Consider the following 144,179-nt stretch of genomic DNA (forward strand, 5'->3'; position numbering starts at 1 on the left):
ATATATGTAAAGCAATGTGCAGATGACACCTACTAACTGGAAGTTGCTACAGATAAAAGAGATCTGGCAGCTGAATCACAGAAATATTATTCAGRGTAAATACTTACACCAAATTAATAGCCTAGAAACAGTTCCACCTCTCAGACAGCCTTCAGAAGTATCAACTGATTTGAAAGAGTGGGCTGCTGTTAAAATAATAATGAATCCAGCCTTGTCCTTTCTCCTTGGTATCCTCCAGGCTTTCTCTGGTGGGGTGTTTTGACTGCTGTGAGGATTTAAAAGAACTTTCTTATCACTGATAAATATCAAAGCTGGTGAGACTGCTGTGTATGGCTGAGGGTTTGCAMTATGAGAACATTAAATCCTGATGCTATGCTTGATGCTGTAACAATTTCTGCTACTTTAGCAAAAAACATCCAGGAAAGATCTCTAGTCCTTTCCCAGAGGGGTGTGGGCCTGTTAAAATGAGTAATGAAGAACCTGACATGTTGCTGGCATAACCCATTTTCATATTCAGCTAATAAAAATCTACTTGTTTCATTTTTGATGAGGCTTGCCTTGTCCTGTAAGTGTGGTGTGTGGCTCAGCAGTTCAGGTACTGGTGGCCATGCCGAGTGAGAGAACTCCTTCCTTCTGTTTAAGCCAAAAAGTTGCTCTAGAAATTAGGATGGTGGTCTAGGACATGGCAGCTTTATGTTCACTACTCTGCTCCCTGCCTGTTTGGTGTTAGGCTTCGCTTCCCTGTTGAAAATGATGACAATACAGGGGAGTATGGGACTGCTAAAAGTTGTCTTCTAATTGTACAGTGGTGTTGGGTACGGGTCTGAGATATCCTTGCAGAATATAATCCACCTTCTGTATATTAATATCTAAGAACCTTGGCAGTAGGTTGAACTAAAGCTACTTCTACCATTCTGAAGAAAAAGTAAAAAGATTTTTTTTTTTTTTTGTGAAGAACATCTTTTGCTCTAATGCAATAAAATTATCTAAGTTCTGCTTATTGTGGGTCCCTTTCAGTGTTGATAGAGAGGTAAATACCAAGCTTGATGCTGCCTGGTCTAGGCTGCTTCTGCTCTGGGAGCTGTTTTTCTGAAAGCTGGGTGTCTGCACTGCATTGCAGGGTGCACTGGGGATGTGCCTTCAGGGTGTGATTKCCAAAGCACTGCTCCTTCCCACAGGCAGATATTCCTGGGGGACTGCTCTTGCTTCACAGGCTGTGGTTCAGGTTTTTAACTTACAGATTGGGCATGAGACATATGACAGACTGTTAGATAGTGCCTTTTGAATTTCATGCTCATGAACACTGTGAAAGGCTACCGGGGTCCTACAGTTTCATAAGGAAATTGTAAATTCCTCATGCATTTCTTCCGTGTAGCCAGTGCTCAGCATCTCTAAGGACCAGTTCTGCTCTTCTGAAATTATGGCTAAGTTAAAACCCCAAATTTCTTAGGCTGAAAACCTCATTATAACTATTTGACCTCATTATTTATTGAAGAACACTGACAAACCTTAAAAAGAAGAAAAAAAACCTGTATTATACTTGTTAGAAGTAGGAGGGATCCATCCGGGCAYGTCTGTGGGTGGTTGTAGCCCAGCTGCTGAGTTGTTGGCTCAACTTCTCCCAAGGGGAGCTGCAGGGCCACAGGGTGTTCTGGGTGCTGGAATCTGAGCTTGGAGCTGTGTGTTCCTGGGTGCTGATTCTGAGCTTGGAGCTGTGTGTTCCTTTTGGAGCTGTGTGTTCCTTTTGGAGCTGTGTGTTCCTGGGTGCTGGATTCTGAGCTTGGAGCTGTGTGTTCCTTTTGGAACTGTGCATTCCTGGGTGCTGATTCTGAGCTGGGAGCTGCGTGTTCCTGGGTGCTGATTCTTTGCTTGGAGCTGCGTGTTCCTTTTGGAGCTGTGTGTTCCTGGGTGCTGGATTCTGAGCTTGGAGCTGTGTGTTCCTTTTGGAGCTGTGTGTTCCTGGGTGCTGGATTCTGAGCTTGGAGCTGTGTGTTCCTGGGTGCTGATTCTGAGCTTGGAGCTGTGTGCTCCTTTTGGAGCTGTGTGTTCCTGGGTGCTGATTCTGAGCTTGGAGCCGTGTTAGCGCTCATCCAGAGGGGTAGCTCGCTATTGGATGCACATCTGAGGCGCCGCCGGAGCGGGAGTTATTCCAGCAAGGGTCTGGCATAAATTACACRTGGTAAATTGGCTCCAGATAAATCTGGTTTGGGCTGTGGAACACCAAGAACTTGTGGGGTGAACTAAAGCCTCCTGTTTCTTGCTCAGACCCTGACTTTTTGCAAGAGCTGCCATCACAGTGACAGAAATACAAATCTTTAAAATCTGGCAGATCTGGGATGGCAAAATCCTGCTGGATCACATTTTGCACAAAGGCTGCTCTCAGCTCCTGGGCTGATTCCTCAGCTGGGATACAGGCAGTGGGATCTCAGAGCTGCATCAAATACTTCYTTCAGCTGTAGCAAGTTGTCTTTAAGTGGCAGCATGCATCTTGGTTTTAATATATGCAGGGTGAGATTGTGGAAGAGGTAGACATGGTATAGTTGTTTAAACCTCAAAAATATGTTTTAAATAATTGATTTCCATGCATCTAAAGTAAAGATCAGTTATTCAAAACATATTTATATTTGCAAAAAAAACCCAAAACCAAACAGTATGACAAAATAAATACTTATAAATAATTTAAAACATATTTTGAGGCTTTTTAATGTTGCRAAATATGTGTCTCCAACAGTGGTAAAACCTCAATAAATATGATTTAACAATCCTTTGTATATTTAATACATAATTGTGCTATAGAGTAGAAAAAAAATCAGATTTAATAAAAAGTTTGACAGTGCAGTGGATGAGCTAGCAAAGCCAACCTTTAAATTTACACCTGTTTAGCGAAATGCATGAGCAATTAAAAGTAAATGAGAAGAAACTGGTGTTTATTAAGAATTTCTAATTACTGATCCAGTGCTGGGTGCAAAGCAGTGCTTTATAATCTGATAAAGCCTTGGGATAAGTGTTGTTGGATAAAGTGTTGGGAGGCTTTGAGCTTAATGTTGGCAAGCTGAGARGGTGGCCAGACACTATAATAGGCTTTCTGGAGAGGTGATTTGTGAACCCAAGCCTGCCAGTGAGAAGGGACATTTGCACAGTGCTCTCAATGTGTGTTTGCTTTCGGTCAGGCAGCTGGGCTGGAGGATCGTGGTCCGTCCATTCCAACTGAATTTTCTGTATCAAGGGATAAATGCTCAGCAAGGTTCGGCAGGCTGTTAAAASCAAGAAGCGCAAAGTGAATTTTAAAGTGGTTGGGGGTATCTAGAAAGGARTTTATCTAAAGTGTTGAGGTTTTCACTGATTGCATGCCATGGTCCCCTTGTCCAGGGGAATTTTAGTTCTGTGTTCGAATTTTCCCTACTGATGCAAACAAGAGGTGATGTATCGGTCCTCTTTCATGACACAAGAGGCAGGCAGGCTTTCCTTTGGCAGAGTTTCTACTGACTTTACTGGGCTAAATACAGCAGAGCAAGCACTAAAACAGCATTTAGATACAAACGAGACTGAAGCCCACTGTTTAGTAATGTAATCAAGTTGCCTGCCTGTAATTCYCCTTCCTTTTGTAAAACAGCTGTTCTTTGAAATCCACTTCAGATACTGAAGTTCCCTTCATACAGTAAAATAAGTAAGGAGGGGCATAATAGTTTTGCAGTGTGTAGATTTTGAGCTGGCTTTGAGTCTGTGCCCATCATGTGTTGTCACATTGCAGTTGGCTTCTTTGTAAATAATGGCTGATCTCAGTAAATTGCAGGATGTTTAATATCTGAGAGTGTGAACGAGACTGCATCATCTTTTCTTCATGTCTCCTTATGGATACTCCTGATCAGACCACCTTAATAAAGTTTGAGTTAATCCACATCCAGAGTTACTCAGCATATTAATCTGTTCTGTGCTAACCTTCCCCATGGCTGGCAGGCTCATAAATCACCTGTCTCTGCTCTTTCTTTCATTCAGCCCCATCATACATAGCAGTGTGATTTTATAATCAGCATTTTATAATCAGCATTCTCAGCTTGATGTTCCCCAGCTGGAAGTTCAATGTTTCATGTTGTGATGATGGGGGCATCTATAGGGATGTGAAACTCCTGGGACTCCCCAGTGAAGAAGTTCAGGTGATTATCCCTCTTCCACACTATGGAGCACAGTTTTGCGTGCTTTTATGGGAAGGGTAATGCAGCACAGAATGCTGTACATGGGTTCTTCCAGCTCTGAATTAGTCTCTTTTATCTATCTCTGACCACAACAGATGTTGGCAGCCTTTCTATTCCATATCCTCAAGTCAGACGAAGAATATAAGTTCTGCTTAGAGAAGCTGTCAGGGAAAAATTTTAACCCTTTCACAAGAATTTTTGCTATTTTTTTTTTCTTGAATGCTCTGGTCTTAATTTAAAGGGAAAAAAGGTCAGCAAATGTCCAGGCTGACATACTCTTTGGGGCATCCTCAGTTTGTATTCCACAGAAGTGCTCATTGATCTCTGCATTTTCAATCAACTTCCTTCTTGCTGGGGACACAGGGACAGAGGTTAAAAAGTTCCTAGTGAGTGTTTCCAGTACAGTTTGCCAAAAAATTTGCATGGAATGGTGGCAGTTCTGTAAAAGGCTTGTGAGTTTAACCTTCAGCATAGACACCAGAGACAGTTCTGGCCATATCTATGGAAAATTAGCCCATCAGACCCTTCTCAAACAATCAGGTGATTATGTTGTATTTGTTATGAAATAAATGATATGAAATGCTATTTTAGAAGTTTGAAGAAGTTTACTTTTTCCCTGTAGGTGGAATTAACAAAAGCTTCACATACCCAGATTCTCTTCAGGATGACCTTGGTCTGTTTCCTTTCATCTTAAACCAAATAAAAGCAAACAAAAGCAAATCTATAATTTAAAATAATTGCAAATGGGCAGATATTTTATTCCTACGTTTTACTTAAAAAAAAAAAAAAAGCTCATCAGAAAGTCATAATTAAAAGAAAGCCCTATATATATATATTTATACCATAATAATTTGGGCAGTGCCCAGTAAATCTCCAAATAGCCCTTGCAGGCTGTTCCCTGCTGCTCTCCAAGGTGACCAGCTGTCGGAAAGACCTTGGCAATGGCAGAACCAAGCCAGCATTCTTCTTCCCTGCTGCACTCGTGCCTGTGACAGAGCCCTGTGCAGCCTGGTGTGTAGCTCGTTACTTGCCTTCAAGGGAGACGGATGTAAGGATCTAATTTTGCTGACTGACATGGGCTGCAGGAGCATACACAGCTTGCTCATATCCTTTGTGGGGTTGGAAGTGGAGCCACCTTTTTTCTTTTTTCCTTTTTTTTTTTTTTTTTTTATTCCCTCCACCGCACAGAGACGCCATCACACATGTTCAGAGGCCGATGGGCTGGAAAGATCTGGGAGCCACATGTGACCAGCAGAACGAGCATCAGCCTAGAGCAGAGATTCAGTGGGAGATGACTTTTGGGAAAGTTCCCACAGAAATACCATGGTAGCATTTCTGTCCGTGCTCAGCCTGATTTCATTTCTTCTGAGGCTACTTTACATGTTCCTGGCACCACAAAAACACCTTAAATCGGGCATAAGGAGCACTTGAGAACCCATAAGTGTTCCCTGGCATCACCTGAAGGATGCCAAAGGGCTGCTTGTGCTACAGTAGCCCTGGCCCACAGCGTTTATTCACACAGCAGCTTGTGCTGAGTCACAGTGCCGGCCCCACAGCCAGGAAAAGGAAGGGATTGTTTTCATTAGGGGACAGCAGTGCTCTCTGGAGGGTGCAGAACATGCTGAGGGAGGGTCACAGAAGCCTTTTTGGAATGCCMAAGCAGGAACATGTTGCWGTGGCGAGTGAAAGAGTGGGAAAGCTGATATCTTCAATAATACAGCACAGTCTATCCTCAAGGCTTCATCTCCCAGGTGTAGAAAGGGGAGGCTGATCCCTCCTCTCCCACGAGAACAGAAGCAGAAGGCCTCAGGAGGCTGGGGTGACTACACAAACAGGCACATCTCCAGCCAGGTCACTTGTAAAGTGTGGGCATTGCCTTCTCCAGGGGAATCCTGMAGGTCCCTGCCCTCAGTTTGCCTCCAAATTAGTTACCCCCTCAGAGAGGAGAGCAGCAAAAGCAGACTGAAGGGAATGTAGAGGAAAAGTCATGCTTCCTCCAAGTTAGTTTTTGATATTTTAGGTAAGGTTTGTTATCCAGGTCATAAAGGAGTTTTTGGGTGGACAGGGTGAATGGCAGGAGGAGGCCATAGTTGGGGTGGCAATGGGGTGAGTGGTGAGGGCTGCTCTCAGAAGGTCTGGATTTGTTCTCCTTGTTTGGGGTAGGGGACGGTACTGTGGGAGTGTCAGCCTGGGTTGCAGTCAAAACCCTCTCTTGTCCTCCCTGTTTTGTTGCCAGCCTGGAAAATCAGCTGTCCMTGTAATCCAAGTCCCAGGCTAATATCAAATGTAAGGGACATATTCTGGARTGTCTTGTTGTGGTGAGGGCTTGGGAGAAGCTCCAAACACACTTCTCTTGCTGAGGGCTGTTTTCTTGTGCTTAGTGTGTGATTTGAACAGCAACATATCCTGTGACTGCTATAAAATAATGTTAAATTATTTTAGAGGTACGTCAGGCCTGTTGGTAAATGTTGTGTAATAATTTGATTGTTGGAGTGCTTCTTAGTTTCTTGTGGTAGTAGTGTGGTCTTCTTCTTTGCAGGATTATTGGTCTTTTAAGTGGGATCCAACCATTTTCCTCAAAAGAGTGGAATACTAGATTCAGCTAAGAAACACTTTGAAATCATATTTAACCTAAGGCTGCCAGTGTTACAGAACATGAAGAGATAATATTCTTTCTCTCTTCTTCAAATTCACATTCACATGATTAATTGCGTTGTTTATCCATGACTAAATACTGTATAAAGCTCCAGCGCTATCAATCTCCATTCCCATTCAGTGGTGATATATTTTTAGATGCTATGTATAGTCCCTGCTAAGTATCAATTTTTCTATTTTATTAATATGTACTTATGCATATACACAAAACTCTAATATACTGGAAGTCTAATAACTATTTCTTTTATGTTTGATAAACATATACTATTAATTGAAAACATGGGCTAAAGATGGAGTATGGGCCAAAGGGCACAGCTGAGAGCCACACATTGACTTTCTATACTCTGTGTTTGTGGGATGACTTTCATAAAAGGATTCCTAAAAGCATCCAAAGGTGCTTCTACCTACCCAAGAATWTGGAGAAGTCCCATTGACTCCAGGTTTGTGTACTCTGCTGTGTGGAATAGGTATGCTAGAGATTAGCTCTAAATAAAATGGATTAAATTCCATAAGTGCAAGAGACAGGCTGGGATACCTAAAATTGGTCTAAGAATAGGATTTAAAGATAAGAAATGTGTAAAGGAATGAATTAGGTACTCAGAAAGTTCTCTTGTCTCTGTTAATGCACTCCTTTCCATGGCCCAATCCAGAGTAAAACTGGAGCTGACATAATTCTTCCAAATTTATTTTTATTATCTTTTACTAATTAAGGCCAGTCTATTCTGTGAAGTASGTTATGGTGTCAGGTAAACAGGCTATCAAGCCTGCTCTCCTCCAGAGGTCTGTGAACATGAAAAAAATGCTGGTCTATCATCCAGCAGGTAGAGTTTGAGACTGGAAAAATACCCGTGCAAATCCTGTTAAATTCCTTGAGCACTTGAGTAGTGCTGGAAGAATATGGGGCTCAGGATGCTGAATATTTGGTTATCTGCCAGCAGGCTGATTTTGGGGCTGAAGAATTCTGTTAATACTGGTGCATGTTCACATGAGACATTGAGTCATGTTGCAATCACACATCATATTCATCCTCCAAAAAGGCTGTGGGTGAAATACACAAAATCAGATTTTCTGTTCTCTAGGTTAGTCCTTCTGTCTTGGTCTTTTGAGCCAAGTTTTCTTGTGAAATAGTTCCTAAGTTAAACTTTTACTAACCCTCTATGGCAGCTAAACAGTTTCATGAACTGGCTACTGAGATCCTTATGGAAAAAAAAAAAATCTGCACTAGTTGATTCAGAGCAGGCCTTTTTCTTTTTAATCATGATCCTCAGAGGTATAGGATTTTGAAATAGTGTTTCAGCTTATTGGGCTATTTGTCTCTTCTGCATAATATCCCTTTTTTGTCTGTTTTTATGCTGGGTTGTGTCTAATATTAAAATTTATTTTGCCTCAAACAATGACCACTGTTGCAGACAAACATAGCTTTTCTGATAATTGACTTCCAAGAAGTGTTCAAGAGTAGGGTGTAGAGAATCCCTGAGTCTGTCCATCTATGAACTTCAGCAACATTTGACCACTTGAATCTGGAGATTGAAATTTCTTCACTCTGCCATGGTCATTTTTTCTTTCATCTCATGATGGAGTATTGCCTCCATCTTGTTGGAAAAAAGGGTTTGGAAGAGGAAAGCAACTCCCCTCTCCTATTTCAYTGCCATCTGATGTTTTGGCTGCAGATGGTGCTGGCTAATGATGCACATCCTGTWCCCTTATGCTGCAGGAAGTCCACAGAGGAGAGGTAAAAGCACARATGCGAGGGCAGCCTGCTGGGCTCCCCACCCTTCAGAATCTGCGAGAGGCAGAACTGTGCTGAGCTCCCAGAAAGGGGCAATGACACAAGAGATTGCTATGGAGCTCCTGATGCTTTGTGAGGAATTGCAATGGTGTTGCACATGACTGACTGTTTTTTAACTAATTGCTGCAGTTTTCTAGGGTTGAGCACTTTAACCCATGGTTTGAAATTTTCATGGCTTTTTGGAGAAAAATAGGTCCCATGTGTCTGCCTGAATGTGATTATTCTACTTAATAAATGTGAATAAAAACACAGTAGATCTTCAATGCAACACAAATGTTCAACCTGGAGAAGAAATCCTTGCAGATTTCTACTCCAGGTACACTGTGTCATGTCTGGGTTGGTGGAATAAGAAATAAGGAGGCTCTGAAATGTTCAGCTCACCTGCAGCAAACTCACCAGCTTTTGCCTGCGCAGATACTGCTTCTTGAGCCATAGAGTGAGCAGGAGCTATTTAGCCTCCCTTGAAAAATGAAAACTATGAACTTTCCAAATAAATCCATAGTTTAATCCAGTTCTGGGGTAATKGCAAGAACCTTGAGCAGAATTTGAAGTTGTCTGGGCTGGTTATGCTGAGCTATTCTTCACTCTTTCTACTTTGRGCAGCTTGGAAATGTGTGTGTCCAGTTTCAGGAATACTCATCCTCAGAAGTGATAGAGCCTTAACACACAGGTCATGTCAGAAAAGGTGTACCATGATTACGCTCATCCTTGCACCCGTGTTCCGCATTAACCAGTTGCTAGTTAATATTATTTAATCTATAGGAAAAGATGCTAAATTTGCAGGCTCTGCTTTAATATTCCACGGATTCTAGTGTTTGACATGCTTATCTTTGTGTGGTAAATTACTATTAGGTTTTTTTTTCCCACTTGCTTTGCTTTTGCAATTACATTAATAAAGTATCCAAAACTTGCCTGTAAGCMTTTAGAAAAGGAACTTAAATATCTGGCTAAGAGATTTTAGCCTGAGTGATTTCTTCTTTCTCCTACCTGCCCCTCTACTACAAATGTCTAATGTTCAAAAAAGAAAAAAAACAAAAAAACTTAAGGATAAACTGAAACTAGTTTTAAGAAGCTGTATGTCATAAGCAGGTAGATCTAAAAATAGGATATATCTGCTATTAGTGATAGCTGTTCTAAGCTTCCCAAAGCAGGCTAAGAACTCCTTAGGGCTTCAAGGAGCAAGATGATGGATGCTAAAGTACCGTCATTTTTTGGCACTTTTCAAAATAAGTGGCTATTTTTCTTGCCATTTGGTGCTACAGAGCAGTATTAATGGTARCTAATGCAGTGCAGGTTTAGACAAGAAGTAGTCACAGTGAGCAATTTTGAAAGTCTGTCCAACATTATCTGRTGTTGTAAATAAACAAGAAAACACGGTCACATGACCTGATTCATTGGCACTAGTACAGGATGCTAATGTTACCCTAAAGTAGCATATGAGTTAAAATAACTTAAAGAAAAGGTTTTCCAATGCTCATTCTCCAGTCATTCTGTATGTCCTGCTTTTCAGTGTTTTGCTAGATATTGTGCAGTTTTACAAGTGCAGTCTCTCTGGCAAAGTTCATCAAGAGTTAGACATTTTACAAGTATCTGGTGGTTTGTGATCCTTCCGTAATATTAATTTTACTCGAGGTCACAGGGGAAGCATTGTTTCTATGCCTTGGGAAAAAGCTGTAAACCTTACAGTAGGGTTTCCTTATAAAGTATTTGCAGCTGTTGATTTTTCTCCAACCCCATTTTCTCCTGGGTTTTTTTTTTTTTGACACTTTCTTCAAAAGGTTAGTCACTTTCAAGAAACATCGTAATTCTGTGATATGTTTTGCTTGTGAGCTTAAATTTGGTGATCTTAACTTMAAGTAATTCCTTTCCCTACAAAGATGAGAAAGTAAAAGAAGAATGATTGAAAGAAATCTGCTAGGCAAAAATTTGCAAATAAGATTGTTGAGAAATAATGCCATTTTTTGATTTAGAAAACACAGCTATTAAAACAAATGGTGAAATAGTTATCATTATGGGGCAGCTATCCTGTGAGAATTGCAAAAATGAGGAAAAGGGTCCAGGCCCAGGGGAGGAAAGGGGAGCAAAGACAGAGGATGTTGAGCTGTGAGTCAGGCGAATAATGAYACTTCAGCATGTCTAATTGTCTAATGCTGCAGCATCTTTAAACTAGGGCAAGCTGTATATTATAAAAATTGAAATCAACCCAAGGCTGACGACTTTTTCTATGAGTTCTGCTCCACTGCAGAGGAGTTGGCTTTGATGGGAGTTGTGCTTTCTTGCCTTGCTCGGTGTGGAAGTGGGGAAGCCATTCCAGCCAGTTTCCAAAGATGCAGTTCCATCAGCATGGTATTGCTGTGGAAGACTCKGTTTATAATTCTGTCTTTGAATTATCTCCAGCTGCTCCTCTGCCTTGCCTTCAGAGATTTAAGCTGGCAAGGGCTCTGCGTTGCTGTAAGTCGTGTCTTTGGATGTGAACCCAAAGTGCTGCTTGTGACCTTCCAAGCTGGCTGCCCCCGGGATGTGCTGCAGAGAGCAGGAGCGGGGCTGGGGCAGGGAGGTTTTGCATCCTCTGTCTTCAGGCACTGCAATCGTGTTGAGTGGGAGCCCAATCTCCCTTGCAGTGAATGCAGAGACAGATTCAGAGAGGCTAGACTAAGGGTCTATCTCTTGCAAATTTCTTTTGAGTTTTGGGATTATAGCATCTGGAGCACCCCTCCTAAAGATATTAAGACCTGAAAAACTCCTGTCTGTGAACCCACTGAAAAAGATGGGAGCTGGCACTGAGGAGATGGAATAATGGAATATAATAATAGAAGCTAAATAATGGAAGCTAATAAAGTGTAAAAGATTGCAAAGAATAGCCAGCTTGGGAACTTCTGTYTTCCCTGTGTCACAACATTCTGTCTTCCAAACTCAGTGTGCTATATCACAAAACCTGTTCCTCAGTTGCCTCCGTGGGTATTTAGATCTATTAATCATCACTGTCTGTTTTTTTCTCCCCATATTCTTTGAATCTATCTTTTCATCATCTTGCTAAAGATCTTAATTTAATCTGTATATTGTATTTGGTAGTAAAAGCTGGCTAATGAAGTTAAACTGAACTAATTATTTTGTGCTAGGAAGGGCTCGGTGCTTGTGTCCCATCATGTTTTCTTGGACTGGGTCATTCAGAGTCTAGCTCTGTTCTAAGCTTTTCCCAGCTTAGGGTGCTGTCAGCTACTCACGTGGGATGCTAGTGAGCCTCATGCATCTCAAAGACTGAAACTATTTTTGTTCCAGCCTGAGCAAACACTATTTAATTTTTTTTTCCATCTTAACTTACACCTGTGTGAAAATTAATGAAAATTAACAGGACACTTAAGGCAAAAGGAAATAAGTTTGGCATCTACTTATGGAATAGAAATAAAAGAAGCAAACAGGTGCTTCTTTTTGGCAGCACCTCTTTGCTGCTGAAGCATGGTATCAGTARTGTTATCACACGCTCATTCATCCTCCTACAGGATATCAAAATATCAGGTGAAGACTTTCACCTCTCAAAACCCAAAGGCATGTTCTGATTTTGGATATCCTGCTGGAAACTAAGTAGTTTCTGCCCACATATCACTGTAAAAACCAGTACCCTGGAGAGACAGCAGTATGGACACTGCAGAGGATGTGCAAAATCCTTTTGCTTGAACAAGGATTAAACCACTGTCTCTGCTCTTTGCTGCAATATAATTTGGTTTATCAGTGTTTTAATCTTTCTGGTGTCAGGCTCTTTTTGGTTCTGTTTGGGACTGGAAGTGTGAATGGGAAAATGCTGAATCTTGTGAGAGGGCCTTAACCCAAGGGGTTGCCTGGTTCAGGCTGAAGGTTTGCCAGACAAAGGTTATTAAGCCATCAAATTGGAGAGTGTTTATCAGAAGTAAGCAGACTTCTGAACTGCCTGAAGTTGTTCTGTGAGGAGTTGAAGGTCACAGGTCAGATCCTTCACCAGCTTTCATTGCAACAAGCTTTCAAAGGTGAGAGCCAGCACTTTGCAAACTGCCAACATAAACATCTCCTTTCATACAATGCTGGCAAGTGTCTGCATATGCAGATATATGCATATGTCTCCAATTACCAAAAATCCTTCCAGGGTCAAAGGAAAGCCACAAAACTGTATTTTTAAACACCTCAATGCAAACCCTTGGATCTCAACACACATGAACTTTGGAGAGTTTGAAAACCTAATCCTGATTTGGATTTTGTCTATCCCCACTCTAGTCAAGTTGTGTGCTCATGCCTTTTAGTAGTTCTGCAAGAAAATACCCAGAGACAGATTTCTGTAATTAAAATCCTGATTACTGAGTAGATCAGCATGTGATGAGGCAAGAAATGGTGGCTAATATCTGATGTTATCTCACAAAAAAGAGAGCCCTAAGCTTGAATTTGTTTAATGCTCATTTGGCTTCCCATATACAATGATAATGATCATCTCTTGACAAGCACAGCTGTGATAATGGGTGAGAGCAGGAGTGCTGCTGGCTTTGGTTTGCTTTGCCGAGCATGACATTTTAAAGCAGGGAAAGGCATTTCTTCCAAACCTTTCGAGGAGCATTTTCAGAGCCAAGCTTCACCTTCTCACTTCTGTGGCACCGGGTGCTTACAGAGCTGACCAAGTGCGACCCGGCATCACCCCCTGGGCACAGACACCTTCTTTGCTGCTGCTGAAGGACACCTCTGTAGCTGGCACTGGTTTCAGCACATATCTGTGAGAAAAGGTTGAAYCGTGTGCTTGACTTCTGGAACAAGGGACTGGATTTAATGACCTAGAAAACCATCTGAGAACAAGATATGCTTGTGTGTAGTCAGCGTTTCTCGTGAATTGGAAGCTTGGCAAAGAAAACGACCAAAATTACTTTATTCCCTCTGAAATTTCAGYGCTTCTGAAAATCGCATCCATAGAGAGATGTAGTTAGACACTGACAAAGAACCCTTGCTTTTAATTAAATTGTAAGTGTTTCTGGGTAGTGATTACAGTTATTTTAATTATTTCCTCTAAGTAGAATACTACTGGCTCACAGTGGAGCTTTTCAAAATACATCCTTCTACCTAGAAGGACAGATAGTATGCTCTGATCAGTGAACTCGTGTGATTTGGAGATGCTGTAGTTAACAGGGATTAGTGTTTCTATGATTTTAAAGATTTAGCTGTCATCTTTCATTTACTTTTAAATCTCACTTTTCTTCTTTTTATCCTGAGGGCATTACAGAAGGAGTTTCTTGCTAAATTTATCTTGGAGTTATGCAAACTGAGAAAAGAAAATTAAAGAATGCCCACAGTTCCCACAAAAGGTTTAGAGATTATTCAAGCTTTATTGGGAGGGGAAAAAAAGGCAAGAGAAGAATGAGGAAGATAAATAATTCTACCATGTAGATCAAGAGGGCATCCTATCCTAGAGAATATTGTGAAGAGTGACAAATYCATCCCGGTGCCTGTGGGGTGGTGGGTGTGCTTTGAGCGCCCTGTTGAGCAGTCCCCTGGTCATGCTTCTCTGTTCCCTGTTACCCCAACTTTAGAACTGTGCAAATCCTCTCCTGTCACACGAGCAAGGGGATCTGCTCCTGCTCTTTGAACAGGATGGCAGCATTGCTCAGATGAGCACACGTTTGGTGCCGTGGAGTGGAACCGGTTCTTGTGTGTCTGGTGATCTGAGYCACCTGACAGTCCTTGCTGTCTGTGCCTAGGGAAGGATTGAGGTAGGACCCAGGGAAAACTTCTCTCTAATGGGGTAGTACAGCCCTGGTCACATCATAAGAAAGTAGTTGTGCTGTAGACCCTACAAATAAGAGGGCCAGTTTGTATCAGCAAATTATCYGCTTTGAATACACTCTAGCTACTAAATTCAGTTTTTATGCTAAAGGGACATTAATAATATTGTCTATTTCCTCCACAGAGAGAAAAATTTTTGTGCAAATTTACAAATGCAACAGRTAAGTCTTTGACTTAACTTTGCAAGAAATCAACCCCTGCAGGATGCCACTGGTCACTGCTCTCCACTCGTCCCTTGTGCCATTTATCACAACCAATTCCTTATCCATTGGGTGCTCCATCTATCAACTCCATGTCCCAGCAGTTTAGTGATAAGGATGTCATCTGGGCCAGTGAAAAATTGTAATATCTATTTACCACCTAATTCCCTAACATGAGGAACCTGAACTTTCTAGAGCTGGTTATAGGTAATGCAAGTACTGCAAGGTGACAGATGGAGCAAAGTTTCCCAGATAGGGAAGGAAGGGTTTTCTACTTCAGAGAAAAGACTTCCATTGTTGTGGAATGATCCCRTTTCAGTTTGTGTTAGCTGCTCTAATGTCCTGTGAAGCAGTGATTCAGTGAGTATGRTGTTGTCTCTGAGGACTGGTCACCAGTTTTACTTGCTGTCATTTTGTTCTCAGTGTCTGAAATGAAAGTCATTTTTAAGTGCTTTGCTGGGTGACAATTGCTATAATCACTCATTCTTCTRTGTTTCAAAATTAGAGTATCTGTGTTTTCCTCCTGATATTTTCATACCTCTCCAGGGGTCTTTTAAAGTGCCTGTCAGAGGTTGTCTAATTGTCTTCACGTCATAATTGCCCAAACCATTTATTTATGAAAATAAATGTCATCCTAGTTTTTAACACTTCCATATGTAGCCTTGCCTGTAAAGTAAGTGAACTGAAGTAAAATACTACTTCCCACTTAGGCAAAGTTTGTTTCTTATTAAACCATTTCAAAAAGACATCTATTATGGTCATATTTTAGCTATTCATATCAACTTTCTCTCAAAATTTATGCTTTGCCTCTTTCAAAGACTTGCTGAAACCTTTCTTCTAACCCTCCTCCAACTCTCATCTTTACTTCTTTTGATTTTTTTAATAGATTTTTTTTTTTTACCTTGCAAACCTTAACTGGCTCTGCCTTCTCATTTAGTTTCTTCCTCCTCCTCTATTTCCAATACAGATTATTCTTTGTCCTTGGAGCTTTGAGTGGTCCCATGTGAACACTCATCCGTTGTTACTGCTGCTTTGCTGACTTGAGCATTGCAGTGTGCAAAACAGGAGAGTCAGCAATGCTTGGACCTTGATTATGAGAGGACCCTCCCCCTGCTCCTCAAAACCTCCCTTGCAAACACTGGAGGGGAGGGGAAACACATGGTGGAGCTGATATATTAATACACATACAATAACACCAATTGCCTGCAGGAGTAAAAAAGCCTGAACACCTAACTTGAGAACAAAATTAATTTTAAAATGTAGGTCATATGCTAATACGGCTCCCAGTGTAACCTGTGTAGCACCACCAAGCATAACACAGGAATTTATTGTGCCTTGCTTCTCTTGCTTGTTCTTTTTGCCACTTTCTGCATGTTTACAAGTAAATTAGCTGTCAGACTCAATGCCCACATTAAAGAGAGGATTTTTTTCATCTAATGATCAATAACAAAATGTTTTGCATAATTCTTATGGTGGGTGCTGAGAATATTCATTAGCATCCTTCATTACTGATGAGTGAAGAGAGAAAAGTAAGGATTTCTCCCATGATCACAGCGATCCTGGAGAGCAGGCTGTGTTATGCTGCTGTCCTGCTTGTCCTGTGCTCTGCAGCAGCTGTRCCCAGATGTTCTGGCCAGGGGCACTGATGAGCTTGGCTGTGCTAGCCAGAAGCTGGTGGTGCTTTTTGGCTGCCTTCTGTGTGGTGTGAAGAGCCTTGGAGCATGTGCACAGTATGATTTACGTGCCTGGAGCAGACCCAGTAAAGCTGGACATCCTCTTTCCTGCCTGCCCTTCACAGTTTGATGCTGGCTCTCAACTCAGCTCCAGTGGGATGGCTTTCCTGCTKCTGTTGAGGTCTTATCTTTATCACATGGTTCAGACCTTTGCAAAGTTCAGGACRTTTCAACAAAGGCGGTCGCAGATTTAGAGCTGCGCAATAAAAACTTATGAATGCCATATGCTGACTTGGGTTATTGGGCTGCTTACTGCATAATGACACTGTTTAATTCAATACAGAGGGATGGAGGGAAATTGGTGATAGAAAAAGAGGCAATAAGGGTCAGTGCCCAAAGAAGAAAGMGGCAGAGCTCCCCAAGAACAAGCAAGCGAATGCAGAAGTGGCACTTGAGAAGAAAGTCTGGCATCTCAAGACAGAGCGATGGCTGACTTTTGAACCCCTGGAGCTCCTGTCTGCAAAAAAAACCTGAATGTCAGTGTCTGAGCAAACTGAGCTTACCTGCTAGTGTCTGGATGGAATGACCATGGAGGCAGATTGTGAATTTACCAGCTCTGCAGAGCTGGGTGAACTGCACAGTGTGCATTAAAATGGGAATTCAGTGATGCCAATTACTATTGTAGGAATTTATTTTTGTCCTATTTGGCTGTTTAAAAAAATATTTCTAAAAGAATGCTTTCTTCTAAGACCATTTAAAAACATTGCTATTTTGTATCAAAAGGCTTAAGAAAATGTTAGTCAAGCATGACATTGTTTCAGACAAATAAATTTATTTTTCCCTGCCTTTCCTTTTCACTTCAGTAATGAAAATAAGGGGATTTATGTAGAGCAAGAGCTCTTGGATCCTCCAACAAACAATCGCTCTGTGCAGCTGTTAATAGTTGGTTTAGTGCTTTAGAARCTGCCTCCTCAAAAAGCGAGCACAGATTTTCTTTTAAGAGGGCTGTCAGACTGATCACTGGCTAGGTGTGGTCTGACTTCAATGGAAGAGCTGGGAACTGGACCTGSTGAAGGAGAGCAGAGGGTTTAATGAGTGCTTGCACCCCGTGTACAGCGAGTGAGTCACAATAATGCATGTTCCCCATGCTGCCAGCACTGGGCTGCACGCTGCTTGCCCACCTGATATCCCASGAGCTGTGGCCCCTGCTGTGCACATAAAAGTTGGATTTCTTGGCAGGCCATAGCAGCCCACCTTGATTTCCATGTGTTTGGGCCTGGAGTGGTTTGGTGTGGCTGCTGGGGTGGCACAGCTGGCACAGCTGGGCTGGTGGAGGCACTGCTGGCAGCAGCACAATCGAGAATTACTGCCCTGAACAGATAGAAGCAAGGCACTCAGAAAAAGAGCAGAGAGAAGGTTCTGGAGCTTCCCACAGTTAAAACACAAGTTTCATTTGGAGGAAGGACTCCTTAAGTTATGTAATTCAAGCCATTTTGTTGGGCTGTTCCTAGAAAAGATGAGTGTGTGGCTCCTGGCAWGGACCATGTGAGCGGAATGTTTAGAATTCTAGTATTTCATTTTTGCTACTACAATAAGCAGTTGTTACACCTAATTTGTGAAAGCAGCTGGATAAGGAGRTGTTGAAAAAAGGCTTTAGGTGTTGTTCACCGAAATGGCCAAGCTGCTACTGAGCAAGCTACTGCCCATTTAAGTGTCTGCTCAATTATGGCGGCGCCAGCTTGCCCAGAGTTCTTAACAGTGTGGCCGCATTTTTACAATAAACCTTCATCATCTAAATTTTTTTTATTTGTCCATAAAATGTTGCTCTAGGCAGGGTATGTGGAATATAAGATAGGAGGAAGGAAAAATGCAGATACCCATTACAAGTTATGTTTTAAGTGTGCATCACAATTTTGAAGAATATACTGTGTCTTGGCCCTGCCTAGTAGAATGGAAATAAGGGTATGCCTGTTGTTGGGAAAAGCTGGGATCCTCATTCTCCTGACTGAGGGTGTTTGACCTTGCTGGTGACTGTGTGATGGGGTTGTTGATGCTCACATTGGCTGTCCTGGGCAGAATGGCWGCAGTACTCTGGACACTCTGGTGTGTCAGCCCTCAGCTGAACTGTGCTTAGCACATCTGCTGCGATACAGCCCTCTGACCAAGTCATTTCATGTCTCCATTGCATTGCCAGCCATACCCTCAAATCTTCCCTGAGATGACACATTTTTCCATCCCCTTTARCTTCTTTTGTCTTTTCCCTCTGCTTTTTTCTTTTGTTTTTGAGTTTGGTTTCTTTTTCCAAAGTAGACAAAACAAAAATTACTTTATGATGTTTCTCAGCATCACAAGAACTCACAAATGAAATATTCAGCAAACCAGTGTTACCAATTCCCACACACCTCTGTGTTTCTCTGTAGYTCTCTGCTCTCTTTCTTAAAGGCAYGGCTTTCTGTGCTCCCTCAAGAGAAAGAAGTGATTCAGAACGAGAAGGTTTTTCCCTGGTTGTCATCTGTTTGACTCCCTTGCCTGTATCTCAGCTCCCCAGGTGCTYCTGCAGTCCCCTAAAGGCAGCTTTGACTGGCTCACGTCTGTGGAAGGTCCTGCTCGTTTACAGCACTCTGGTGACATGGAGAAGTGCKGTTGCACTTTTTTTTGACTAAAGATAGCCCAAATGAGATGTGATGGCTTGCTCAAAGGACAGCAGCACAAACAGTAAATGACTGTCAAAACAAAAAGGCAACTTTCCTTCTMTTCTGGGTAACTGATTGTTTAAAAAAAATGATTTAAACAAGACGTATTTTTAAAAAGCACTAGGTGTTGCGAGAATACCATGTCATACCTGAGTTTACAATCCTACCAAGTTGTGTTTTCAGACCTTTTCTCGCAGTTTAGAAGTGCACCGTCAGTTTTGCTCACTCATTTCTTACACCTGCAAGTGTTCATATTTGTGTAAATCAGGTATTTAGCTGTCAACCCCCCTAATACAGTGATGTCTGGTTCATCTTCCCCGTGTTGAGGTAACTGCAGGGGCCTCTGATTATTAAGTAATGGGAATTAGCAAGACAAATGTAAACATTTGTTCAAAGGGATTGTACTTGGAGACCTTAATTAGAGGGCAYGAGGCCATTAAAGAGTAAAAGCCGCTGGCCTGGGGCTGGCAGGGAACGCTGGCCTTCACAGCCATRAGCCCAGCCAGTTTCTCTGCTCTCTGCATTTTATTTGTTTTCACAGAGACACAGCTGGAATATTCTGKTTTTTTCACAGTTAAGGCCCAGACACTTTTATTCACTTTGTACCCAATTGATTACTTTGTGCAATGTTTGCTTTCAGCAGTGTCCTAGGAAAAAACCCACAGACTTCTTTCTGGAACCCAGTCTGGCTGGCATTGACATTTGTGGAGATGCAAATTTTGTAAAACTTCTTGCATTTCTGTGTCAAAATTCATGCAGGTAAATAAAGTATGACCTGCAAAAGCCATGAAAGCTTTTAATTGCTTAGGAACAGTACTGAACCCCAGTGGCTGTTGACTTCTCTATGTTAAAACACACATCCTGAGGACTTTGAAACAGAATGTCTTGCAGGCGTTTTTCCTGATTTTAAACAGCATGAGAAAGGGGAAAAGGAAAAACAGTAGTACATTTTTTCAAAAAAAAAAAAGTTTGAAAAAACCCCAACCCATCAACAACAAAAATCTCCAAACGTTAAAAAAACCCTCCTCAAAACCCCTAAATAAATCCCAAATGAAGATAAACTCTTTGTTGTTAGTGTAAATACAAATCTTTATTTTACAAATGTTACTTCTGTGGTTAAAAAGAGTATTTATTGGACCTTATTGGTCTAGAGTTAGCTTGCTTTGCAGAATCTTGTATGGGGCTATGTTTTGGATCTGTGAGCTCTTGGTCATCATATCAATTCTTGCTGCCTTCTGCTTCCTTCTGATTCCTTGTTCCAAGAATTATATGCAGCATCTCAAAGGCTATGACAATGATCTGGTTATTTTATTTATTTACTTAAGCAAAACACAGAAATCACTCCTGTTGAGGGTTCCCATGGGATTGAGATTAAATCCTTTTTTAGGCTCTGACCACTGAAGCTGTTATCCTGATTCAAAAAAATTAATATGTGGTACACAGTTGCAAGTCTAAGTGCTGGTGCTGGGTGAGGAGGACTGTTCCAGCAGCAATGTTACTGACAATGAATGCAGTCCCAGTGGGACTGTGCCTARAACACACAGTGGAATGAATTATAGCACATGACTGAATGGAATGGATTGGGTAAACTTACTGTGATGGCAAAATGACTTCAGAAGTCTTCATCCTACTCCCAAGGGCTTCTGCACATCTGGTGGGTAGGCTACYGCCCATACCCTGAAGGGTCATTTGTCCAGCTTGGAGCTTGGTGGGAGAGTGCTCCCTGCAAAGTTTCCTCTCAGGTGTCCTTGCAGTACYGTGAGTTAGAGATTCATGAGGAAAATCCAGCGAGTGCTGCTTGAGATTTTCAAATGACAGGCAGATCGCTATTAGCATTAATCCTCTTTCCGTATTCTCCAAAGAGCTCTTTGACAAGGGTGTGTGCAGGACAGGAAATGCTTGACAGGATTCAGCTCCCACTCAAATCCCGACATTAAAAATGAAGAAAACAGAGACCCTTTCCATCATCATCCCCGGCACTGGTGCAGACAGCCCGCCCTGGAAGGCAATCTCTCCACCGGGATATGCGATGGGGGATGCTCTCCAGCATCTGCCTAAAAGGCCACCCAGTAGYTGTGTAGCTTTGAAGAGCATTAGGCTCTGAGAATTTAGGTTCAGACACACGCCTGCCTTCAGGGGCCCGTGGAACAGCATTGGGGTGGGCACTGTGTGGGCTCATGTGCGCTCTCTGACACTCTGTGCTCCCATTTCTCTTCTTCCCTCGCCTGTGTGTGATGGGTGAGGTGCAGTGAGGGGGCTCTCCTGCCTCTGCTGAAAGAAGGGTGACCCCCACTCAGTCAGCCYGGCCCCATCAAGTCCCACAGGGTCTACCCAGAGCAACTGACTCCCTGAGGAAAAGGGGAAGGAGGATCTTGAGAGATTCTGTCCCTTTGGCCTGAGGGCAGCGTGGGTCAGCSTTGGCTCCAGCGGATGGCAGAGGTGCCCTTGCTGAGGTTTGGTGAGCAGSACTGGCAGTGCCTAGGAAGTGAGTGCCACAAAGCATTCCTGTAAGGAAAGCCAGCAGGCTGCCAGCTGGCATGGCCATGTGTGACCAAAGTCTTTTGCTTCCAAGGCTGGCTGAGACCCACGTGCTGCCCCTCACAGCTCTGGGAAGGGTTACWCACGGTTTAACCACGGCACCTCAAACCCTGGCGTGTTGAGTGAGCATTTATTGTGCTCTGGGTTTTGTTGTAGTGACTTAAAATTTATTCCAAAGAAAGACAGCTAAGTTATATGTTTTTCTTTAATATATAAAAGTTGCTTAGAATCTCTGCCTTTAATAGCTAGAACAGGGAAGAAGCTGAATTAATAGGTTGGTTGCAGTGAAAATAACCTTGAGTTGCATGTGTATARCTAAGGGTACTGTGGACATAAGCAACTGGAGGAGTCCAATCACAGTTCAGCTCATGGCAGGGAAGTTAGAAATTATAAACTCAGAATCCATCTTACTATGGCCTTCTTTGAATCCACACTTCCTTGATCCATAGTTTTAGCTGATTTGCAGTTAGTCAGTGATTCCATAATTTGATACTTTTCTGCCAAAACCCATCAACCTTCCCCATGAAGATCTAAGCTTTTCTTTGGGAAGGAAATAATTTGGTTAATTTGCTGAATAAGTAGATGTGGTAGAGTTTTGTGGGTAAGCCTAAGGGAGAAGATTAAAATCACAAAACACATTTGAACATCAGCTGGCTGTATGAAAGACAAGACAATGAAAGTCAAGACAATGACAAGAGCAATTWAATAGTTTACTTAAAAATCTGTAGTGTTTTGCTACGAAACTGCCTATTCATCTAGATTTGGAAACACCTGTGTTTATGATGAGGTACTACAGCATGTCCTTTTTGAAGGTAAAAACAAAAACAGCAACAGGAACAGCATTAATTTGTAGGAAGTCAGAGGATGCTTTTCCCTCCTTTGCTGTCTATAGCTATTGCCACACGTGAACTTTTAATATTGCATAACCTCAAGGAAATCTGCACTCAGGATTTGYATTAAAGGATCACTTCTAAACAAATGCTGGCATTAACCATGGGATAAACCTTGTTTTTCCAAAAGGTTGATAGATGTCTGCTTCTGACTGTCTCACTGACATTGTATCTGTCTTAGGGCACTCAAAGTTGTTGAGCATAGCTTGAGGTTTCAGAAATGAAAATTTGACTGCAAAAATTTCACCAGACCATGTAGGTGACCTGGGCAGGAAGTCCCAGCCTGAGAAACAAGAGTGGAAGAGACGAGAGAGTTCAGGCTCTCCAAGGGGAATGAGTATCGTGGGACCATCCTATTCCTTACACTGCACAGTTTTTTAAGCTGAAACTTCTCCTGGATAGAAGCAACTAGTTGCATTAACGTTACTCCATGTAAATCCAAGATGGTTGGATGGTTCTGACCATGAAGTGATCATCAGCACAGGAGTAAGGCTGAAGTTTAAAGCTCAAACAGGAGCCTCAAGATGCATCCTGTTGTCATTACATTTGTTTTGGGGTTTATTTCACCAACAGTGATGCAGTCTTATCACTGCAGATGGACATTCTGCTTTACCTTGTTCATATCCAAAAAATTCAGCTTTACCTTGTTCATATTGATAAACTTTTCTGGGAAATATCTCAGTCTCAGCCTCAAGGATGCTACAAAAGTCAAAAGCAACTTTTTCAGTTGGTCTAGGAAAACTAGCCCTTCTAAGGAACTTAGAACTTCCCCTGCTTATAGAATTAAAAATTAAAGGAAATGGGGCTTTGAAGGGCTGGAAGAACAGGGTCTTTTGTATTTGGTTGACTCTCTGACAAACTGGAGGCATTCTTGATGTTATCCTCGCAGATAAGATTTGGATTTGCAATGTTTAGACCTGTTAAAACATGAATTGAGGTTGTGACCAAGGCTTTTCTTGAAATTGCTAGCAATAACAATGTCTCTGTTTTTATAGGGTCTGTTTAACGGAGGATGATGAAAAGGAAACAAAAAAGCTAAACATTCAGATGTTGCCCTTCTTAATATTTGCAGGTTTATCACAAAAAAAAAATCACAGGTAAAATAAAAAATAACTATAAGACCTGGYTGTATAGTGTTTCATTTAGGGATCTCAAAACTATTTCTCCTGCATGTGGCATGGCAATCTCTGTGTTTAAAGCAAGGGAAAACTCTTAAATCAGATCAGTTCATAAATAATGTGACCATCTCTCTTGGCCTCCTGAAAATTCGAAGCTCATGGCATCACCTTTTATAACAGGGGAAGACTGAAACCTTTCCTAGTTAGGTCTTTTACAGAATCCTATAACTCCAGAAAAGATTGTAAAAAACTTTCAATGCAGGACTTGGGATAAAACAACTTTGCAGTACTATGTATTGCATTCTACTCTGCGGTCAAAATGAGGCAGATATATTTCATYTGCCTGTGACAGAGAAGCTGAGACAGGGCACAGTCCTGTTGTTCCTCTCAGGATCGCAATATGGGGACAAACCCCACTGTTTCTCACTCTGACACCGTTGCATTGGCTGCTGAACTAAAGGATCTGCAGTGCATGGCTAAATGATGCTCGCAGTTAACTCCTAGGAATCTCTCTGGGGTTTTATCTTGGTCCTTTGGGTGCTTATTGTGGTTTGCAGTATCAAGATTCAGAGTGCGTGCGAGCGGCATTTTGTAACTGAAAGGTGTTTTCCATTTCCATTTCCATTTTGTTCACAGCCCTCGAATTAAGTCACCATGGAAAAATGCCAAATAATACACCCTTTTTTTGGCAAATAAATGTAAAAAACCTGATGCCTCAAGCATATAACATGCTTTGCAGGAAATTCCCAGCCTCTTACAACAAAGAGACAGCCAGGCACCGTATCGGTTCTTCAGAGATCAAAATTGCAGTAACTTGCAGAGTTATGGGGCTGAATGTTGGAACTCGCCTCTTTGAGCACCATGTCCTTTCTAGGGGCCTGGTATCCCAGGTGGATTCTGTGGCCACTCTTTAAGGGGCATGGCTATATGAACCAAACATCCGTGACAATTTCTGAATGCTAAGAAGAAAAATAGAATGTACATCTGTATTTGTCAGTTATCTCAAACTGGAGACCCCAAGGATATAGCACCTTACTGAGGTACTGGTGTGTGTTTCTTTAGTAATAAGAGACCTCTTTGTACTGGAATACTTGAATGTGTTTGGGGTGAGCAGGTAACTTCCATCTCACAGCCAGGAATTTAAGTGTTGAACACCATTATACAAGCATCATTTGATTTGTATCCATACAGCATGTGCTGATGAGCCAAACTGCATTTTGGTGAAAAATGGCTCATAAAGCAGAACTGCCCAAGACAAAAGGCTGAGCCTAGAAGACACTTTATTAATAATAAATTCACTTATGCTTTAGCAGAAGGATGTAAATTACCCAATTCATGTTCTCATTTCATTACATYAGCCTCCACTGCTTGTTTTTGTCGTGGCAGTAAAAAATTTTGGGCAACTGGGCTCCCATCCTTTCACAGTGCARCCAACAGCAAGGACAGAGTGATTTGCATGTGTCCAACCCCACAAGACATTGCTTGTCTCAATTCTCTGCTCATGATTTCCTGGGTGTTATGGTCTGAAGGGTGGGATTCTCCCCAGGGAGACAAGAAGCCTTTGTGGTGCACCAGGACTGACCTCTTCTGTACAGGCTTCAAACAAAATTAAACTCTGTGTCTGAACAGCTCTGATTTTTGGGGAGAAGAATTCAGGGCCAAATCTGAGCTTTGCAATTCAAGACCCTAGAACATCTTAAAATAATGTCTGTATTTGCACTGTGGTTCACGCTTGGGGGGTGGGTGACTCCCTAACTGTGACTGTGACTGAAGAGAAAACTGAGCCAGGGGCAGGACTCCAAAACTCATCCTTACATTTCATTCCCACATAGAAACATCCTGGTCAGAAACTCAGTTAAACTGATGCAAAGGGATCAGTGGGTTTCAACTCTTGCCACAGCTGCAAACCCCATAGCATTTGCCCAGAACCAGTGAGGCACATCCCTGAATGTCACCTTTGCCAGGGAAAAATTTTGGATAAAGCTGATCAAGGGGAARATTTAATTTGCATGTTCCACGAATCTATCAAAACTAACCTCTGCAATTTCTTCTATTGCTCTTCTGTCCTCTTGAGTTGCTAGAGTGACTTTTTACTGCCTTATGGGTAAAACAGGTGTCTGGGCACTGTAGAATGTATTTTTTTTTTTCTCAATCAAATATTTTGTTCGAGATGGAATGACCTCATTTTGCTCTTCCTGTTCACCTGAACCTTATTTCATGTGGTTGGGCACTGAGGTACCACGTGGGGAAGCAAGAGWGTAAGTAACTTCCTCCTCCTTAGGATCTCAATGCTTTTATTGTGCACTTGGATTACAATTCCTTGCTTCAGTTTAGTTTTCCCCTGCCACAACTCTTTGAAGATACTGGTAAAATTCAGACTTTTAGCAGTTTCTGTAATGCAATATATAATTTTATCAGATAAATGTGGATATCCTACAGAGCCTAATGATGTAAAGGAAGGTGAAAGTGGTGCCAAGTTCAGTGTGTGAATATTAGTAGCTTTAATGACAGAGTTCATGGTGGCAACCCTTTGTGAGAGTCCTATGTCACTTAGACACAAAACCTCCCCACTCTGACAGTACAAAATTAACTTTGACTTCAGCAGAACCAGGATCTAATRTTTTAGTTTCACAAAGGAGTTAAGAACTGAGTTATTGATATATGTCCATATAATCAGAAACTTGCATTTATAGCTCAAAGACGTAATTGTGCAATGTGGAAAAAAGTGCTCAGGAAGGCAGTGAAAAACTTTCCTTTTCCCTGGCCTTTTATTCTCACTTATTTGATTGTCTGTGAAATACTGTCTCTCAGTTGTCCATCTAGCAATGCCTAGAAGTTTGAGCCTTTTTCTCAAAACTTAAAATTTTGAAAGTATTGCATGGCTCCAAAGTCAGATTTTGCTGTTACTTAATGTTTGTGTGGAGCCATAGGTGATTTGCATCRCCTCTGGCCCAAAGACACTGCAATCTGAATGAAACTCTACCATACAAGGTGCTTGGAGAGATAACAGCAAGCAAGGAAATGGAGGAGGAATCTACTGGACAGGTTTATGGACTGTTTGGGATGTGCCATTACCCAGCATGTCAGAAACTTTGCATTTTTAAAAGTAGGGCAGTGATTAGCCTGCTATTATGTGGAACAGCGTTGTGGATTATGGAGCTATAGGAAATAGTCTTAAGGAAGGGGTTGCATGGAGCCTGTGGAAGCAGATCCATAATAATCAGACTGTGTGCTGCAGAAATAAATATCCTATTTGACTAGAAAGCCTGAGATTCTTTTCTGTACTGAAATGGGCAGTGCACTGCTCAGGAGCATTTGAATCTGAAATRAACATGTGGAGCACCTAATACACTCGGATTTTCTCTTCTAGTTGCTTTTGGATTTTCTCTCTGAGTTGTTCTTGAATCAACAATTAGCTAAATTAAAAACCTGCCTCTCCTGCTCCACAAGCATCAGCTCATTCTCAAAATCAATATTTCTGTAAGTTTAAAAAAGAGACCATTTTATTGTTTATTTTTATTATTCATTATGCTTCCTTTGCTAATTTGGGTTTCTGAAAATCTTCTGATTTTTGAAAGGCTTTTTTTCCCTCTGAACCCTTTGCTGCTTTGCTGCTTTTTACCCTACATAACATTTTTTTCCCCCTACATCAGCTCTAACTTTTGGTAGCAATTACAGGTGTTTGTTCTTCCTTGCTTTTGGACTGATGTTCTTGAGAGCTCCAACCCCTCTAAGAGAGCACCAACCCCTCCAACACCCAGTTTTATGTTCCTTGCTCTGTTAAAATATCAAGAATTGTCTGCACGCTGCTGACACTCTTAGTTGCAAGGCAAGATGAGTCTTTTGAATGCATGCATAGCATTCAATTTCAATGTTTTTTGACTCTCTGGAATTGATACAATATCTTGGTAATATAGAAAAATACATGAAAAACATACATGTTATTTTATCAAGCATATATCATTCCTTGTAACCCTGAATGCTTACAAAGTATCAGTCTTCAGACAGGGAAGGAACTTGGGTATTTTAAATTTTAAAAAATTACATTTTAAATCTAAAAACCATTGGTACTTGTAGAAATTAACTAAAATAATTAGTATTAAAAATGCTGGTCTAACCTGGAATCGACAATGTCCTGGCCAAATTACACATATAAGCAGATCCAAAGAGATTTCCTAAAGCACTGAGTGTTTTAATTCTCTCACAGATGACTGAGTTAACTCCTTCTCTGCTATTGACCCTTATTTGTTCTGACATCTTTTAATATGTCTTGTAGTCCAGAGTGCTTAGAAGTAGCATGACCTATGATATTCCCAACAGTCTGACCCTCTAACAAGGGCATAATGCTCTGTAAATTAAATGGGAATTCAGTTTACCTATCTTGTTCCCACATCTAGCCAAGGCTTTGATTTCTAACAGGAAATTCCGCTGGAGGAAGTAATATCTTACCTACCAGCCATGTAAAAATTCAAAATGTGAGAAACTTCCTACTTTATTTTGATGACAAAAGCGAAGTTTATTGCTGATTTGCAATGGCAGCTTTCTGTTACCCCAAAGTAAGTATCAGCATAATACTCTGAAATAATTTTCTGGTTCAGGCAAGTTGGCTTTCCATTATTTACTGGATGATATCACTATTCTTATGCACTGTTAAATCCAATTTGGGCTTCTGGGCTGAGGGTGCCAATTTTAACTAATCTGACACATCCGTTTTACTGCATTGCAAAATATACCAAAAAAGTGTGCCCCTGGCCACCCCAGCAGTGCTGGACTCYGCCAGTGATCCTGCAGAACCAGGCTGGCTCTCCTGTGGGATGCAGGAGAGGGAAAGGAGGGGCATGAAGGCAGCCTTGAAGCAGCTTGGTGCCCTCTGATGTAGTTTTTTGTGGAAACTGCTTTTTGTGAAGGGCACACAGGCAGTCAGCTTTGCCTCATCTGTGCCTGTGCTGGTGGGTGTGTGGGTGGCAGTGAGCATGCCTTGCTCTCATTCCAAACCTTCAGGTTTTGGAATGTGYAGTAAATTGCTGAGGGCCATTCAGATGCTGTGGGGTCCCTGTGTGCCTCTGTCTGTGAGGCCAGCAAGATCTGTGCTGGGCTACTGGTCAGAGCACAGGCCCACCACAGCTCCATCGCTGCCTCTCATCTGGGTTTTCTTCTGATAGAAAGCAGGAGCTGTCAGGTGGACAGTGCATCCAAGGGAAAATGGGACTCTGAAGTGGGAAGTGCTCCTAGAATTCCCTGAGAGTAGCCAGACCCACCGAGACCAGGGTTTGGTCGAATTCATTATACCAGAGCCTTGTAAAYGTAGGAAGGAACCACTCAGTGATTAGGGAGCATGAAATATGAGCACAGCTGGGGGGTTTTCTCTTCCTACTGCTTCTGCTTGGAGCCAAAGCAACATTGTCCTAACTCATAATTTATGGCTGTTCTTTACAAAAACAAAAAAAAAAAAAAAAAAAAAAAAAAAAGGAAAGAAGCTTTCTGGCAGCATTTGCTAAGTGCTGTTTCTCTTAGCACAGTCACATGATTGATAATTAGAAAGAGTGGTGTGCTTTACTCACTCTGTTCTGGTTGTACAGAAACTCATTAAGCATCATGCATCCAAGTGCACTGTTTTATGTAAACAAGACCTCTCAGAGAGATATAGATGCCTGATAAAGATGAAAAGAAAAACAGACTAATACCAGGCCACATTAATAATGGCCATGTCATGTTCTTAGAAAACAAAAGTCATCTGCTGTGCAATTATTGCACATTTCACAGCAGGACGGGGCAAGGTAAAGAGCAGACATCTGTATGGAAAGGCCAGTTACGGATTTTAGACCCGAATTATTTAGTTGCAGCTAGGTTTGAAACTTTGCACTATTTTCATTCTGTGATGAAAGGGGACCGTCTCTGTTGTGCTTCCRAGTGCTTAAGTCTGGTATTTTGTGGATGTTCTTTATTGAGACCTTCAGGATGCAGTTGTATCTCACACTGAATTCATGTAACCTTCAGCAGTTGAAGCTGACAGCATTTGCCTTGTTATGTCTAGGTAAGGTTTAGGTTTTTGATGCATTTAGCTGTGGCTTCTGCTGTTAATAATGTGTTTAAACTAATTGGATGGGTCAAGCTTCAAATTGTTCTTCTGGCTGTGTCCCCTGGTGCTGGGTGGATGGTGTGAGCTCTCTGAATTAGTTTAGCTTTTTCCAGTAAGAGGCACAGGCTTTCACCACATGAGCTTTGCAGCACTGCCACGTTCTCTGTGGCTTTTGAAGGGGGCAGCCCTCCCAAGCTGAAATCAAAATTTGCTCTGCTCCCTTCAGCTTTTCTTTGCATACACTGATACTTTATTTTGGGATTCAGAAACTGGAAAAAGTACATGAGAAAAATGCAAGTAGAAATGGCATGGGGAGGCTTTCAACCCAGTTTTATGGAATTGGGAGAATGTGGTTTTCCCTGTRTAATAAGTCCTTGGGTTTGCTTAAATATTGAAAAAACAGAAGCCAGGGCCCCAATTTCCACAACCTGTGGAGGATCATCCATCTTGCATAGCTTGAAGTAGCAATGCCTCAAGACCTCTATAATACATAAATACCTCTATAATATATAACTGTGAACACTAAGTTTAGTACACAAAAATAATTTTATGAAATAAAAATACATGCAGACAAAGATGCACTTAATAAACAGAAYGCTGTTTCCTAGTAAAAAGCAGGGAATTGGGCTTGACCAGTGTGGAAATATACAATATGTAACTTCCACCATATGATTCGCTCCTGTCCAAAGTAAGTTAAATTTAACTTAAAATATGTCATTAACAGCAGTTTGCATTATCCATGTTAAGCGACGTAAAGGTCAGACACTTGCACTGAGACTAGATAAACATGTCAGAAGTGTAATTACTTGCATTTGAGCTGAGATATTAAAAGCACGGTTTACATAAATATTTGTACTAGTGTCCTTGTATGAAATGAGCCATCTTAACTTCCTCCAAGATAATCACATAAACCCAGCGAACTCTGGGCTGTAGGCACTTCTGCCATGCCTTTCACCGACAGCAACACTCCTGTGTCATTGCCACCAGTGCTGAAGCAAAGGGTTCAGCATCTATGAATCTCTCTATGACCAAACTCTCCAAGATGTTTCCTGAATAAACTGCTAGATTTGCCTCTGTTCCCTTTTCCACAYACTTGGTGGCTGTGGCTGATGCTTTGTGTTCATGATCAAGAGCTCCCAGAGCTCAGACTTTGTGGTCACAACAATTCTTCAACATGATAATGAAACCTCATTTGGGCAATAGGGCTGTTAAAGGCCAGATGCATATGAACATGATTGATAGATTTTTGGCCTTTTAGTGTAAATTACCTGTTCTTCTAAAAACTTGGTGAATTTAGTTGAGTGGGTTTTTTTTTCTTCTGGGGGAAATGGCCTGAAGTTGTGTCAGGAGGGGTTGAGGTTGGATATTAGAAAAAAGTTCTTCATCCAGAGGGTGTTTGGGCACKGGAACAGGTTCCCTAGGGATGTGGTCACAGCACCAAGCCTAAAGAGCTCCCAGAAGCATTTGGACAATGCTCCAGGCACGTGGTGTGATTCTTGGGGATGGTCCTGGAGGGGCCAGGAGTGGGAGTCAATGATCCTTGTGGGTTCCTTCCARCTCTTCATGTTCTGTGGTTCTGTRATTCTTCGTATTGTTGTTCAGCTCTTTTTCTACCTGTTAAATTTCTGATGGTGTCTAGAAGTGACCACAGTGCTCTTGTCTCCAGAAACATCTTCTATTGAAGGTACTTACTCTTTCTGCCTCTCTGTGGTCAGAGGCTAATAGTCACAGATGTGACAAATGACTCTTAATAAAACTAAAAAGTGTYTTCTTATGCCCTGGAGCCAAAAGGGTCCAAATTCTACAAAGATTCAGTTTCAAGGAGTCTTCAAGGAGTTTTCAGTTTGGGTCTCAGAATAGATATYTACAAGAATTGCCCTGCAATCCAGTTGGGGATGGGAATTGTAGCGCAAGGCGTATCTGCATCCTACGTATTTTCTGCTATTGAAGGTGCATAAGCAATAGATCCTCAGCTATTATACAAATGCTTTGACAAAAACCAGTAGCTCTCCAGTGTTGCCTCTGAAAGACACTCAAGGAGAGAGCTGAGATATTGCCAGGGTGTTAGCTGGAATGTATTGAGCAAGGATAAGATAATAGTTGTTCGGTAGWAAAGTACTGTGCTGGCACTAAACAACAAGTGGACGATATTTCTTTATATAAAATGAGTCCCTCAGTTTGTACTTATTCAGCTTACATGTAAAACTTGTATGCTTGAGCATCCTCCTTAGTCCCCAGAGTATCCACTTTCCACTGCTCCAAAATGTGAATGACACAGAAACACTTTTACGTCTTTGACCCACCTTTTTTTTTGTTGCTGCTTTTATTATTCTCTCCCTGTATTTCTGTCATTATGCTGATTGATCATCAATGACATGCAGTTTTTGACCTAAACCTGATAAACTGGATCCTGAGGCTTTGTCTTATTGAATTTGTTATTGAATATCTATGACTTAGAAWTTTTTTGGGAAATCTGCCGATAAATTAGGCCCAACAAAGTATTACRGAATATGGGTGCTGTTATTTCAATGTAATGTTGTTATGGAACATAAGACTAAAAGCTGTTGAATGTTTGCAGACACAGTCAGGTGGGTTACTGGAAAGATGCACCAAAGTGGTCAAACTGAAACTGAAGCCCTCAAAAGCTGATTGGCCTTTTAGTTTTGTTGCTTGCAAAGATTGGGGTAGCTTGAAGTCACCAAAGGGCCAATGTTTTCTAWTGGAAGAATCGAAGTGGGCAAAGGGCCTTTTGTGTCTCCAGAGGTTTTGCTTCAATCACAAATCAAACAAAACTAAAAGTAAGAAATGCTGCCCATAAGATCCAACCACAGTGGAGTTAACAATGAATTGATTTTATGCCAAACTGTGTTGCGTCCCAAACCGGCAGCAGAATTCCAACCCACTTCTACACTGGGAAACAATGCAGCTGCCTGAATAGGATTCTTCCTCCCTTCTTGGTTGCAGCATAGTGTGTGTTTCGAAAGATGGGGGCTCTACTTTTGCCAAAGAAATTGTCATTTTTCTCTGCAAGTTTAAAGGCCAGAAAAATTAATTAAGAAAGAAAAGCAAATAGTGACAGCAGTGACAGCAGAATGGCCTTTCACATATACTGGAAGGCTCTTGGCACAAATCAGAGCAGCAGAAATGCACTGGTGGCAGCTTTTAGGGTWGACCTTGTCCCCTGTCCCAGCCCCTCTCCTCCCTGTTCTGTTGAATAGTGTCTTGYGAAACAAGTGACTTTCCATCCAGTGTGTCGAAATCCAAACCCCSCTGCATGTCTGACAGGTATGTTGCTGCTAAGCTTACAAATTTAAAAGTGAGAATGTGAAAGCAGAGGATAATTGGTCAATTTGTAGCCAGGAGGTGGTACTTGTTTGAGATACATGCAGATTATGCTTTTCTCTATCAGTTCAAAAATCCCAACAAATGATCTGAAGGAGCAGCCGGCGCTGGGGTGAGGATGTGTGTGTGTGTGTGGTGTGCCTGGTAGGGTTTTTTTACCCGCTCTTGCAAAGCTCAGGCCTTAATGAGTTCCAGGGGGACAGTGGCTTGTCAATCACAATATACTTTTCAAGTAATAGTCATCTCTGCCCCATCACAGAACCACAAGGCATGAAATAATTAGAAAGCCCAGAGTAACTGCTCTGTTTTACAAGAGCAAAATCCTTGTGTGGATCATTTACATAAACTTGTCACTTCCCATTATGGTTCTAATGCAAGCTGGGTAATAATCATGGGACCGGGAGAGGGGAGGTCAAGGTATGATGCTCCTCCATGTTTGAAGCACAAGGTACGCATGTGCCAGGCTTTCCATCCCCCACTGAATTAATGTAAAGTATCTTTTATTTTCCATTAAATAAGAACTATTCATGCTGCTATGGTAGCAGACCATGTGCAGCCTTCTCTTCTTAAGAGAGAAAAAAGGCTTTTGCGTCAAGCCATTGTTAGGGGAGAATTCACTTTGAGGAGCATTTCAAAGCTGATCCGATTGGGGAAGGAATAATGTTAAATATTTGGTATGAAATATTTATAAGATGCACACATGAACATCTGACAAAGTAGCCTGGAAAATACACATTCTCCTCTTTGACGATTTTAGCTCTTTCCCTCTGAATGAGAGGGTGGGGAAAAGGTGTGTGCACGGGGAGAATTGTGTGTGTGTGTGTGTGTGTGTGTATAAATGCATCCAAACACTCGTGCACACACACTCGGGGCAGACACACTCGCATACGAACGCCTGAATGGGTTGATGGGATTTAAGGCAATCTGCATCTGAATGCTGCTCTCCAAAGATGGTGGCAGTGAGGGCTTGCTGAAGTCTGTTTTAATCATTGTGAAGGAGGAAGCTCTGCACTAATGCCTATCACAAGGGGCATCCGTGGAGTGATGGAGGTGATGGCTGCTGCTGCTGCTGCTGCTTTCCAGCAACCATTTTGTTGGTGTTCTTCACAACTGTTGTCAGGGACATTTTTGTCACATGGAAACAAGTCTCTGCTTTTTRCACAGATTGACTTTCCCCACGTGCATGCCTGCATGGCTGTTTCATTTCACTTTTATTAAAAAAAAAAAATGAGTATAATTAAAGATGAGCAAAAAGCAGATTCACTTATAGGAAACCAGAATATTTTTTTTTTATTATTTTTACATTTTCATCTCTTTCAGATAAAACAAGGCAAAACATTTTTTTTTTTTTTATTTTTTCCAAGGGTCTGGAAAGGTTTCAGAAAAATGGGTTATCACCTCATTCTCAGTCCTTATGACAAGGGATAAAGAGAGAATGTAATGGCTCACTCCTTATGGCAGTCACAGGGAAACGCACAGGGATGGCATATATTAAACAACCAGGATAAAGGAAACCATGTGATCTGCTCTCCTTGTAAGGGGATCTAATAGCTCTCTTAGAAACCTTATTTCCTTTTCCTTTTTTTTTTTTTTTTYCCCTTGTCTCTCCTTTGCCTGCCCCACTTGTATCAGCCACAGGATGTTGTTATTCTCTGATGTAAATGCCTGTTTGGTTTAGGCTGTAAACAGGTTACAGTAAGATCTTTTTTGTCTGCAAATATCCTTTTTGCACATCAGTGCTATACACATATTAATAGCAATGGTCTTGATGATCTAAAAGGGTATATATTTCTCTTCCTACASGTTTGGGGATTTGCTCCCCCTTTAAAATTTGCTAGATCAAATGCTCTGGGCAGGCTCCATGCATTGTACAGCGTGTTTTTATGTGAGCAGGCAGCTCAATAGCAAGGCAGCATCGTTTGCCCTCATCTGCCAGCTTTTGTCTTTGAGTGGAAGTGTGGGGCCTGGTGAGAGGTAGGATATGAACTGTGTCCAGACTCTGTTCCTTATCTCTGAGATCACCAAGAGGGARGGCATTGTTGATGGATTTAAATCAGCTTTTTCTCCCCTTGTGCACAACAAAAGTCTAAATCCCTTTTCAGGCCAGATTGCTCCATTTCGCTGCATGGGCTAGGCAGATTGGAAACATGTTTGTCACTCAGCTTTTCTCCCAACCTAATCAGTAGACACTGGGGTGGTGGGATTTCGATGCTCAGTGTATCACCCTTTAATCTATGGAGTTGGCCTTTAAAAGCTGCTGATGCTGTTGCTGCTATGTGTGAGCTGCTGCTGTCTTTCATTTCTGAAGACAGATATAAAAATAATGTTAACCACGAGCATAAGCAGAGGGTTTAGCAGGGATTTGAATCTAAAATGTGATACTTAACACTGACCAACTTGATTTGGTCCAGCAGAGCAGAACCCCTTATTCTGTTATAATAAAGTGTGTTGTATATGGAGATGGTGGCAGTGGGATTTACTGTGTCTGTATTTTAGTTCTGCTGCTGAATGGGCTTAAATGGTGAATAACCACAGGCCACAGGAAGCTATGGCTGGGAAAAGGTGGCTTGGCAGATTTGTCTTTGGATTTCAAAGGTCTCTCTGATAAACCCACAAGCTCACCAGGATCTTTGCACTGTGAGCTCCATGGCATGCTGTCCTCATCTGTGTGCCACAGTCCTAGAGGGGCAAATTGTCACAACCAGAAGGTATAAAGAAGCAGATCAGCTCTTGTGAGTTTACAGAGGTCAGAAGGAAGCTGAGAGGGAGAGTTATGTGATAGGTGTGCTGAAGGATGCTAAAAGCACTAAAAGAAGCAGGAGCAGGCTCTCCTGCTCTGTTTGCACACAAACAACTCTGTATCTGCTTGCACACTCACAGCTACTCGYTATGTTAAGCACAACCTGGATCAGGTATTAACTGACATCTCTGGACAAATACAACATGATTCCTTCCAGGAAGGATACAATTCATTGAAGAGACATGCTATAACATTTCTATTTTTTTTTTGCCACTAAAATACTCCACATGAGACACCTGGCATCCTCTTGAGCCACATTTGTACAGTTCTGTGGYATGGTAAGGTATAGGAAGCGTGCAGAATTGCATCTACCAGCCCCATGTAATGCCTTGTTTGGCACATTAGAAGACAGGTACCAAAGGAATGTGGAACTGGTCACTTGGGGAGAAAGGATGGTTCAAAAATTCAGCCCAAATGTTCACACCTAACATTTTGCTGTGAGGACAGGCTGGCTGGGTTTTTCAAGAACCCATTTGGTTCTCTGATAGATGGGGAGGAGGGCTTGCTGTTGCTCCTGTCATTCTGGCATCCCAGATTCCCAGCCTGGGGGTGTCAGGTCCCTGCCTGGACCTCTGACCAACCTGAAAAAATAGGAAACTTCATTTTTTTCCTTTCTCTTTTTTGAAATACAAAAGAGTTTTTTGAATGGAAGTTCCATTTTCAGTAAGCTTGAGTTCTTTCTTTTTAATGGTTGTGAAGTGTGGCCAATTGTTTTGTTTAAGTGCTGAATAACTCAGTTTAGTTTTGGCTACCCAAGGACAGCAAGAAAAATACCAGCCTTCTTTCCGAAACCCTCCTTTGTTTTTGGGAAAGAACACAAATTTTTCAAGACTTTCCAGACTCTCTTTACCCCTGGTAGAGGAGAAAGAATATAAARCAAGGCATAAAAAGGCAAATTTTCCCAGATGTTTTTACTGGTACTGATTGTYCCAGTCGTTGTTCCTTCCTAATAGCTGGGAAAGTTTTTAAGCAACTTCCAGTATTCAACTTCAAAATTTCTGGTGATGTGAACAGTGTCAATATCTGCAGTAAGAGCSAGTGGCCTCATTATGAATTTGGTAATGATCATTCTGAAGATGTCATTCCAGTGGTAAATCTASAAGTGGGAGCTGAGGCACTCGATCTTAAAGGCCTTGAAGATTCTATGATTTCCATGCCTTGCTGGATGGGTCAGAAGCAAAGAATAATTGAGACCAATCCTAGGGAGGGACTCTGAACAGATGAGAGGCCGTGATGGAAGTGTCAACAATATGAGAATAAATCTGACAGGTTGACCTATGTCTCTTGAAAAAAGAAACTTTCCTGCTGGACATAATATAGCTAATAGTAAGAGTCCTGTTGGCTGGTGGGGGAGGTTTTTAACCCAATTCCCTGGTGAACCACGTGGAAGCAATCCATGGGAAGGCTACGATAGTGAGAGTTATTCCAGCAGTGGGAAGCAGGGAAAGCAGGTAGGCTCCTAGCTGGTGTCTCTCTTTCAAAGCAAACTGCATACATGCACATGTAGATACATATTTAAATATATTTATAGCCAATTAATTAAACAAAATTCCTTACAAGCTGGGACTGCACAAAACAAGATTCAGYCAAGGACTGCTTTTTATTTATTTATTTATTTTTTCAATTCCCATGTTCAAACAGAAGTCCCTAAGAAAGGAGGGCTGGATATTCCACACAGAAAAGTRTTAGCTTTTCAAACAGATTGTTTACAGAAGTTTTTAGTAAAATCATCTCAGTGATTAACAGAAATTTGGTCTCTGCCTATGTGAACCTATGTGAACTGTTATTTCCAGTTGGGTTGGCAATTAAATTGGGAAAAATTAGAGGAGAAATTAAGCTCAGTTTAATAAATTAGAGGAGAAATTAAGCTCAGTTTAATTGAAAGCTTTTACAAAAGTTTTACTTCTGCAGAATAACCACTTCAGATCTTTTTTTTTTTTTTTTTTTTTTTAAGCTATGTTTTTTTTTTTTTTTTTTTTTTTTTTTTTTTTTTTTTTTAAGCTAGGATGCAAATGGACTTTTCTTATTCAGGAAAAATTAGTGTCAAATATAATATTTTGTTTTATGGCTTTTTTAAGGAGAGGAAATAACAAAGCAAATGCAATCCCTTTCATCCAAGAACTTGGTGATTGGAGCCCTTAATTTATGTGTGGGAAGCCAGGATTGCATTTTTTCCTCACCTTGAGGACGTTTGAACTGAAATCACCCAGATATATGGGCATTATTTTGGTAGAGGAGAGAGAAGTTCTTAACTCCTCTTATTGCTCCACTTTTAYTGGGAAAACACTTGAAATATTTTGGATGCCAGGGTGAGAAAAAATTTGGGGCTTAGTGCACTCACCTGGGAGGAATAAGATCTGTGCCCCTGGCAGCATTACCCCAGCTACTTAATTCAAGTGTGTAAATGTCTCCTGGAGCAGGCACTGCAATCCTTTTCTCTTTTTTCCACCATGACTCATCTACATTTTTAGTGATGAAGTTGTTTTGTCACTGAGCCCTAAAGAGGGTTTCATTCTACGCAAAATATGCAGATTGAGCGGGAGAGACTGTGACTGTGTGAGCCCAGATGGGCAGCCTGGCTGGTGGGTTAAAACCTGCAGACTCTGGCTCAAATGCTGTCCAGGCAGCAGAGAGATGGCACCCAGGTCAGCCTAGGGACAGCTGAGTGACAGCTCTGCAGCAACCCTGGAAAACTTACAAATCTAGCAACAACTTACTCTTTCTCTTTTTTTATTTTCACCAGACAAAGCTAAAAATATTGGCTTGATGTTAAAAATAGTGGTGGGAAGATAAGAAACCACGGCTAGCTGAAAAAAACCCCTTTGCCTGGTTGTTTTTGACATCCTAGTCACAACTACAGCTTGAAAAAAATAACTGATAGTTGCCTTGATTGCTTGGTTTGTTGTGTGCTTAAGAAAGGAAAACTGAGCTACAGTAAGACTCTACTTCTCATGAGATCAGACAGGGTGTGAAAAAAACATTTGGACTATAAAATGAATGTAGAAGACAAAAGGYAAACGAACTTGCCATTTATATGAGGACATTTGTATTTATTTCCCTTGTCCTTGTGTTTGGGGCTGAATCTTGGGGCTCAGAGGGTTCAGGTAGCATGATATTGGCAATGGAAGCATTTTTAATCAAAGATATGTCTTGAAGATAGTATCAATAGATTGTTAGAGTTTCCTTTCACTTGAAGTGTGAAGGGAAGGAGGAACAAAACATCTGAGTTGTGGGAAGAGCAATCCTGTGTGGTCAAAAGGATTATCTAGATGAAAAGGACTTTCTCACAACTTTAAACTGTTTTATTCCTTTTCTCKCCTTCTTATTCTCCCTGAATGGAAAACACTGAGTCAGGTCAATTTTATCTTTTTTTCCCCTGCCTTTGCACTATAAGACTTTCTTCTGCCCTCATGTTGGTGCTTACCCTGCTCTCTTCCAAAGCACAGGTCCTCTCCAGAGTGAGTGCAATCAAAAGATTCCCTACCTGAGAAGGATGCCAAAATAAACTGCTTGAGGTCCCACCTCCCAAGACTTTCAGGAATTCTAGCAGAGACTGATGAGTTAGATTTGGCACCAATTTCGTATTTTAAATATATTGTTTTTCCCCTCTGGGTCATGGATATTTATACAGATGTGCTCAGAGATTTGCAGAAATTWAGGGAATGACAAGGTTAGCTTTGTGGTTTTTTTTAAGTGGCCCTAAAACCCATCATTGCTGCAGCAAGTGAGGAAACCATCAGGGCCCAGCTGTTCTAGGCTATGATGGAGTTTTTCTTCTTTCTGGCAGTAACAGGCTCTTTTCAGCAGAGGTGTTAAGACCCTCATGGCACGAATCCTTGCCAGTGTCATTCCTTTACACCAACTCATTATACCTGAGATCCTAGAGTTTGCTCAGGCCTTGTGAGAGACTGCACCGGGCATCTGACCCCACCTGTGAAAGTCCCACTTGTGGTGGCTTCACCTCTGCACTTCTGCTGCAAGCAAAGCCCTTGTCCTAAGCAGAGATGTGATTCTCGCTGCAGTGGCTCCAGAGAAGGAAAGCCTTTTAATTGAAATGTTACACCTGGATGATTGTTATCCCTGCAGGAAAAAGAAATCAAACCCTTCTCGTGCGACCAACAAATAACTCCCGAGTCTTTCCACAGAGGAGCAGCAAGGAAAGCTTGTCACCTTGTCTTGTTTGGCTTGGCAGAGCCAGAGCGCTCCTAAGAGATGAAGCTGCCAGGACTTGCCTCCCCTGCTCCCGAGCCACGCAGCCTCTGCTGCCAAAAGCGCTCTTCCRTCGCAGCGGCGCGGCAGGTGAGCGTCTGCCAAATGACAAAACACAAACCTCCTAACGAGCAGCTGAGCCTAGGGTGGGGATTCCAGAGAGAGACAAATCTATGTCCCTCAGGAGATCTGGTGCAAACCGATCAGTATAAGAAGTATTTCACTGTTAATTAAGTTTTGATCCTTTGGCTTCACTTAAAACAGTTTGCGAGTATATCAAGTTGGAGAGCAGGTGCTGACGGGCTTGAAAGCGCTGGTCCATCAAATCAGGTAAGGGTTTTATATTCAGAAACTCCCCTAGAAGGGAGACTCTAACTTGCTAATTGATAGATATACCCAGACCCTTTCAAGTATAATGCATTATTGACAGAGTTATAATGCTTGTGACTTTTACTCCCCCAAATGCTTGCAAAATTCCCCTCTGCTCTGGAAGAGCCTCCTCTGTCTCATGTTCTGTCCTCTTCATTTGTGCCTATGGAATGAACGCCGAAGGAGATATACAGCCAGGTGCAGCTTGCAAATCCCAGGAGTAGTTGCTTCTGGTCTTCCTGCCTTGATTTGGAATCAAAATTCAAACAGGAAAGCCTGATTTTATAGAACCTCTGTTTCGTTGACTTAAAAAATTTCCAAGCTTAAGAGTAGAAGGACGTTGGATGCATGGCATGTCTTCTCCCCAGGTGCCAGAATATTTAGAGAAGAGGTCACCTTTTATTAGTAACTCTTAGGTGTTCTTGAACTGACCAGAATAAAGGAAGGCCCAGCAAATRTGCAACTGAAAAATAATTAGCTGCATATGCAGGGAGGAGCTGAGATAGAGGCCATTAAAAATTTGGGTTATGTTTTTCTGTATCTGAAAAACTTCTTAATGATCTCTGTGCTACAGAGAACAACAAAGCAGATTAGAATAAATAAAAGCCATACCATGCCTCCCTACTGCTACAGCTGCCTGAGGAATGAATACAGAATGGTACATACTTACAGCAGGCTGCAATATGACCAGCTCCAATTGTTCCAATTTATAAATTGCCTTAGAATCATGGTAAAAAATTACTTTTTTTTTTTTCAGTTTGTCCTCTGAAATTTGGGTCTGTAATGTTCTCTTTGTAAAAAACCAATTATTTTCCCATGTCATATTACTTCATTTCTGGGGCCAAAAGGATTCTTCATCAACCGCATCAGTTGAATGAAAGGGAAATTCACAAGACAGAAAAATATTTCTAATTACAGAAGCCATTCTTTTACTATTTGTCATTGCATGGTCGGTGAACTAAAAGTAAGTAAGCACTTACTAGAATTTCAATTCAAATGTGTCTTCAAATTTTTGCTGTCCACACTGAGAATCAGAACCTGCTGATGTACTGATGATCATTAGTGGTAGATGGATTTCCTTTATCACAGTAAGGTTTTGAGTAGTGTCTTCCCTGAAGTGTTGTGGTAGTGGTACAGTTATCAGATTGTTTCCAGCCTTGTGGAATTTGGCAGACAGCTGTCAGTGAGAGACTTCTTTGGAAAGGCAAAAGAAGCAGCACAGGGATGTTTTCCACCACAATAACTTTCCTTGTCCTGAGAAACCTTTGCATGGCTTTCTCTCTCTTTCTGTTGAGTGGTGCCCTTTGGTGGCTCGAGGTATGTGGTGTTCTCAGCACTTGGAGAGTTTTTTCTCACACTACAGTCTCTGAACAGTTAATACAAGGCTAGTGGGACAGCTGTTGTCTAAACCAAGAGCATTTTCTGAATGTAATTGGAGGCAAAATTTCACCCTGCCATGGATAATTTAAGTCTGGTGAGCCTTGTGCTGAGCAGCAGATCTGTGTTCTTCAGGCTCCACTAGTAATGTGTCAGTCAACAAAATCACTCAGGCTGATTTTTTAATGGGCACTCTTCGTGTCTGTGCTTCAATCTTAGTCCTTTCCTACCTGAATAAAAAGATCTTCCTAACCAAACAAAAATAATGGAAGGATTTTGTTTTCTATCAGCAGATCTGTTGTAAACAATCCATAAATGAGTTATGACAGCTGCATCTACTGAGAAGTATTTCACCAAGGCTCAATATCAAAAGTGAAGAAAGTTGCTCAGTGTGTTGCATGGATAAGATGTGGCTGAAATGTGGTGTGACAAATTACAACATACCCAAAGTATCCCTGTTTATATCACAAAAAGCGTGACATCAGTGCATGTCCGTTGTTACATAGTACCTGTGACATAAATGGGTGATGATTTTCTGAAGAAATTGGGCCTGAATAATTCACAAGGTGAAGGATYTGAGGAAGAGTCCTGAGAACCTCTTCCATCTGAGCCACAATACTCCAGGCTTGATGTGGTTGAGTGAATTTGCCTTTTCCTTTCAGCAGAGGAAACGAAAGAGGCTTAATAAATTAAGCAGGACATCCAACAACTGTAAGCCATCATCTCTAGTGGTTATACCTTTAATTTGTTCGTTTGGAGCATTGGATAGCTGTTAATGGTGTGAGCCCAGGCACAGAGGTTGGGAAGGAAATAAGAACATAAGATGGTGGCTCTCCAGTTAAACTGCATTTGTGATGGCAGTTGTCCACCCTGCTGCAATCCTTTTGTGAGGGTGAGGCAGTGAGGATGAAGGCTGCTTGACATTGGTCTTCCTGGGCTTGGTTTTGGGGTGTGGTGATTTGAACGTGAAGCTGCAGTCACAGAATGTGCCCCCTCCAACCCATCTCCTTGGAGGTAGCACCCAACTTTTTCCAGCCACAGAGCACCACTGTTCCCTTTCTCGGGGCCCTTTCAGGTGAAGCTGCCATGAGAGGTCATGGAGCAAGAGAGAGGCTTGGTGTCAGCTTCTGGAAACATAAAATGTATGTGCATCAGGACACCTCAATCTTGTACACAACAACAGAAACATGTAAAGTGATCTGGACAAGCCCCACAAAGACATCTTCTGAGCATGGTCTGCCAGCCTATGATCCTTTTTCGGCACTGCCACCACACAAGCAGTAATCTAAAGTGCCTTGCACTCTTTCTGGTTGCAGGAGACCCTGTTAGATCTAGTTTAAGTTAGGGAGTCTGTTCTAATGTGAAAGGGGTGAGAAAAAAAGCCTCAAGTTTCCTTAGTTTTTCCTTCTTTTTCTTCATTCATGGGGTTGGTAGAGCCTTGTTGAAATGGTAAGTTAGTGCCACTGGCTCTATTGCTTTCTGAAGTTATGAGCACGTGGGTCCAAGTCTTGGCATGTCTAAAACTGACCCACTGAGCCCAAACTGCAGCCACACCGAGYGACTCAGCCAGTGCTGCATCAGATACTGGCAGCAGAAATAAGGCACAAGTTATGAGCACACACCCCTGTGYTGGAAAACCATCTCAACTGCGCTCACTGAATTGTCTGCCATACCAGATTCTCCTGCACGAGGCGGAAAAAATCTTGCATTCAGATTAATGTTGGGCCCACTAAGTCTTTCCCAGCTAATACTGCCTGAGTCTTTTGATGTTCATCAGGATGTGTATGATAATTTCCTGTGGAAATGGAAACACTGCCTCCAATAGAAACATTGTGAGATGTTCTTCGAGTACCAAGAAATACTTTTTCTATCTTTTTTTTTATTTCACACAAGTTTTAAAATAATGTTTAAAGCTGGTGTGCTGGAGGAAACAAGCTAAAACCATCTCAATTCCTCCTCACTTTAAATGCAGCCCTTTCCTTGCAAGGGGAGAAATACACACAGAGTGATGCACTGCTGTCAGTTCTTGGAGAAGCCTGACTAGCCTGAAAAAAATGTTGATGCAATCAGCACTCCCCTGGYTGCTGCCTTCCGGCCTCTCTGGGGTGGATATACAGCACCTCCAAGATATGGCAAATGTCAAGTTGCTTGTGAGGCCACATCCCCACGTCTGAGCTTGGAGCCACCAGCTGGCAGTGGCAGCAGCCCCGTGCAGTCCGGGTGGTTGCAGCAAACAGCTTTGAAGTTCTGCCCTTCAGCTATCTCCTGTTGCACGCAGCTTGTGATACATGAGTCTGTGTCCTGCAGCTGTCTCTGTTGAAGTCAGCAGGCGTTTGAAGCAACGCTGGCCACCCCAGGGAAAGGGGCAAGAGTTGAACAAAGTGTTCATCTTCAATTAAACCATCGGAATGCCAGTGCAGAGTCTGGTTCCCTGCCACTTTCCCCTCTAAAACCAATGCCGTGTCTGAGCTTTTTAATAGGAAAGAGCAGAGGCAGCTGTCAAGGTCTGCTGGTCTGCTCAGGTTTGAACCAAAGGGAACATTCAGTAATGGTGCCAAATGGTTTGTAAGGGGGACAAGCTGAGGTTTAGGCAGTGATTTCAGCAAGCTCCAGCTCCCCTTTGGACTACAGTCTTAAGTTTGAAACTTTGCTGCTGAATATGAGAGGAAACCAACAGGGTAATATTCAGRCAGCTTGAAGGTTTAAAAGGGTTTTATAATGTTTCCTTGCAGTGAGCCAATTCAGCTCTGGTGTAAGTGCAATTCCTTCTGAAGTCAGTCCTGAAGCTGCTGCTGAAGATGAGTTGAAACCAGCAGTCCAAGCCTTCGCCTTGAATTGAGCAATCTGGTTGTCTTAGCTAGGAAGAAATTAATTATAGAAAAGATAAGCTAAAGGAAAACATGACCCACCTGGCTGCTGCACCCATTTAGTCCTGGGCTGAACTTTCTCAATTATCTCTTTTTCTTTTTTTTTTTTGGTCTTTCTTGCTTATCAAGTATGGCTGCCTGTTTGGAGCCACAACAAAAGCAGTAACAACAGACTTTGACACCTGTGTTTCCTCCAGCTGTGAGTCTCATCTTTTTTTTTACACAAACAACTTCATCCGCTTCAGAATGTGGGACCAGTTCTCAGAATTACAAAGGCTGCTGTGCAACAAATGGTCTCCTTTGCTTCATCTGTTCAAACGTGTGCTTTTTGGTCTTACCCGACTGTTTCTATGAACTTTACAYGCTTCAGGGCATGCTCCTGACTTATGGAGTGAGTTTGATACAAATTGCATAACAAAACAATTTACAGTGCAGGCTCATATATTTAAATCCATGGTTATGTTCTTAAGGATCTGACTGTTTCCTCTCCCTTACCAGCTGTCCTCTGTTAGTGACTAGTGCTGATAACAGCCCTGCTGAGAAAGCAAATGGTAGAAAGCAAATTGCTTCTTAAAAAGAAAAAAAAAAAAAAGAGGAAGGCAAAGGGGGCAATGAAAAAATAAAATGGAAAAGAGGGTCAGAAAAAGTTATTCTAAAATACAAACTGCTCTTAAGCCTGAATAACTAGACTGGCAATCTTTGATAAGGCTGGAATMATTGCCACTGAAATGAGCAGAAAGTTTTGTTGTCATTCAGAGCAGAAGAGTAGCAAAGGAATTTATGGTATGAAAGTTGTCTGTCTTCTAGTGCATCTGTATACACCATGTGCTGGGCCACTTGGCAGGCCAAAAGATTATGTAAAAAAAAMCAGCTTGGAAAGTCAGCTGTCTTTGTTTAATATATCAGAAATGCTGTTCTTCCATAACCAGAGTTGCACTTGGTATCAGAATTTTTAATACAGGGAGATAAGACCCAGGAGAAAGGAAAGCTGTCCTGCTCCCATTTAATTAACTTTCAAAAGGATGCTGAGGATAGAATCAGATTGGGATGGTGGGCAGTAACATAAGACTAATTTCTGATCCAACAGATTCTTACAACTTATTCTGTAAAAATCATTTTATGTTTACAAGAAAACGAGGCAATCCAAATAATATTGCATTGCAGGGATTTTGCCTGCTCTCTTGCAGCAGGAAAAAATAGTGAGGATAGAAGAAAAGTCACTKCAGTGCTCCAGAGGGTGTAGCCACGAAGCCAAGAATGTGGGATGTAGTTGAAACCTTTTGGAAAGCTTTGAAAATCTAACCCTTAATTTCCAACACTGAGTGAAATTTAGGTCATTCTGATCCACCTGCTTCCCCTCAATGGGTCTGAGAGAGGAATTCTGTCTGGGTAGACACATCTCCCAACCTAGATAATTAATCACATTCATTTATTTTAATTTAATTAAACCAGGAATAATTTTACATCACAAATTAGTTGTCACTATTTTATTTTTTTTAAGTGTTCATATTTAAGTCAGCTGGAAAGATCAAATAGACTTGTTCATTTCCCTCCTTGCTTGTAGTTGTTTTTCAGTCTGCTTCCTGTTCAAGTTTTTATGCACATTAGAGTTTGCTTTTTATTTAAACTCTACTGTATGTTTTCAACAATATTACTCAAACCGTGTCTAATCCTGCAAGCTTCTTTCATGCCATTTGTGGTCYGCTGGACTTTCCAGTCTCTTTCATAATTATTTGGAGCCTTAAGCATGAATTGGTAACTTCAGATGTGCAAAAGAGCTCACTATTCTGGTTAGGATTTTTTTTGTTTGAGCTGTGTCTGATCTGCAGGACACCATTTTATAGCTCAAATACCCAATTAATAAATATGAACAGATACCAGGTGATTAAATTTGGAGAACTGCTGCATCATTGTTTTGAGAATTAATAGGCAGCCTGGGACTCTGATAAACCAGTCTGTAAAATGCTTTGTTCTAACAAATAAAAAAGGGTGATCCTGATAATTTCTCAGTCTATTCTAAGCCACCGCTTTCCATATTTTGACAAGAAAGAAACTTTGCAAATATACTTAGTTTAACCTGGCATATTTATGCATAGATAATGAGCTCATTCCCAACTGATACACATTTTCCAGTCCCTTTATGTTATTTTCCCATATGAAGTGCAGAACACATACCAAGCTCAAAAGTGTATTTGCAAAGACCTCATGGTCTTAGTGTGACCATGTTTTAGATGGTTCTTCCCAATACAAACACAACTAGTCAAAAGTATTAAGAGATTTTTTTGCACAATAGGTGCATCAGGTAAGCCTATGCTTAAAAAAAAGGTATTGTTTTGCATTTTGACAAACATGGTAAAATTTTGTCATTACACCCAATCTCAGAAAGCCTCCACAATTTCACATAGTCTGTCTTCATGCAGAATCTTATATAACATGATCAGGGAAATATTGAGTCCAGTTTTTTTGAAGTTCATGAGCTTTCTTCTCATTTTAATTTTGTAGGACTTTTCTATAAGGATGGAATATCTGTAAAATATTATGTTACAAAAAAGAGAAAGGGGATTTTCTGCTTGAAATGCTTTCTGTCAGGGTTAGTTCAGAAAGGCTGGGCAATGAAACTGTTGTAAATKACTATTTTTGCCTGTGTTTCTGACTTCTCAGCTGGTTCTGCCCATCCCTAATGGGCAATGGTATTGAGGGCTGTGCACTTGCCTCTGGGTCTGTCATAAGGCTTGGCTGGAGCTGGACCTTCTGAGAATTGGCACAGCACACTTTCACACGCTGCAAAAATAATTTCTTCTACTAATCCCTTTTGGCATTTGCATATTACGCAAGACCCCCTTTACAGAAGAAAAAAACAACATTTTCCCATGACCACAGTTAATGTACTGTAAATCTGTGAACTGTTGGGTCTGTGAGATGCATCTCAGAATCCTTTTCCTCCAGAAAGGGGTTTGGTACAGCTCTGAGCTCTGTATCACAGAGGAAAGTTCTRGTGTCCTTAAAACATTAGTTCTCAGCTCCAGAGGTTGGACTAAGAATTTCTGCTCATCTACTGATTTCTGTAACTAGGTGTTAGGGCACAACATGAACCCAATACAGGTCATCTATGAAAGACAGGAAATTCAAGAGTTTAAGAACATCTCTCCTGCCTCTGTCTAAGGGCTCATTGGGCCCTCTATCCAGGTGGTTGCAAGAAGGTGCACAGGGAAGGCTAAAAAGAAGGAAAGAAATAGAATTCCTCCAAGTACACTCCCAATTCCCAATGTTTCATAAATCTGGTGTGTGGGTTTTTACTATTTGATAGGCCTAAAATATCAGTTTCTTTGAGTTTCTGGTACAGGTTCTCTGTCGGCCCGTGCAACCTTTTCCGTCCACAATACTCTTTTGCAAGGAGTTTTTTAGCAAACAGAACTGCTGTCTTTTATTTTTCCTGTGCCTTTTTCTGGCACATTTCATGTTGTGTCCCTTGGTTTTTGTGCTGGAAGACACAACATACAGCCAATTTTTATCCATTTTTTCAATGACACTCTTYAATTTGTTGGCCTATGTCATGCATTACGTGTCCAGGTTGCCTCTTCTCCAGGTTGACAAGTCTCAGCCGGCTCAGCTGTCCTTTCAATTGCATACAATTGGRTCTGTAATGCTTTTTCTAAGGTGGAAGCCATGGAGATGATTTGGCAGCAAAATCACATCTCTGTGTACACACACACACACACACACATATATAAATGTATATATACACACATGCATATGTATACAAGCTCCAATAAAAGTTTGAGAGCAGTACTGTGCAATGCAAGACTAGTATTAGATAGTTATTCCAAAGCTAATATTAACAAGATAAAACCATATCATTATATTCTTTTGAAAACAGGAAGAAAAAGTGACAATTACCTTGTAAATAGCTTCCTCCTGTGGGCCCTCTTTCTTACCKGAAAGTCTTAAACGCCCATTTATGTAAAAGCTGGAGCTCTGGCAAAATGCCCACTGAGGGCAACTATGTAACCAAGCAAATGCCCCAAACCTCTGTAATGCATTTTTTGAACTGTCTCTCAACACAGCCTATTTTGTTCAATCTTTTTAAAGATAATGAAAGCTGAATCTCTCACTGCTGCACAATGACTTCACTCAGCTCAGAAGTGAAAACACAGGTCAGGTGGGGTGTCAAGACCTTCTGACCTTCTGCAGGCTGGTTGTGTGCCCAGGCTGAGTGCATCATGAACCTCTGTGTGGCTTTGGGGACAGCTGGGGATGCTTGGCTTTCAAATGCCCCCTGAAGGCTTTGACAGACACAGCAAACTTGTGATGCTTGGCTTGGTGCCAGTACCTGCCAAGTTCATGCTCTGCGTCCAAGAAAAGCAAATTCAGAAAAATGTTGCAGAGGCTCTGAAGATCCAGTTTCCTCCCCACTGACCCCATAGTGAGCATCCCCCTGATTCCTCACCTGGACTTATGGTTTTTACCTTTGCCTGAGCTGTGAAACCTGTTGTTTTTGCCCTGAGGGGACAGCACAGCACAGGACACCTAAAGTGTGAGAAAACCTTCAGTTTATACATGATCTACATAACGGTGTTCTTGCCAGGAGCTACRGAAYGTATCAATATTCTATTTGTTTGKTTGGTTTTTGTGGGGTTTGTGATTTGTTTGGGATTTTTACTACTGCTGACTGCTGAATTGATGTTTAGGAAAAGCAGTTCATAGGATTTGCAAACCAAGTGAAAACAAGCTTGACCCAGCGTGGGCAGTAGGATAGAGCATAACCCATTGCAACCTAATGAAGCAAATGAATGCCTGTTCTTCAACAAATAAATTGGGTTTTGACAGGTAACTTTGCTTAGATCTGTATTGAATKAATGTAATCTAATGAAGGTATTTTAGTTGGATTTGGCTAGGAAGAGGACGTGTGCATGGAAGGAARCCTTAAAAGGAGGAACAAAAGCCTRCYGGTGAAGCAGATGAAATAGAGCTSATGTAGAATAATGGAAAGTCCTGGAACAGCCTGAGAAAATCTTCTGCCCTGGCTATTTAGGCTATTGCTCCTATGGGCCGAAGAAGTTTCTTTTTTTTGCTTGTTTCCCCAGTCTCTGTTCAGAATCACTTGGCTGGGTTTGAAACATGGAACTCAACTGCTCACTTCAGGACTAGGGTATAGCAGGGAGCGCAGATGATTGAGAAGAGTCTAGTCTTGCCTGCCTTCCACATGTATTTATGCAGCTGTCTCTGCCTAGCTTGGTTCTGAAGCTTTTTTTCCCCTCAGATTGCAAAAGGAGTATCTTCTCCATTACATGAATCTCGCTTATTTACAAACAACGTGTAAGGTTCTTCTCTGCTAAAACAGGGCAGAAATAATAAGAAAACTGTTTCTGTGGTTTTTTACTGCACCCATTCCTGGAGTTCTCTCTTTTTTTTTTAAATTTTCTTTTTTCTCAGAACCAAATTACAAGCATCTTAGTAATTTGCTGATTCAGGAGTGCAGCCATGCTGAGATACTCTCATCCTCTCCTCTTTGTACCTTTGCACAGACAGAATGAATAATGCTGTGTATTTTGTCCACAAARTGATAGATGCAGAATCTAGTTAGGTGCTTCAATATTTTGGTAACATGGTACCAGATGAGCACAGATGATAGTGAGATTGTTTTTGTCTCTTTTCTTTTTTCTTAAGCTCTCATTTTTTATCTTTGTTCTTACTCATAGACCATGATTTGTGTGCCTGTAGTCCGCCTAAATCCGATGTGGTCTGTGTAAATGAGACCCTATCAGATCAGATAAATGCTTCTGCCTCCACTTTGGTGACACATTTCTGAGCTTAGCTCAGACCAGCTTTCCTGTCCATCAAACAACTTTGGTTGAGATGCAGGTGAGGAGCAATCACACAGTCCACTCTCATGGCTCTGATGGAAAGGCTATAAAACTACACCAGAGKATCACCAACAAATAAAAGAAGGGCTACTTAACGATGTATGAGTTTGTCCAGCTCCTTGGTCACTGCCAAAATGCTTTTGAATCGCTTATGAACAACTGCTCAAGTTGCCGTGGAAGCGGTGTGGGCTTTCACGGCGACGCTCCTGCGGTCCGTGCTCACGGCAATCCTCTTTTTAGAAGCCTTGAGCAGAAAWGCATCAAGACTGTGAGATGCTGACTTTGACTGATCCTCCTGAGCTACTTTTGAGCAGTCTTAAGCCCATGGCCAGGAGTCTTTTTTAAAAAAAAAAGCTTAAAAAACTACAATAAACCAGAGATCTCTTTTAGAAGTAAAGATCATCTGTACTAGCTATCTGCCTTCTAGAAAAAAAATAAAACAAAAAAACCCCCAGCTTGGCAATTTTACCTTGCCCTGGAATTGAATGGTTTCAGCTAAGGAACACAACCTTTCATGATACTCAGATAAAGTATGTAAAAATACAGGCTTATGTGGTTTTTATCTCCTCCTGCTTAAGTTTAACAATAACCCTGCACATGACTCCCTTCGTTGGCAAACTGCTTACAAGAAGACTGCCATTTCTGTTGTGCCGTATCTCTTGCTTTCCACTCCTCCAGACTGTGTAGCATATTTAATTAAATTTTGAAGCTTTGGTATGAAGTTTAGGAAAAGACAAAGATAATGTTCATGGGGAGAAAAAGGAATTCTTTTAAAGTCAGCTTCATTAACTATCAGGCTATASAGTGAGGGTCACTTTGCCCAGATAGAAATAACTGGATCTCCCTAATTGCATTTTACTTGAATTATTTCTTTATTTCAAACATGTTATGCTTGTTAGTGATTTAATATAACTGCAAGCACAAATTAATTATACCTGGTGGCTAATTATACAAAAGCTATGGTGATCAATGTTTATGCTGTTTTTTTTAATGCCTAACTTTAGTATACATACTTGGATCAGCTCCCTCCCAATCATGAATAAATATTTGCTGCTTATATGTTCCCATGCAAATTGGATTAATTTTAGCATATTCATRGAAGAAGGACATCACTGCCTATCCTCAACATTAAGCTAGCTGAACAAGCAAAGGTTGGGGTTTTTTCTCCCTGCTTAAGTAGTGAATGAATGMGACAGACAGAAAATTCTGCACAAGTTTGCTTATCCCAAATGGTTTGGGGGCATCCAGGGTATTTGGAGAGATGGAGGTAAAGTCAATCAAAGAATTGACAGAGAAAAGAGACTCTTCCTGGGGCCTTAACCTTGAAGAATTTCAGTTAAGCACTGCTCAGCTAAATGAAATGGTAATTGGATAAACAGAGTGGTGGAGGTTTGGGTCTAGATATGGACAGAACTCCGCACATGCCTSTAAGGTTTTCTCTTTACTTTTATAGCATCTATACAGCCTTTGTGTCTCCTCTGACACCTGAGAAGTATCTCTCATTCTGTGGGGTAAAAGCACCACAATTTTGACATCAAAGACTCTCCTTTTCCCCCATTTAATTATGGGGCATTTCAGATATGGTTTTTCCCTCTGTAAGGACAGAGGAGCTCAGAGAGCTGCACCTTTTCTATGTCACCAGCTATGCTCAGCCCTGCACACTGACCCTGGGAATGTTGGGAACTGATCCTRTGTGATGCTGACTCTCTTCTTGTAGGCAAGGGATAACTTTTYCCCAGATCTATGTCCTGGTGGTACCCCCTAAGTTGTGATTTTCAGGGATTTGCTTCTCTTTTCCCAGTTCTCCTAAAAATATGGGTGGGTCATCCCTTACTGGAAACTGCACAGTTGAGAAATCCTCATCTCTGTATTTGTCAGCTGAACCGAATTGTGGAATAAAGCCTTGAAGTGGGAAGCCTTATTAGTCAGAGATGTGACTTTTGGCTTTTTTTTTTTTGTTTTGGAAGATTGATCGGTTGTAGGAATGCTTTTCCTTCTGAGGCAGTGAGCTGCTGAGGACTTGGATATTGTCCTTGTGCCAAGATACTGGAACAACCTGGAGGCAAAGGCACAGGGGTCAGGCAGTGCTACAGTGTGAGAGTCAGTAAGCAGCCTTGTAAGCTCTGTGCTGTGGAGGCTCTTATTATTAATTTTTTATTGATTAAGGCACCATCACCCAACATTTTAGGYGTTTAGCACTTCGATGAGGCAGTTGTACAGGAATTTTAGGGTCCCAGCTCTGGGCCATCAGGATTCAAAAACCACAGCCAGGATCGTGAAAATACCTGAGAAAATACTAGGATTTTTGTATCATCACTCAGACTTTACCCTTTCAGTTGTTAAGGCAGCTGGATACAAACTGTGTTTATTTGGTTCCTGACGTCTTAGAGGATACAAGACCTCTAGGCCAATGGAAGAAAGATTTTGATTCTGAGTCCCCTAGGCTTGATCTTTGACACCAAAACAGAAGATCAGTGCTTCTCCTGTTCCTGTGGTGAGTGTTGCCAGTATTTTGCTTGCTGTCCTACAGGGTAGGAAGATACAGAGCTCAGAGATGTTGAAAACTCAGCAATGAAATGGTCACCACACCACAACTTCCAGRCCTCCTCAGAACAGCAAATCCAACTTCTCTGTATGAGCATGTGGACATGCACATGTAGATGATCCAAGCTTGTGCAGCTCCTCCAGTGAGTCCTGTGCAGGCCTGCCAGGAGACTGAAGTGCTTCCCGTGATGTCTGTGCCTCTGAACTCCAGGGGTGCAGCAGAGGCTTGTGTGATATGGAGTCGGTTTTTGCTTGGTTGGTGGCCATTCATCTGAGATTTCCAGATGTTACAGCTGTTAATTGTCTGGAAATCTGGTGGAATACTGCCCAAAGCAGTTGAGTTGGCCGGCGTGAAATGTCTTTTACATGTCTAATTAATTTAGTGTGCATGTAAAATGTCTAACCGTGGAAAGAGGACCACAAAAAAAAAGCATGACTCAGTAATAAAAAGGCTACAAATTAGAAATTTAGACCTTCATTTTCACATTTCTTCTATCAGTGCTACTGTTCTACTCAGGTGCAATAATAAATATTCAGCAAGTTTACTTATATTTACATGACATCTTCTGCAACATTTTAATTTTTTTAATGTATATTAAATTTCAGTTGCAACCTCTGTTTCCTTTCTGCCCCGCACCAGATTAGGCATTTAGCGATGATCTGAAGGAGCACAACAGATCCTCACTGATTACTGTTGCAAGTGACACAGGATTGGGGAAAAAAGAAAGAATTATGAAGAGGCCAGTGACATAGACCTTTCTGCATGAATTGGTAAAGTAAAGGAAATGTAATTATTTGAATGTTTATACAATCAGGATAGGATGGAACAWGAAAATACAAATATTAATGCTCTGATAGCAGAATGGGAGACTGCCATGAGTTTAGAGCATGGTGGAAATTTTCTAGTCAGAGACCAGAAAAGACTGACTTTGTGACATTCTCTAAGATGTTAACCATGTTGGAGATATAAGCCAGGAAAGGTAAAACATAAACAGAGAATGTCACAGCAAATATAATTGGRAATTCTCTTCAGTGTCACTTTCTGGCATCAACAATTCAAAGAAACTGATGATGAGTTGAAAATAATTCAGGGAAAAGATGTGCTTGTTTGAGGAGAAAAACTCCTGTAGGGTGTGTAGGAACTCTGAAACTCACTTTACAATTTACCAAAAGGCAAATAATGGGGGTTATCTTGGTCAGAGTCTGCCAAAACCTAATGTGGCACGAAGTTTGGAAACAGACTCTTCTGTTTGGTTAAAGATCTAATTGCTGGAAATTGAAGGAAATAACATTTTAATTAGAGACAATATGAGTATTTCTAACAGACAGGGTAATTATGCATTGGAACATGTATTCTTAACTGAGAAACAGCTACAGACAGTGCAATTTCTTTTAAAAAAGTAGTAAATTGGCATCATTGCCTTGGAAGCAAAACTAAAGGGAGTRTTGTTGCTTGTGAAAGGGAAGCCATTGCAATTTTACAAGAATGCTTATTCAGCCAAGTTACTTTAGCTTGACCAAAATWATATAAAATAAGAGGATTTTAAGTTCCTATCGTTTTAAAAATTCCTGTAAATATTCAATGAATTCATGTAGTTTGGCATTTGTGTCTATTCTATGCTCTACCACCATGAAGTATTGAACTATGATGGGGTTTTAATGAGCCATGGAATTTGGTCCAGGTGTGTCCTGTATGTGTCTCTGTGGCCAGCATTTCCCACTGGATATTCAGCCACAAGGAAAGATTAYTGCTGGTGCCTCTTGTTGGTAGCCATTATGAGATCCAGACATTTAGAAAGGAGGGAAAATAGTGAATTGAAAAATCCTACCTTACTTTATTCTGAAAAGACTTTGTATTCATAACTAACTGTATTTAAGGGAGATGTTTAGCAAGTGCACATTTAACTTTTTTGGGGGGGCAGGTCAAGAAATATTAATCTAGACTTGTGGGAACCAGAATGTCAAAGAAATGTTGGGAGGGGTTTGAGTGCAGTTAATGTGATGTACGTGCTAGAGATGCAAAACTAAAGAGTTTAGAATCATCTGAGAGAAAATGAAAATCTTTTTATAGGAAACTTTTTGTAGTCTTCCTCTTTAAAAGTAATCACTTCTAAAATGAATTCAAACATATTTTAAACCACATTTTCTATCGCTCAGTCATGCTGACTTCTTTAGCAGTCTGCATAGAATCAGAGATTGTATGTTGTGTTTTAGGAAACTAAAAATATGTTGGAAAGGGGTTGTGAACATAAGATAGAACCATGTTTTCTGTGTGTCTATTCCACCTTCAGAGCTGATATGCAAAAAAAATGCTTTTCCTGGTACTTTGGCCTTGGAAATTCAGTCTGCATCAGAAATTCAAAGAGTCTTTTCTCTTATAGGTCTGGCTTATTATCTTGTTCCTCTTTTGTCCAAATGGGGGAGGAAGAGGTAAAAAGGTTGATTTAAAAAAAAAAATTAAAAACTCCGAACTCATGAAGTAATTAAACATTCTTTGAAGTAAAACCAACTGTCCTGAACARAAATCAGCCAAATTTCTTCATGCATTTGAGATAGAATGGTTGGGCTTGCTTTAAGTTCTGTGATCCCTGGTGTGGATGAGTCAAATCTCCCTGGTAATAGTGGCTGATATTAGAGGTGGGCATGCCTTTCAGTATTGCCTGGTGAACTCTTCTGTTGGCAGTCTGCTTCCATCTTTCATTTTATTAGACTGCATTGTTTTCCAGAATTGCAACAGGATATTCAGTGGGAGACTCTCTGCTMTGGAGGGCTGTGGGGTGAGCATCCACAGTGGGAACCTCACTGCTGTCAGGTGACTACTGTCACGTTGGGAGCTGTTTTGAGGACTCAGTTCTGTGGCCACAAGGGTTAGAAGGTTGTTGTGGTTGTTCTAGGGTGAAGTAGAACATGTCTCATCACCACGGGGCTCTAAGGTGGAGGAGTGGAAAGGAGACATAAAATCTCACAATATTCATAACAAAATGATGCAGCCTGACCATGCTCTGTTCTCTCACCATAGAGATTGGCCTAATCTGGGAATGACTGATTTCCATTAAAAAGAAAATAAAACCTAAAAAGCAAAAAGGAAGGCAGTTCAGCATTTTTAAGGCTGAGGTAGAACTTGTGTTTCTTTCCACTTGCTCTGTTTTTTAATCTGCATATGTGGGTGACTTGTACACGATGCTCCCCTCATTTTGGCAGCTGCTGAGCGTGTTTCCTCCTTGGTGGCACTGCTTGTGCTCCCGGAGCCGGTTGTTCATTAGTGCTTCTCACAGAGGGAAGGGCTTCATTCCACTGACACAGAGGGGATGGCGTGCCTCTGCTCCAGCCCTGTGTTTTTGTTGAAATGAATGCAAGTTTTCCCCTCGATACACCTGCCCATCGGATGGGTTCCATCAGGTCTGGGCTTGACCCATTGTTCTACCAACAATTCAGTCAATTCAGTAGTTCATGCATGCATGAGATGAAAGCCAAAAAGAAATATTTCTGCCAGATATAGTGCATGTTTTAGAGCTCTGCTTGCATACTTTGTAGTGTTCGAGTTAGAAGTTGTAGGAGTTACCACRATATTTTTCAGTGCCAAAGGTCATGTCTTTTAATCTCTCATGGTAATAAAACTAGGTTAGCTCTTATGAGAAGAAAGTGACATCATTTTGCCCCAGTAAATTAGCTTTTAAACCGGTAGAGTTGAATTCATTGTTGGCACCAAAATGCACAGCAAGAGATAAACTTAAATTTTTAATATATACTGTTGAATCAACACGAATAATGAAGAATACAAAAGCAGGCAAAAATAAAATATCAAATGGGAGGTAGTTAAGGCTAGGCTTACATGATGTTTCAAAGCATGAATTGTAATATGTGTTTAAAATATGACTGTTCCTTTATTCTCAGAATGTGGGTTAGATTTTGAATGCGGAACAAGAGCTTTGGCTTTTTTCAGAAGCTGCATTCTTAACAAATTATCCTTAAAATGAAACTGCTTAATGAAATTGCTTTTTAACTGCTTTATAAAAGCATGCATTATTAACAGGTGACCATACATAATACAACATAACACTGCAAGGTAACAAGAGCTCTGCTAGCCCTATGCAGTTTCAAATTTTACCATTTTATTAAAAAATATAACTAGTTAAGCATAGTCTTTGTTGGAGGTCAGTGACATGTCTAAAGCAGGACTTTTCTGGCTCTGGCTCAGCCTCAGCTCTGGGTRTTTTGCAGTGAGCAGGTGGGTGAGCAAGGCGTACACTGCAGGGCAGATAGCACAGCTGTAAGATGTGGAATTCCCCTCAAAAGGATCGGCATGTCTTTGAAAATGAATTCAGTACTGAAATAAAAAAAGATTTCTGGAGCAGGGGAAGAAAAATGAATTTGATTAGTTTCAGATTAACTCTTTTTGTGTTTATTTTGTATGCTCCCTTTCTTTACTCCGTTTTCCTGAGAGATGTTTTCCAAGAGAGAATACAGGGGAGTTTTCATGTTTGAAAGGTGGCACTGGACTGTTGGAATAAACTGTTCAGTGCAGCCTGCTTTTTGTAGACACAGAGCTTACTGGAAGGTAATGCATCTGGAATACTGGGTTCTGCAAACCCCGTATTTTCTCAGTATCTATTAGGAAATATATTCATTACTTATTTTCTCCTTAGAATTCTATAAGTAATAATTTTTCATGGTATATTTTTGTGSATGGTGGCTAAGCAATGCACAAATCAGGAAGAATGGCTGCAAGGCATTCAATGCTTCATGCTCTAAAGGGACTTGAGAGTTTGCAGYACCTAGCAGGATTTGTGACTACAAAAATGCTACACAGTGTTCTTCCTTATTAATTCATTGACTGCATGAATGGGAGTCCTAGGTTTTAAATGCCAGTTTTCTTTTCTTACATCCTTGAGCTTACTTGCCATCAGCAACAGTTCAAGTGTCAGTTAAGACCTGTGCAGCTACACTCTCCAAGTTTTTCCAAATGCCATGGCTTTCTGCCCTCAGAAACTACGATAGGTGGGAGCTAATGATGATAGGCTAAGTGGAAACAAATCATCTGCCAAGTACTTCAGAAGTTCTTATTTTATTTTGAAACACCAGAATTTTCTCTCCTCTTGCTGATCAGTGTGAATAGTTTCATGGCAGTGCAAGTCAGCCAAAAAAAAAMCATTTCTTTTTTGCATCTGATAAAATTTTATTGCTACATCAAGCTCCAAATAAAACTCCTACTCTTTAAACAATTCCTGAAAAACACAAATTAATTTGGGTCTGAATAATACYCCCAACATGTTAAAGCTGCCAACTGAAAAAGGAACAGATAATTAGGAGATGACAACAGACAGCACAGAGCCAACAGAGGAARAGCTGGAACACAGCTAGACAGCAACACTGGCCATCTAATCCATTAACAGCCTCCTATAATCGTTGTGCTTTTGCATTAAACTGCTACAAGCACAAAAAGACATTACTGAAGTTTTAATCTCCAGCAAAAGAAATCTCCTCCTGCCTAACAGCACGCAGCACACCCACAAATGTGACTTCAATTAGCACTACCGTAAATTTTAATTTAGCACTTCGTAGGAGCATTCAGTAATGTATGTAAGAAACAGGGGCTGATGCTCCATTAAAGACATTCCATGCAATTATCCCATTGATCTGTTGATCCCTCGATTCACATTTGTGGGGTGAACAGGAGGGGGAGGATTTAGGAATTTAGAACTTACAAAAAATGCTGGAAGAAATTTTTCCCCTGAAGTCTTGCGCACCTTTTCCCTGTAGCTGCACTTGGCCTGCTGTCAGTGTGTCACTGCCTGGGGACGCAGCTGTCCCGTTTCTGTAGAGGCTGGGATGCTGGGGCTGGAGCAGCACAGGCTCTCTCATGCTGCCCAGACAAGCCCATTGCCCCCTGCAAATGGAGAGCACCCACGACCCACCCAGACTCCTCTTCACCATTGCTGCCACTTGCTGCCCTTGAGGTTAGAATTTGGTCCCATCCACATCTGGTTTCTCTCAGCATGACTTGGGTGACCCATGGCACACGGAAGCATTCTCATTTAATTTCTGCACATTAGCCTGTGAACCTGACAGCAGCCCAACAGGTTAACAGTGTTAATTATTAACTGTGGTGTGCATTTCAGAGGTGCTTTCTGGTTGTGACCATGCAAAGTTGACTTGGAAAGTCTCCAATATCCAGCTCTGTCATGGTGCACCTGGTTCCCTTTTTTTATAGGATTATCTTATGTGAGTAGCATATAGGTTTAGTTTTAGCAGCCAACTGTGGGCTGGGTTTGGAACAATTAGAGCACCAAGAACTTGTTTGTTATTGTTTAAAGTTATTCCCTGGTGGTGAAGCTTATTTGTGTTTAAACTGCCGATGCCCGCATTTATACAATTTGCATTGTTTAAAATGTCACTATTATTTGTTGAAAAAAATTTCTGTTAGGCTTGACAGAGTGTATCCTGTGATTTATGCTACAGCCCTGTTCTRTGCCATTTTAGTGAGGATCTTGAAACAAGGCCCTGTGGTTTCTTTTCCCCTTTTGCTGTTTGTTCTGCTCTTTAATTACATTCATATCAGCTACTTTGAAGTTAATGAGACTGTTGGGATATGTAAAAGAGAATCCTGTATTGATTTCAGTCCTAATATCTTATCTTTGCATCTTTTTCTTCCTGAGTGTTATGTGTTCTGAGTCACAGTTGCTGACATGTTGTGATGGGTGCAATAGCTTTGGCCTGACATAGACCTTTATCTCACAATCCAAATGTAAGARGAAATAGATAAACACAAAAAGCCATTCTGCCTTCTCATCTGCTTTTTAAACTTGGTCTGTAAGGAATATAATATATTAAAGTTACTGGGTTTCATACACATCCTAGGCTATAAGAAATGTATTTTTTCCTGTTACTTAACAAACAAGCTTTCTCCTGACTTCTTGTCTTTCTTCCCTACTCAGAAAAAAGAAAGGGCCATATAGAACCTTAAGGGTGATAAGTACAATGTTGGGATAGTGACTTTATATGCAATGCAACCAAAATAATTCTTCTTATGCTCATTGGCTAGTGCCAGGTTCTTCAATACAGTCAGAGGATGGTCTCCTGATGTGAAGGGTACAAGTCCAACACCAACTGCTCACATAATTGTTTTGGTACCTGGAAAAGAATTTCATAAGCCATGAGATTTTATTTTTTTTGTTTGTTTTGTTTTGTTTTGTTTTTCCTTTTTTTTTTTTTTTTTTTTTTTTTTTTTTTTTTTCTTTTTTTTTTTTTTTTTTTTTTTTTTTTTTTTTCCAGCCAAATAAAGTAAATAATCACTTTGTGGTTTTGGAGCTGTTTCTGAACTTAAACTCTTAATTTAAGCTCAAGTTCACCTGTTCCATTGCCAGATGGAAATCCCTGCAGAAACATTACCAAGTAACTCTCTTCCAACTGCTWGTTTGGCAAGCCAGAAGTGCCAGGAATCAGAAACTCAACAGATATACATTCCACTCCACAACCTGGTTGACCAACTGAAGGTAGTGAAAACGACTGACATATTTTTAAATCAAAGTCTTCATATGCTGCCTTTCAATTCTGCAACTCTATTACCCATGTGTTCTTATTCAAAAAGGCTGCCCTATTACATTTTGGTTTTGTCTCATTTACAATTAAACTGTGATTTACACTTGTGATACCAGATAATTTGGAGCTATGTGAGAAGCCTGTGTTGGCTGCAAAGCATTGTAGTGTTCAGGTTGATTTCAGTTTACAGACCATTTCCAAATTCACCTAAAACTGATTAAAACATAACTCAGGCAGCAGAATTCCACCCTGGTTCCCACCAGAAGCTTGAATTTGGGTGAGAAATAGGTGTCAGCACTTACAAAAGGTACTGCTGATACTGAGGCTGTTCCACTCTTGATATTTTCTCCAGACTATTCGCCACTGAGATTTTTCTGTTTTCTTGAGGGATCAACTTGCATTGTCTGTATTAGAAAGTTCTTGATTTCTTGTAATTGTTTTATTAGAGTATTATATGAGAATTAAAAGGCAGGAACAAGGTTTGGAAAGTCCATTCCTGGCTGCAGAATTGTTGCAGAGAGGCCAGGACCCTGTGTAGGAGAGTATGAGCAGAGTCAAGAGATGACAGGACTGTAGGGACCTCTAACAACTTTCTGTTRAATTCTCAATCCAATAAAATATTTGAAGACATTCTCAGTGTGAAGTAGCCAAGGATTTTTTTTTATTATGTCCTTTATGAAGTTATTTGTGTTCTTCTAGTGCACAAATGGGTAGAAATGCTTTGCTATATTGGCAACAAAAGGTATGGTATACCTGGGGTTTAAATGCSATAAGTTCCTTTCTGTAATATTCCAGTGGTATATCCAGCTTTATTTTTTTTTCTCTGCTGTACTGAAAAACTATGTCATGTTTCAGGAGGACACCTGAAAATTACCTGTGGATGAGGACGAYCTACTTAATAGTCAGTGCCAAGAAAGGCAGTATGCTCAAAATCAGTTTCAAAATTAAGCGCAAATTTCAACTGGCCTTAACATGAAAATGTTGTTGTTGTTTTTTTTTTTTTTTTCCCCTGTGAATATGAAGCCTTCCTCCAGCGAAATGAAGCATTTTCAAATCCCTGGCCAGCATCAGTTGTAAACTAGGGTAAGAGTCAGTATATTGAGTGTTCTGTAGTGCAAAAAATTCCACACACTGAATAGTGCATATTCACTGTACGRTGTATGATTTCGATGATCAGACCAGCCTAAGAGGACAGCACAGTCCTTTTCTATCCTGTGCTTTTCTGACAATGTAGAYCACTTGAAAGGCCACTTCCCTGGTTTCTGTCTGCCTTGCACTCTTGTAAAATGATGTTTCCCGTCTTCAGAAAGTTCTCTGAGACATCGGGTAAGAATCTCTAGATCAAGTCTTAAGTATTTTTAGTTCTGCATACACACGCTTTCCACGTGTATTTGGATGGTACCATGTTTTAAGAGTTCCTTCACTGTGGGTTTCTGTGAATTCATTGTAATTGATAAAACTCTATTTTTCTATTCACAAAAAATCCCCAAACCAACCTAGTCCTGCATGAAGATAAACGCTATTCATCCATTTATTTATTTTTTAATGAAGTAAGATTTTGCCTGCTACAATTCCATCTGTAAGAGCTGTCTTGGCATATCCTTTTTGAACAAACTTATCTAGCCTCAAAATTCAAGCCTTTCCTATACCATTTTGCAGTAAAAAATATATTTTAACATAGAAGTGAAATTCCCTCAGTACAAAGGGTTTTATTCTATAAAATTATGTTGTCAAGCAATGATAAAATAAAATTTCCACAGATAAATTGGGCTATTGTAGCATTTCTTTCTATTTCTATTCCAAAATATGGATTTTTATGTATGATTAATCATATTTTTGTTATGTAGTGGCAGGAAGCTGGCCCAAAATTCTAAAATAAAATATGCTTTATTGTCACAAGGAAGTCTASTCACCACCTGAACTGCTTAGGATTTTGATTTCTATACAATAAATATGAGGCACTTGAGGCAAGAAAAATGATGACATAATTGGCACAAGTCCCATCTCCAGATGGAAGAACTTCTAAGACTGACACATTAGACTCACATAATTTATGGGAGAAATAAAATAGCTGAACCCACCTCTGATTACTCCACCCAGAAGCAAGGTTTAAGGAGGCATTTCTTTGAATTAAACCCAAATTCTTCCCTGAAGTCTTGACTGAATACAGAAAACCTTGTTCTGAAAGATACACAAAGGGCAATTGCCACAGTTAAGCCTAAACTGTGGGACCCAAAAGCAGTTTCCAGTCATTACAGATTTGTTTCTGCTGCTGCAAAGGCATCTGAGAGATTTAAATTTCTCCTGCTCTTCTAATATCAGAGTTCCTACCAGTCTATTCTTCATGTAGAGGAGGAGGATTATTCCTCAGATGGAGAATGGCAGGATACACTAATGAAATAACTTGTTAACTGTGTCTGATGTACAAGACTCCTCTGTCTCCTTCGGGCAGCAGCTGTTGTGGCTTATGCAGAGCTTGGCTGTGTGAGACCAGGTTGCCAATGCACGGTGATGCAAAGCACTCATGTGCCAAGGCAGCTGGATGTGTCTGTGTGCAATGACATGCTTCCCAGCCCTGGAGGTGGCAGGCAGGAGGAATTTTTCAGCTAGCTGGGAATTGGGATGATGGTTTAATGAAACAGGACAGTCTCATGCAACATTTTTTGGGGATCACTTGACAAATGTCAATGCTCACTTTTCATTCGATCTCTGATCTCTGATGAGGCCAGTGTGGGTTTGGAAGCATCTTTTGATAAATGTGTTTTCCTAATCTTCTGTCCTCAATAAAGGCTGTGCTTGCTTTTGTTGAAGAAAAAAAAAAAAACAAGGTTTCTATTAAATAATTTCCTCTAGGACTCAGTATCACCAAACTTAGATGCCAATGTCCTTCATGCTAGATGCTAGTAGGGTGCTTTTTCATGACAATTTTTAAATTAAGGTTTAACTAATYTGTTAGCTCATTTAAGAAAGTATTACATTGAAAGTATAGCTTGCCTCAATATCCATGCAGATATAAGGAGACGACTCAGCATATGCTTCTGCTTGCAGCAGTCACTAATGTTGGATAGGAGGCCAGAGGTGGTCTCACAAAATCTGCTATTTGCTTGCTGCTCACATGGCAGTCCTGTGGTTGAATGTAGTCAATAGAGTTTGAAAAGAAATTTCCTTGTTTCTGCTCACTGGCCTCTGAARTATCAACAGTTTGAATCTATTTATGAATGTCCAAACTAAAGGTGTGACATGCTTTGTCTGCAAAGTGGAAGGAATTGGTATCCTGGATAACTTTTTCCCTGTTTTTAGCTTTTATTTGGTATAGASGTTTATGGGGTTTTCAGTTGTTTGATTATTTTGGTTTGGTGGTTTGTTTTRGTTTGTTTGTTTGTTTTTTAACTSTTTAGGTTGTGCTCTTAGCTGAAGTGTGACACTTTGGAGTGGAAGGTGTACAGCAGTAAATCACACGGCTTTGGTTTGCCCTGCCCTGGTAGTTTCCCACTGTAGCCACTGAGGAGCACAAGAGCTATGGTGCCCAACCACCTCCTGTCCCATATCCTCTTGGGGTATAAAATTCAGAAGATGTTCCAGGTTCTGAGGGTCTTTCTGCCACGCTGTCAGCTCGTCACAGAGTTGTGATGAGAAGTATGGGATGAAGGGAGCACCAAAGTTCTCTGGGTCTGAGCCTGGAAAAAAGAGGAAATGAGGAGGAGATTGGGTACAACTAGAGGGGTGCTCCTCTGTCTAACAGGGGTTTTAACAACTACCTTGGGAACCACCTGTGATTTTAACAGCCAGTTCTGCTCAGCTGTACTGAACTGCCTCCAGAAAGCTTTGGCAAACACCTTTACAGAGACATTTGCAGGATAAAGAAACAACAGAGATTTTTCATTTTTTCCTAACCTTACCATTTAGAATTTGGCTTATGCCTGAAAGTTAGGAGATTTGTCCTCCCTCCAATCTGATCTGTTTATCTTATTAATGATATTTTATTTTTAACTCCTGCTGTTCTGATTCTTGTCAGCCCTACAGCTSTCTGGTCTCATTTCAAAATGGTGTTTGGCTCTTGGTCTCTTGGAGGATACAGTCAGAAGAAAGGAAATCCTGTTCCTCTRGGGAGCGTATTCATGTGGAAGTTTCTAAAAATAATGTTTATTTCACACTTTATGTTTGGCCTTGCTTACATCTTCTCTCATCTCCTTTCTACTTGCTTCAGTAATTTTATTTTCATAGCATACCTGGAAATAAAGGTTGTGAAAGGTTTGGGCTAATGATCTGCCTGGTCAGGTGGTCCGAAATTTTGTCTGTAATATAGTGCTAGTCTGGATCATACAATACCCTCTAGGGGTCCTATTGTCCAATCCTATTGTTATTCCTGTAAAGACTTACTGAAAGGTCCTCTGCTGTTGGAAAAGAACTCCTTTGAAGTGGATTCTTTAAATATAACTCCATATTTGTAGAATTAAACTGTGGCCTGAAATAGGGAATATAATACTCTCTTAAATTCTGATGTTCAAATATCTGTAAAAGTTAATCCTGCCTTCAATTATAAAATACATTTCTACCTGGTTACAAGTATCAGAAATGTGAGCTAGCTAGAAATCCAAGGAGCACACCTTTTGTTGTATATCAGAGATCAGAGATTCAGGAGTTATCCCCACACAGTGTGAATGTACTCACTGAACAAGACATGAGCAGAGCAAGTTGCAAATCTTCTTTCTCCATGATATGAGGAGAAGGGAGCCCTTGCAAGGCCATTTATACCTCACTCCTGAACTGGGTAATGAGCAATGGAATGTRGCAAGGCTGGGTGCTATGTATGGAGGTCCTGGCTGCAGCCCAGTGAGGTATCCCTAATTCAGTATATCTGATACCACAGCAAGGTTGCCTTTTAAAGAGAAAACCTGCCAGTCAGTGTAAGAGAATGCATGTGTTCTCTGAAGGTGTTTTTCTGCAGCCTCTGCACCGTGCAGCGTGTTACTGTGGGCTGCTCTTTCCTCCGCAGCGCTAATCAGGTCAGCTCTGCGCAATCCCCCAAAGATGCTGTGACTCATGTGTTTGTGTTCTCGCTGTAGCTCACTTTCAAGTTGGGTTGAAGTCTAATTCTCCTGGTTGTCAGTCTCTTTGGACAYATTAAGACCTGGATGGGATTAGCATGTGGCACAAATACAACTGCTGTCTACAAGAACTTTTGTACTGACTGCTTGAATGGAAGATCCTTGAGCTCTTACTATCTACCTTCCTGCAGCCCCTTTTTCCTGTTCTCTCATGGCTTGTAACTCTGTGAGGCTGCTAATGCATACATTGAAAACTACCAAGAGACCTCTTGTGAGCCTCATTAAGACAAGACTTAAAACTTCTTTGAGATTACTTGAAAGTCTGATGAACACACCCCCCTGAAAATACCAGCAGGAATTTTTATTAAATCTTTCTGCATTCATGCTTAGGCACCTGGGCTGTCTGTCATTTGGCATTTTACTTTGCTTAAAATTGATGAAAAATATAGTGAAAAGTAAATGTATGGATAACAGAGACTGAGAATATAAGGAATACTGTTTYGTGTGTGAACTTGTTTGGGCTTTGGAGGGTAAAGCTTCTACCTGTTTCTTTAAGAAAGGAGTCACACCTACTTCACGCAAAAATTCAAAATGAGTTACGTGTCATCTGTACTTCCCTACAAGCAAAAGGCGTATGAGGAAGAGAATYTATATTTAATATTCTTGGTGTCTCTGTAAGACATGGTCTCTTCAGAAGCTTTGTAAAAACATTCATTCATTGAGGTGATTGCTTTGCCCAGGATCACTTGACCCTTTGCTTTYAGTTCTGGAGCTGATGTTCTTATTRAATTGAACTGCCAAACACTCAGACTTAAAGCACCCCATGAAAGTTATGTCTAGTGAACCATCAGCCTGTAGAAGGATGATGTGGGTTGTGTAAGATCTGGGAACTCTATGTGGTTACTCTAGCAACTAAGAGCAGGTAAAAAGATGAGAGCATGCAAAATAATTTTCTATTTGCTCTCTGGGATGATACTGATGAGTCTGTTTTCTTTTCATGAGGCCAATTTTGTTAGAAATTCTATTCAAAGGGCACAGCTGGCAACAGCTGTCTGTAGCATGAAGTKTCTATTTTAGTGCTTTTAATTCTCTGGTGTCTTAAGTTAAAAACACTGTGCATTCAACGTGGTGTCTTCTGCATGCAGRCTATAAGGAGTAGTTAGCATCCCAGCAGAATGGCTGTCAATTATGTTAGGTTATTGTACATTCCCCATGCCAGACAGTATCTTACTAGATGTGTCCTAAATAAGAGCAGAAGCACAGTCTTAAGTGTTAAAAAAGCACTTGTAAGTAAGGAGTAAAAAACTACAGGCTGCGAAGGCAGGGTGGTGAGAGCAAAGAAGCAGCAGGAGTGACAGGCAGAGGTCTCTGTGCCGTAGCTGTCAAACCGTTAGCGCTCTGCTCGCCGTGCCCTGATAATGATCTCAGAGCGCTTGTATCGGCTCCTTCYGCACAGACATGCTGTGTTTGATCACAAACCCGTGTCAGAGAGCTGCAGTTTTCTCCAGGAGTTTTAAAAGTGAATATTTGTATCGTAACAATGCAGGCTGTGCTTGAAGATCCTTGGCCTGTCTAAACCAGTGGCAAATTCGTTGGGACAGATGGAATGATAGTGGCTCATTCACATGATGGCTGGGCTGACAAGGAAAAGCAGGGAGGACTTTGCAGGGCTGGCCTTTGTGGTCGGAGGCTGATCTGCTCATTACTGACTCTTTTACCAGCTTTGCCAGCCCTCTGGACTGGGCTCTCCCTCTTGCTGGGGTCAGGAGGAGGCACGCTCTGATCTTGGAGAAAAACTCAGGAAATGGTTTAGCAAAGGCAAAGAGGCTTCAATGAATTTCCATGTTAGAGAAGACTCTGAAATCAATACTGTGGCCCAAATGAATGGAGCTATTCATTTTGGTGGGGTGTGGGTGGGAAGAGGYTAGGATCTAAAAGCCTGCCAGATTTTGTAAAGGTCCTGCACTATTCCTGCAGTGTGTCTGAGAGCCCTGGCCAGCCCCTTCCATAGCAGGGTGGTACTAGTGAGCAGGCATCCCCTCTGAATCACACTGAGTCTCCCACTCCCAATCTAATTGTTAGGAAACCTGCTTTCCTTCACAATCTCATCTGAAGCTCACTTTGCCTTCTTGGCTGACATCCTGCTCGACCTCCCAGACCCTTGTCTCCTTTCTCTCACCCTCCTTGACTTACAAGCCCAGGGCAACACTCCCACTCACTGAAAGAGCCTTGCTCCTGTTTTCCCAACACACTGGTCCTCCTCTGATCCGTTTGAGCACCGCTTTCTCTCTCACCTCTTCACTTCTTTCAACAAAGCATATTTACCCTCTGCCCCTTGCCTCACCCTGCCCTCTTGAGACCTCCAATCCATTAATGTCTATCACGTTTTTGTCACTCTCGGCATCCTCTCCCTGCTCTCTGCTCTCTTAAGTGACCTCAGCTATTGCTTCTCTCCACTTCAGTCTTTCCTTGATCTTCAGCTCTTTCTTCAGTGCCTCGTCAGAAAATCTGCCCCATGAGCCCATTCAGCCCAGCTTCATGACAACAGCTATCACCACATTGTGCTTGTTGTCTCCCCTATTTGTTTTGCTTCTTCTTCCCTCTGTGTTCCAACACTTAAATTCAGAAAACACTTTCCTTAAATTGTCCTGTCTCCCATCTCTCCTTCAGATCCGTTTCTGAAACCTCCTTTTGTTTTRATACAAGAAACACTTGGGGGAGCAAACATATATTGTCCTTCTAAATATCTTCACATGTTTTAGTCTTCCGTGCCCTTTCCATATCTGTCAACGATTTTGGTATGTTTCTACATATTTGAGTAATATATTCTTGCTAAAAACAACAAATGTAGCAGTGCATGGATACATCCAGACAAGAGTGCTCAACTCGTTTCTTGCTGCTTGAACAGGATGAAGATGCTATACTTTACTCTTTCTAGGAAACAGAATCTCCTCAGTTTGCCAATTTATCTATCTGCTTTACCACATACAGCTGCGATTGGTGGGGATTACACAGTGATTCTCCTTAAAATTTACCCCAAACTGTAATTTCTGCAAATGCCTTCTCTGCTGTGCTGGTTTTGGCTGGGGTACAGTAAACTCTCTTCACGGAGGGAAGATGGGGCTAAGATTTGGAKTTGTGCTGARCACAGGATAGATAATATGGAGCTGTTTTTGTTATTGCTGAGCAGGGCTTACACAGAGCCAAGGTATTTTCATACTGCCATGTTTGTGAGGAAGGTGGAGGTGCATGGGAGGGTGGGAGGTGACACAGCAGGGACAGGTGAGACAAACTGACCAAAGGGATGTTCCAGACCATACGACATCATGCTCAGGATATAAAGTGGTGGGAAGAAGGTGGAAGGGGCAGTGTTGCAGTGATGGCATCTGTCTTCCTAAGTAACCATTACCTGTGAYGGGGCCCTGCTTTCCTGGAGATGGCTGAATACCTGCCTGCCCATGGAAGTACTGAATTTATTCCTTGTTTTTCCTTGCTTGTGTGCACCACTTTCACTTTCCCTATTAAAATGTCTTTRTCTCAACACACAATTTTTTGACCTTTTACCCTTTTGATTCTCTTCCCCATCCTGCTGGTGGAAGAGTGAGCGAGTGGCTGTGTGGGGCTTGGCTGCTGGCTGACRTTAAATCACAACATGTACTTTGCACTCTTTCACTCAAAAATATGTTTAAGAGGCTCTACATTGTCTTTTCCAAATTAGCAAGTGAATCAGTACTGCCAGCAGCTGATTYCTGAAGAAGGAAGGCACAGTAGGGAAGCACTGTCTATCATGTCTCCAATTGGTTATTGTTTTAATATCCTTGAAACAGTACCAAGTTTGCTAACAGTGCTTAGCAGTGGGTCCAGAAAATAAATACGATTTTCTCTGCTCATAATAAGTTTGTTCAGAAGCACAGCAGCAGCCTGGAAAGGGTGGATGAAGGCTTGTCTACCTCTGAGAATGGATGCTGCAGCCCAGGCAGGATGGGACAACAGAGACAGGGCAGGAGGGTGCTTCAGTCCAGTTCCTCTGAGATGTAACTCTGCAACAGGACAACCTGCCCAGGGCAGGCWCAGGGCTGCAGTGTGGGAACCCCCCTCTCATCCTCACTGTAGCCAGCCCCAAACACTCTTGTCTTTCGTTCTTTGTATTCAGCATTGCTTGCAGTTTATTTTTATTCTGCTGTATTTATCGTGACRCAGCTTCTGTGACTCTTTGCTGTAGAAACTCTTCTGATTTTTCAACTTAGGAAGAGTTTAATATCTCTCAAATAGTTCCACCAGGCACTCAATGTATTCATTTCTTGCTCCTTTTTGTCTGGGGGGTTTATACCAACTAAAATTTATTTACCCTTAAACAAATATTTTTGTAAGATTTATATGTGTTAGATTTATTCAAAATCCTGAGGTTTTTGACTGCTATTTTCCAGAGACCTGTCTTTAAGTTTAGACATGGAACTTGTTCAGAAGCTAATTATTTTTTTTTACTTATAAAAAAAATACTATCCAAAAATATCTACAGCAAAGGAGGAGCATTCCTTCTAGAAAGTCTTAGTAACTGAATTTTGGTTATGGTATTTACTAGGAAAACTTAGCTGAGTTAGCACAAAAAAGTAAATAATTTTAAATTCCATTAGATTTTTGATGCAATCATAAATTTGAAAATAATTCTTGTTTTCTACTACTGGAGCTGGGAATGTGAATACCTAGAAATAATGCTGATAACAAGGACTGTAGAATAATCTGTAGAACTCCAGAATGAAGTCTTGATTAAAGACAGCATTAAGCTCCAAGTGAAATGGAGGCCTGGAAAAATCCTTCAAAACTTGTAACTTGAGAATGTTTGCCTTTATGGAAGGGTAGGAAGATGGATGATGCTTGAAGTATGCCTGAAATAAAAGTGCCTTTACTCTTTCTCCATGATTAAAGCTTTTAAAATTTTCCTGAAATAGTGTGATTGTGCTTATATATATATTTGCTTTTGAAGCCTGACTAGTTTCAGGAGGTTCCCTGTATTACTTAGAGAAAACTTGTGCTTAGTTTCTCATGTCACACTCTTATATTACTAAAAAAAAAAATAAATAAAAAAGAAAGCTGAAGCAAATCTTACCAACCTCTTAACCCAAGAATTGAAGGAATCTCTCAAGCTAGTAAAATGGTTAAAAAACCCAAGATAAACTAGTTTAAAAATGAGGACAATAAATATTTCCACTTTYAATGCCACTCCTCATGAAGATGCTCATGAAGATTCTAGTTGTGTCCCTGGCTGTTGAACTGTTGCACCTCMTTCTCTTTTTGATGTGCAATAACTTGGAGCACTGGCAATAACTGTGAGAGCACAGAAGATCGTGGAAAGCTCAAGCCTCCATATTCAAATCTCAGCTATATCTGTGTTTCCACTTTAGGCCTGGTATAAAGAAATCTTCCTGAACAGCCTGTCCTTATTTTGGCCTGGCTGTGTGGTCAGGTGGGTTTCTCTGTGAGTGAGCCAAGTCTCCTCACTGCCCTAAGACCTTCTGGTCCCCCCTACCTGCCAAGCAAGGGCATGGACAAAACAAGTGCACTGGAGCAAAGAGGAAGTCCCTGTGCATTGACTGTAAGAAACACAGACTGTAAGTCTCCACTCTCTGTATCATTATTCTTAAAAAAAATTCAAAACACAGTATAAGCAAAAAAACCCATGTGGCCCAGTGCAAGTTCTACTTATTTGTGTGTCATGTCTGGAAAGAAAAAAAAAAAGAAGTTATATTGAAGTGCCAGYGAGTGGCAGCTGAACTGAAATAATSGTGGTAGTCCAGACAAAGACAGTAGTGCTCACACTTTGATCAGCACCTTTTTAATCTCTCCTCTGATAAATTTAAGATTTGTCTTGATCTCCAGCTACTGGAGTTGGATCCAGTCTGGTGCCCAGATGACTCAAGTCTGGTGTCCTGTCAACTTTAAGGAAGTTTGGCTCCAAGACTACTTCACTGTTACAGTCTAGGGTGTAGAAAAACAATGCAGACTTTGGATACATTTCATTTTGATCTCAGGAGATCCAACAGACTAATCATGACTGTGAATGTGACCAGTTTGTAGGAAAATTGTCCCACATGCTGATTGCATATCTGATGTCCAAATCTACTCCCTGGATCAAAGGGATATCTGCAAGGAAACAAGAAAGGAAGTAAATCTGAAAACAGCCCTGAAACTTGTACACAACATCTGACAGGATTTGGCTCCCCTTTTGAACTGCTGACAATTTTGCCACTGCAATCTGTGTGAGAGCCGTCAGAAACAAGTGGGGGAAAACAAAAGTCTAAGACCAAGGCAAGAAAGATTTTGCCTAGATCTAATGAACTGGAATGAGAAAGATTYCATTTCCATAAGTGCATCTGCATGGTGTGAATTTAGCATGCCAAAGACTGAACACAATGGCACATATTGAARGAGGACAGAGTAACTAATGGCAGAYTMCCAATTTCTCTTAAGAGTAATTTCAGTGACACTGCTACATCTATATTTKCCCCCAGATAATTTAATTTGATAACAATTATTAAAATAAAAGCAGCTTCAGAGGATCTTTTTTAAKAAGTCATTGTAGATAGTGAATGGAGACTAGCAAAGCCTCATTTAGCAATTCTGAAAGGTGTTAGGTTGGAAAAAATAAATAATTTGTCTGTAGCTGAATTACAAGAAAAATTATTTATATTGACCATTTCTCAACAAATTATGGGAGAAATCAGAAACATGGATACTGTTCAGAAACTTTTAAAAAAACATTTCTAGAAGATGGAAACAATCTAGGTTCAGCAGGCATTGGCTCCCATTCTTATTACTGTAGACTTCCTGAATTATWTTCTTCTGGTCTGTAAGTGTCTGTATGGCATATGTGTCTCTCAAAGTATATCAAATTGATCTGATTTCCTCGTAGGTGCAGAAAATGCACTTCATGAGTGGAACAACCATTTAACCTTACTTTGCCTTTTACTAGGGTGTTTGACATTCTCAAGGGCATAAATTTAATTGCCTTAAGATGATGTTAGGAACAAATGGGGGCAAAACTGTTCTCAGAGAATGATGATCAGTTCCCTGTCAGATGGAGGAATGTGTAAAGCACAGCTGAGATTTGAGATGAGCCTTGTTCTGCTTGATGGCTTTCATTGTTAGTGGTAGGCAGTTGCACGATGGAGTACAGAGAGTCCTTACTGCAATGACAGCAGGCCAGAAAGGAAGAGTGAACGCTTCAGAGATGAGCTTTGGAGTCTAAATGATCTTGATGAATTGGCAGCATGGTCTGCAGGAAGCAGGATGCTTTCCAGCAGGGGCAAGCAAGAAGACAGACTCAGCAGCAGGAGCTGCAGCTGCTGGAACAGGGAGGGCAGAATAGGGTAGGTAGCAGTGCAGTGAGGGATGTGTACTCCATGGTTTGTGTGGCCTCTGGGCAGCTGAGCTCAGATGGTGGCAGGTCCCTGATCCCATGGTTTCTCGTGCTTGTTGTACCTTCTTTGGGCCAGTTTCGCAGGAGAACTTAGGGACTCAAMTTGAGCTGAAATCAGTGAGAGTTTCACTTGTAAATACTTTTAAAGTATCWGAATCCCTGTTCCTCATCTGTAAAATGCAGAAGATAATATTTTCTTCCCTCAAAAGTGTGCTTTTAGCATAAATACATTAGAGATTGTGAAGAATTAAAATGCTCCAGTAATGGGGATTGTATAAGTACCTTGGATAAAGCTCTTTCTCTTTCCTCCTTGCACCTCTCTACACGGCAAATTAGACTCAAATTAATCCAATATATCTTTCTCATCCCTATAGTATTTTTATTCAGGCATTTACATGCTTTACATTGCTGGGGTTTGGCACTTCTCTCCTTTAGGGCATGGCATGGGGAAGCACTGTCTGAGAATTGTGGATAAGATGGGACAGAGAATCTGAGCATGTGGAGACCAAAAAGGTTTCTTGACAACAAAAAATAATTGGAAAACTCCCAGAACTTTCTCTTCTTCCTTTTGACAGTCTTTTTTTTCTTATGACTTCACATATTACCTCAAGTTGGAAGGGATCCATAAGGATCACTGAGTAGAGTTCCCAACCTGTGATACATAATTAAAAAATGGGATTCCCTTCCTCAAATCTGTTCAAATTAAATCTCTAATAGCCACCATTTGGAAGTATGCACTTTTAAGTTGATTTTTTTTTGTTATTTCCTTGCTATTTGCAAGCCTTACCGAAAGCTGCAAGAAATACAGGAATATTCAGATGTTTATGTATATGTCTCCTTGGTCTATACAGTGAAATGGAGMAGCTCCATGTGTGGTGTGTGATGCTTCAGAAGGATTTGAACAAGCAGATGACACTCATTTACCAAGTGGGGAAACCAAAAATGGATGGAGGGAAAATCTGCCTTAAGTATGTCCAGAATGGTCCCAGATAAATAATTGAGAAATTAAASAATCCACACAAAAGCAAGAGAAAGGGCTACTAGATGAGAAGCTCAAGCCCATCTCCCTTTCTTTTCATAGCAGAAGAGTAAGGAGGTGGATTTAAAAATTTTGAAGTACATTTTGAATCATGGGACAGTTCAAATTTTGTYCCAAATATCAGTTTGCCAGCTGCTGAAGAGGGATGTAGGATAATAACAATTCAACAGCATTGTCAGTTTTTGGTAGGGCACTTACATAGTAGCGAAACAAAATTATTTTACAGCTTGCGTACCTTCTGTTCAAGGCAGTTTACATCAGAAGTGAGGTGACAACGGTGACTAACAGTAGTGCTGCTGAAGTCCTGACCTAAGTGATGTGTTGGCTCTTCCTATTCTACTCAAGAGAAACAGTTGGGCTGAACAAAAGAGGAGTGTTGTGTGCAGTTYATTTTCAGCAAGTGCAATGGCTGGCAGTGCTTGAATCTGGAGCCAGAGGAACCAAAGGGARAGCATGAGGGACGGAGCAAAAAGGAAGTTGTGTTCTGTCTGTTGTGCAACTGAAGTGTTGCTTGCAACACTCAAGCAGGAACCAAGGTGTGTGTTGGACAGAGAAGGAAATATTTGTGGTGCTTTGGTTTTCAAGAGGGTTAAGAATTGAGACTTTACTAATCTGGTGAAAGAATCAGGCTGCTTTGATGTGGAAGTAGTTCTGGCCTGAGGTGGCACTTGTGTTTTGTAGTTTCCAAAAGAAGCTTTGATAAATATATGTTTTAGGGTATCCTATGGAGAAAATTATCCTCAGGATTTTAATATTCAGGGTGAGTCATGCCTGTGACGGGCCTTCAAACGCACTTGGTCTGCTTGGGCAGTTCCTGCTCCTGTGACTGGGCTCACTGTTGGCACAGCAACAGGCAGAAATTCAGGAAGAGTGTTCAAGGGCTTTATCTTGTTACTCTACCACCCCATGATCCTGTTCCTCTGAAGTCTCTTTGAGTTCAGTGGCAGCAGATCCAGCAGCCACAAGTCAGCAAGCGCCAGACCTCCAGACAGAAGCAATTGACAGAAACCCCAAAGGTTTTAGGGTTTGCCCATGCTGGCAGGATAGATGAATACCAAAGCATTGCTCATGCACAATTTTAAGTCGTTTGTGACCAGATGTGCTTCTAGCTCTGTGTAGTGCAACTGAGGCTGCAGCCATCTGGGAAAGCACTCAAATTCATTGTTGTTATAAACTCAAGCCCAGTAACTATGACCTGAGGCCATATCTTGTTCACTGCACAGAGAACTCAAGCAGGACTTTGCAAGGAACACCTGCGTGGCTTTTCCAAGTGGTTGCCAGAGTACGCAGTGGTCGTCAGCAATTAAGAGATTAGGGAGATAAGGGGCAGGATGGATCGCAAATTATTCAGAACTTTAAATGTGTTTTAGAGGAAAAAATGTAATTTTTCAACACATAGCACCATTGATYATGAGTGCCAGGAGCACTCAGAGTACTACAAACCAATGTTACAGGTTCTCTTTTTTTGCTTAATAGACATGTGCAAGAAATGGGAGATAAGAGGGCTAATAAAAAATGGGAGACATCTTAGCAGTTTGCATACATTTTCTGAAGGAAGCTTAGGGAGCTACCTTCACAGACTTTAGCTTCTCATTTGATAAATGTTTYTTCCTTAAATGCAGTTTCTCTGTCATCCTTGATTCTGAGGCTGGAATATGTCTGTAACTGCTTGTTTGTGAAGGCTCTTTATGCTTTCTCACTATACAATTGTGAAATATCGGAATGTTCTTTGATTTGCAATATTTCTTTTCTTTCTTCTCATCCCAATTTTCAGTTCCCTTTTGTCCTGAGAAATTAAATAATTTTCTCTTTTTGGCAGCAAAGCTACTGCCTTGTTGGAGCGAAGATGTTTTCCTCAGCTGCGTCCCTTTGCWGCGAGCCCCAGGGCAGACTCCCTGGCAGGTCACCCTGTGGTGGCACCAGAGTCCCCTCGGGAGCGGTGGGAGTGTTGTTCCYCATGGCAGTGCCAGGGAGGGGATGGCAGGGCCAGCTGGCTCCCTTGGTGTCCCCGAGGCAGCCACGCCACACGCAGAGTGCCTGCGTCAGGAGGCACAAGGCAGCCAGCAGAGAGCCCACAAAGCAGAAAGGCGGGCTCCTGCTGCCAAACATCGTGTCCTCATGCTCTGCGTGCCTCCTCAGACACCCTGCAGCAAAGGCTCAGCGTTCAGCCTCTCCCTTGCCACATCAGCAGGAGCTTTGGTCCCCTAAACCACACGGGCACCTGGAGCCCAGCCCTGGCAAGGTGAGGGCTTGCTCTGGGGTGGGCAGGGMGGTACCTGGATTTACAGGTGGGCTCTGTGACACTCCATGTTCTGAAGGGAGGGAACAGAGCTGCAGGAGCAGCTGGAAGGGAGGCAGCAGGYCGGGCAGCAGAACAGACCTGCCCTATGGTTCCTGGGGTGCCCCACGGCCATGCACGAGCTGTCTCCCTGCCCTGCCCTGGACACCGCCATGCCGGACCAGCCCCGGCCCCTCGTGGGTTCCGTGAGTCACTGCCCGCCCACAGACTCACTGCCATGCCACGTGTTTGGTTGTGGCCCCTGTGACTTAGGGGTGAGTCAGGGCTAGCTCTTCTTGTTTCCTCTTGCCCCGAAACATCAAGTCTGGTGAGCAGCAAAGTGCCTGGGACTGTCTGAAATCTCAGTGACACCAAGTTGTGTGGGAGTGTTGATGTGCCAGAGGGCAGGAAGGCTCGGCAGAGGGATCTGGACAGGCTGGATCCATGGACCAAGGCCAATGGGGTGAGGTTCAACACTGGGAAGTGCTGGGCCCTGCCCTTGGGTCACAACAACCCCAGGCAGCTCCACCGGCATGGGAGGAGTGGCTGGAAATGTGTCCAGAGAAAAAGGACCTGGAGTGCTGTCTGACAGCAGCTGAACCTGAGCCAGGGTGTGCCCAGATGGCCAGGAAGGCCAATGGCATCCGGGCCTGTATCAGCCACAGTGTGTCCAGCAGCACCAGGGCAGGGATTGTCCCCTGTGCTCAGCTCTGCTGAGGCCACACCTCGAGTGCTGTGTCCAATTCTGGGCCCTCACTACAAGAAAGACACTGAGGGGCTGGAGAGAGTCCAGAGAAGGGCAATGGAGCTGGGGAAGGTTCTGCAGAGTAACTCATGTGAGGAGCAGCTGAGAGAGCTGGGGATGTTTAGCCTGGAGAAAAGGAGGCYCAGGGGAGACCTTATTGCTCTCCACAACAGCCTGAGAAGAGATTGGGGCCAGGTGGGGGTCAGCTGCTTCTCCCAAGCAACCAGTGACTGGAGGAGAGCAAATAGAATCAACCTGCACCAGAGGAGGTTCAAGTTTGACAACAGGAGGAATTTCTTCATGGGAAGGGTTGTTAAACATTGGAATGGATTGTTAAACATTGGGCATCCAGAGAGGGGGTGAAGTCACCACCCCTGGAGGTGTTCAGAGAAACAGCTGGATGTGGCATCTAGTGCTCAGGTCTAGCTGWTGTTGATCGGGCAAAGGTTGGACTCAATGGTTTTGGAGGTGTTTTCCAAACTAAATGATTCTGTGATTCTGTGAATCACAAACACTGCAGGTTTGAGATGGGGATGCAGTGAGGGCATTTCAGCATGAGGCTAGTTTGTTGGGACTGTTCTTGGAGAGAGCTTAATAGACAGTGACAGAAGGAAAATGGCTCCTGTTTTTTGCACAGAGTGGGAACTGGGCTAAAAAAACAAGGTCAGTGGAAGGCAAAGGCAGAGCAGTGTTCATCCTTGAATGCTGCCAGCTTCTCAAACCTACCATGCGTGGCCTGTCTATGGCCCTTTGGCCGGTGCCCTCCAGATGRGCGTAAGCCCTGCTCTCTGAAAAGATAAGGCAGGCTTTCCCAGCTCTCACCTTCCCAAAGCCCCTTGCTTTGAATCCTGGTCCTTGTGCAGCTCTCAGTAAGGGCCATTCCACACCTTAAGATCCTGGCAAAAGTCCCGTTGTGGAGCACCTGGATCACTTCATTAGCAGCACACCTGATCCCTGGAATGTGCTCACTCCTGCCCAGAGCAGAACCATTGCCAGATCCATCTGGACTTGGTGCTTCTYCCAGTGCATGTGCACCCCAGCATGTGCACCCCAGGCATTTTGTGCTACCCCAGCGGTAGCACTGACAGGCACTGCTTGTGGGACAATGTGATCCTGTGACAGATGACTAGGACATGGGGTCACAGAAAACGTTGCCTTTAAAATGTAATGCACAGAAAACAGGAGAGCCTGTCATATGCAGTACGGTTTCCTGCTCTGTGAGTTATTCCAGGTGAAGATTAGTGCCTCCTGCTTCTTCCAGTCCCWTGCCAGTCTTCCAGTCCCTCCACACAAGAAGAAGAAACACAATGTGGGGATGGGATGCTGCTGCTGTGAGTGGATTGTTGTTGCTGCACAGTCAGGCTACATCTGGGAAAGGGAGCCCTGCCTGTTCCTTGTGCTCTCAGACTGGAGAGTATGTGTGTCCCCTTCATGCAAGCCCTGACAAGCTGGGTGGTCTCAGTGGAGACTTTTAACCTCTCTGCACTTCTGCTTCCACTATGTATAAAATGGGGATAGTAATAATTAACTGTTTCACAGAGGTACTGAATTTCTGAGTCTGTGGAGTGCTTTGAAGGGGTAAAATATTTAGCACTGTTGTAGCTTTTCAAATTTCAGCTGTATTTCATTGCAAATGTAAGAGAGTGTGATATATTGGTTTAAAAACATATTTGAAACTCCTGGTAATTAGGAAGTCGGGCAATGGCAATTAATGCTCTCAGACATGGTGTTACTGCTCTTCCCCAAACTACAGCTCATTTAAAATGCTAGCCCTATAATTTATTAGCAATATTTAATACCTCAGTGACCATAAAACTCAGTGTTTTATTACCACTGATTAACATATGTTTGATGTTCTGCCCAGTGTTACACAATCCAAAACAAATTACTCTCAGGAAGCTGGATATTATATAAATAGAGAAAAGCAATAAATAATGCATTGAAGAAACTATTTTCTGTGGGTTCTAACATGCCACAATCTCTTCAAATGACTTAAAATTCTTAGGCAGTTTCTCAGTCCTCCAGGACTGCTCACACCAAAGAATGCTCTTCATACTGGCTGCTACCCCTGCTGCATGTTTGCTGGTGATCCCTGGCATCCTGTCAGCCTCTGGCACTGCAGTCGGATCGTGCCCGAACAGAGGAAACCTGGAGCTGCTCGGTCAGAGTGCCTTCAGTTCTGATGGTCTCCTTAATAAGCTGCAGATGTGTGAGAAACAGAAAGGCTCTTTCATATTTCATAATCCCTTTTTTTCCCTGCTCTCAATCTGGTGTGAAGGAAAAGAAGAACTTTACAGACACTTGAGCCCCTTTAAGCTTGGATACAAATAAGAGGTGAGGAGAGGAAAAGCTGATGAACTTAGGGAACACGACCTGCCCAGAATCGGATTATTCTCAGTCAGATTTGATGGTGCAGCTGTGATAGGTACCTGTTGAAAATCACAGTATCTGGTTAGATTTTCATTGACCATGCCCAAAACTCTGCAATTACCCATAGTTTCAGAGGTTCCAGATAGAGCTAAGAAACCCACATGAGATAGATATGATTACGTAGCTGATTTATACCTGCACAACTCCACAGCTTATTTTTCTGAGGATCTGCAGTTCCACCTCTCCTAAAACCAGAGTTCACATGAGGACCCAGTAGATGTTTGAAGCAAAAGCCCAGACTCAGGTCAGTAGTGTCTTCAYTCAGTAGTGCAGACCTGGGCTTCCTCTTCTACTTTGAGGAGTTAGATACTACAACTTGTAGAAAATGAGGATTTTACTTTTGTTTAAAGTCGTATTTTCACTGAGAGTAGAGGGATAAATTTGTTCCAATCAAATTGTCATATTTATTTTAGGAGAACAAGAAAGTCAATATTTCATTTGAGAAAAATTGTTCTTCCTGTGGTAGTACAGGTTTGTATGGAATAGCTTCTGCAATGGACCAGTCAGATACTCCCCAGACACAAAATAAAATATTGCTTGCTATCCTGACGAGCTTGCTGCTGGAGTCTGTGATGCAGAAGTGGGAAACAGCGAAGAAGGAAGAGTAAGATAATGTCCAAGTTTCTGGCTGCTGTGATCCAGTCCTGGCTCCAGCATGGTGAACAGCTTAATGGCTCCTTTCACACTTCTGCTCAGMCATACGATGTTTGGAATCTCAACAYATGTACTGAAAACCTCAACCTCAAAAATGTACTGACTGCACACCCTCCCTTTTCCGTAAAACTTTCTCTTACCCCCAACATGTTCCAGCAATAGGAGGTTTTAGTCATTTAGCCAAGTTGGGTCAATAATGGATATTTTGTTTCAGTGCCTGACTTGAAATTGGGTTAGGCCAAATTAAATTCTTTATTTTCTTTCTATTGATGTAACACCAATATGAGACGATTTGTGTTAGCATCAATGTCGACAATTTCATTCAGCTTCAACCAAAAAGATTTATTTCAATTTTTGACTATTTGGCTTTATTTCCTACTCTTACATAGGGCAACCTTTAAGTGAAAATGGCATTGCACAATGACAATTGAAAAAATTGTTCCAAAAATTTGAAAAAAAAAAGATTTTTGGCATCTTTGAAATGGAAGTGTATAACTTATCAAGTTTTATTCTCTGGCTTTTGAACAGAACACAATTTTGAAGGACTTACCAAGAGCTATGTTTTTTGTTTACCTATTCTCAAGCCACCTAATAAACCATTTCCAGGACCAGACCTAACACTTTCCTCTTCAAGGAGCTTTCTGTCACATCAGTAGATGAGATCAAATGACATTTTTGGACTTGTGTTGCAGGCTATTTACTATACCTCCCAAAGTTTTCACTTCTTTCTTCATACTCTAGCAATATCAAATATATTTTGTGTTGTCCCCAGGGAGAAGGGTGAAACTTCTGTCTTGAAGTGACCTTGCTGTGTACAAACTAGAGGCCAGGTGTTACAGATTCCCAATATAAAACCTGGTACTGCCATAAATGTTGGCAATTTCCGCCCACCTTTTTACACTCCTGGAGAGTATGTTCTGAGGCTGAGAAAATCCAGGAGGTTTTATTGGAGCCAGTGCTAAGGTAGAGGACATCCAGCTCTCTCTCAGGCTCACCCCTATCTGTGAGATTTCTCTCTCTAAAACTCCTCTCGTGAACATCTGCTAATTTCTCTTAGAAATATCAAGAATAAGGTTGTGAAAACACCAATTAAAAATTCACAAAGAATTGCTAGTGACTTGTTTAGCATTTTCTGAGGCAGATGAGAGATTTGGGCGCCAAAAGATAAAAGGATTTTGACACTGTGATTTATATGTTAAGAAGCCTCCCCCCTCCCCCATTCTCTTTTTGTTTTTTAAACTCCCCTTAGTCCTACTGCCCTGCAGCATTCATTTTGAGAGAATCTAAGGCAACTTTTTATTTTCTCATGATTGCATGTCAGTGCCTGTTCCTTAATTCTACATCTGGCTTAAGTGCATTCAGGTGACTCATAACTTTGAGCTTAGGGTTTTTTTTTTCTCTTTCTTCATTTATCAACAACAACAATAATATTATGTGGGAAGTGCTGCTTCTACTAACCTGGAAAGCTATGTGAGTAGCCTTGATACGAGCAAATAATAAAATATTAGACAAGATGCTGAGAGGAAATGAGATAGGGCTTTCAGTAATAGTTTGGTGAGGAGTTAAGCTCCYTGCTGCTGTTATCTGAATTTATACTCATCAGTGTAGACTAAGCATACTGTCAGGCTATTCTGAGGTGACTCRTTTTTCTTCTATCCCTCTGCCATGGCACAGAACTCAATGTTCTTTCTGCTCTTGATGCCTGAGACTAGAACATCCAACTTACAGATTTTTACCATGAGAAATCACAGAATCCCTGAATGGCTTGGGTTAGAAGACACCCTAAAGGTCATTTAGTTCTAACTCCACTGCCGTGGGCTTTTTGCTAGACCAGGTCACCCAGAGATCCATTCAATCTAACCTTGAACATTCCCAGGGACAGGGCATCCACAGCTTCTCTGGGCAACCTGTTGCAGTGTATCACGGCCTTTACGGTGAAGAATTTTCACCTAATATATAATATAAACCTGCCCTCTTTCAGTTTGAAGCCATTCCCTCTTGCCTTGACACTACATGACACTGTAAAAAGTTCATCTTTCTTGCAGGCTCCCTTCAGGAAGGCCACAATTAGGTCACCTCTAAACCTTTTCCTTTCCAGACTTAACAAACCCCTGAATGGACCATGAAAATTCACTCAGCCACATGTGCACTGGGGCTTATGTGAAAGGGAGCAGTAGGGACAAGATACAGGAACTGTTCTTGTTTGCATAACCCACATGATTTTCTCCTACCTGTAGCAAGACTTACTGCAACTTATCTGTGAAAAATGTAGATATAATCTGTGAGAAGCAGGAGATCCTGTGATATTTTGTACACTTTCCTTATTTCAGCAGTAGGAGTGGTTGGATCTTACAGAGATRTTTCTGGCAGACAGGAACTATCATTTACTCTTTTTCTCTGTGGTACTAAGCTCAAAAGGTCCAGCTGAGGTCAGAATATGCTTCTGTAGCATAAGTATATAATACAAAGCTGTCATCAGCTTCTAAGACAAAAAGCAGGGCAGTTCCTGTTTTTGTGGGACTTGGAAAGATTTGCTTTTGCAAGGAAAAAGATATGCCTAAATTCACAAGAAATGTTGCCACTACTGTGGGAAGCATCTATTATCACCAGCATGTTCAAACAGAAAAGCCRAACTTTGCTTCCATCAAAATTTGAATTGAATGTTTTCTTGGAAAACAAGTTTGCCTTTCTGTCTGTTCTGTAGATATGTCTATACCTATCAATACTCTTGTTTGCTTTGATAGATACAGGTGTCCAGGAGCTCAGCAGCACTCATTTACTGACAGTACCTAAGCTACYGAATTAAATTGTTATTCAAAGTATAGAGAATATTTACTTAATAAAGATTAATGCTCATTTCAGTCAGCTGCACTTAAAGAAGGACTTGTACATGTTTGGAAGGGAATGGAAAACAGTGAACTTTGTGCCACATCTTTTTCCTTTCTTATCTCAAAGCGACTTTGTGCTCAATTATATCAACCAYAGGGATGCCTTTTGCTCATGCTTTGGATAATCCTTGCTGCTGCAACTTTTTGGTCTTCTGCATCACATGGGTTAGGCTGGAAGAGTGAATGAGAAATGTGTCAAATGAAAGGTGTGAGGGTCTCCTGAAGTCAGTGTTTAGCTAGTGATGTTCCTAGACATCAGTGTGGGTATATATTGCAGAGTAGTGTCAGCTGCACATGCTGGGTAGTTGTAGTATTTTTTAAGTATCTGATGATGTTGGCTATGGTCAAAGTCAGGCCATTGGTCAGATGTTTATGGTTGTTCTTATGTGTGTATATATGTACATGCATAAATACAGATGCATTTAGGGTAACTTGGTAAAGGCTTTTTCCAAAACTCAGTACAGAGCAGGAAGAATTCCTGACTTCTGATCTGGAGCTGCCTGCTCCAAGGCCCTCTGCCAGGTATGGTTTTCACTCTGGGACTCAATGTACTCTCCTTGGTACTCGACTAACCCACAATGACCCTGCTTCAAAGAGGTCTCTAGAGGGCCCCAGGCCTGGCCTGAGCTGGGAGCAAACCTTCTTTGCCTGTGAAAGGCTAAACAAAATGAAATGTCTTCCTGTTTCAGTTATTCAAGGTAAAAGCTGTATGTGGGCTGYCTTTCATGAACGATAGTAAAAAGGCTGCTGTTTGTTTTTGCACCTACTTACAGGGATCCCACTGATGGTTTGCTTGCCATCCTCCACCCAGGTGAGTCATGTGGGAAGTCACTTAGGAAAGGCAGAAGCAAACCAGGTGCAGGCTCTATCTGTTTTTGGTATCTCTTATGCACAAATATAAACAGAAAGAGGTTCTCCTTGAGTGATGCTAGAGAGCAAATTGGCTTTGAACTGYCTGCCCTGTTCATTCCAAATGTGTCTTGGCAGTATTGTTAAGGAAGCATTTTGTGTGAACCTTATGCCATGTTCTATACATAACACAGACATGGCTTCCCAGAAGTTTCTTCTTACAGGCAATGGGCTGCAGGCTATGTCATCTCCCAGGTGCATTGCTTAATGAAATGCAAAGTTCATACACGCTTGACACATCCCCATGTGCAAAAAAAATCACACCCTGAATCCAAACAAATACCTTTAAATAGCAGCAAATATGAGTTAATTTGTCRTCTGCAGCCCCACTGCAATTACAGTATATAAGGCAGACAGAATGAAAATAACCCCGAAGTCCCAACCACCAGGGAATCCTGAGCTCAAGCCAAGCCTCCTTCCTGTGCCYGCCTTCATTGTGTGTGTTCAAGTGTAAGACTGAGCATTGTGAAAAGACCTTCTGAGAAACACACATGCAGGGTCCTTTTTTCAAAGCCCAGCCACAGTCTGGCAAAAWGTCATACTTCAGGGAGCTTCAGCCACTCTCTGGAATCACCATCTTTCATAAGACTTTTAAAGGAAGCCCTTTTGATCCCATTTTGAAGAGCAGATAAACAACAGTTCACTCTCACCTGGCTTACAATAGCAGACAGATCACTCATATCTGCCCTGTATTTTGCAGCCATYCTGGGCAGCACATTTCAAACTAGACCTTAAAATATTAAATTCAGGAGGACAGAGTACCATAATCCCATTTCTTCAGTAACTGCCAATATTTTTAACAAGGGGCTTCCTCAAGAGGCTTCCAGACTTAGTCTAGGATACAACTTGTGGGTGGAATATCTGTCTTCCCAGAGAGAAGGAGGGGTTYGGGCAATGTACTAATTTGTTTTTCCATTCAAAGTAAATGCTGCTTCATAACCCGATCAAAGAAAGAAACAGCACCACCCAGCAAATAAATTTTGCTGAAAATGTTCCTGATCTGCTTTTGGAAGTCGSTTGAATAGTGCCAGAGTGCTTGATTTGCCTAAGTCAATATGGCACCCAGAGTGACATCAGAAAATGAGAGGCAACTTCTTGTCACTGAGTGCAAACTGGCCTATTGAAAAAGGATATTTCAGTAACCCTTCTGTGACTCCCTGGGCTAAATCCATGCTGACATAGGGGACTAAGTGACTTCAGAAAAAAGGTGAGCATAAGCAGTGTAGAGAAATTCCCCACTGATTTTTGGGTAAATTGTGCCTGTATATTCCATTTATCATGCAGCTGAGATCTTTACAGTAGTACATTTTTAATGCAGGGAACCATCTTAATCTTATTTTATCACTCTCTTTTTTTCTCCAAGCACATGTATCCATACGTGCCTACTTCACTTTTGAGGTTACAAAATGAATATGAGGGTGAATTTTGCCCACCAACTCAAAGTGGTCATATTATCCCTACTCATTAGTGAGGTAAGCCATTGTTAATGCCTGCAGAAGCTTTCCAAGCTCAATTAAGTTGTAGCACTGTAAAACAAATGTTTGCAATAGAGCAAACTTGTTCAGCTCACATCCGGCCAAAACCGACAGTGAGTAGTCGGCAGACTGCCCATATTTAATTACATTATCCTCTGCCTGCAGTGTACCACAGGCCTCTGGAGGCCATCCAGGGCCATATATATTTTGTTTATATTTGCTTGTAATTTTTAATGATTGATTGGAGTTTTGGAAAATCATTATGTTTTAGAAGCCACAGCTTTGGAAATAGATGCATTAAGACTCTGTATCTTGGATTTTAGGAGTTGTGCTTGGGTAAAGTGACCATGAAAGAAGATGGGGAAAAGATTCCTGCCACTTACACCAMCACAGCTGAAAACACATTTTGTTTTCTTGTCATCAGGTCTTGTTTTTATGTGACCTCATAATGGATGTTGTGGATGTTGTTCAAAGTTTAGCTGATGTGAGGACAGGATTACATTAAAAGTAAGGCTTCTGGGAAGATGGATGGCTCAATAATCCCCAGGGAGTGACAGGCTCATGGACACAACTCAGATCATGGAACAGGTGTTGCTACTGACCCCAGYTATCTGTCCTTCTCAGTCTAGTTCTGCTCCTGAATCAGCCCAAGAATTGCTGAAATTAACAGCTCTGATAAGGGATTCCCAGTGACCACCACGTTCAGATCACAATTATCCCCTTGTGATGAAGACTTCCTCCCTTGAGTAGGATTTTGGAAATTGGTTCCTGAGCGRCATGTACCCTGTGCAGAATGGGACCAGCAGCTGAGGGTGGTAACTCTAGGCACTCTGGGMTAACATGTTAGCAAGACATGTATGTAATAAACAGGGAAAGGGAAGAAAGAACTGTTGTTTTGAGTTGTAACTCAGCCGTAGTGTTCTGGAGTCTGATTTCCAATGAGCATTTATTTCTCCCCCATGACTGATTCAGCAGAGACATTCAAGACTAGASTTGCATTCATGCTGAGGTCTATTTTTGCAGAATATGGGACCTCCAAAGGCAAAGCTCTGTGGAAGTAGCCTCTGTCTAATGATACCATTGTAACTTGACAGAAGTCATGTGCAGTGAAGCATCATGGAATAGGTTAGTTCTGAGCTGGAGTTGCAGTATCATCCATTATTCTGAACATAAAGTTTCAAAAGCAAAATTTGGAAAAAAATGTTGATTTTCATTTTCCTCCCTAGCCATTTTGAGAATAAATTTGGTAGTATGGCCTTAGTGGATAAATCTATGAAAATATCTTCTATCTGCATGTGTAAATCAAATAATAGAGTTCATGCAGAGCCACCCAAATTGCATGTGCTGGTGTGCTGTTCTGTGGTCACCACCATCTGTCGTCAGGAAATGCAAATTCCTGGAAAGATGTGTCCTTCATATACTACTCAAAATAGTCTTGCTCTATTTTCCCCCATAGGTTAAATTGTCAAAAGGAGTGAATAAACCAGGTAAAGGCAATGCCTGGTGGATTGTTATCTATCTGGATGGGTAAAACTCTGCTAGAAGGACAAGAGTTCCTTCTTTTTTTTTTTTTTTCAAAAAAGAAGGCTTCTAAGTCCTCATCTGGAATTTGCTTCTGAACAGCTCTTAAAAAAGAGGGTCTATAATGATATTGAAATAAACTTTCCAAAGTTGTACATCATTTTGTTTATGAGTAGCCTGAGGGAGAGAAGTTCAAAAATCCCTTTCTGAGTTTCTCAGATTACCTGAATTTCATCATACGTAATAAGAAAATTATTTTGTATTAAATATAAAAGGTTGTTTTCAACAGTTAGAACTTGCTATAATTTTATTATGCTATAACTTAAACATTTTATTGTGTGTGTGTGAGTAAGGTTTCCATTCTTTTTTTTTCTTAGACAAAGAGGTTTGATATTGTTATTAATATCACCATGTGATGCTTGCCAGGACTAGARTATTGTGTGTCAGTGCAAAAGAAACATGTAGGAAAATCCATTYTCCCCCTGCCAGTTTGGTTTTATCTGTCTTGTTACAGGTAGTGTGGGTGRTGGCACAGTACCTGGTACAGGGCGTCACCTTTGGCTGAATTCCATGTCAGCCTTCTGGGTAGGCTTCAGCAGGAGCCTGAATGACACTTGGTCCATGAACTCATCCACTGCAAAGAGACARATTTTACTTCTTGAGCACCAGCAAGTTTTCATTTGTAAGCAGTGACCATGTGTTATCAATTTCAAAGAGATTCTGAAGCCAGTCAGTTTAAACTAAGCTTATTTAGAAATAAGTTTAATGGCATCTTCTAAAAACAGTTGCAGAAAATGTTTATTTATTTATTTATTTATTTATTTATTTATTTATTTATTTATTTATTTATTTGAATTCCACCCATTTGAACAAAAATTAACCCCCAGAAGAAGTTGTTTGGATGTTCATGTCCTTGCAAACCTTGAGAAAGCTTTTGGAGTTTTAAACTCTTCCCAGATACTCCAGCAATACTAAATGCAGGCAAGTGARTGCATGTGGTGGCAAATGAAAAGATGTCAGTAAAACAAAACAAAGCAAACAAGGGTAAACTCACCTCTTTGAAAAGGTGAAAAGTGAATGTAAACTGTATTGTGCAAATTAATCCTCCATTGTATCATTGGTTCTTGCTTYTGAATGGAGTTTTTCCAGCTGTCTTCCAGTACATTTGTGTATCATTTACATTCTTACACTGTTCATGTTCATCAACTTTCTAGAATTCAAAATGAGACTCTTAAAACCTTGCTCTAGAGGAAGCTCACTTTCTAGAAAGGATCTGGAATCTATTTTTTGTTCTCCAAAGGCCCACAGTTGAAATTTCTACAACTTTCAAGTAACTTTTGAAAATGCTCTTGGGTGCTGGTCAGGTATCCTGTTTCTTGTGGAGTTGCATCCTAAGTCAAGAGAGACATTTTTAACCTTCTACCCAAAGTCCACAGCTGKTAGGCTGATGAAAATACTGTGAAGTGGATTTTGTTCTTTCTGTTGGTGTGCTCTATTTTCCCTGTTTTAATCTGCTATAGATTTGTGGCAAGGGTGTTTTTATGCCCAGTTCTCCGGGCTGGGATGAATAAAACAAACAGAGGTCAAGTGACTAATTCAAACCCAAACAGTGCCCTTCAGCTAGGCTTTTAGAATGAGCTTAATGATTTTTAACTCCTTGTTGTGTCTGCTGCTTTAAAGTGTTCCTAGTTCCCTGCAGRTTGGCTGCCAGGTCTGCCAGGCTACCACGGACAGCTGGCCTGTTCCTTGCCATTGAAACCATCACAGTACAAATTATCATCAACCCAGGGAAAAGTGTTTGCACACTCCATGGACAAGTACAGGGCACGACTGTGTATGTGCCTGTTCTAGTGAACCCTGGTGCCAGTGAGCAGGGCTCTGCTGCCTGCCATTRGTCACAAAAAAGCAGAGCCTGCCTTGTGCATGGTGACCGTGTGACTGATCCTTGAAACTGAGGCGGTTAACTGAAGAATATAGTGACACATTCAGAAGGAAAATAGATAGTGCCCAGTGAGCTGTTTGCAACTGCAGAGGCCTGTGATAGGGGCAAGGAGGCAGAAATAAAGCTGGGAGGGTTAGAGTGCTAGACAGCTGACTGAAGTTGATGTTGTTTCAATCAGAGTTGGGAAAACAATGGTCCTGTATATCACCTCACCTCCACCCATTCTGCAGGAGCCTGGGGCTTTTTTCTGTGCTCTTCTCGGGATTCACATCTCCCTCTTCTGGACATGGCTATCTGGAAGGGATAGGGATGAACAAAACCCTCTTCCCCTTGCAATGATACTTGTTTCTTTTGACAAGGGGAGGGGATATTCCCTGTCTGCTCCTAGCAGTGAGCTCAACACTCTGAGGGCAATGAAAAGCCGCTAGCAGGCTGCCTTCTCCCAGCTTGGCCAGAGGCATGGGGAGGCAATCTTTTACCAGAACTAGMAACTGTGAGGCCTTGGAGGGGAAAATACCCATAACAAAAGGGCCTTCTACATGACTCCCACCAGAGGGGTTGAGTCTAAATGACACAGCCTTGTCCGTAGCAACTTGTCTGTTCCAGTTTTATGTGACTCAACAATAGAGTTTCCACTGTTTCCCTTGCAAGACTCAAAAGAAAGCAGGTCTTACAGACCAGATAACCCTTCCTTATTCATGTGGAATAATCCCACTAAGAAGTCATTCATGGGTAAAGCAAAGAGAAGCTGTCCCTAAAACAGCTTTCTGCATGTGTTTGAGCCAGTGGATTCCTGCATGTGCACTGTTGTGCTTGTGGAGCAGAGCACACAGACTAGGAGAAGCCTGGGTATGTGAATGTAACTTCTCATCAATACAAGCAAAATACCACCACAAACAGCTTTCCCCTTCCTGCCCCCCTGCCCTGCCCCCATTTTCTGGGTTCTGCTTGAATGGAGAAGTAGAGAAACAGGTTATGGCAGGAGTTGCACTTGCAGAAACAAGGAACAGTATCCCCAAGTACAACACAACAACCTCTGGTAGGCGTTTCAGACTGCTTGAAACCTTGAAGCCCTGTGTTTTAGGTGATAAYTGTCCATCTGAAGGAAACAAATTTAGCTTCTCTGTCCCTGGCACTCTTTTCTCATAGGAGTGGTGAGYTGTGTGACTCATTATGAACCCTCAAAAAGAAAGGAGTATTACACACTTAAGCAAAGGCTTTGCTGAGCTTGACTATCAGGCTGTGAATGCAATGATAGTCCCAGGCTCTGGAGAGAGGCCCATGAAGAGCTGAAAGACAGGTGTCTTGTCAACTAGYTGACACAGCAGTTCCAACTTATCCTCTGGCAATCTGCACCTTGAATGAGGCAAGTGCAGCGGCCTCGATAACAGAAGGGACTGCCTTTGGCACAGCTCCGTAGCTTTGAGCAAATACGCTCTCGTATACTGCAAAGGGATGCCAGGTAGATGATGTCAGAGATGAATCCAAAACCTGTTCCTGCTTGCATTGCAATCCTTCAGATAGATTGGGGTTGTGACGAGTGAGGCATGGTTTGATAACTTGTCCAATGGGGCAGCTTCGGGGGCTGTGTGCAATAGCCCGATGAGGAGTGACATGCAGAACAATGAGGAACCCCRCAAGCCTCATCAGCCAGTCTCCCTGAATAACAGCTTGAAAGGATTAAATCTTTGGCTGGTTGCACCTTACATTCAACCAGACCATGTGCCTAGAGACAGCACAGCATGATAGTGACAGCTCGAATTAGAGTGCTCTTGGTGAAGTTCTTAAAACCACCAGAGTTAAAAGGAGATCCTAGGGTCAGATGTGACAGTATCCAAGAGTCTGTTAAGTTTCAGAGTCGATAGAGAGCAGAGACGGTTACACTGGCTGKTTGTGAGAAGAGCAAAATCACCTCGAGCCTTCTCCAGATAAAGTTCAAAATTGATTTCCAAGAAATCAATTAGTGTCATCAGTATGAGTTTTGGATCAGTATTTCTTGGGCATTTTCAAAAGAAATAATATTGGGGCTTTTGTTTATGTTAAGGATCTTGGTAAGTGGTTAACTCCTTTAGGACTTTTTCAGCTGGTCTCATAAGGACAGTATTTTCAAGCCCCTGTTTTCTTGGGCACAATCTATTAAGATAGCAAAAGTGMCAGCTAGTTTGCTTGAGACTAAGAAAATATTGTCCCCATGCATTATGAGCAGGTAGCTTATTTTGTCATGTTAAAAATGAAGCAAACTTCTTGGATAATTTCTTGGCTGGCTGTTCCCTAATGCCAGTGGGAAACATGGGGCAGCATTGATTGTTTGGCTGTCAGTCTTGCTACCTGGTCAGCATGAAAAGCAAGGACAAGGATCAAGGAGACCAAGCAAGGAAATATTCCAGCGACAAAGCTTGCAAGGAYGATGGAGCAGCACAGTCTGGGACCRCATCTGCAGCTGCAGGTTGCTTGGAGCACTTGTGTTAGGAGCTCTTACTGGCTTGAAAAAAAATGATAAGATCCAGCAAAATACCTTACTTCCACATTCATATGGATTTAACAAGGAGTATTTTAACAGAATCACAGGAATGACCTATGGCTCACATGAACCTCACAGGGAGTGAGGTTCTCTCTGYGTTAAATACGGAAAAATTTGATTCCTGCAAGAGCAGGAAATGCTTCTCTGTTAGACATGCACAATTTTATCTATTGTTTTTAAATGCCTTGATTGAAGCATTAGGGGCTTCATTTCTRAACAGAGGTACACCAAGGCAGTAAAACAGTTTCTCACAATAAACCAGAAGTGGTGACTGTTTCTGTGAACTACCACTGAGCTGAATGTGACTTGTCGAATAATTTTAAAGGCCTCTATGTACTGGCAAGTCTATTGCCATGAAAATCCCATGGAGCAAAGGTCATGAAGTTCAGCACTTCAATCCTTTTTCTGTGGTTGAAAGCTGTGGTAGAAGCTGAGCTATCCAAGGAATGCCTGGCTGGGTTTGGCACAGAGGCTTACTGGATTGTTCCTATCAGTATCTGTGAGACTGATGCCAGCTGCAATGATGCAGCAGTGTGAGAAGGATGGCACTAACCCCACCAATTGCACATTTTCTCTTTATAGTTTAGTTACTTTGTTCCTTAATAATTTCCAGAGTTGCTCAGAAACATGTGACCAGCAAATATATGCACACACATCCCCAGGCAGAAACATTACTGAAGAGTATCTGGAGAGCAAAATACTCACAGTTCATTGCAGAATTATTGATGCAGCAGAAATTTCAGATTGCAAATGCCTGACTCTCCTCCAAGCCAGTGGAGTCAGTCCTAAGAAATATGGTCAGGTTGATAAGAGTATGTGGATAAACGTGATCCACTGGAAAAGTGCCTGTGTGGCCACTGTGAAGGGGAGTCTGATTGCATTCTGTAGAGTGTCAATAAGTCTGTAAATAAAAGGGATCCAGCCAAAATGTTATGCTGGGATTTTCAGAAGATCTTTGATGATGTTCCACAACAAAACATTTTATTTATATAAAATTGCTGTAGGGTTAGAGGAAAGGTTTATTTTCATACTAATAGCTGATTAAAGGTGAGGWAGCTAAGAATCACTTAGTGGCCACTTTTCACAACAGAGGAAAGTCAGCAGTAACATCCTTTTGAGACCTCTACTGGGCCCATTTTGATTCTGAAACATCACCAGTGACAGAACTGGGAGAGAAGAGTTAAATCTGTAATTTTTGTATAAGCATTTTGAGTAAATCAAATGTTACACCAATGGTGATGGACATTCAACGAACATCATAAAACTGAATGAACAAAAAGCTGGTGGCTACACGTCACTTTGGGTAAATAAGATGTAATTCACTTAGGAAAAAGTGATCTTAACCGGGCTACACTGTGCTGGACTCTGAACTGTATGTTGTCACTTTCATAAAAGAAATTTTGAAGTTATTACCAGTGATTTCCTGAAATTCTTGGCTTAATGTGCTGAAGCTGATAAAAACCCAATGAAGTTGTGTGCATCAGAGGAAATGATATTGTGAATAAGAATGACATTTTGCTTCTGTGTAAAACTGAAGTGTCYACATCTTGAGTGTTGGGCACAGTTGCAGTCTCTGCACCTGAAGAACAAAATTGTGGAGCTGGAAAATGCCCAGAAGAGGATRACTGAAATGATTGACACAAGGCAGCAATCATCTTACAWGGAGACATTAAAAATRCAGAGGCACTTCCRGTTGGAAACAAAAAGGCTGAAGGGSGCTGTGATTGAGATCTATATCCCATGAAAGTGGTTTATAAACTAAATGACAAACTGTTACTCAGCACATCCTGTAACACTAAAACTAGGAAGCACTTTGTGAAACTAGCAGGAGATAATTCGAAAGGTTTAAAATAATCCTTGATAAGACAGCTAATGAGCTTTTGGACTTTCTCACCCAGGATATTTTGCAGTCACGGTGTCAGCAGGTTCARAAGATGATTAGACAGATTCACAGATAAGAAATCTATAAAGAGATATTAAAAGGAATAGGCAAGGGAGTATATACCCTCTAGCGCTAATACCACTGCAGTTCCTGAACAGATAAGAGGGAAAGAGACCACAGAAAGTGGTCTCCCTAAATAGCATCGCTTCATGTCCTGTGGTGTCCTTGCCAGTGATCTGCTTTTTATATGCTTGAGTGAGTCTAATTTCATGACAGGTTTTCCCTGTGTATCACTGTATGGCCAATTTACAGCAGAGGCCGATATGAAGAGTGTGCTGAGATTGGCATTTGTGCACTTGTGACTACCACATGCTGCATGGTACCATTGGTCTCTAACTCGGTACAATTGATGCAGCACGTTTCTTTGCAGAGCTTGCTTTGGGGCTTCTTTGTCGATGAGATGTTCAAGCTCTTTGTCAGGCTTTGGGTGAACGGGAAGAGATGTTCTGTATGGACCGGTACAGACAAGGTGCTTTCCTCATTTTCAGCAAATACTTGTGGGAAATCAGGTTCTTTCTTAGGGGCTCTTGATTGCAAGGAGTTTCACTGTTTGAACAGTGCAGTAGTAAAAACTTGACCTTGTAAATTCCAAAGTTATCACTATCATGACCTCTACAGTCTCAGAGATAGGACAGAGTGGTATTGACCCTACTATGCAGACTGATGCAAAAAGGGGGTATTTAAGGTGTCTCTCTCAGCAACTGTCACCCCTCAGCTGGATCTGGCCTCCTTTATACGGTTTCTTTCATTGGCCTGTACAAGTCACTTTCAAGGACATRGAGTAAAAGCCTCTTCATTTTCCTGTTGAATAAAATAAAAATAATTGTTGCCTTTGGATCAGCAGGCTTCTATATTTTCCGTGATTCTTTTCTTTTCCAGAAATGATTCTCAATGTCTTGGAATGGGTGTCTTGCTAAATAAAGTCTATCACAGATGTCATCCCCAGCTTCAGCAGAGACTTGGGTGTTTGCTCTTGGCACATGACACTGATATGGCTAAGTTCCCAATGTTCCAGTGGGTTTCTCAATGACAACTGTGATGACAAAATGTCATCAAACCCRTGTAGGGGTTTCCAAAATATAAATTTCCTTTGTATGTATTTGCACTTGTTCGGTGCAAAAGACCTTTCCGTGGGTGACTGTGAAGTAAATCATAGAACCATAGAATTTGTCAGGTTGGAAGGGGCCCCAAAAATCATCTAGTTCCAAGCCCTATGCCTTGGGGAAGGGGGCACATTCCACTAGATCAGGTAGCATTAAAAAAGGGGATTCAAAAATTCCTCTCCACCTCATCATCTCCAGAAGAGCCAATTTCCCACCAAGCTGATGAAGTTCCATTGTTCAGATAAACGATGCAGTGCAATAGCTAACATGGCTGTTGCTAGCTGGGCTGCCTTTCTCATTCTATTTGTGAAATAGCAACGTGTGGCCAATGACTAGTGACGTAGTAGGCAACAGTTGTGTCTTCAGCAAGACCACAGTTCTGCTGCTTCTCCCCATGTGAGGCAAAGTGAGAACCATGAAAAGATGGTGATGACAAAATCTTAGTTCCTAAGAACTACAAAGGGAATAGTCTGTTTCTCATTGGACTGTCTATCTTGTTGGCTTCAAGGTGATGTAARAGTCGTGCATAAGAATCCCATGATACCTCTGGAATTCCTCAGTCCATCCCAGAGCTGTCATCTCAAACTGTAGGAGAGCATATTCGTTTGTGTCCTCCAGAAGTCTTGGTGCTTGCTCCTGTTCTTTAGCAGGAATCCAGTCCTGATGATCGGAGATTTGACAGATTATTTATGGGAAATATTGCAGAGACCTGGAGCAGCAAGCAAATGTAACTTTTTCACTGACAGCACTGTGAGTTACAGTGGTGAATGAATGGCTGCCCCAATTCCCCTGGCTGTTGCTAGATGAAAACARGGGAGAAGGAAGAGAACACAATATGATTTTTTTATCCTTTGGTATAAACAAGAAACAGAGTACCTCAGATAGACAGGCATTAATGCAACATAAAATTGAGGTGCTCTTAYAATGATGCATATCTTACCTGAAGGGAACGTAGAAAGAGTGTGAACCAAAGAATTGATTATCATTGCTTTGAAACTAGAGCAAATCAAGTGTGAACCTGCTTAAAATATCTGTTGGAAGCCTATTTCTGACTAGAAACATTTAGAGATAATTTGTCACATTGATACTTACCATCAAGAGCCAAAGCAGAGAAATATTTTAACCTCTTGCCTTCCTGAGAGAAGTGCAAARGAGAGAAGGGAACTGCCAAGATCAGTGTTTCCATGAACAAAAGAGGAACCTAGCTTGGGCTTCTGTCATCTCCTTTCAGCTGCAAAACTGTGATGGAGTGAAACCAGGAAAACTTGTTCATGTAAATGTGAGGTAGTGGTGTTTGTTTCCTACCTAGTGTGTGTTTGTTAGGAAAAAACAAGGAGTGACTTTACTTACTATCCAGCTGTCTAACCATCTCTCCAAAAGTGATAAGTTGGTGCACAGAAAAAGTGTAAGGGATGATGCTGACAGAGGAAATAGAAGCAAAAAATGCACACACTTTATTTATGCAGAAGGAGTAGGCCCTCAAAGCTACAAAATAGGCTAATTGTTTAATTTAATGGGAAATTGTGGGAGAAAATGCTTATTAGAGGTAARTTGCCACTGGGAGAACAAATTTAGAAACTTCTTGACTTAAGTGCCTTGCAAATYTGGTTGATGTTGAAATACAGCTTTGGAATCTAACTTGAAGACACCCATTTACCTTGACATGAATGAAGAATTATCAGACAATACCTAAAGCACCYGAAGAAGAGTCTTGAGGAAGGTAGYGTGCATCAGTTGTAGGTAGTGTGGGTTTACAACAGGATGTAACAGCCATTTCTSGTTTACACCTGAAAGTCATCAGGGGCTCCCCTCCCAAATACCCACAGAGTCCTTCCTTCAGTTTCTGTCCCTGATGCATTTCCCAAATGGTAGGAAAATATTGTGATTAGGCAGGGTAAGGGTTTCAGTCTCCCATACTCCTGTGAGATATTTTTGAGGGAACACATGGCAGAGAAGTTAATGGTAGCTCACTGTAATGATTTTTATCCAATGTCTAATGGCATTTGCTTATTCTGAGTGGTATTGCATTCATCTGCTTAAAAATGTAATAAAACTCCTAAAAATTATTATGGGAGTATCCACCTTGATTAGCTCTTGGCAAGTAGGAYTGCCCACTGTCACACAGACACCCCYACTTAATTGTGCCCCCCCATAAACAGTAAAATATTTGGTCATTAAAGCCACAAGAAACATCTCATATTACTCAAGTAAGACGGTACTTTCCATTTTAGTTTACCTCAGGCAAATTAAACAGGCCCCCTTGAAAYAGTGACAAGAAGAGTTATAGGAGCTTAGCACCAGACACCAATTACAATTTGAGAACTAAATGCCATAATTAACAAGACGTATACTTTAATCTAAAGCAACTCAAATATGTGGCTGGATAAAGAAAAAAGGTAAGGGTAAACTCTGTAATTATAATAAATCAGTGTACTGAGAAAGTGTGTACCCTTGAGGTATATTCTTTTATTCTGCAATTAACTTTCAAGTGTTTTGCTTAATAACACCCTCTTCCATGCACACATTAAAAAACTTCCTAGAATTCTCATATTCCCCAGCCCTCTTGCATAAGTATTCATTTCCACAGCCACTTTTCCTCCTGTCTGTGGGTGATAGGTGTGTGCCAGGAGTGCTGCCTGGCAGTTTTCCCCCTAGCTGTATCTTGTGGATACTCTGACACAGCCCACTTTTGCCTTTATGGACAGCAGCAGGAGCAGTATTGGTCCATCCCACTCAGCACAAATCTGGGGCAGTGCCCAGCACTTTTGAAAATCCCTTTGCAAACTTCTTTAGCATAAAGGAAACTTTAAAAAAAAAAACAAAAACCACAGTTTCTCACTAACATGTCAGTAACACAAATTTGTGTGCTTGGCTTTACGTTACTATCTGATAAATAAAATCATGCTCTAGCTATTTTTCCTTCAATGTATTTAAAGCACAGCTTAATGAATCCTTTCAAGAGCCTTATATATATATAAATCTCTCCTTTTTCCATATTTCTTTCATCTGCAATAGACTTATAGGCCRTAGTAACCATTTTGAATTTCTCCAYGCTCTTGCTAACAAAGATAGGTGAGAATTCCCTTGCCTTTTAAGACAGAACAGTAGCCTCTTCTAATTTAGAAAATTATGTGCCAGAACCAGACAAGTGAAGAGGAAAGGAGAAGTGACTGTTAAAAGTGAAGCTTTGCGAGTATAAGATGAATGTGTCAAGGTTAAAGTATTCCTCTAATCCCAGAGTGGGGAAGGAAAGCTGTAGCTAATAAAGTCCATCCATGCAGTTTTATCCACTTGCATGCACTTTACTCAAGGAAGAGGTACAGTCTGGAGACCAATTACAAATCAATTGTCTGATTCTTTTAATCCCTTTATTTCCATATCTGATCAAAATAAAGATTTGGGACTGGGGTTTGTCAAAAAAAAAGAAAAAAATTGTAAACTTATCTGCAATTCATTGTTTTCTTTTATTGACATAAAGCCTCATATTTTTATTCTGAAGCTTTTCTGTTCCTCTGAGTTTCTCATGGCTATGCATGGGTCTAGATTTGTGTTTGTTCATTGTTTTTTGCTGGTTTGACATGGTTTGGGGAAAAATGGGATCACAAAGCTCAATTTCATTTGAAAGTCCCTGCTTTAGATTGACCATTGGCAATCCYCACTGGAACCAGGGCTGGAAACTGGAAGGACAAGCATATGCACAGCAGCAAACAGAACTGATTCCTTTTTACTGTCTGGTTATGCAAATACATTTATGTTACCAAACTACTGTAGTCTTTTCTAAAAATTTGGGCATCAATTGTGGTACAGCTGTGCCCACACTTTCAGCTGCAGGCAGTCAGAGACAGCATCAAGGACTTCTGGTATTTAGAGCAAGAGCAGAGGAGACGGCTGCTTCACTGAGGGTCCACCTTCAACAGGTCACATATTTGGGAATGGTACTGAGAGGAGTACAGGGGAAAGGCAAGGGGGAGGCTCTCTACTCACCYAAGGGCATTTTAGCTATTGCTGGTCATCAAGGAATGTAGTGAATGGCTCAGAAGCTTGACATGTTTTATTCAGGATCCTGATGAAGAACAGAAAAGGTTAACAGAAAACTCACAATTTCAGGGAGTTTGAGTGCAAAACTCTGCAAAAGCCTCAGTGGATGTGTTAGTGTTTGGACACAGATACTTGCTAAAGAAGGTCCTTGATTGTAAAAAGATGGAGCACTTCATTGAACCTCTCACTTATTAAGGATATGTAATATTCCCCAGTTTAGAAATTTGTTTTCTGCRTTCCATTATTCCTTTGAGTGATTTCTTAAATTATGTTTTGTCCTACCCAAGCCTGACAGCCTGTATTATCCCTAAGTAGAGCAGTTTGAGTGAACATGACAGTTACTTCTGGCATTCAGTGTGGCAGAACATGTATTTTATTCCCTTAATCATTACGCTCCAGATGCAAGAAGTGCCCCACATCAATGAGGGGAGAAGTCTGCTGTGCAGGTGCTAACTCTGCRAGCGCTTTCTGCTCCTTATCACTCATTCCCCCCTGTTGTTCTTTCACTTTTAGGCTGTGTTTCGGATGCTGTGCCCCAGCAATGAGAATAAAGTGGGTGCCTGCGAGACAGCAGACCCTGAAGTCTGACGGTTGCCGTGCYGATGATAAGATGTAAACTAAGATTGCATAACTCTTGCAGCAAAGAAGTCTAGCTGCGAGTGAGATCCTCTGAGCAAAGCTCATGRGGTTTGATTCTGTCCTCAGATAGGGAAAGCCCCAGTGATGCAGAGTGTCTTATCAGATCAACCACCTGATATTACAAGATTCGCAGAATGCTGTGCCCTTAAGCTAAGGCAGATGCTGAGCGCYGGGTATGCGTTGCACTTTCATTCAGGGATGGTGTAATTTCTTAATACCTTCTCTGTCACTTAGAAACTGTGCCCCATGTTAGAGGGAATTAGAGAGTCATTGTAGTATCTCACCCGTCTCCACTGCTGACTGGGCTGCGGTGAGAATCCTCTATCAAGAATTTCTGGATGTTGTGAATTAGTGAGGAAAAGCCAGACAGGGCCTGTTTGAATGCCGAAGAAAAAATCCAGGGTGCAAAAATGTTTGTGTGCAGTGACCAGGTGTCTGCTCTGGGCTGATGTAGTTAGCACAACTTTACAGGTCTGGGAAAAGAGAATAAATGATTATTGAAGTGACGTATATATGGAGTTTATGACTAGCAGTGAATGATGCTTAAAGCTCTTGGGCCATGGTTTGCTCAAATATCTGGAGAATCCTCCTCTCCTGGTATTTACCTGTCTTCCTGCAATTTCTCTCTGCAGTACCTTACTAATCCAAAGGAACTGTGAGCCTGATCCACTGGCAGATTTGGGTTTGCAGGAATTGTTAGCACTCTTGAGCTTAATCCATTTGTATGGGACTATTGAATATCTTTGTTAACTTAGGAAAGTATTTTCATTCTTTACTGTTCTCTGCATTTTCACACTACTGTGACAAGTATGAACAATTCTTGATTTGGAATTGCTAGGCTAAAATTTCYTTACWGAAACATGTCACAGACCCRCTGGCCACTCATTTTGTGTTTGTTTCTAATGTGTCTTTTGTGTTTAGAAAATGAGGTAAATTTTGCAGGAGACCAAGAAAATATACRCGGCTGGTTATGTTTGAATTTGTATCCTGTCCTGTTACTTGTGGGAATAAATCTGGTTTGATTGTGGATGGAAGTTTCAAAACCATGTGGAGAATCTATTCCTTTTCAAAAATCCTTGTCTAAAGCCGTGCTACAGGCTTGATGTTTTCCATCCACATCTTGAAGCACTTGCACAAAGTGGCAGTGCTGGAGCTGCTGGTCACTCCTTTCATTTTCCATAATCTTTTGAGAGAAGTTTCTTSGAACCCAAGCTGGATTTGAAAGTGGGGTGAGGACCTAAAATTATTTAGATGTCTTTGCTCCCTGCCAAGTAATCAGTCGACAAGGTTTGAACAAGCCAGATCAGCCTGTATCTGAGGCAACTGTTCTCTACAAATCTTTACTGTGTGCTGCATCCTCACTGTTTCTGCCCTTGCTCTCAAGCATCTGGGCTGCCTTTCTGTGGTCGAGTTGCTTTCCTAGTCCATTGATCTTGCAGGACATCTTGTGGAAGGCCATTTGCAGACTTGTGTGATATTCATCTGCATTGCAGAGSCTGGGTTTCTAGAGGAGTGAAGGTAAAAGTTTCTACAAGTTGCAGGTTTTTTGTGAGATTTAGGTGTACAAATCACTTGAAAAAATTTTACTTTTGCTCTTCGTTATTAGAATTTCCASCATATTTTTGAGGTTGGCATGATTTCTTTCCTTTGCTTGCATGAAATACTTGCCCCTATCTTTTCATGTATCTGTATTTATACATAGGCTACAAATAAAAGTAGATTTGAGGGCAAACATTGCAGAATATTGCCTGAAGATTGAAGYTGAGATTGTAATATGTTGCTTGAAGGCTGTGGACAATACTGCTTGAACAAAGGAACTCTTTCACTCTGAAAAGCTTGTTTTCTGTAATGACTCTCAAGCCCAATCAATATTTGTTTTACTAACCTGTTGGGTGGATTCAGTTTAAAGTCTTAGTGTAGTTTGTTTGAAGTGCTTTGTACTTGGAAGCTCTGTGAGAGGTAAACAATGCTGAGAGTCACAGCAACAGTGGCCTATTGTATTGAGCAAGTCCCTTTTGTACGGAGGCTGTTGGCCACTTGTGTTGTTTTTGAGGATATCAGCCCATGCTTTTTTCCTGACACAACCTCAAGCATTCAAACATCCCAAAGGTTAGTAAATATTTATCAAGATGCTTTAAAAATATTTTTCTCACAAGGGTTTGCTGGCTCTACCGTGTAGTTTTCTTCTGTTTTAACACCATASTACAGATGGAGGAGGAGGTGAACAAGATCATTGTTCACGAGCATGAGGAGCAGTGCAGCTGTGCCTGATTACATTAAATCATATAATGATGCACCATTTTTGACATATGCAACGTCTCTTTATTGTAAATTAATCACCCAAAGAATCTATTTTCATTAGTTAAAGCATTAGTGTTTTGCCTCTTTATGTTTTGCATTATTTAGAATCATCATGGACCGAGTTGTTTATTTACCTAATTAGCTCCATATGCCTTCCCTGCATTCAGCATATGGCTGCAACTATGCAGGACTCTGTCCCTTCAAGAAGCTGTGCTGGCCCTGGAGGCATCCCTGGGAGAGCTCCTCTGAGCATCTCCATGAGCCTGCAGCCTTCACCACCTTGACTAGTCGTGTTGTGTGGCAGCCACTTTGCGCTTAAAATATACTTTTCCTCTTTAACTGGGGTAAAAGAAAGGAAATATCCATGCCCGCAATGGCCAGTGATAGCAAGGCTCCCCAGTAAGGGATTGTGTGCGGAGGATTAGGGTTCTGCAAAACCCTGGTATTGTCTTAGCTGCAAGGGAGAAGCCTTCTCAAAAGTTGGCTGTGGCCTCMATTCATTATAATTTTGAGGCATCTGTAGTCCTGCCAGACTTTCATGCTTAAAAATGCYGAGCTACTCTCCAAAATAATGTGAGGTTGATGGCAAAATCATGAGAGTTAAAAAAAAATAAATCAGTTCTGGAGTTTTTTATTTTCTTTGATGTTCAAGGCTTCCCATTTCGAAGCCTTTGTCTGAGAATACGGACACTAGAAACTTTGCTTTAAATGACAGCTGAGAAAAAATCAAAACTGCAGGATCCCTGGGTCCTGTGACTTTGACTATGACTTGCCCTGCATCATAAATTCAAATATTGCAGCATTTGAAATCCTGGCTTGTGGTCATTCATTGGTTGTTTCCATGAGCACTGCCATGGGTGCACCTCATAAAGCAGCCGTCCTGCTCCTCTGATCCTCCATCTGCTCCTCAGCTGATCATCAGGGGGATGAAATCTACGTGCTCTGAGCCAGGGCAGGGAAATGCCGAGTGAAGGAATAAAGCAGGAATGGTTTGTAACTCAGCAGGAAGGAAAACTGCAGACCTGCATGCAGAAAATATGTGAAAGGGAAATATTAAAAAGGGGSCAGGAAAAGTTTAAAGAGAAGGAATAGGTAACTTAAATGTGGGGAAAGAGGGATCCACCRTCTTCTTCAATTTTTAATTTGTTTCTGAGAAGTGCGACTAAAGCAGCCTTGCTCTGGAATTAGTATTTTCTACATCCTTATCACAGTTTTCATGTGTGTCTGAGGAAAGAACGATTGTACCCAAGCGCTGGCAGCACCTAAGGTATCTGACTGAGTTCAGGCATTAGATATAATTTGGGAGCATAGTTCCCCACTGAATGCTTCAAAACAGGGAAGGGTGCTTAAAGGTGTTCTAGTCAGGGGACGTGAAATTTCCCTGTAGCTKCTGCTTCCTTCTAATTTCATATTCTGTTTCATGAAAATACGAACTGCGAGTGCCCCAGTTCTGCGGCACATATGCCGGGGAGTTAGCAAGGGAACTCGGTACAGCCAGGAGAGCTGTGCCAGCCATCCCTCTCAGCAGTGGAGCACTGCTCTGTTATTTACCAATTTTATTCCCCAAGCCCTCAGAAATTAGGGAAGAATTACTGTCCCTTTCCGAAGGATATCGACGCTCAGATTAAAGACCTTCCTCATAGTTGCACACAAGGTCTGTACTTAACCTGACAAATGAATGTTCTTGCCTTACAGCACAGTGAAAGGTAAGGGGATACCCACAGGATGCAGACATAGGACTGTAGGCCAGGAAAGAGCTGGGGGTGAGTTGAAATACAGTCTTCGAGTGTTGCAGCTCTGCCCCTAGAAGAGTTTAATGTGCAGTTAGTCAATACAGTAAATTTCACCTTGCTGGTCTGAACCACATTTTCTGTCCTGTGCATAAAACATAGTTTATGTTTGAACGTAGGGCAGATTTACCCCATCTATGACTACAAGTTACAAAGTGTACATATATTCGTCTTCCCTTCCTCCAATGTGTCTTTCATCCTTGAGCTTCCAACCTGATCCTCTCGCTCCCCAGGCATGGTGCAGTGGCTGTGCAGCCTTGGCTGATAGGCTGTATATCCATTATTTACCAATTTTATTTGCATGGGCAAYATGATTCATGTTGTTTGAGTGAGCTCATTCCAACAGCTTTAAGCAATTGGTAATATCCCTCAGGCTCTGCCCCTTCCAGTGTTTGCCACCCCAGCAAAAACAAGAAGGCAGCAACACCAAGAAAGACCAGTTTTACTGATTGACCAGAAGATATTGACCTGGGCTAAGTACTGCTGTCAATCATGGGCCATCCCACTTCTACTCCCAGAGAACACCACAGTGGATTGTAGCATTAAATCCTCTCTCTGCAGTTGTACTAAATACCATTCATTTTGGACAATGCACAAGAACTGTTTTTGTTATTCATTACCAAGTCCTCTGAGGATAGGCCTTTTTTCTCTCTTTCTTCTGGTGATTGTTCTAAAACCCTTGAATCTTTAATTGGAATGAAAATTCGCTTTATTGCTCAAGAGTTTTAACAATATAGCMGTTTGAATGAAATGCTCAGACACAGCTCAGCGTGCTCCCTTCCACACTATTCTGATCTCCCCTCTCTCCCATGTGCTATGCAGACATGTACACTTTTCTTGCCCCCTTTATATGTTCTGTTCCAAGACTTCCATGCAGAGCGATGCTGTATAACCCCCACTGCATCAAACAGCTACCTTCTCAATTTACAGCTTGTTCTTTTTCATTGTAATTGTTCCTTGTGTTCTCTCCTTTCTCTAACACCTCCTGCACTGAGGTGCATCCTGCCACTGAGGTCCTGGCACTGTGACTGCCACTGTGGAAAAAACAGGACAGCATTTGCCTCTCCATGTCTGGGTTTTACTCCTGTCTGAAGTGGTTAGAAAAGCATCCCTCAAATGATGACTTGGTTTGAGCTTTCAGAAAGAACAACATTTAAAATGGACTTGAGCACAGTGTCATGAATCTCTGCTTAAGTTAGTGGTTTAACAAAATAATGATCCTTACTGAAAACATGTAAAATATTTTCCTTTTTTTAAAAAAAAKTTATTTCAATAAATCTATCTCACTTTATCACCCAACCTTTAGCAGAATAGCAAAACAGCCAATAGACCCCAATCCTTTAGGTCACTTACCTCTTCTCTCCTGACACATAAGGATTGCTCATTCATCAGATASTTACTTTTCCCTTTAAGTAAAAAGGGACAGGAAAAGTGGAAACAAAGATGACTTTATTCCTGTTTTCTGCTTTCTCAATGCTTTTTGTGCAGGGCTTAAGTGGGAATAGTATTCAGAAAAAAAAAGAAGTGTGTTTGAGTACAAGCTCCTGTTTAAACAGGATACATTTCAGGCTGCCAAGAGGACTTTTACAGAACTAAATACAAGAATATTAACTGAAAAGGAAAATTAATTTAATATCTTGGCAGAGCCTTTTTTATTATTTATTTTTACAAGGGACTATTCATGTGTGCACACGATTTCTCAGCCTTACATAAGTGACATGCTTTTTTGCATCTATAAATATTCGGGTTAGCATATGYGGGACAATGATTTTATGGGTGATACAAAGTCTTATGTTTGGTGCAGAAGGACAGTTCAGATGACTGGCTCGTAATTTTTTTTTTTTTTTTAAATATGCAATCCGCGTGTTTCAAAAGCTGCTTTGTTGTTGGAGAGATGGCCTGGGAAAAGGAGCTCAGCAGCTTTTATTTCGCGCACCCGGGCTTTCACCGTCGCGGCGTCGAGCAGAAAGATGAGTCTGCCCGTGATGTTTACCCACCTTGGGCCCGTGTTTGCCTAATATATATGAAAGGGATCCTGTTATCATCTGGCGGGCATTCCGGAGGAAACACTTTGGGAGCCGCAGCCAGGCAGGGAGCGGGGGATGCTGCCTCCCTCCTTCCCTCTGTCGCTCCGTCCCCCCGCGCAGCGCGGCCGGGCTCTGCCGTCCCTCCAGCACCATCTAGCGGGATAYCCGGGCTGCCGGGGCTGCCGAGCAGGGGAACGCTCCGGTGCTCTCACCAGCGAGCCTGCTACGTCTCGCCTTGCGCTTGTAATTTTCCCAGGCTGGGTTGGTACCTGATGCTCTTGCCATGGGCACCGCTGGACACCGGGGCTCACCGGTGCTCCCGCTCGGCTTTTGCCGCTGYTCTGCCCGAGCTGGGAAAACCGCTGCGCTATTTTTGTTTTGGCTTTCCCATCTGTGTAACACATGTCATGGTTGAGTAAGTTTAATAGGAGGCATAAATAAAGGCAAATGACCACGAAATCCTGAACTCAGATCTGCTGATAATACAGTTTTGCTACTTATCGCCTGATTTGCTCTCAGCTTTTGGTGTGGCTTTACCATCCTGCTCATCGCACACCAAGGCAAAGGCTGTGCCTGTGTCCCAGGGCAGCTGTGCTGCATGTGCCCTGGCCAGAGCAGAGTGTTTATTTAGAGTTAAAGAGTAACATTTGGCCTGTTGGAAGGGAAGATGAGAGAAACAGATCGGTGCAGGATGCTTCTGCAGCAGAGAATATAGGTTGCTTGAAGAGGGAGCAGCTCACCTGGCTTTTGACAGGATAGGGCCCCGGTGCCTGGAATATGGCCAGGGCAAGGACTGCACAAGTAGAGATGCTTCAAAGCAAAAACTGAAAACTGAAGCAGTGTTTCCCCTTACCTTAACTGAAGGGCAGTATTGCCTGACATTCTTTGTAGAATAACACCTGACAGGTTTGCCCTGATGTTGCTTCAGTTTTTCTTGACCTGGGCAGGRGGCGAGACTGCCCTGTAGCCTCCATGGGGATGCATAACACGAGCCGTGTTCCCAGCATCCTGTGACWGGAGTGCACACAATTGTCATGCTGCTGTTCCGCTGCAGGAAGCTGCAGGTTTCAAAGAAAAATCACAGTCACTGTGTATTTGCATAAGGCAGAGCTCAGAGACCTTCTGGCAAGCAAAAATAGAAATGTCTTTCCCCCAAATGCCGAGGAACCAGTGTATTGAATGTTTAGTCATAGCTCAAAGAGACCTTCCCAGCGAGCCAAGTCAGCCTGTTAATAATACGAAGATGCCTTCTAATAGACTGGTCATAGCTGGATCCTGGGTTAAATATACTCAAGGGCCCTCAGGACATGATTAAAAACTTGTAAACCCCCACCATCTTAAGCTGCAATTCCACCACCTTTCTCTCCTGCATTTCCTAAAGAAAGGGACAACAATTCAGAATTTTCTTTCAAGTCACATAAAAGTTCAGTTTTTAGTGCATATTATTAGAAACAAGGGCTTAAGTTTACCCATGGAACAGAAATGATTGTGAATGAGTCAAATTCCCCTACAGACATGCCTCACCTATCATGTGAGGCATGGTTCAYACTGGGTGTGTGCTGTGCTGTACCACTGTCCCTGGTAGCATCAGCTGCCATGTGAGACACACACCTATCCAAATTCACATTTTGGAGGGCTCCAAACAGACATGATAAGCTAATGTTTGATTTTAGCTTCACAACAGGATTTTGGTCTCAAGTAGTTCCCCGATTTGTGCCTGGTTTAATAGGGCACACCAGCAAGCAGTAACTTCTGCTTAACCTTGTGTTAGATTAGAGATTCAGGCAAACAATCTTTTGATAGATTACAGATGCAGCAGCCTCTCCTGACTTCGCTGAGGTTTCTCATGCTTTGAGACCTTGCCTGATTCAAGCCCACAAACATTATCAGTTCCCTGATCTGTTATTTCTTTGTTAATTCAGTAGTAGTTTGGGGAGTTGTAAATTGTCATCCAGAATTTCTACCAAATCACTTCTACCCTGGATTACTGATCTGTTTTTGCAGATCTGGCTGAGAAGGAAATTTGCTTCTGAGCAGCTGCCAAACAGGGCATCTGTCAAGAAATTTACATACTGTTATATTTCTGTAGTTCTGTACTCTATGTAAATAATATTTGCCTCCTGGCATCTTCCGCACAGAAGTGATTTCTTCCCTGTGGTTTCTTGCCAGAATCTTGGCCATTTCAATAATTGAGACTCACACTGAGACCTCAGAAATGTTAATACCCAAAAGCACTGAAATCACAGAACACTGCATGAWTAAGACTGTTCTAAAAACTGCATCAACAATCAGACCCAGCATATCTAGAGAAATGTTGCATTTCCTTGCCCCAGTTCTGCACTCCTTCATAAAATAACAGATGGAATCTGGAGCCAACAGCTTCTCAGTTGATATTTGCACTCCAGAGGATCATGGAGCTCGTTGGCCAGTACAATTATGCCCATTCCATTTCACCCAGCACCAGAATAAAGGGATCAAGGGATGCACGGGAGTGTTGAGAAGGTAGGCTCATCACCAGTTTCACCAAACCATATGTAATGCAAAATATCCCATTACCCACAGCCAGCTAGTACAGAGCTCCTCCAGCTCAGCTCAGGAAATAGCAGCAACCTGAGAGTCAGGAATTTATAACCAGCTCCCAAAGGGTCTCTTTAATCTTGATCCAGGAGAGAATTCGTCTCCAGCCTTTATCAGCAGGGTCTTCCCAGGCAGGTCTGATTCCAGTCTCAGTGAGTGCTGTATCAATGAAACCCTATGTACATCGAGGCAGCTAAATAAAGCAGGTCCAGGGAGCAAGCTGGACTGCAGATTGCCTTTGCTGYCTGATTATTAGCACGCTCCTGACACGAGCCAGGGAAAAGTGTGCACGTGGGCTATTCCCAGCTGTGTGGTACGTTGAAGGCTGTGCTGTCTGGCTCCTTCCAGCTTCTGTGGTTTGCTTAACTCCATCCCCTGGCATTGTCCTCCCAGGCTTTGCACCCTTGAGGGGCTCCCTTGTGCCTCCCTGCCCCAGGGCATGCAAGGTAGAACCTCAGCATCTCGCTATGAAATCTCAGAAGCTGCAACACATAATGTACACAATTTGAAATGAAATAAATAACTGAAAAATAGTAATTATGTATTAGACTTCAGGGCATCTGTGGAGCCTATGAAAGATTCTGGAAAGTGTTACATGCTGTGGTTAGGCCATAAAAGGTCCCTAGTCCTGTTTGATTAGCTTTATAGTCAAAGGTGTTTGCATTAGAAATGGTGTTATTATGTTTATCATGTTCTAGACAATGTGAAAACTCGGTGAGCTGTGTAATTCACAAAAAAAGCCCRGCACCAACATATCACCATGCCCTATAAACAAGTGGAAAGATTGTGCAATATAGGTGTCTCTCTAGTTTTGTGTAATATTTCATATTCTCTCCCATGTTAGCTGTCCTGGTAGTGGCCCATTCGACTTTCAAATGAGAAGATATTTTATTACTTAAGTAAATAAATCACAATATTGTCTCTCTATCTTGATGAACTGTTTTCTAATGAACACGTGCATGTTCCATATTAATTGAGGCTATTGAAGGGAATTGAGTCCTCATATTTTTAAAGCTGAACTGAAAGGCATTCATAATTCATTCTCATCAATTTAGCTTTGCAGGAAAAAAAAAGTGTGAGAGAAAGGAGTTTCTTTGTTTTTTTCATGCCTTTTTGGGAAAGTAATTTTTTATATGTGATATGCTGTGAGATACAGGGAGCAAGTGTTTAGAGAKAGAAGTATGGAATACATACACAAAATTACGCTGCTTTGAATTTTAGCACTGCAAACCAAACCCATTGACTCTTAGTGAAACAACTTTGGCTTTACAGGGCCATTTTTTTCTGGGCTGCTAAATCTGAAATCTGAAAATGCAAGGCACCTCTGGGGTAAACGCATAACAAAAAGAGGTGGGAATATAAGTGGAAGCATACTGTTAGTTCTCTCCACAAGATCTGTGTCCACGTCAAGATCTACTAGACACAGATCTATTTCATTTTCCAAGTGTTTAAAAGAGGCTGATGGTAGAAAGGTTTTTATGGGACCTCCTTCCCTTCTGCTTCAAGATCCTCCTAGCCAGCTGAGCTCTGGGGGTCAGCAGACACTGTTGCTCTTTACATGACTTCCCAGGACACAGAAGTTTTGCTGGGATTCTCTGAATGACGGCTGAGAAGAATGCTTTCTTGCTGTTACATAATTATATTTTTCTCCAGAGGTTGTTTACAGTAAATTCACACAAAGTAGTGAACAACTGGCCCTCATTATTTTCATAAAAACTCCTGCTGGATCAGATCATGCTAGCAGAATCACTTCAGTCTTCTCTTGCTCTTAATTAGTTCATTTCTTCAGARGGGATTTTATTTTCTTCYGCAGTTCCACTGTATTTCRTACAYATATCCTGGTACAAAAAGAARTCAATTATTTGAAGAAGTTGCTTAWTTCAGGAGGAAAGATCCTTGTTTAAGTGGGCTTTGATATGTTAAGAAATGAGCTAGATGCTACTAAGTCAATAGCGTTTCCAAACATATTCCTTGGGCGCTTAACAAGGTTTAGAGAGGTGCCATGGAGGTGTATTTGTCTGCAGCTGGGTCAGAATTATTGAAATATGTCTATCTGAATCAGAAAATTTAATTCCAAATTATGAAAGGAGTGCAAGCCTTCCTTTTTGAACAGCACCTACCCCTGCACTCCCTTCTATCAGCTTGCAGTCACTTTGTTCCCAAAATATTTCCCTGTTCAGGTCTTCTCCTGCTCTAGTGACTTTGTGAGGGTGTCTTCCCTGCTTCTTCCAACTGGAATGTGAGGCAAAGTGCCTTTCCACCACATACTTTGGAAACTTTGGAAATCAATCATTCATTGGCTTTGCTAGGTGTTTTATTAYCCATACCCCATCTGCCACCCTTCACGGGAATTAGATTTAGTCCCTTCTGAATCCCCAGTAAATGTGCAATGACTGGAATGTCTCCTCTTTCACTGTGGATTTGGGCTGCCCATTTTCTATATGATCCTGTTCTTCAGAGMTGTGGTCTCCTCATCCAAGGAAATGTGAACAGTAGATTGAAAGAGTGATTTAGGGAAAAACTGGCTTCATTGGGCATTGTATCCCTGGTTACCTTAAAAACATGTCTAATATATTGGATTGAGTGGAGAAAAAAATATTAGTAGAAGAGTGATCTTTTTTCTTCCCAAGGTGTGTGAACTGGAAAGCATTTGAAATTCTTCAGTCTCATGTCAACAGCAGCAATAATTGCTCAGACCTGCCACCAGCAGAGCCCCATGCTGTTGTGGGCTTGAATTGCAGCAGCTCCCTTTTGTGTGAGGTGGGCTGTCCTCTGTCTACAGGAATGTTACACCTCCCTCAGCATCGCAGTGTTTAGGGAACTATTACTGCCTTGCTTCTTTTTGATTTTTTCTACATCATCTGAACCTTCTATCAGAAAAGATATTATCAGCTATGCCTTTATGGACTGCCACTTTGGTTTATCTCTGTAGTGAGGAGTACAATTGCTAATGTCTGTAGAGATACACATACAGGTACAGAGATCAAAAGGGTAAGCACATGTCAAGCATAATTATGATGTCTTCATCTGTGTAGAAAAAAACAGCACCAAAACCACATTGGTTGTGGTCTTAGCCCAAATTCACCTCACCAGTCTCAGGTTTTTACAGAGCTACTTATTGCTAATTCTGCATTWCCGAAAAGCAGGGATTTCCCATGTTGCTTTTTGCAATGCCAGAAGCACTAATCAAATGGAAAGAGGTCTGATGCAGACATATGTTATAGTATGACCTGGGATTACTTGCTTTTGCCTATCGGCAACCTTGCTCTACCTTTATGAGGAAATCTAGAAGAAAGGAAAATCGTTTAGAGTCTGTAGCTACAGCAAGGTGAAATCTCTGGTATCGAAGGCACAGAAGGTCAGGTGCTCAGCTGATGTCAATATTCCTGAAATTTTTCCTTAAGTGAAAGTTAAATTTACTTATTTTCCCAAGTATACAGCATTTCAAATTCTAGGCAAGACAGTATGAGCAGAGGAGTGGTACCTGACTAGAGCAGGGGGACTCTCAACTCTTTTTCATAGGCATGGATTTTGACATAACATTTCTTCCCACACCAAGGAAGSTTAAATGTAAATTTTAATTTTCATTCTTAACAAACTGATAGGATAAGGTTTGATAGAAATATATCTAGCAAAGTGTCTTCAGAGACCATCCCAGGCATGTGCATTTTGTCTGTCTCCTGCTGCTTCTGTTGCCAGTGTCACATGTTACTTTTCTGACATAATCATGATGTCAAAATCGGTATAAAACATATTGTTGCCTCTTTTTTTTGTGTCACACTGGTCTGTACTCAGGGATGGACACTTTTACTATTGGTACAGAGTCAGACATACTAACCCAGGGGAGCTCAGAAATTAGTGACAAACTGTTACATCATTCATATGCAGAGTCCAAAGGACTGAAATATTGATTTGATTGTGCTTTTTATTGAAAAGGTGTTTCTCATCTCAGAAGATTATTTGCWCTTAAAAAGCCTTTTTTATCTCAAAAATCTTGTAGCACCAAAAACTATTATAAAATTTAAAAGAACTGTGGCTAAGTTGTTAAGTTCAAGAAATCCAAGAAGCAGCTACATTGATAGGATTAGTCTGTGGTTCTTCCCATTTGCAGTAAAGTGAAGTAAATAGTTAATAGTCCACCAAATGTCGTCCTTCCTTGAAGCAAAGCACTCACTGTGCCCCCTTTTGCAGTTCCTCAAATGTGATCTCACCCCAATGAGTGTGTTCAAAGTGCTAACAAAGACAGGCAGATGAGSTGTTCATCTTTCACGGTATCCCAAGGGATCTGGAGCATTTGGTCTTGCAACACTTGCAGCCTATGTGGTCTGGGCAGTTGGGTTCCTCTGGCTGTTTGTGAGTGGGGCTGACCCATTTGTTCTTCTTCACCAGGATGTGACTGACTGGCAGCTCGTGCAGGTCTTGGCAATTGTTTTTCAGTGCAAGTTTCCTCTAGCAGAGCTCTCTGTGAAGATGAGGGACGTCACAGCCTTTGGTGTTTGCCACCACAATGGTCTTTATGCTGATGTCCTTCAGAAGTGGATTCCTGCATGCAGAGCATCGTCCAGTTTATTCTGGAAGCTGGAAGCTCGGAGAAAAGCAAGCACAGAAAATTTAGCAACTGATTCCCCAGATCCACACAGATTTACCACTTTCACAGATTTTTAGATTTCACTTATTTAAATCAACTTTAGCTGAGCCTTCTATCACTTTTAATTTACTATATTCACTCCTTGTAATGACTATTTCGTGCTGCTGCTACTGCTAGCTACATTAGGATCCTGACTTTTTTATTAGTCTTATTTGGCATCAGAAAAGTACACAAACTTCTGAATTGGAAACATTGAAACAGATTAAGAGGAGAAACAGACTAACTGAAGATTTCACTTCCGTACAGAAAGGTTGTATCACTAAAACTATTGTAAAATTGAAGGGAATCATATTTTTAGTTTGTTTATGCTCTCTACATTGAAAATTTTAGATGAATTTAAGCTACAAAGGTTCAGGCACCCACCTGAACTAACTAARGAAACTTGGCTCCCTCTGTAGTCAGTGAAGAGAAGGAGAGAACCATCTCCACATAGTAGTTCCAGCCCAAAWGATCAAAATTGGCTTATTATATCCCATGAAGAACTAGACATTCTGCACCACAATATACGTTGCAGATTTTGCAATTTTCTAATGCTTTCATGCATCTTTTGCTTACTCAGTTTCTCACTCACTGAAAGAAACCTTTACAAGAATATCCATGAGCCAGAGRAACTTGCATTTGGAATTTTTCACGTGTTCTAAGTCCAGGTCATGCATAAAGCTTTCTCTTTTGAGAATTTGGATTAAATATTCAAACTTTTACGAGAGTCAACACCAGTCTCTGCAACTGAGCCTTATATCTAGTGTCACAGACAATTAATGCAAAAGTCCCACAAAGTCAGCTCATCCATGCTGTTTTATCTGTATGAATGGGATTTCTGGTAACAGTTTCACACACCRCTCTTCCACTTTTTACACCTATTCTGCTGATTTGGCATATAAATATCAGCCTGTTTTCAGTACATGCAGAAGAAAGTTTTAATATTGATGAGGTCATCTTCTGCTTTCAATGTAAAGGGCTTTGTGGCATATGAAAACCTTCTTTCCCTCTCTCTCTAACTTGAAACTTTACACAGAAGTTAAATTACTTTTTTTTTCTTAAGTGACAAATGTGGCCAAAAGGTTTGAGACTCTATCAATCAARCAAGGTTGCTTTTAAGTTGTCATCCATCTTTTGCAGCGTAAGTTAGGAAATAAAAATATTGTATTCTCTTCCATGACTATGTAGATATAGCTGGTAGGACTGGAAATAAGTAATAAAAAATGGTGTAACATCTGTCTACCTTGCTCTGGGCCAAGCACAAGTCCTCTCAGTTTGCTGTTATKTTAGTGGGGTGTGGGAATTGCTCATCTGCTGAGTAATTTTAGTAATTGGCATCGGTCTCAGAAGGTTCTTCCTTCTTTCTCTGAAATACCCACACATACACATGTAAACAACTGGTCTTTTAATCTATTAGGATTTATTTTAGAAGTTATTTTCACTACAGTATTTGACAAGAAATGAAAGCAAAAATTCCCAAGATTTCTTTGGAGAATTTCAAGGTTTTTAAAATCTGTAAGAATAATGGTATTTTGCACTTTAATTTTTTTTCAGGTTTAAAAAAAAGTATAAAGAAAACATAAAAGCAATATTTGTCATAAAAAAAGCACCTGTCACCATTGAAACATATTTTGTTTGCTTGTTTATTTTCTTTATTTATCAATCTATCTTTGTTTCAGGATGTTTCTTTTAACAGATTACAAAACTGCATAGAATGAGCTCTGTCATTCTTGTAATAACTTTCTGGGCAATATTACTGACTTCAGCACAGTTATTTGCTATTGTGGTTAAACTGACCAGAGAAGCGTATCCTACTTCCAACAGATGCTTTATCCAATACATATCTTAAATCTATTGCTTTCGCTAAATTAAGTCAGCTTTGCTGATTCATAAATTTTTGCCCAAGACCAAACAAATCTCCCACTTATCCTATCACAAATGTTGCTCTRCTCTAGGATTTTTTAAATCGTTATTCATGGAAAGGAACAATTAATCTTAGTAAAATACATTTCACTAGCTAATGCTTTTAGAAGTATTTCAAATAGAATTTATAATTTAAGAACAGAGTTCACTCATCTTCCAATGTATCTTAAACCTTGTTTTATAGATTACTGCAAATTCATTGAGGGGAAAAAACCCAAGGAGGCATCAGGAGCTAATATTGGTGATGAGAAGGATAAAAGCAGAAACCCAGCAGCAAATACTTTGCCTGTTTGAGCGAGAGATTTGAAACTTTCCCCAGCTTGTGGGTAATATCAGATTTCCCCCTCCTTGTCCCTACCCTCCTACTGAGATCAAAAGACAATATTCCTGCCTCTTCGTAAGCACTGTGCCATCTGCACGGCTCCATTTGTAGAAGCAAAKTCCGACTCACCCTCTGTTTCCTCACTTAGATGTAGGATACAGTCTCTGCTGCCAGAGAGCTGATGTGGTAGGAACAGTTTTCTTATGTGTGAGCCTAACAAATTGAAACCTACCCCCTGTGCTGATCCTAGCTGAAACAGCTTCCCATGAAATCAAATATCAAGATCACAGCCAGTGTTTTGAGGCAAAAAAATGAGCAATGTATGCTGATTTTTTTTTTAGTCTCGCAACTCTAGTGGAAAAAAATGCTGTTTATTAAATCTTTGTGGCTTGATGAAGTTAGCTGTTCTCTTCCTACACTCAGGAAGGGTAAGATGTATAGGAAGCCACATGAAATGTTCTTCAGATGGTGGCATCTCTGTCACCTTCAAAGACATGTTGAAACTCCAGCTGACTGGAGACCCCCCTGGCCCTGATAGTCTAAAGAACAGTGCTCATTTTAATGCAGCATGACAAATTCAGGTTTCCCATGAGTATTTCCAGCCCTGCTGGTAGTGCAGAGGGAGGACAGATGATGCCTCTCTCAAAAAGTTACAGGCCAAATCAGTTGGAGAAAAGAAATTTTAAAAGGAAGTAAAAATTGTGATTGACAACTGAGTAGAAACATTTTCTCAGATAAAGTCAGAACTTCACATTTGGAAAAGAGAATTCTTCTTGTTTTTTTGAGAAAATACCTGCAAGTAAAATAATTAAAAAAAAAAAAAAAAGAAAAAAAAAAAAAAAAAAGAAAAAAAAAAAGAAAATATTTGGGACATGGATTTTAAAAAAGACTAAGAAAGTTCACAGCAATCTGTATAATTTAGAAGCTGTTACAGAAGAATTACAGGTGAAAAGGGATTGTTTCTAGAATAAACATTTCTGGTAGAAATAACTCAGGAATGACTTTGTCTCTTTGTAATTAGAATTAGAATTTGTATCTAATTTGTAATTAGATGTATTAGAAGTATTTTTAATAACACAGAAAAGATGCAAATGCTTAGAAATTATTTTGCTTTCATGTGGGAGTGTTCAGACAATATTTAGCTTCAGTGATGGGAAGGTCCAAATGATGTCATCAGCTGTGGGTGAAACACTTTTCACTCCAAGCGGGAAGTCTTAATGTGGGCATTTTCAGCCTGCAGGTCTGGCCACCCTGCTCTTCTGCTCTTCTGGTGAATTTAGGGCCTTTCCATGTTTTGTATTGCAATTGGTCAGCATCTGTTTATRTGGGATCCCCTCCTGGTGTTTGGACTATTTGAGTACTTCCCATGACACTGGAGGATCTCAGCTCAGCCATTCCCTTTGMCTCAGTGGTTTACTGTCTTGGTAAATCTATGCTACTTCTGATTTCAAGTTCTAGATCATTCCCTTTGATGCTTCACAGATGGAAGTTCAAAACCTTGAACCCCCTTCTGTGCTTGCATTTCTTGCTGTGATTTCTATATCATGCAACAGGTTTTGTATCTGCTTGAATTACAGGGAATATATATCTGCCTCTCAGAAAGCATCCCAAAAGTGTGGATGTCAGTAAGACCAGGAYATCCAGGTCACAGCAGTGACCTATCTGAGATCTTGCAGTGGAGCTCCAAGGCTGTGGAGCTGGCTGTGGGAGAATAGGGTCTGTTCACTACCCTTGCACAGCAAAAATGGATCAGTCTGTTGTTCTTTATAAAGACTGAAGAGCCAGGCCACAAATTGTAGGGAAATGCCTCTTGCCAACAACAGCAACAGCTCTGGGCAGGTCTSAGGGTGGGCTCTGAGGAAATGCAGTACTCGCACTGTGCCCAGCCAGGGTCTGATCTGAGTCCACTCTCCTGAGCCAGGTTCTAAGCTCTATCAGTCCTCCCTGCTCTTCCCAGAATCACAAGTGTGAAAGGTGACAGAATAAGTGAAACAAGCCTTCAGAGGAGCTTGTGCATCCTAATCCTATACAGAACATGAAATCTTTTTCAGATATGCCCTGTTGCATATGAGGTCTGGGTTGGGGTTGCTATTGGCAAATTAAAAAGGGGAAGATCATCACTGGGGTTGTACAAATTGCCCTTTGAATCAGCAGGAACCAAAATAAGCTACTTTCATTTGAAGAGACTGTACAAACTGTCAGTATTCTCCTGCCCCTATTCATAAAGCTCTTGAGAATGCAGCATCTTCAGCTGTTAAGGAAGATGCCATAAGGTTTTTACAGGGCAGGCAGTGAAAAACCAGTCTGAGATATGGTATTTTGGTTTACATCTCTGCTTCTGATCAATGGCTGGAGCCASAGACACCAGAGCCGTGGTTAAGTGACAGATTTCTTGGTAAGAAGCTGAACCCAGTCCTGCTGTGCAGCACTTCATGTAAAACACAGATTGCCTCTTTCCAAGGAGAGGAAGRTGCCTGTTTGTCCAATGGAAATCTCAAAGTACCCCCACCTGTATGGGCTACTGTTGGGTTGGTTAAGGGAATGAGATTAACGAGCATCCACCTAAAATCTGTTACTGCGACCTTCAAGAGGACCACTGGAGTCTGGCTCCAGCCCCTGGCCATGAGCCACCACACATACACACATTTTGGGATTTTTTTTTATATCAATGGCATTTTTTTAATGTGCCAACAGGACTTCCGAAACGCCAGGATGCATTGAGTTTTATTTTCAAGTTAATTTCAAGTGGAAAAATTAACTGTGTATTGTGCTTAAAGGAAACTTCTCTGTAAGCCAACAGCTGGCTTTTTTTAAAAAGTGTCCCATATTTTTAGCCCAGAATCCCGTCTGTGAATCACTTTTTCTTAGGTTTTGATGTTTTACCTTCATTTAGCTCCGCTACCATCAGCAGTGCTCTCTGTTTCCCCAGAACAGGACCCAGCCTGTTCTCCTCAAGAAACAGAACAGGAAGCCAGTGTACTAAACTGATTATTTCTCTGGCTCTGTGTATTTCCTGAGAGATCTGGAAACAGAATCATACACATGAGTTATTTAGCTGGAGGTGAGCTATGAAGATGATTTAAAAAAAAAAATGTTGTGGAGGTAGTGAATGATGACAGCATGTGGTGGCTTTTGTAACAGCAGACTATAAAATGTTACTTTCTTTTAGGATACAACCAGAAAACAAATTTCTGCACTTTATGATGGTTTATTTGCTCTGAAAGACAGCATTTGACAGCTTTTCTCTGTGAATGGTTCTCTTGGCTTTTGGGTGGGGTCCAGGCAGAGCGGTGGTGGATTTGTCACCAGAAAAGCCTACCCTTAGTCATTGTAATAGGACCACGGATGRACATTTTTGGGAGTGCAAAGCACACTGCTCTGTGCTAGTTTTACTGRTTGTTGTGTATGCATGCAAATCCTTCAGAAGAGCAGCAGCTGAAAGGGTTTGATTCCCTTCCCATTAAAAATAAATTGCAAAAATTGTATTGATTTCAGTGCAGGAGGAGKGGACCCTTAGCCTTCAAGAGGATATTTAATATATTCCATTACCAGCATCTTAATGGGATACAGCTATACCGTGCTGCACACAGAGCTACATATGATACAGCTCCCTCAGGCTGCTTGACAATATGCTCTCCACTTCAGAGACTAGTACATAAATACAATTCACATGCTCTGTCTTTAGTCATGCCACAGTTTTGTCAACCACATCACATTTTTCTGCCTCAGGCTGCAGTGTGTGCTGTTAACACATGTCTCYGGACTCAGGTCAGAGAGGGCAGGGRCAGCATCGCRTTGCRTCGGTTTTCAGGGGACTTTCCTGTCATTTCTTGTCATGCAATTAACTTGCMTCATTCCTATTTTGGCTTTTAAAATTACTATTGTTTTTGCCTACCACACAACATCTATTTAATGTAAATACAATGTAATTTGTACAATTCATTCTACTGTGTTTTTCAAGTAGATGTAAAAAATGCTGAAGCATAGGAAAAAAACCTCTGTAGCGTATGACTGCTCTGAGTAAGTGAAATCAATTCATTTTCTTATATTTCCACCAAATCTTCTTTCTCAAGTTTTCTTCCAGAAAATTTTCAACCTGTGATTCCTTAGAATTGATTGAAAACCATCATAGRTTGAAATCTTGATTAAACTTTGAACTGCCGAGAATTAATAAGGACAAACCCTTCGGCTGACTTACAGGAATATTTTCCCCAGTTGTAGAGCTGGTCAGCAGTTTTGCAATTTCCATATGAAATTTCATAAAAATGGAGGGGGAAGGGGAAAACCTATCAATATCTCTTTTGTATTTAACTAACACCAAACACCCTGCAGCAGGAGAGGCTGGAGGGTGTATCAGGCCAGGGCTTCTTTGCTGCTCCCTATCTTCATGGCAAGGACCCTCCCAGAATGTTGGCATTATTCTGGGATTTTCTTCCCTCTCTCTCTGGACGTATTTTACCATAGTCCAATGTACAGAGCAACGAAATCGATGAAAGCTGACCAAGGGCACACAGAAGGCAGTTCAGCTGCAGCTGCATATCCCTCTTCCTCCATCCTTGTTGACTGACCCCACCCATTAGAAAAGCTTTGGTCTAAGAAAAGCAAAATCAACATAAGGCTATGTAGACACATGACTTTCTTTGTCTTCATCAGCAGCAGTAGCTTCATGAACAAAGAGACTGCACAGCTTCCTGTACTTTCTGGATTCAAAATGGAGAATACCTTACCATAACAGTTACTTCTTGCATCTTGAAAATACTCCTTCATAGAGAAAATGTAGCTAAAAYAGCTAAATAAAAATCACAATAGTGTCTCTTTTGCATCACTTTTGTAAAAAAGTTAATGGCATCACTTGCTTCTACTGCATAAGCAYTCATTGCCATCATTGTAAATCTTTTAAAGCAAAAGAGAGTAAGAAATGCTAAAGACAAGGGAGAAAGGGTTTATCTCAGAGAAATTTCTTTCTCCACTGGACCTCAATTCAAAATGAAAAATGTGAATAGGTCTTCAAAGCATGCAGCTGAAAGGAACTCAGGCAGTRGGCAGACATGCACAGCCACACAGATGTGTCCTGGCTTCCAAATACAGTCCGTACCACCCGGGTAAAGATGGTCACTGCATCATGGCTGAGCTTCACTCTGGCCTTGTTTATGTCCTTTGCCCGAGGTGGCCATTGGGCCTGTCTGGGTGCCTGGTGTGGTGGGACCAGAGCTCTGTGGGGACAGAGCAGAGCTGTGTCCGAGTCTTAGCTCTGCATCTGCCTTGAGCTGGGCAGAGGCACAGGAGGAAATAGTGAGAGCTCAGGGACATTTTATCTTTTGTGGTGGGGTCAGCTTAACAGACAGTGATGTTTCCTGGAAGCTTTGAGGTGTGTGTTCAGCCCCATCACTTTGTGTTTGGTGTGGGAGCTTGACATTATTTAATTTGGTGAAAAGAAACCGGACGGGAGCCTAAATCGCCCTTGGCACTGAGTGCAATTGTTTTGGTCCCTGTTGGCCATGGCTGTGAGCTCCTAGTGGTGTGAGAAGGGGTGTGGTGAGGGGCCTGGGGGCTGGTGGACAATGCCTTACCCAACAGCAAAATCCATGCAGCCCTGGAAATGAAATGCCGAGTTTAGCAACAGAAACAGGGGAATCTCTAGTGCTGGTGATAACCTGAATATTTCTTGTAGCCAGAGTAAGGAAACATTGGAACAGGCTGCCCAGAGAAGTGGTGGAGTCACCTTTCCTGGAGGGATTTTAAAGACCWGGGATTGTTGGTGTATTTGGCAGTSCTGGGTTAATGCATGGACTTGATCTTAAAGGTCTCTTCCAAATGAAAGGATTGTCTGATTCCATGAATTTGTGCTGCTCCTTTAGGGATGGGAAAGGCTGGCCAACAGAGCTTCAGGTAACCAGTCCAAACCTCATCCTGGGCTTTTCTGCAGCTGCTAGCCCCTGCATGGGGAGATCTGGTCGAGCCAGGACAGCCATGCCATTTACCTGTGGGCTGCTGGACTGCCTWAGGTTGCCACAGCCCTGGTGCTTTGGCCCTGCCTTGCTGTCCCATGGAATGGCTGGTTTGGGCCAGGCAGCTGTGAGTGGCATCTTAATTTCCTTMATTGGTGACACGACTAATGAAGGGTTTTAGACACCTTTGCTGTTACAAATCTCCTCCCTGGTGCAGAGGGAAGAAGTCCTCATATGAATASTGGACAGTGCAGTGGGTCTTGTGCCTAAGCAATACTGCAAGATCATTAAGTCCAAGCTGTCCTGATTTCTCATTCTTCACAGATAGCTCAGCWTGAAGTGTAAGCCTCTCTTTCTGCTCTCGGCACTCTGTGGTTTGATTACAGTCATGCAGTACCACATCCCCCTCCCAGGGGACAGCTGACAGTACTGCAGTTGTTCGTTCAAACCCTGAAAGCTTTGGTTTGGGAAAAGACACATAAAGACTTACAAGAAACAAAGGCAAAAAAATGCCACAAAATACTGTGGGGTAAACAAGATCTGGTTTGCAGAGGCTGACTAGAGACAGCTCGGCAGAGGCTCTTCCTGAAGTCACAAATTTTCTTTGCTGAGTCTGTGCCTGTTTCCTGAAGGACCTGAAGTGTTTCCATGGACTCCAGATGTAAGACAATAGGTCACTATAATAAAATATCCTAACCAAAAGCATATCACAGCTGCTAAATGGTATAGTTAACACAAAAAGTTAGTATTTTTATGTCAAAAGCTTCATTTGGTTAGAGGACCTCAGGTACAAACMCACAGAACAACCTCTTCTGCCAGGCAAGGCAGGTTTTAGGATCTTAATTATGGAGGTCTTCATGTGTGAGGCATCATGTGTGAGGAAGATAATAGAAGTAACTTTTGTTTTGTAAAATATGTTTACATTGGCATTTTTTAATGCTCATATATTGCTTGTGGAAACATTTCACTCTCAGTTTAGTCCCAGTAGTACAATATTCACAAAACCCAGGAAAAAAAAAAAAGGAGTATCCTAGTATCCCATTCTATAAAAACTAAGTAGGAAGTGGCATTTTGTGTAAAACAGCAGGGTGGGGCAGAAAAAAACCTTAGCACTAATTCTGAAAAAGGAGCAGTTGCTTGCTGGAAATGCCCTGACGAAGCAATAGAATTTTTTGCATGAAGAGYTGCTCACTGGTGTAAGCACAGGTTGCCAGATTTGGCCAGTCAGTACCAACTGAGCTTTGTTAAAAATAAGGCCCGGGTGTAATTTTTACTATATCCCATGGGCACCGTTTCTTGTGATTTTATCTATGTGCAATTGAAAGGAAACTCATSTAGAAATAAAGAGGCTGACTTGTCACATCATGATATTAGTGCAGCGTTCCATTTTGTGGCCCGTGTTCAGCGCAGCCCTCGAGTGATCTGTTCCAATAAGGCAGATAACAGCCAGTGGGATGATTCACCCATCAAGCAATAACGAGCAGCCATTGCATCACCTTCTGTTGTTTATTGTACCCTCAGGCTTTTTGGAATACAGTTGCCTTGATAAAAAGATAAAAGAAAGGAACATAAAACTCGGGTGAAAGAAAARCCTTATTAAATTGAATCCACTTCTCGTCTCCTCTTTCTCTGTTCTCTTTAAAGTTATTATTAATAGGGCCAGACTGTTTGATATGAGCAACTGTTTGAATGAGAMCCATTAGTGGTGGAGCAACACCTCTGAAGGCTCTTGTTGCTTTAGTCAGTGAATAGATGAGCCTCAAAGAATGTAGGATGGGTTAGAGCAAAGTCCAGGCCARGAGAGAGACAGGTACATTATGGGCCAAATTCTGAACACTTTGCTCCACATATTTGGATTCTTCAGAGATCAGTAAGAACTCTGCCAGCACAAGAGAGCTGAGTAAAACCTGAGTGATCTCCACGGGCTTTGAAGCTTTAATAATGTTTATGTCTCAACCTCCTCTCAGAGTTCATAATGAGAATTAATTAAATACACCTCAGGGCTCCCTATGTAAGAGTAAAATATTCTTACTCCCACTAAAAAGAGAGAGGAAACCAGTCCATGCACAGGAGGGCTTGGAGTTTCTTCCAGCTCTGGGTCTTTTTTCAAAGGACTCTGTGGTCAGCTGGACATCAGATCTAGCTGTGACCACAAAGGTTTAGYTGTGACGTTGATCCTGTGGCTCAATTTTCAGGACCTCTGACCTCTTCCAGCTCCCCATATCTGCAGGCAGAGATGTTGCTTAGAGAGCCATATGCCAATATACTTTTTATCTTTAAGAACATGGGGTAAAGCAGTAATCTACTCAGTAAACAGTCAATGCAAATGATGTTGAAGATAGCAAGTGTGCTAATTGATGTGAGGTAGGCACCAAGTGCAACTCTGTAGTAAATACACCTAATTTGTTAAACTCAAAGGTCACCAGTAGGAAGTCATCTCTAGATACCAAAGAAATCATACAACAAACTCAGTTAAGTAGTTAAAACAAATACGTTGTTCTGAATGCGAAACAAGGTGGCAGATTTTACTCTGGGAGGGAGTGCTGACACAACCTTTGTAACAGAAATTKCCCTGGATGTGTCACTCTAAGCCAGAGCATACAATGACACGATGAGGTAGTTTATTGCCTGTGAGCCTTGCTGAAATACTTACAGGAACAAAACTCACCCATTGCCATCATAGGGCCATTTGCTTAGATATGGCCTGTGTGCCTAGATAAAATCTTCRGATCAAATCATACTTCAGTTTCTTTTCAGCTGTTTCAGAGCAAGCACCCACAAGAACATTGACAATGGTGAAAACTTGGAGGGTGAAGAGGGACTTACTGTAAAATAACAAGTTATCCTGGTTACATGTGACCATAATCTGCTCATGGGCATGCAGAAGGACTTCTGCTGCTTCTGTGTCACGTGGTAGCACTGGGTGTGCCCTCTGTGTGAGCTTACTGCTGGAGCTTAGGCCAATGCCAGTGTTCATCTCAGTGATGGGCAAAGAAAGMGGAGAATAATGTTTAGCTCTTTTAAACAACAAGATGAGAGAATCACCAGAGAACTTGTTTTCTCTAGCACAGGCTCCTCTTTGGCTGTGAATCCTGCAATACCTGGCAAGTGTTTACATGCAGATCCCCCACACCATCTTCCTTGGAGACCATTCTASCAATAACCCAAAGCAAATTATCTGCACAGTATGTGCAGGTTCCCTTCATATATACCAAKTAGCTCCAATAGTACATGAGTGTATCCACTTGTAAGACTTTCATGGCAATYCTCATATTCATGTCTTTGTATTATTCCTAAAAATTTACAGAATTAACTCACTTTCTCTTTCCCCTAAAAGACTAAATCAAATTTGAAGCACTTCTATTTTTCTGAAGTTCTCATGGTTTCTCTGAATTTTCTGTGGTGCACTTAAAAGCAGCATTTGGTTTAAAATTTGTGACATTTTCACTTTATTTATATCTAAATCATGCAAAAAAAATCTTGCATTCATTTAGCTACTCAAAGTAAGGGAAAAGTTATAAACTTTTGCCCCATGCCTGAGACAAGGCTTTCCTTATGGCAAAGTGACTGCCAGGAGGAAACTAGCCAGACAGTCTGAGTGATGACCTGGGGGGGGTGATGGAAGCCCCTCTGGGACAATGCTTTTTCCTGCTTCTGGAAGTCCCTCCTATTTCCACATTGGCTTCTGCATCCGGTACTTTACCAGGATTCTCTTTCACATCAAAGCATCTCTCCCCGGGCTACACATGTAGGGGCACAGCCTTAGTTTCCATGGGAAATAGTTTTATCCCAAAGGAAAGGGAAAGAAATGTTTGGTTTAAACATGCTTAACACTCCCCCTTCTGTAYAAGGCACTCTGTTGTTGCACTTTCTCTGGTCCCTTGGGGTATTAACATGCTCTTTACCACACTCATGCTTATTTTCTTAGTTGAGGTGTTTAGAAGGGTCTGTGGGGAAATTTTKCTTTCATCCACATTGGTTAAATAAGCATCATCAGGCTGAAGGCTTGCTAAATTAATTGCACCAAATTCTTTTYTGTTGGTTTCACCCTTAGGATGAGTTGGTCCCAGTTCTGCCATTTAAGAGATCTTCATGATTTAGATAGYGTGGAATTCATGTTTCTCTCCTAAAGTTATTAGAAGTACAGAAGGAGCCAACATATGAGTGATGAAGCTGCTGCTTAGCTTAGTGAACAGATGCCTGAATTTATGTGGAGRGATCCATGTATTTGCCTGGAAGAGGAAGTCAAGGATGGCTCTTTGATAAAGAGTCCAAATCAGATATGAACTGCCTACTCTGTATTTTGTTGAGAATTTTGTGCAACCTCAGTCAGCACACAGAAGAAAAATCTTTGGAAATGAGACTGCTCTTGAGTCCTCTGCTCCTTAAGTAAACAACGTACCAACAAAAGTTGAAAGCTTCATGACAGCAGCTACAACATCTTAATGATATTGGTGTGATGAGGGTTATAGCTGATACCAATCTATAAAACAGATTGGCTTTTGCGTGCACAATTTCTTTTCTAAGCTTAGTGAGAAGACAACAGTGTGTTTCTGACCTAAGTGTGAGTGTGGGACCACTCAAAACTACACAGGTGTTTGCTGATAGCTGTGGCTGATACCAAGGAGGGAACACCCAATGCTTTCCATGGTCAGGATTAATCCTGGACACTGTAACCACAYGTGTTCCTCCTAATCCCAGATACTTACAAAACATGTAATTTGGTAGCCCAGTTACTCCCTTTTTGAAGTCTCCTGGGTTTGTTTGTTTTTCACCTGGTGATGCCATAGTTCCTCCTGTATTTCCCCCTGCTGGCATGTAACCTCTTAATGTTGGTTGCTCATGCCTTCAGGGTTGCTGGGCTTYTTTCCATGCCTCTGTTTGGGGGCTAGTTGGTCTTTTGATTATTTGAAGTGCTTTGAATGCTGACTTTAATGACATTACCTTATAAGAGGCCTTTCTACGAGGGTTTCTGACTGCAAGGCCTCTGACTGCCTCAGTAGCCATGCTGCTGGATGGGGAAAGTGCCATGGAACACATGTAAGTGTTTTATAAAGACAGTAGTCACTGAAGTGCAAAACTGGCAAACCACCCTCAAGAATGTGAGACTTTGTGTTGTTTTGTTGGTTTTATTATAAATACATATATTTATCAGTACTAACATAAACTAAAATACTTACATCTACAATGTAAAAAGGGTGAATCTGGAAACAGATCTCTAACATCTCACTCAGAAATGTGGCATTTTTTCTTAGTGACAGGTTGCCAGCCATGGCCAAGCAGGGCCCTGCAGAGTTGAGGATGTAGATGAATTGGAGACTGTCCAGAAGAAAGCAATAGGAATGATAAAAGCTTTATAAAACATGAGTGATGAGGAAATGTTAAAGAAACTGAGTTTGTTTAGTCTAGAGGGAAAAGACTATGGGGGAAAACGTATGAGTTTTCCAATATGTAAACAATTGCTTTAGAGAGGGCAGCCACCATTTGTTCTTCATGGCCACTGTGAGAAGGATAAAAATAAATCAATGTCATTTGCAGCAAAAAAAAAAAAGTTAAGCCATTCTTTGGGAATTAGATTTTGTCTGGATATTGAGCCCTTTCATTGACAGATTTGAGAACAGGTTAGACCAACACCTTGCAAGGAGGAGGTGGCTAGACTGATCCCGACTCATGGGAAGGTATAGGACAAAATGATTGCAGGAGATTCTTTCCAAGACTTAGAMCTTTACTTTGAAGGGAAAAGCATTGAGCTGCATAAATGTGTAATTGCTTTTTCTAACTGATGATTCCAGTCACCTTGATGTCACTTCAACAGTAAGAAATTAATTCTTCCCTGTGYCAGCTTTTTTGGGAAGAGTTTTTAAAGCCATATAGCTACCCTGTTTAGCAGAAGCTTCCATTCTTTCCTCTTTGTTCAGCCTCTTAATTTTCCTTCATGAGATTTCAAATATGCTTGGSTCTCCTGCTTGAAGGACTTGGAGGAGCCTCATTCAGCTTCTTCTACTGTTTGGAAAGAAATCCCTAATCTGCAATCACAGCCAATCCAGTCTTTCTAGTAAGGAATGGCTCATGGTGCCAYGGTGGGATAATACAGTTGCATGTTTTAGGTAACACACCTGAGGCAAATTGTTCTGGGCCCTCACTGCCACCCTGAGGAAGTTTTCAATGCACGTTCATCTACGGGGCTGGGCTTGTCAGTGGTCAGCTTTGCAGCCCTGCTGGCAGCAACAGGAGTGTGGTGTTTGCCATTCCTGTGTAGCAATGTGATTAAAATCAGGCTTGGCAAAGGTGCCTTCTGACCCAGGCAGCTGGTGGATCAAGGGCAAAGTGGAGGAACAGCAGAAAAATCTGAATGTTTTTGTAAAGGTTTTAAAACCATTAGGAAACATTTATGCACTAGAGGAGGTTAACAGGGAACCTTTAGAATATGTCTTACAGTGGTTTTTACCTTAGARGTATATTTCAGGGATGATAATTCATTTATATTTAATTGCTAATGGATTTATTATTATCAATATTGATTTCACTTGACAAGGCAAGACATAAAGTTAACAAGTGTGAGGCATTGTGTGCAAAACATGAAGTAGCTCCAGGTTCATTGCTGTGCCAAGTGATGATCAAGAGCCAAGATTGCAAAATGTGGCATCAGGGGACCCCTTACTGCCAGTCTGCCAGAGAGGACAAGAGTCCTGGAGGCAAAACTGCCAGCAACAGAGGAGGCATAAGCAGGCAGCCTTGAGCAGGCCATGGGGGAGGTAGTATACTTCTGAGATTAAATCCTATGTGTCTTAACAGAGACAGCTTCTCTCTACAGTATCTTTCAGCATTCTGTTAATTAAAAAAAAAAAAAAAAAAAAAAAAAAAAAAGCTAGGATAAATTTACAAAAATAAATAAATTAAAAAGAAAGTAACTTCTGCCAAAAAATGAACTTTCATGTTCAACTTCTGCTTGAAACTAACTTCCCAGGAGCCAACTTTCTCAGGGAATAGCCTATTATCAGATAAAGGAAGGACTGAACAAGAAAGGTAWTTCCCTTGTTATGAAAGTCACCCCCCTTTATCAGGACCTTTTCCCCCAGCTTTTAATACTCACTGAATTTCTTCTGATCTCTTAGCATCTTTGTATTTTCCCACCTGTCTGTCAACCTCCTCTGAGGGTATTTTCCTTCTTGAAGCTAAACTTYGCAGCACAACTAAAAGAAAGCAAACAGAAATTTCTTCAATCACTCTCATTGCTTAAAAATTCATAATCATTCCTATAGCCAAAGGCAGAAAAGCTAATTATTTACTGTCCCAACCAGTCTCAGCASCTCCCGGGAAAATGCGCTGTTGAGGCGGCTGCACTGATGGATCTGCAGCAGGCGGCTCTCATCGCTGGGACCCGAGAGCACCAGCACCACCAGTGGGAGTTCCAGCTTTGAACACATCTGCTGCAGCAGGGTAGCTATAAGGCACAGCAGATCAGCCACTGGGGACTGGGAAGACAGCAGGGTCTTGCTTCTCTCCCTAGTGAACCTCCTGGCCATCTTCATATTACAGAAAAGTGAGCTATTTAGGAAAAGACTGTCATTTTTTTTTTTCCTTTTTTCTAAGTTCAGCCCATTTAAGCTTGGTACATGGGACATAATGGAAAAGGAGCACCAGTAAAATTCTGGCTGATGCAGGCAGACACCTGCCCAAAAATTATTCACTGAGTGGTGGSTCTGCCTCTCTGTTTTTATGTGTTTTTTTGCCTTTTATGGAAAGATGCCCAGCTGTGGTTACTGCTGTGAGAGATTTGGAGGACTAGGACTTGCTCTCTACCCCACATTATGTTTCTGTCAGATTCCATTGTAAAATCTTCTATATGGGCATCCCCTTCCTCATCCTTTTGAGGCAGCTCTTTCCCTCTCCTTCTTATGTATATTCCAAGGGCCTCTCACAATTTTCCTTTAAACTGAGCTCTGATCCAACATTTGTGACTTTTTTGTAACATCTTTTGAACCAAAAAGACCTTTCCCTCAAAACTCAAACTCTTTGAACTCCCCCACTCAAATTCACAACAGTGTCTTTTTTTCCTGTCTTTCTCTTCCTTTTTGCTGTCAGCTGGAGTAGACTTGCTGCATTTCGCAGTAAATACTGAGAAAGATAAGCCTGAATACACAGCCTTTACTGAGGTCTCACCATGGGCTGCCTCAGGCACTGTCTGCTGCTCTGCACTGGAACAGGAAGAGTAGTCAGAGAGCTACAATATATAATGATTTACTTGGTCTCTAACAAGCTTTAATTATGGTAGCTGATTAAAAAGACCTGGGTAGGCTAAGCGTGAATGATGGGGATCTGGCAGAGGTGGCTGGTCAGGGATGGTAGATCAGGCATGACATGGTAGTACAGAGAGGATAACATGGCTCTCAGCACTGCAGCTCCAGAACTAAGAGAAGTTGCATATCTGAGACAGCAGTGATGGGAAGGGCCCTGCAAATCAGGGAATGAATATATGGGAACAAGCTGGAAAACAGAGAAGAGGGTATTGTGATGGCACACATATCTAAGATTGGCAGGCACAAAAAGGTAGACTCCTGTTCTATATTACAAGTGTGTTTACACCCCACCATTCCTTTGCACAGCGGATGTTGTGGAAAGAACTGTGCTATTTTTAACCCTTGGAAYTGAATTACACTAYCGTGATATGCAATCAACSAGGYATTTGTGTAGTCCTAACCCTGTATCCAAGACAGCCTAACTCCTGCCAAGGACACCCCACAGAGGTGCTTGTGCATCAAGCAGAAGGCAGAGTCTTCATTATGATATTAGTCTGGATTTCACTCCACCCAAAGGGCTGCTCAAAACTTTGCCCTGCTTCTGCTCCACCTCAGCCTTTCCCACCTGGCTGTTCCCCAGCTCCTAGATGTCCCAGCTCTTCCTTCAGTCAGGCTTTGGCGTTTTTTCCCATCCCCATCTCAACGCCGTGCTCTCCCTGCCCTGAGCACAGCAGTCACTCTGGCAAGGCCAAAGGCTCCCAGCTGCTTTCKAGGGGCAGTGCCATCTCCTGCGGGCACCCTGCCGGGGTACTGGGCTTGCCCAGCTGGGGCTGAAGCCAGCAYTTTCAGCACAGTTCACCAGCTGTAAGGAGAACCTCTGGCTAGTTCAGTCTGCTGCTTTTTCTGGCACAATAATTATATTGACACATGCACGGGAAGTTTCTACCTCTTCATATGTTTTCACTGAGAGAATTCAGCATTGTTTCCCAGGGYTACTATGAGCTAATAGACCTGGAGCAAGGACAGGACTTTTCCCTTGTGAAGGCACAGGACTAGTGACTTTCCCCTTCAAGGAAAGCCCTATTCCCTTCTTCCCATGTTTTCACTCTCCCACCCACCCAGCACAACTTGGTGTTGCATTGATTGAGCAAATTGTACRGAAGGATGTGAACATCTGGGTGTTGGCAGAGTGTCTCCCAGATGGCCAACATTCTTGCTTCCTTCTTTTTCAAGATGAAAGGGTCCATTTTAAAGYCAGTTAAAAGATTATTAGAGAATTGATCTGAACACCACAAAGTGAAAAGGCCAAGAGTTACATTTTCATCCTCTACTGCCCTCTATTGAGAATGCTTCCATTTGCAGAAAAAAAAAAATCAAACTTCAGTTATTAACAACAAAATCCAGCATAGAGTTTGATCCCCCCAAAAAATCACAACTTTTAAAATCCCGTATGTTCTGTTCCAAACAAAGCTTATAATTTTTGACATATTTGTTATTGCGTTATTTGCATGTTCCATACATGAAGGCAAAATTGTAATGAATTAATCATTCAATCCCCTTGGATTAGCCATTTAATCCCTGGGATATGCTTATGGAGAACTTTTTATATTAATAATGCAACTAATAGCCAAACTATTACCATACCGCAAAATAATCCATCTGGGATGAGATGAGGCCAGGTGTGAGGGTTCCACACACAATGTGTTCCACATCCATTATGGCAAAGGCCCTTTATTTTCACCCAGACCTAATCAGCTCAAATGTCAGTTGGTTAAAGAGCAATTAGCTGTACTTGTCATATTTGGAAACTAGAATGACAATGCATTTACCTAACCCAAATTAAAAAATCTCAGAAGAAAATATGCCTCTTGACTTTAAAACCCTTCTCTGGCAAAGTGATTCCTTGGCAATATAATTCTTTCTTTGGCAGTATTTGTGGGAAAATGTAGAAGAACAGAATGAGTTGTGATGATACTAGCAAAAAGAAGATCGAAAAGATTATTATGTCCTGTCCTGTTTTTTTCTACCACTTTATACATCTGAAGAGCTCTAAAGGCTTACAAGTAATTGTTTACAAATTAATTGTTTGCAAAATAATTATGTGGAGGTAATTATCTCAAAAAGCACAATGGACAAGCAAAGATTAGATTTGTTTTTGTTTTACGTAAAGGGAAATTTGAGGGGAAAAATTTCAAGACTAAAGTGTTCAGGTCTAAAACCTAAAACTAGAATCCTCCATCTATTCTTGTCCTTGCAAACAATTTTTATATTCACAGGTGTGTAGCACTTGCAGCTATGTAAAAGATGGCAGGGGATTCATATTGGTAAACCACATGACCTAACATTTTTTGAGGTGAAAATGTCCCACTGTGACATCCACTTCATTGTGGAATTTAACAGTGAAAAATGATATGTACTGGATAAAGCTGTGATGATYTGAAGATTAATTTGCAAAAAAATGCCATCTGTTTAGGATGCTGATTCCAGATAAGAGTGGRAGAAGGTTCACTTCTCTGGGCTTTCCTCATTTCCCCACTATTTTGATAGGGGCCCACTGATGTTTTTAGGTTTTCTTCTGCCAATGACAACTGAATACTGACTATTCAATACTGAATATTTGGCATCTTCCAGCCAAATTTATTTTTCCTCCCTTGTATTCAAACTGGTATAATTTTTACAGAAGTTGTATATTCTTGACAATCTCCTGCATCCCAGATCCATAAAATGACAGATTTCACATTTTAGAAACATTAGTCGTTCAGTATAAATCTGAGCTCCCTGAACAGGGAGCTGGGATCTTAAAAAACAAAGCCCTCTGCTCCTAGAGCTCTTATGGCATTTCATAAAAGCAATAATCCATCTTTTGCCAAGCAAGGATTCTCTCCCACAGCCCATCTATGTGGTTTCCATCTGCACATTAATTGGAAACTGCTTGGGGTAAAAAGACAATTTATATGTTTCAAATTGCAGCTGTTCCCATGCTCTGGCAAGGTGCAGGGAGCTCTCTTCCCACAGTCCAGCCCTCCAAGGAGAAACCACAAGCTGATTGCAGACCTTGAGCACTAAAACTCTGGGGCATTTGGGTGGTATCAGCTGGGCTGAGGTGGAGCCATGTGCCACCACTCACAGGAAGGAGCAGTGTGCCCCTTTCTTCCTGGACAAMGGGCKCTTTGCTGGAAGAAGGAGACTCTTRTCTTCAAGTCTTCAGCAGAGTCTCCTCTCTGCCAGCTGTGGYTGAAGGAAGATGTRTTTTATTTTGTGTTGTTCCTGCCAGGTAAAATCTTTAATGCCCCCCAAATCGATGCTGGAGACTTCTTTCAGGCATGTTAGCCCTRAAACATCTTGGGGAAACCTAGAATAACAGATGAACACCCTGAGTGCAAAATCTAAGCTGGAAAGCATCAGAAGCTGAGCAGACAGAACATTTCTGTCTTACTCAGATCCTGTCTGGAAACTGGGGACTCGGCCATACAGAAAATTACAAGGACCCTGAAGAACAAAAATGATAACAGGTTGATAGGCTTTGCATTGCTCTTCTCAGGAATGGTGCAGCAGCTTTCTCCATGTGCAAGGGCTAACAGCTTTGGCAACATTGATCCTCAAAGAGCATTCACAGAGCAGATCTAAGAAAGATTTTACTCAAAAACTGCTCAGGCATCTCCTCACTCAGGAAATGATAGGCACAAACAACCAAAGAAGGGGTCTGGCTGGACTGCATGTGAACTGGAAAACTGTTTTGCAGACTTGTTCTCTGTGCTAATCTTCCTCGCAAACTCATCTTGGGATCTCTTAAGAAAAAAATCCAACATTTATAAAACATCAGAGTAAGTTTATCCATGACATGAGAAACATTCCATGGATATTATTTTAGCAACAGATCCAGATGGTGATCTGCAACTGGAACCAGAAGGATTTTTTTGCTGCTCTGAGATAAAATTTTTCTCTGGTCTGAAATAAGAAGAATTGACTGACAGTCTCTCTATAGCAAATAAATAACGTGAAGAGCCAAATAGAGTATTTATTTTTATTATTAAACCAGTCAGCAGTTTAATTTTAATATAATGTAAATGCAGTTTTTAGCTAAATGCTATGCAGCCATTTTCCATTGCTACAGGGATTTCACTGCAATGTATTTAAAGCCCCATCCTATGTTTCAGCAGGGCTGAAAGTCTGGTAGTGCTTTGAAATGATAAAAGCAAATGAAATTGAATAGCAAACAAAAAAAAGTTCAGACTTGATCAGTGATGATGAGAGAATTCCAACTGTGTTCGCTTGGGAGCAATGATCAAGAATTAAAGTCTTGATTTTTTTTAAGCTAACAAATGAAGCTTCTTTATTCGACTTAAATGGGATAAGAAAAGCCCTATTAAAGGGAGCTAACAGTTGTACTAATCTGCAAGCCACATCCCTATTGGCCCCTGTAGAGAAAAAACAGGAAAGACTTCTAAAAATGTTTAACAAAACCCACAGAAAATGAGAAAAGCAAGAGATAACTCGAAGATGTGCAACTTCATGGAAGTAGAAAATTCAGTTTTCATAACTGAGTGAAGAGGCAGGAGCATGGGGTGTAGCTCTTATCCTTTGCACTCCAGCCTTTGCAATTTACAGTCTGGAGGCTGACTGCAGAGGGGCTCTTGCCAGGTGTATGAAGGTGGCCTGAGGGTTTTGCCCTTTTTTTTTTCTTTTTGGCTTTGACTAAGGACTTGATCCCCCCCAGGCACCTGCCTTACCAGGATTACTTGCATTTCTGGCATGAATGATCTCAGCAGGTGGCTCTGTGAGGGCAGCATGCCCATTCCCGGGCAAGCCGAAATATTGGCCCTCTCTGCTGTCACATTGGCAGCCTTTAATGTATGCTCATCTCCATGTAAGTATTGCTTAGGCTCCAAATTTGGCCAGTTGTGAGATTACTGTGCCATCTGTAATCCGTATGCTCTCCTGAATCTCTGGCTGGCTCCTAAAGGGATCTCTCCTGCTGTATCTCCTCCATGTCCATGAGCTCCTGGTGGCACCGTTCAGTGTCACTGACTTGACTCCAGCTGACAGGGAGAGCAAAAGCTGTGAAGATGTGTCAACATCCCTGGCTGCCAAYATGTGGAGGCAGCCTGAATGCATGCCCAGGACTCCTCGGGAATTCGATGTGGCTTCTAAATCTTGTGGCTGTCTCTGCTCAGCCCTGGTGACCTGTGCTGGCTGGATTAGTGACAGAGTAATGCTGTAAGGACACTTTCACAGGGCTGGTGGAATAATCCCTCAGCAGGAGAGGATAGAGAAGAGTAGCATGAGTGAGATAAGAGAGAAGATCCCTTGGCATGTGTGTAGCACTAAATTAGGGAGGAACCATTGCTATGAGAATTGGGGATAACTTGCCCTCATTAATCTAAGACACAGAAAAGACAGGGGGTGGCATGGGCTGTGCAGGAATGAAGGATAAAACTTGGCCCCATTGTAAAAATAAATAACATAATAGTTGAACCAAGATCTTGCTTTAGTCTGTTTTTCATATGGTCCAAGCCCACTTGTGAGTTGATAACCAAAACACAATTTCGTCCTCTTCTCAAGTCAGTGTTTAAATGCAAGAGATGAGGAAGAACTCTCAGTAGGACCCTGAGCTCATTAAGCCTCAAGAAGAGAAGGCTCAAGGGGAATCTTACCAATCTGTAGGAATACTGAGCAAGGGAGAATAGAGAACAAAGAATACACAAGCCAAAATACAAGAGGTATTTAAATACAGAAAATCTAATTTATACTTAAAATACAACRTATTTACTATGAAAGTGGTCAATCACAGGAACAAGTTGCCCAGAGAGGTAGTGGAGTCACCATCTCTGGAGGCATTCCAAACCCAGCTCAGTGTAGTTTTGTGCCGACTGCTCCAGGTGCCCCTGCTTTGAGCAGAGGGGTTGGACTAGATGGGCTCCAGACAACCCTTTCTGCCATTTTTTCCCTTTATACCCAATCTCATCATGGACTCAAATTGCACCCTCTTGATGAGATCAGTACAGTTCTCAAATTCCTGCTTAGCAAACCTGTGAGATGTCTCATGGAGATGCATGTTTTTAGATAAAGTTCACAAATTCTCCATGTCTTAAAATTTTGGGTAAACCTTCACCCTTAAAAATGCAAGTTATAAAGGGCTTCCTGACTTGCTGTTGTTAATGATTGCATCAAAGAGAGCAGTGATGAATTCAAGGCAAAAAATGGGGGTCTTTCAATGAGCCTCAGAACTTCCAGCTGCTTCACACAAACCCTGCTGCTACAGAATTGTGACACAGAATAAGGAAGTAATTTATCCAGGCTAAAATGGGTCAGGGTTTTGAGAGTGATTCAAGTGAAAGCGTGGTAAGGTCCTTTGGGTTTGGCTGTATATTTCAAAGAACCAAAGCTGATTCGTAATACAAGGAAGTATGCCCCAGCAATATGGCTCTATCTTTTACATAGRACTTCCTTTTAATAACCTGAATTTAATGCATTTTACAATGTATTTATTATCTCACACTGTGATATTTTGTAACTTAGATTTTCATCTAACGAGTAGCTCATCTAATGAAAATAATGATTTTTTCATGCTGTACTACATGGAAACTTAAAGTATTTCAATTAAACAAACCACCTCATTAGTGTGCCTTGATAACATAGTTGAGTTTTCTTTGATATGGTCAGAAATATCTAGCATGCTTTTGGGATGCAATCAAACTCTCCAATAAACTTGTTGCTAAAGACAGCTGACTAGCACCGTGTATTCCTTGAGTAGTCAAATGACCTAGTTTAGAAGTGTTTGAAGCCATTTTATACTCTGGCAGGAGAACAAATTAACCTTGTTTAACAAGTAGTTTTCAATTTATGTTCCAGCACTTTTCTGCACTCCACCATCTCCGGTGCAGTAGCATGGCCTTATTTCATGCTTCCTGTTACATATCCTTAATGTTACAACTTTGGGAAGCACCTCTCATCTTCTGCATGGACCCTGGGAGGGGGTACTGTCATTGCACTCAAAATGTATTTGAAGCCACAAGTCTTGTTCTCTGAGGTCTGCTTCAGATTTTTGTACTCCATGAAGAACTACAACAAAATCAGGGCCATTGTAGCCTTCTACTTTGATTTATTTGGCCTGTACCTTTGAAAGGCTTGTTCAAATGAATATTGCAAAGACAGCAGAGAATTCTGCGGTGAAACGCCAGCTTTTGGTTGAGACAAGACCAAACTGAGCTGGTCTCATTTACTGCAGAAGATTTCTGTGACTGCAGAAGATTTCTGTGGCTGCAGATAATTCTTTGGATGTGGAGTCAGACCTGTGGCTATTATAAATCAACATACCTCTGTTCAGCGAGCTGGTTTTTATCAGATGAGGATCTGGATTGACATTTCCATAGTTTCTCTGAGAATGAGCATTTCTGGGTAATATTCTTTCTATAAGGCTAGTGTACATTAAAGTTACAGTGAATTGCTGTATTTTAGGCTCTTCCCTTGAAAACCTTGGTTCGGATTTGGATCTCATTATAAGCAAAATGCTTTGCAGAAAATACCTCTGATTGTTGAAGTAATTAGCTATTCTCTCATCAGCTGCAGAGGMCCATACTTTTAATACTAGATAGGTTCACCATCTCTAAGTATTCACTATAAAGTAAAAGCAGATGAAAGGCATTTATTTAGTCCATGTGCCAGCTTGCCGGTCCTAACCTTTCCTCTCACTCTATTCCTTTGTCAATTCTTTCAAATAGGACTTTAGTGTGGCTTTTTATCACTCTGAAAATATTAAGCAACAAACAAACAAACCAACAAACAAACAAGATTTTCACACATTTAAATGATGGGCTGTTACATTTGGGAAGCTACATGGTATCTCCCCATCTGCATTCTTTCTCCCACAACAGCAAAACTAGAGTGGTCCTTGTTAGTTTTCTATTCAAGATGATTTTGATGCCTTCTGTTCTCAGCAGATAAGGATTTCATCCTGCTGCAAAGAAATATTTACACCCAAAATGCAAGCTTTCAGCCACCTTTGCCTGCCTGTTACAAACCCTAAATTCTAAGCTTAATAGAAGTTGGCAGTGTCCCTTTAATCAAAATTTAATGCTTGTCTTCAGTCTCCTCAAAGCACTTAAAATCTAGAAGCTTTAGAAGGGAGAAGATCATTAGCGCTGCTGTCCTCTGCTTTCCATCGAGCAGGAAGTCTGACCATGGGGTGTTACACAAACGGGGGCGTTGTGCTGCTCTCCACAGAGCCCTACTTGAGATCAGCCTGTCAGACTTTTGCTGKTTTTGCTGCTCACAGGGAAGAGGGTGCAGAGCAATCAGAAAATCTGCTTAAGAATAAGATGACGCCAACACTTTCTTTCAGAAGTTTGGGGCAAGCCCTTCTTTGCACCTGCCGTCTCTGTGCAGACAGGTACTAAAATTCCCATCCGACTCTGTCAGAAATACTGCATTCAGCTGTCTCAGCTTCTGTCACAGGCTTATCTGCTGAGAGAGCAATCAGCCAGTTAGTCTGGGATGTTCATACGAGATTGGTTCCCATTCAGCCATTCTGATTCCCGGAGCTGTGAGAAGCCAGGCTTGCAGCTTGGCAGCTGAGAGTTTGGAAAGCTGGCKGTGAGCCCCTCTGAAAATCTGGCCTTGAATCTGCAAATATGCCACTCAGAARCCCCCTTAAGGAGCAGCCAGTCTGATGCCCAGCATAAGCCAAGTTCATCACAGCTTCATGAAAAAAATAACACCTTTCTGGGTTTTGTGCCATGCACAGCAAAGTACRGTGTTGCAGAAATATTTTGCAGTTTTGTAGGCCTGCTCTGCAGGCACGGCTACCTAACATTTATCCAGGCATTTCTTTCAGCACAGTGTCACATTTTGTGTTTCTATCAAACAGTGTGATGTGTTTTATTGTTTAATGTGCTCCATTGTTTGCTTCTCAAACAGTTTTTTTTCTTCTGATTTCCCTTTAAACAAGGCGAATTTGCATTTTTTTTTTGTTGCAAAATTTCATAAATATAGATGTATATGGGTACCTTTAGGCCTTARTTGTTTCTTGTTGAACACCAATAAAAATATATCTGGTCAGAGAGATATTTTGATGTCCCTCATTATTAAGGTACAGTTTAGGTTGCACCTAGCAAGGAATATGCAAAGCCTCATGTGCACATATTTGTTTGCTCACTCTCTCTCTGCTTCTCTCCCTTTCGCATCTAAAGTGTGTAGTAATGTGCTGGGCTTCTACCTTTGGAGAATTTGGTTCAATCTGACTTACATCATAAGCAAAATGAGTCGCTGAAGATCATTCTAATTATTGGAAGTATTTGCCTAATCTTTAGTACATCATAGCCCGATCATTACCATTTACAGTATGTTACAGTTTTAGCTTTTAAAATATGTTTCCAGATGGGCAGCTCCTGCAGCGAAATCTGGTGTGAAGGGAGTATATGCTGCATAAAATAAATATAGCATGACAGTCTAAGGGGCGAGAAACTTGGTCCAGTGAAGGTACATCARATCATGGTTTGAAGGTGAATAATTTTAGATGTACCTAGCTATACAAAACACACATCCAAAGGGATTCTTCCCTTCACACTCTTGAAGAATGGAGGCATTTATGGAGAAGTAGGAAGATGCCAGGAGACAGTTCATTCATAGATATCACTAAGATATGGWTACACTTAACTGAGGAGGGAAGGAGTGATGCTTTCTTCTCTCTTCATATGATGAAAATAAAAACTGATCGGGATAGATTTTTGTTATCCTCTGGGCACTAAAAGCTTATATGCAAAATGCATGACTTATTATATCTAGCCAAATCTTAGGGGTAAATAGGCAGTATGGGGAATTAGTTGTTGTTAATTGGACTTCTGAGCTGAATTCCCAGAGTGCTGCACTGCAAGCATATCCCTTTTGTTTTAATATTGAAATAGGGAGAAGCCAGTTCTGTGATGGATTCATTCCACTGTAGAACAGCAGAGCACACTAAACTATGTTCATCAAAACAAGTTGCAATTGTTGAATGTAAATATTTTAAGGTTAATTTCTATATGTACTATAAAAGACATTTGTTTCTCCATTGAGCATTTTGAAACTGTAAAGTAAACCTTCAAGCAGCAGAAATTGCCTAATTGTTCTGTAATATCTGTAGATATGACTTGCTGTTCCTTAAGCTATCATATTTAGATCACATTTTCTATGTTGTTTGGGGCAGTCAGTTCTGCTACTGGTGAATTGAATTCTTCCATGGTAGTGAGTGTGTTTTCAGTAACACTAACAAATTGTGCAATCTCAAAAATTGTATTTCATGTGGTTTCATCAACACTGTGTTCCTTCTTTAGAAAGTTTTAACAATAATCTCAAAAAAAAAAAAAAAAAAAAAAAAAAAAAAAAGAAACCAACAAAAAAACCCCAAAACTTAAAGATCTCTCACAGATTCAGGAGACCCAGAAAAAATAGTCTTTGCATCAGGCTTTTGTTGTAGAAGCCAGTCCAATCTCACATTCTGAAAAAAATTGATAAAGTACAAATCCCCGGAGTAGAGCAGAGGCCACAGGTCACACACCTCCTTTAGCAGCCTCTTGTAGTCGATCCTCCTTGCTCAGCTAATTGCCACTGGTATAATCCAAAAGGTAACTGAGAAAAACAGGCTTCTCTTGCAYGTTTGACTTGACAAAACATCACAAAGAATGTTCCTAGTGCTCCTGAAAAAAAACTCAGAAAAAAAGCTAGGGAGATGTTTMCATGAATTACAAACCCCTTAAGAGAACTTAAGCAACAAAACCTTCCTGTACTGTTAATCTTTAAATCATTAATGCAAATACAATTTTTTAAGGGTACACTAATGCATGATTGACCTTTCTTCATTCTTTCTCTCTTCCTTCATCCCCGTATGGTCAGCATTTGCCATGATAGGTAGCCCTTCCTATTTTAAAGAGCAAAGCAATAGCAAAATGTCCAAAACACCAGATCRTTTTGATACTTATTCTCTCACTCAGTAGTTTGGTCTCAGTCAATTCAAAAGAGTTTTATTGTTTATTGGATTTGAAATAGCATCTAGCCTGTACCTTTGTCACCTGTTCATGAGATCCATGTCAATTTATGTCAAACCATGACAGATGGTTTTGAATAATTTCTAGTGGAAAGGGGCAGCTACTCCTAATATTTGGTGTTTACTACCCTCTCAAAACTTGTGCAGATGAAGAATTGTACTCCAATTCTCTTTGCAGAGTCCCTGAGATTTTATTAAATATTAACATCAATTATGCTTATTTAAAACCTGGGACAGTTGTACTTAAACCAGTTAGGACTAGTATTTAGGTAACTACTTGTTAAGGAGCTTGAAAGGTAACCTGAGTCACTGATATCACATTAAAGATACCCAAAATCACGGTCACCACCACCAGTGYCCACAGGGCTGATTRCACTGCCCTTAAAAAAGTCTGCCACAGGAAACCGTCAGTGAGGGTGCTTTGCCCCTTCGATCCTGAGCACAGGGCACAGGCTCCCTGTAAGTCAGGGAAAATCCTGCCATGCCCCTCCCCCTGGGTGGCTGCTGTTGGGGGAAGAAGCAGCGTGAGGTGATGATTCCAAGCAGCTCTGGAGACATTCCCAGTGTGAGTCTTCTTGCAGATGCGAGATGCCGACAGCGTTGTACACATTGCTGGKGAAGGATTGCCTCCATGCCCTTGAGGCTGGATGGTCAGAAGGCTTAGACWTGAGCAGCAGACAGGGTTTATCTTCCTCTGGCACCAAGGGTGCAATGCAGTTTGCACAGCCTGGAGGAGCTGTGCAGAGCCCCTTTATTTTTCCATTGCTCTGCGTGGAAGGAGCATGGCCTGATTTATCACTGCTGCACCAGGAGAACCGACRCAGGGGATGTCACAGGGACCCTGACTCCAGCCCGGGGGCTGATGAAAAGCAAACGTGAGCTGTCACCACGCAGAATTCCCATCTCAGCTGCATGTGCTGCCCACGGGCTCACTACCCTGCTCTGTCTTAAACACTTTCCACAGGGGAGGGGGAGTGCACACAAAGCCTGTTTAATTAGGTGTTGTGTAGGAAGGATGAACTCCATCCCAAGTGAGATGGAGGATTGCATGTCTCCTCCAGATGGTGATTTTTTTTTTTTTTTTTAATGCAGGAGAAAATAAGCAGGTGTGAGTGTAGGGGCCTACCTGTATTGGTTTTAATCAGCAACTTTAAGCAAACTCAGTGTTCTCATCAGAAAAAGGGAAAAATAAACAGCTGAGCACTGTGATTCATTTACACTTCAAATATACTTTGAGTTGGTTATTCCTCAATTAATCAAATAGCTGGTGTATCCCTAAAGTAGTATAAAGTGACACGCTGTGTGAAATCAATTTTCCCTTCCAAAATCATTAAATTCAGTAGCCTGTGACTACATCCCTGCTAATTCTAGTACCGGTCCTTTCATCCTCCATTAACTTTGGCACGCCTAACAGGCTGTCAAAAATAATTTCCCAGAACGTAAATAATTCAGAAATTAAAAATTAATAAATAATAACAGAGAGCTACTGGGAGATAGACTGGGTCAATTAGTCAGCTCTGCATTCTGTTTCTTCGCAGCAGGGGGGCAGCCACATTCGTTACTAGAATCTTTCCTCCGATTCCTAGGTCTGATTTACGGCTCTTCATTACTGGATCCAGTCAGACACAATTACCTCCATCACTATCTCAGTTCCTAACTTCAAAGAAACACACATTTTCTTGTCTGCTTTTTTTCTCCTTGCAGCAGCCTCAGCTTGACGTCCCTGGAATTTCTTCCACGCRGACTAATTAATAAGACTTTGACTTATCATATTCACTTCTCTTCTTTGATGTCCTACCTTAGTCAATCATCCTATTTAATTAGAATTTCAATGATAACTTTACTTATCTCGTRGCTAGATGTAAATTAAAATAACGGGATTTTAATTCTCTTTCTTACAGGGTTATGACATTTTTGACAGAAAAAGTTTCAACCCAAATACGATATTATGTACTTCSTATGTTAGGAGTGCATTCCACTAAATTGTTTTTCCCTTTGCTACAAAATAATTTTGCTTGTTTAACAAGCTCCACTGAAATGGAAATGAACTACAGCTTCTCATAACGTAATTTGCACAGGTCTGTGTTGTAGAAGGTTATGTTGATATAAATTAGTCTAATCAGATTGTGACACGTGCCACATAGTTAAAGACAAAAGTGAATGAGATTTTTAAGAAAAATCTAGCTCTGGAGAGATAGKGGACCCTAGGACCTCTTCTTTCTCCCCTTTCCAAGAGCTGCTAGTACTTTTCCAAGGCTTCTTGTTTCCTTTCCACATTTATGGAACTAAGCCTGCTGGTTGTATCCAAACAGCACCTGAGATTGGATTCTGATTTCAGTGAGACATTTCTATAACACATATTCATACACTGTTCACAGAAATGCTATTGTGCCTGCGATTTAACGGGAGCAGCACATCTCTCAGCTATCACATTTTTCCCTCTCCAGTACCCAGTATGTGCTTGCCCACAGGCTCGCTTTCCTTCCCATGCCTCTTAGAATTTGCCGGTCTCAACTGGCACAACAGCAAGTGAATATGCGTGAAAACATCCCTCCTTTTTTAATTGAAGCTTTCGGTGGAGAAAAGGCCTAGAAGGATCCATGCAGAGAAGTTAATGGGGCTGTGGAATCCTCCTGGGGCCTGGAAGATTYCTGGAAGTGGTACAGAAGTGTGAGGAAAGTAAAGGGGATCCAGCCAGGCTTATCAAGCATTATGCCTTTGGGAACTCTCGCTCTCACTCTGCTGGAACTGCCCATGCAACCGAGCAAATGGTCGAGGCACACAGATAGAGGCTTTCAGTAAAAAGAGAGATAAGGAGAGGACCATGTGGGAAAGAAAGAAAGGATGGTGAACATACCAAGAACTGGTCTTAAACTGTGAACAAAGCGTTCTTCTGGTGCAATAAACAGAATACAGAGACAARCTGCTGGCTGGTGCAAAATACAGTACATTACTAAACTGCACTCAGAGATTATAATCTTTTTAATTGTATCTGGTGGAAAAGAGGTTTACAGTTTTGCACTGCCAATAAGCAAGTACAACCAGCCTCCAGTTTTCTCAAGGGAAAAGGGCCCACAACCTCAGGTGCCATGCTTCTGCTGATATCCTAGAAGGGMAAAAATGGATTTTATAGGATGCCACTGTTACTTTTTTACATCATTGGGTTGTGCATTTGCTAATCTACCCCATTTGTTGTATTCAAGGAAAGAAAAAAATGAAGAAAGTGTTAATGAGACATGTTGGATGTGGAAAATGACTKCTCCCAAAAGGGATGGTTTGGTCCTGTGAAGAGGTAGGAGTAGCAGAGAACATGAATCACTTGACTAATCTGTACAAAATGGGCTTAGTGAGCTTCTGCTTCAAATCTTATCCCCACATTAGATAGCATTAAACCAGTTGTCATTAAGCTAACATTTCTAGRTGCTCTGGTGAGCTGTTTGCCTGATAGCCCTGTTCCTCTTAAAAAATGAACTRAAAATGCTTTAAAAAGTAGGCCACTGCATTGGCAGAAGTGAATGGCTGGAATTTAATTTACAGTTTCTAAAACTTACACCAGYTGAGTTTAGAGCCTAAATGGGATAAGTTCAAAAACGTATCAATACTACTGTTCAATAATAAAAGTTACCTGTTGCACCAACAACATCTAAACTAATCTATCATAATTTAATAGTGTTGTTATTTAACAATTGGATTCTGTTACACTTTCATATTTAGGCATGATTATTTAATCTAATTTAATTGGCTTTCTTATTCCCCTCAGGGTTCTGGACCTAGAAAGTTCATGTTAAATACTCTAATTGCTCTGAAATGTACTTGTCTTCTAAAATATGCTCCTATTTTAAATATACCCTAAAATCTAGTTCATACRTATTTTCTCTTCTTTCATGAATTAGAAAAAAATTCTGGGTGTCCATAATTTGCACTTWAAAAGAGTCAATAATTAACCAAAGTAATAATTATAGATTGAAAACAGGGAGCCTGCAGTACAACAAACTGTGCATTACAAACCCGTAAATAAGGCCAGAAGCACACATCAAAGCTTTCTGAGCACCCGCTGCTCCCCAAAAGCAGAGCTGAAGCATCTAATCATGGAGAGGAGACTTGGTGTGGCAGTGGGAATGCCACCACTGCCACCAGAGGATGGGGAGCAGAAGTGACGGAAACGTGTGCTTTAAAAATGTCCTGGTCTTTCATGTGTCCATGCCAGGTGTCAGGGTGGGATCCAGGTGTGTTAGGGAGGTCACAAATAGCAGAGGCCACGTGCTGATTCCAGAGCACAGAGG

The 144,179-nt window shown here is 41.4% G+C and overlaps 1 long non-coding RNA gene across 1 annotated transcript; it reads left to right on the forward strand.

Moving 5' to 3' along the window:
* The first annotated feature begins 32,846 nt into the window (after positions 1-32,846).
* LOC130576222 (uncharacterized) lies at positions 32,847-105,602 on the forward strand. The gene is made up of 3 exons (XR_008965646.1): positions 32,847-32,906; positions 103,118-103,185; positions 105,088-105,602. It is a non-coding gene; the product is annotated as an uncharacterized LOC130576222 (long non-coding RNA).
* The last annotated feature ends 38,577 nt before the right edge of the window (positions 105,603-144,179 follow it).

This window comes from Malurus melanocephalus, unplaced genomic scaffold (genome assembly GCF_030028575.1).
Source record: "Malurus melanocephalus ecotype Western Australia unplaced genomic scaffold, MMel_1.1 scaffold_131, whole genome shotgun sequence".
NCBI lineage: Eukaryota > Metazoa > Chordata > Aves > Passeriformes > Maluridae > Malurus > Malurus melanocephalus.